Source organism: Lygodium microphyllum, chromosome 20 (genome assembly GCF_053477565.2).
Source record: "Lygodium microphyllum isolate KBCC chromosome 20, Lygodium_microphyllum_v1.1.10, whole genome shotgun sequence".
NCBI lineage: Eukaryota > Viridiplantae > Streptophyta > Polypodiopsida > Schizaeales > Lygodiaceae > Lygodium > Lygodium microphyllum.
The window spans coordinates 29138567-29282745 of NC_141154.1; the positions used below are offsets into that span (position 1 = coordinate 29138567).

The window sequence follows — 144179 nt, forward strand, 5'->3', positions numbered from 1 at the left end:
CTTTAGCGTAGCTGGAGGCTCATGCCGCCTAGACGCGCAAGTTTGGCCAATGCTAGGATTTCTTATGCTTTTGGGGTTTCCATGTTTCTCCTAAGGCTTCATTATTGCGTCATGGTTCTCCTTGGATGTGATTGGTATAGGTTTTTCACCCTGTTGTGACAGCGTTATATCCACTCTTGATTGATCAATGCGAGTTCTATTGTCGGTGGATTGAGTGTTGCAAGCAGCCATTGATGGTAATGACTGCTTTGGTTTTTCAAAGCACACGGATGTGTCTGAGGTTTCACCACTATTAGGAGAGGCATCAATGGGTTCATTGGTGGATGGACTAGATGCTTTATTCATCATCTCTTTAGCGCTCTTCATCTCAATGTTCTTGGTTTTTAAGAGTACACAAATGTGTCTGAGGTTTCACCACTATTAGGAGAGGCATCATGGGTTCATTGGTGGATGGACTCGATGCTTTATTCATCATCTCTCCAGCGCTCTTCATCTCAATGTTCTTGGGGTCCACAACCACTTGCAATTGTTGTTGTTTTCATTGTTTTCTCCTCTTTTTCTTGGTTAGTGAGGGTGCATCTCTCAACAACTCAGGACCTTGGACTAGGTCAACTGTTGATGTGCTTGGTTGGGCCTCAGCATTTCCTTTCTCTAGTGTGTCCTCATGGGACATAGCCGTGGCCTGCTGAATAGCCTCACCAGGTTGTGAGGGTACAACTGTCTCCCTTTTGGGAGAGTCTAGCTCTTCAGCCAATTCCCATGTGTTTAACTCCTCCAGCCTAGGCTTTAGGCACTTTAGAAGTGCTGGAGTTGTCAAGGAAGTTGGTTGCAACACCTCCTTCACATGTAAACTGCTAAGGACATGTTTCGCAAGGGGCATTGTCACAACCACGGGCTGTGACTGCTGTGATCCCTAATTAGAAGTAGTAGCGACTAGTCCAGTGGGCTGGCTACTTGAGAGTGGAGTTTTGAGCCCGAGATGTGACTAAAATTTGCCAAAAAATCTGGAATTTAGGAAAAAATATTCAACATCAAACGCGACGGCTCCAACTAGGGCGATTTTAAGCACCAAGTGAAATACGGCTTTTAAAAGGCGCCCGAGCGACACTTGTGGATTTTTGATAATTTTTTTACTACCGTATAGGTTGTTAGGAGTTGTCAGTCAATGCAGCATGTCAAGCCGAACACCCAGGATTTTTCAGAGCTCGAATTGGGTGCCGGACGGGGAAATGGCCAAGAATCGGTCAAGATTCGAAGAGGTGGACAAGTTTGTGACCAAAAGGGGTGGTGCCCTTTGGAGGCTTGGAACCCCCCTTAAAATTTTTAACCAAGAATGAATCAAAAAACGTGGAGAGAGATGCGGGCATGGCGTGAAAAAACTGCGCCCGAAAAATGCACCCTCTTCCATGATCATCAAGCATGCAGGCTGAATGCAACCCATGTAATTGATCTTGGGGCTGATCTTCCCTCTTTTGAGTCTTATCGCCACCCTTCACTCGTGGAATGATGGAATGAATGAAGAGAACCAGATCTAGTCTTTCTCTCTCCTCCCTCTCTCTCTTCTCTATGGGTTATTCATGTGTGTCATCTTGATGAAGGAATCCAGGATGGAGAATGAAGAAAGTGGTGATGCAAATTGATGGAGATGCTGAAGATTGAAGTATAACATTGGATTGAGAGCAATGGAGGATCCATCTGCTGATTATGTAGTCATTCAAGGTATCTCAGGTTACGTAAAAAACACGGTATGACCATTTTTATGAAGAAAATGAAGGATTTTTTATAGCTTATGATGATAATTATGTTCTTATTGGATGAAAATTTATTTGTGGGCTATTTTAATTATGAGTAATTATTGTTTATAAAAAAATATTGTTTTTGCAATGATTTACATGCTTTATTTAATTCCCTTAAACCCGAAAAGCGGATTTTAGTAGCAAAATTGTAGTTTCTCCGTTTCGGGTGGGGGAAACTTGTTCGCATGGAGGGAATATGGAAGATAAATTGATTCTTAATATACTGAAGTGAGTGGGATAAGAAAAATCATAAAATAGCTTATTTTTTGGCAAATAAATCAAGAAAATGGAGAAAATGAGTGAAAAAATAGAAATACGTCTTGGAAAAATAAGAAGAAATATAATAATTGTTTGTGGATGTGTGGTAGTGGTGAAACATGAGGTTTAGCCTCAGTTTGCCCTATATTTTTGTCAAAGATTGTGATTTATTGCTTTCTATACATCAAAATATGACAGAATGAACCTCTACACCTGTGCAACGGACACAATACCTAAACGTAGGGGGTTGGGAGGTTTGAATGGTGGGATTTGCGTGCTGATTGTTGCTGATTTTCTGATGCATATCATGTCATAGAGTCCGTGTTATTTTAATTACGAGGGTAATAGCACGATGGTTATCTGGGTGCTATTCTTTCATCGCCGCAATGCGTTAATAGAAGCATTGAAAGCTTGATTGTGCACAAAGCGCGTTGCTGATTTGAAAATGATGTTTGACCACTTTAGAATCCTTCACTTTTGCATGTGTATGAAATCATGTGTCAGAATAAAAATGGTGGATGCATAGCACCTGTTTTCAATGACAATGACCTATGTTGAGTGTGGAAAGGCATCCTAAGCTGCATGATAGATGTTCGGTGCTTGGGGGATTATTTAGTGAGGAAACATTGTATATCTCCTTGAAACTTTTAAAATAAAAAGTGGAGTTTGTATGTTTGTTTTATATGTTGAGCAGCGCATCAAGGGGCTAATCCGTGCGATGTAGGAGAGTTGCAGTGGGGCCGCGGTGTTTCTACCGAGAGGTTGCCTCCCATGTATGTGATTATCGTGGCATTGCCAATGTGTATGGGTTCTCCCTCTGAGGAGTTTATAGAAAGGGAAACGTTGAACTACAAAACTATGAACGTATAAACGCATAGATTAGGCTTTAGGGCAGTTTGTCCTTTAGCAATAGATAGACTCTCCTGGTCCGCGAGGCCGTGAGGTTGTGTTTGTTTGTTATGAGCATGAGGTCCGGCTAGTGCCATAGCCAGTGCTAGCCCATTTCAGGTCCCATCAGTGGTGCATCTGTCGGGACTTGCGAAGAAGTGGTGGTTCTCGAATTTAGGGTTTTTAGGGACCAAAAAGTTGTTTTATGTCCTCTGACAAGGACCATCAAGCTGAAATACAAAAAGCAGAACGTGCTGAGAGGGCTAGACGGCGGTTGGAGATTATGAGTTGCTATTCTCCTCAAAGGAGTAGCCCGATACGCATAAGAGGCAGTGATCTTAGTAACCCAACTGCTACACATAGTCCTTTAGGTATAGGAGGAAGCACAAGTTCTTCATCTCTTCCACCAAGTCAACCCCCTTCAAGTGGTGGTGTGATTCCATCAATTCAAACTCCCATTGTCAATCCGATTGTCGCCATGGCACAACCCATTACAATTCCTGTAGGAACACCGGATTTGCCAGCTTTAGGAGTGCCTTTTCCCATTTTTAATGGGTTAGCCGAAGAAGATGCGGAGTTTCACATTTGTGAATTCCAAAGATTAATGTTTAATTATCGCATCCAAGATGAGGGACATCTTATGATATTCTTTAACATGACGTTAAAAGGAAGGGCTGCAGTATGGTATCATAGTATAGAGACTGGAACCATAACAACAATCGACCAATTTTACGCAGAATTCTGAGGAGAATATGCCCCTGAAAGAGGTGGCCAATACTGGTTGCATGTTTTGAATATAACGTGCCAAGACCCCCATGAGAATGTGAAAGCCTATGCCAAGAAGCTTAAGGAAGTGTTTCGTAAGTTACAAACATACCTTCCTATTCCATCGGCTGCCCAATTGCAATACTTGTGGCATGGATTGGATTTCAATATTCAAGTACAATTGAGCAATGTGGCTTTGGCTGATATAGACACTGCCATCACACAGGCAGAAGGAGTAGAAGCACGATTACAAACGACCTACTCCTCTCGAATAAATCTTAATGCGGGTTTAGTACCTGGAGGCAATTTACCATTGATGAATGGAAGTCAAGGGATGCCTATGAATAACCCTAATGGGAGAGGAAGCATGGTTCAAAATGTACCTTTGCTGCCAACTCCTCCCAGTGTGACTATGCCTATGGCTAGTCACTTGGCTCCACCAAATGTTGGAGGCTACGTTTCGAACCCTAATGTTGTTCCTGTGAGTCAACAACGAATGCCCAATCAAATTGTTAGGCCAATGGAACGACGGATAGAGGATCAAGGCTATGAGTCGAGTGCCTCTAATGTCCTTGGCGAAGTTAAGGATATGATGAAGCACTACACTGACATGATTTCTGAACAATATCGGCAAATAGCTGTTGACGTCAATTTCCTGAAGAAGCAGCAGAATATGATAGGGAGTCGACGCCTTGAAGAGGGTGGTCCCTCAAGATTCAGCTGCAAGTAGTGTGGTGGACAACATTTCCCTAGAAACTATCCAAATGTTAAATGTGATATCCATGGGAATTCGGGCCACTTAGCCGCTACCCGTTGGAGTAAGATTAGTTCCCTCCAACAAGGGAGTAAACTGCTAGGTCCAGCTAATCATAGAGCACAAGGTAATAACCTGCAGTAAAATGATGGACCAAGACAAATATTGCAAAGGGGAAAGACCACTATAGAAGAGTTGCCACAAGGCAATGGAGTCAGCCTTATTGAGGCTGTATGCGTACGCCTCTTGCTATATATGCAGGAGGGATGGGTCCATAGGCTGATTAGACAACATGTTATGCATACGCCTCTTACTATATATGCAGGAGGGATGGGTCATAACCTTATGCATTTAGTTTAGGGCTGCGAGCCCTATTTTTCCTCCTTGGAAAGGAGCATATTACTATATCTGTCCTATTTCGGGGAGGGATGTGTAGGTGCTATTCTGTTTTATTTCGTTAGGCCAAGATGGCCGATCCGTTTTTGAAGTAAAATGGTTTATTTCGCTAGGCTAAGAGGGCCAGTCGTCTGTTTAGTACAGGTGCGGTTAAGGGTTTCTTGTTTCAGTTTTGTGCTAGACAGGTTTGAAGAAGAGCTTGGAAGGAGCCTTTGTTGTGCGAAAGCTTCTCGTGGCCCTATCCAGGTGATATTTCTCCTTTTCGAGTACCCTGGTTTTATGCTATATGTGTCTGTGTACTTGTAGGGGATTTTATTTTCTTATTGGGGACCGGCGTCCAAGGCATGAAGTCCCAGGTTTAGGTTAGGTATGTCTGAGGGAGGTCTGAGTAGTCGTTGCCTCCTATAAAGACATTGTCAGGCATTGAAAGACCTGTTTTGCTAGCCTACTAGGTAGCTGTTCTAGGAGTTCTTGTTAGTTGTGAGGAAGTTAGAGAAGCCTGCCAAGGAAAAATGATGATGATAGGAAAAAAAAAACCCTGAATATCTTAAAGACAACAAATATATACAAAGGTTTGTAAAAAGGGGTTCTAACCCCCTATAAAAATAGAAAAGAAAAGAAAGGAAATTTTATAAGCAGTGGATCATCGCCTTGCGAAGGCCTAGTAGGTTCCTGGGGATGAATCAGACCCGGGGCTGATGCCTTGTCTTCCTAAGGGTGGCGATTTTAAGCACCAAGTGAAATACGGCTTTTAAAAGGCGCTCGAGCAACACTTGTGGATTTTTTATAATTTTTTTGACTACCATATGGGTTGTTAGGAGTTTCTAGTCAATGCGGGATGTCAAGCCGGACGCCCAAGATTTTTCAGAGCTCAAATCGGGTGCCGGACGAGGAAATGGCCAAGAATCGGTCAAGATTCGAAGAGGTGGACAAGTTTGTGACCAAAAGGGGTGGTGCCCTTTGGTGGCTTGGATCCCCTCCCCCCCTAAAAATTTTAACCAAGAATGAAGCAAAAAACGTGGAGAGAGATGGAGGCATGGCGTGAAGAAAGTGCGCCCGAAAAATGCACCCTCTTCCATGATCATTAAGCATGCAGGCTGAATGCAACCCATGTAACCGATCTTGGGGCTGATCTTCCCTCTCTTGACTGGTCTTATCGCCGCCCTTCACTTGTGGAATGATGGACTGAATGAAGAGAACCAAATTTAGTATTTCTCTCTCCTCCCTCTCTCTCTTCTCTATGGGTTGTTCATGTGTGCCATCTTGATGAAGGAATCCGGGATGGAGAATGAAGAAAGTGGTGATGGGAATTGATGGAGATGCTAAAGATTGAAGTATAGCATTGGATTGAGAGCAATGGAGGCTCTGTCTGCTGATTATGCAGTCATTCAAGGTGTCTCGGGTTACGTAAAAAACACGGTATGACCATTTTTATGAAAAAAATGAAGGATTTTTTATAGTTTATGATGATAATTATGTTCTTATTGGATGAAAATTTGTTTGTGGGCTATTTTCATTATGAGTGATTGTTGTTTATCAGAAAATATTGGTTTTGCAATGATTTACGTGCTTTATTTAATTCCCGTAAACCCAGAAAGCAGGTTTTAGTGGCAAAATGGTAGTTTTTCCGTTTCGGGTGGGGGAAACTTGTTCCCATGGGGGGAATATGGAAGATAAATTGATTGTAAACATGCTAAAGTGAGTGGGATAAGAAAAATCAGAAAATAGCCTATTTTATTGCCAAATAAATCAAGGAAATGGAAAAAACAAGTGGAAAAATAGAAATACGTCTTGGAAAAATAAGGAAAAATATAATAATTGTTTGTGGATGTGTGGTAGTGGTGAAGCATGAGGTTTAGCCTTAGTTTTCCCTATATTTTTGTCAAATTTTGTGATTTATTGCTTTCTATACATCAAAATATGACAGAATGAACCTCTACACCTGTGCAACGGAAGCAATACCTAAGCGTAGGGGGTTGGGAGGTTTGAATGGTGTGATTTGCATGCTGATTGTTGCTGATTTTATGATGCATATCATGTCATAGAGTCTGTGTTATTTTAATTAAGAGGGTAGTAGCACAAGGGTTATATCGGTGCTGTCCTTTCATTGCCGCAATGCGTTAGTAGAAGCATTGAAAGCCTGATTGTGCACAAAGCACGTTGCTGATTTGAAAATGATGTTTGAGCACTTTAGAATCCTTCACTTTTGCATGTGCATGAAATCATGGTGTCAGAATAAAAAGACTGGATGCATAGCACATTTTTTCAATGACAATGACCTACGTTGAGTGTGGAAAGGCATGCTAAGCCGTAGGATAGACGTTCGGTGCTTGGGGGATTATTTAGTGAGGAAACATTGTATATCTCCTGGAAACTTTTGAAATGAAGATTGGAGTTTGTTCGTTTGTTTTATATGTTGAGCATCGCATCAAGGGGCTAATCCATGCGATGTAGGAGAGTTGCAGTGGGGCCGTGGTGTTTCTACCAAGAGGTTGCCTCCCATGTTCATGATATGTACTCATTAAAGAAGCAACTATGATGGCTTCTTGAACAAGAAACAAATTTTAGGTGGCATGAGATTATTTAGTAAATTGCAAAGGAAATTCAATGACATTACTCAAAGATTATATTTTCCATGATTTTCTATGAAGCATTGCTATAAGCTTGTGTTTATGCATTTTTAAGCAAGGCTAGTCAATGATCCCTCCTCGTCAATGCTTACATTTGGCACAACCTTGATTAAATCCACTTTTAGATTCTCTTTGGCCTTGAGTATTACAAACTTTGGGATCTTTACTTTGTTAAGTTTTCTTCCAGCTAGTGTCTTCTAAATGCTGTGAATCACTTTCATTCTCTTGCCAATACTTGTGCTAAAAGTTCCTATATACCTACACATCACTCACATTCTTTCTCTTTGAAATTGGTGCCCAATACTATATCTTAACTCTCAAGTAGTATGTTGACTCTTTGTTTTGAGCAACACTAGTTGTTGTCACTCCTAGCCATATTGGATAGTGTGTATCACAAGGTTTTATAAGGACAAAGTAACACATTGCCACATGAACCATTGGGTTGAACTTCTCACAATAGGCTTATTGTGCATTAGACGACAATAGTACCCTTCAATTTCATCAAGTCCTCCTTCTAAAATATCTTTTTTTTGAAGGTTTGGAGTCATAGCACGTGTGTATACACTCCTTGGCCAAAATTCATGAAAGAAATTACACTCCCTTGATCTTACTATCTTCTCGAGACGATAGATAATGTCTCAAGAACCATCATTAGGCAACCATCAATAATAGGAGAAAGAGCATGCTACATTTACCAATTTACAATCAAATTAGTTATCATCTTAGAGAAACATAGTGTTGCAAAATTTTGGGTTATCTTGATGGGATTATGCATTCTATAATTGTATTCTTTGCTCCCCAATCCATTAGTCTTGATTAGCCTAGGGTTCAAAATATATCTTGTATAGGGGGAGGTAGTAGAAATGCCAAAGTACTTTAGGATGAGTCTTTCCACTCATATCTTTATAACAAGGCGTTTCACATTTTGGGTATCTCTCCTTGCTCTCACATTCATCTCTATACAAAATAATATTCTTGGGACATCTGTGTATTGCATTGTGATTAAGAGTCCAAGCTTTTTCAACATATTCTTCACCTCATCTCTTGATGTAGGAAGGACATTTTTTGTGGGTAGAGACTTTTGATATAGATATAAGCAAAATAGAATCTCCAAGGTATTACTGCTATGGGAACTAGCACTTGAGCACCTTATAGAAAGGTATTACTGCTAAGTATTTGACCATGGGAGTTTAGAGAGAGAGAGAGAGAGAGAGAGAGAGAGAGAGAGAGAGAGAGAGAGAGAGAGAGAGAGAGAGAGAGAGAGAGAGAGAGAGAGAGAGAGAAAGAGAGAGAGAGAGAGAGAGAGAGAGAATTTCCAAGTGATGCACATGTATGCCATTGGTGAGAAACTCTATAGTCATGTTAACTTGATCAATGTAACAATATAGCCATGCATAAAAGTGCTATCATGGTATTAACACATCATAGGACAATCTTTCTTGTTTGTAAACTCTACTATTTAGTGCAAAAAAACTCAAATACTATTTATAGAAAATTAAAAAAATATTTATAGAGATGGACAACCAAAGAAATTAAGACAACCATGATAGAGAAAAACCATCCAAATTTCAATTGAGAGATGGAGGTGCTATTTTAGGCCTATAAAATCCATAGTTCACAAATAGTTCATCACCAACCTGTAATGATCTAATAGCATTTCTAAAAATATATCTTTGAATATCTTTGCTCATGTATCCTAGTTCATGGCCATTTTCACATTCCACAAATGTACTATTAGTTCTTGCACTCCTTCCTCAACTACTATTAATTAGACTTGCTATAATTTCTTATGTATATGGCGTGCCATCTACAGAAAGTCTTTAGTTCTTTGCATGACTAATATCTCTATTTGAAAGAGACGATGCATTGAGACATGAACCATAGTGCTCATGCTAGGGATGTAGCATGTCATGTGATTCCAAGAACCCCATCTTTATATGGGTCTATAGATGCACATAAGGGTAACCTTTGAATGTGGTGGAACTTGGAGATCCCTTGTAATGAATAGGTGACATCCTTCATTTGGAATGCTAGAAGGAGATATCATTTAAGGAGTTCCCAAAAAATCTAAAAACCTCTCCATCTCTAAGAAGCAATTGTTCTTCCTATCGTCCATAGTATCTGCAATTATATATATGTACTAGAGATCATAGACAATTGGCCAATATAGAGTTACCACCATGAGTCTTGCTCTCAAGGCTGGGGGAGGAAAAGACTATTGCAAGACATCTATTTGTAGTTGTTTGATTTCCTAAGAATGTAGTATGTGAGAATGACAAGCATCTCCACCATAGATGACATCCTCATCAGCAACTAGAGAGGCATATCCCTACATGTAAAATGTTTTTTGTGTTATTGACATACCTAGCTATCAAAATCCAAAACAATAAGGATAAAAATAAAGAACCCTAACAATAGCCTAATTTTAGTGTGTGGGCATTGGTACATGAGCATAAACACCCCAAGCAGACTCATTTGAACAATGTTGGCATCATGATCTTTGATGTAAGCCTCCTAATCTATTGTACCAATATGGAATTCATTCCTCCTCATAGTAAGATGAAGGCTTGCATCCACATGTTGGTATTCTCTAGAGCTACAAGTGGCTCTTCTTCATGTCCCATCATAGTAATGGGACCTCTTGACTATAATGGAAAGGCAATGGTGTACGAGAGGAATTTTAATGTCTACAAACACCACACATGTAAGAAGCTGGGACGAATAAGGATTTAGTGTGTAAATAATATTGATGCCATGTCACACTAACATTGGTATAAAAAGAGGGGACATGTAATTTTTCTTATATTTTGACACATTAATACATTACCGTCCTTCTTCTCATTACCTTGCTCTCAGCTTCAATGGATTCTTTGTGTTTCCTGTATTTCTCTCTCCTCATCACTATTTCTCTTACTTCTGCACTTCTCTCTTTTGGATTCTTCTCTCTCCTCTTTCTCTCTCTCTAGTTCACTTCTTGACAAGTGGTATCAGAGTTATGCCTCTGACATTTATCATATCTCTTTGTCAAGATTGTGGGAGAGAAGGAAGGAGTCTCGCTTGAAGCTTTCTTGCTTGCACAATGGGGGAAGACACACAAGGGTGGAGGCTGAAAACAGTTTTCCTCTTCTTAGTTGTGTAAGCCAAAAGAACTCTAGTACAAAGAAATAGAAGAACCCTCTATATGGGTCTCAAACCAAACTCAACTAACTAAGGTGGCATACTAACTGAGCCACGAACTAGAGTAGATAAGGATAGCTATCATGTAGCTATTATTCATGGGCGGTGTACCAACCGCATCTGCAACTAACACGTCGGTGACATAAATGCACAACGGTCACCCTGGCGTATCACGAGTGGAGCTCGATATCTCAACACTCCCCCTCGAGCTCAATCCCAATTCCTGCACACCAAGCAGGTCTCTGAACTTGCGCAACTTCTCTGCGCCCAATGCCTTCGTGAATATGTCAGCTACCTGATCCTCTGTGCTGACATAAACTAGATCAATAAGGCCTAGTAAAACCCTCTCTCGCACATAGTGATAATGCACCTCAATGTGCTTTGTTCTAGCATGATAGACTGGGTTATTTGCCAAGTGTATACTACTCATGTTGTCACAATAAATGACAACTGGCCCATCTGTAGACTGATGCATATCATAAAGTAGCTTATGCAACCAAGCTACCTCACATGCAGCCATTGCTGCACCCCTGTACTCAGCCTCTGTGCTCGACAAGGCAACTGTAGGCTGTTTCTTGCTGCTCCAAGTGACTGCAGCACTCCCAAAAGAGAATACATATCCACTGGTAGATCGTCTATCAGAAATACTACCAGCCCAATCAGCATCAGTGTATCCATGCAACTGTATCTGAACCCCAGTCTCATAAAATAGTCCACACTGCAATGTGGACTTCACATACCTAAGTATGCGTCTAGCCGCATCCAAATGTGGTTTCCTTGGAGCCTGCATAAACTGACTTACCAATCCAACAGCATAGCTCAAATCTGGCCTGGTAATAGTCATATAAATCAAACTTCCTACTATGCGTCTGTACATAGTAGGGTCTTCTAGAAGCTCACCTGCATCTGTGCTCAGCTTCACATTTTGCTCCAAAGGAACTGAAATAGGCTTAGAGCCTGTCATCCCATATTTGGACAGCATGTCCAATCCATACTGCCTCTGCAAGAGCTGTATCCCACTTGGTGATCTAATCACCTCAATGCCCAAGAAATAACGCAGCTCTCCCAAATCCTTCATCTCAAACTTCTGCTTCAATAGCATTTTCACATGAAGGATATCTTCATCACTGTCACCTGTCATAATCAAATCATCAACATAAATGACAAGCAGCATAATACCTTTCTCTGTTTTTCTCACATAAAGTGAGAAATCTGCCTTGGAAATCTGAAAGCCAATAGTGACAAGATACTGTCCTATCTTGTCAGACCATGCTCTAGGTGCTTGCTTCAAGCCATACAAGGCTTTCTTCAACCTGCAAACAAACTCAGGATGAACAGCATGCACATAACCTGGTGGCTGCTCCATATAGACCTCTTCTTGCAAATCACCATGCAAGAAGGCATTCTTTACATCCATCTGATGTAAAGACCATCCCTTTGATGCAGCCATAGCAATGACTGCTCTTACAGTTGCCATCCTTGCAACGGGACTGAATGTTTCTTCATAGTCAATGCCATATGTTTGTGCATACCCCTTGACTACTAATCTTGCCTTGTATCTGTTCACAGAACCATCTGCATTGTGCTTCACCTTATAAACCCACTTACAGCCAATTGCATTCTTACCTTTAGGCAAAGGTACTAACTCCCATGTAGCATTTGCTTCCAAGGCATCCATTTCTTCATCCATGGCTTTCTCCCATTTTTCTTTTCCCATGGCTTGCTCAAAAGATGTGGGTTCTGGTTCCTGTATCACTTTGACCATATATGCATAGTGAATGGCTGTAAATCCATCATATTTCAGCCTATCCACAGGATACCTAACTCTGGTAGACCTGCGCAAAGTGGGTTCACTCCCAGGTGCTCTCAAAACATCCCTGGTCTTCCTTACTCCAGGTGTAACAATAGAAGGAATACCCAACTCATCATCAATGCTCTGCTCTGAGCCACTGGATTCACCATCCACATAAGAGTGACCTGCATTCACATCAAACATGGGCTGATCAACTTTCTCTTTTCCTTTTCGTGATACCTGCATACCACTATCTGCATTGCTTTGAGAAGAATCTCCTGATCTCAATCTGCCTGTCCATGGCGAAGAATGTGAACCACTGCTAGAGGACGCTCCAGGTCCACTAATATTTTGTGACTGCTGCTGTGAATTTTGTGCAGCATTACCATTTTGTGCATCTACATCATCAATCACATTTACTGGTTTATACCAGCTACTCATCTCATCAAAAACAACATCTCTGCTCACTGTAAACTTACGAGTAGAAGGGTTATAGCATCTATACCCTTTTTGCTGCAGAGAGTAACCAATAAAGATGCATTTCTCAGCTTTTGGATCCAACTTGGATCTCAGCTCATCTGGCACATGTACATAGGCAATGCAACCAAAAATTTTCAAATGAGAAATATCTGGTTTCCTACCAGTATACCTCTCCTCTGGAGTCATTCCATGTATTGCTGCAGTGGGAGTCCTGTTCATTATGTAGACTGCTGTAGCAACTGCTTCAGCCCAATAAAAATCTGGCAAGTCTTTTTCATTGAGCATGGCACGAGATACCTCTCCAATATGCCTGTTTTTCCTTTCTGCAATTCCATTTTGTTGTGGGGTATAACTGCATGAATATTGCTGCTTTATGCCATGCTCCTGCAAGAACTTTGCAAACTCATTTGAGAGGTACTCTCCCCCTCCATCTGACCTCAGGCATTTTATTTGCAGACCTGTTTCTTTTTCAGCCATAGCTTTAAGGGTTTTGAAATGCCCAAAAACTTCACTTTTCTTTTTCATAAAATACACCCAAACTTTTCTGCTATAGTCATCAATAAAAGTGACAAAATAATGACAGCCTCCAAGAGATGCAGCTTTAGTAGTCCACACATCAGAGTGGATTAATTCCAATGGCTTCTCACTCTCTTGAACATGTCTAGGAAATGGTTTCCTTGCCTGTTTTCCAAACTGACAGGCTTCACATACCTTATGCATTTCTGCAACCTTGAATTTTGGCAATCCTGCAACAATATTTTGGGCCTGCATTGATTTAAGTCGCTGCACATTAACATGACCAATGCGTTTATGCCAGATATCAATATCTGCAACTACACCGGTCCCATGTGCAAACATTGCTGCACTCAATTCAGACATGTCTGCATCCAACGTAAACATTCTTCCCTTCTTCTTTCCTTTTGCTATCAAGCGACCTTTATTTTTCATATCCTCAACAAAACATCCATGAGGATTAAATCTGACCTGCAAGCCCTGTTCAACCATTTGACCAACTGAAACCAGATTCTTGGTGATATTCGGGACATGAAATACATCGGACAGGTATTTCTTTTTCCCACCCTGCATAGACAAGGGAATTTTTCCAATCTGCACAATAGGATGTGCAGTATCATCACCAGTCTCCACAAATCCTGGTTTTTCCATTTTCTTTGCATCCTCCATCCATTCTGCATGACCTGTCATGTGGTTTGATGCACCTGAGTCAACATACCATACATCATTGCTTTCTTCTGCACTTGTCATAGAATTGTTCATGTGCTGCACCATGAACAAATGCTCATTTCTGTCATCACCCTGTCTACTAGAAGATGCATAATTCCCTTGTTGCAGTTTTCCATTCATGATGTCATTCTGCTTTTTATAGCAGTCTTTAGCCATATGACCCATTTTACCACAGTAGTAGCATTCAATATTACTGTTTGCATTTTGGCCTCTTTGCCATCCACCACGACCTCTTTGGCTCCCCCTGCCTCTAGAGTTACCACGTCCTCCTCCATAGGACTGGTTTTCTTGAGTTTGCTGCATATTCTGATTTCTGCCACGGCCTCCAAATCGGCCTCCTCTACCTCTGCCTCTACCTCTTCCAGCATTTGAGTAGAAGACAGCTTCTTTTGAAGTTCCTCCTGAAGAAGATGCACCACCATTTCTCTGTTCCTCAGAAATTAGAAGAGCAATCAACTCCTCAAAATCAGGAAATCTTTCACGAACTGAAATGGATGTCCGAAACTGTGCATAATCCTTTCCTAGACCATTCAAGGTCACGGAAACTAAATCATCATCTTCCACTGGCGACCCAATGGAAGCAAGTGCATCTGCAATCTTCTTCACCTTCATGTGGTAGTCGTTGATGCTCATACTTTCTCTTTGCACATTATGCAACTCTTGCTTGAGCTGCATTTTCCTGGCTTGCGTATTTGTGCTATACATTTTTGACAAAGTATCCCATGCCTCCTTTGGCGTACTTGCATCCTGAATATGCACAATCATAGAGTCTGAAATACTGATAGACAGCCAATACATAACTTTCCTGGCTCTCTCATGCCATGTTTTAAATGCCTGCATTTGTTGTTGATTGGGAACATCAGGAAGAACTGGTTCTTCTTCATTTCCTGCAACAAATTCCCAATATCCTTTTCCCATAAGGAAATTCGTCATTCTAAACTTCCATGCCTGGAAGTTGTTCTTGTCAAGCTTTTCAGTGACAATCTGTGAAAGAGAATCAGATGCCATTACAGAAGTCTGCAAAAAATTCTGTCACTGCAAAAACCACAGCTTCAGCCTCACAAGGGCAAATCTGCAAAACTGGCGAAAGTGGTATTTGACCACACAGTCACTTCCTAGTGACGATTTTGCATAAACAGGAACCAAGGATGATTCTGAAACTCCCAATGTCTCTGCGCACAAGCATACGATGCAATTTCTACAGTAACTTTTCACCGACCTGTAGAACAGTGGTCGCACAGCATAAAACTGAGCCTTTTCTTGAGTGCGTGCAGAAAACTTCCGTCTGCAAAACAGGCCCCGAAATGGCCTCAAATCAAAAAAACAAGGTCGCCAAGGGCTAAAGCCCTCTCCCGCAGCATATACTGCCCTCTTGCTTCACCGCGAAGGGCGTCTCAACCTGAGACAATGCACTCCTGCAATTTCCGGCTGTGCTACCTGCAGAGATCTGCTCCCAAAACAGGAAATGAAAGCAACACTGCTCCTCTTACCAGACCACCGCGAGCTTGGCTTGCGTTCTTGAGCTCCTTACCACGAACAAGGCTCTGATACCATGTCAAGATTGTGGGAGAGAAGGAAGGAGTCTCGCTTGAAGCTTTCTTGCTTGCACAATGGGGGAAGACACACAAGGGTGGAGGCTGAAAACAGTTTTCCTCTTCTTAGTTGTGTAAGCCAAAAGAACTCTAGTACAAAGAAATAGAAGAACCCTCTATATGGGTCTCAAACCAAACTCAACTAACTAAGGTGGCATACTAACTGAGCCACGAACTAGAGTAGATAAGGATAGCTATCATGTAGCTATTATTCATGGGCGGTGTACCAACCGCATCTGCAACTAACACGTCGGTGACATAAATGCACAACGGTCACCCTGGCGTATCACGAGTGGAGCTCGATATCTCAACACTCTTAACATACACAAATACATCTTGGAAAATTGATTGCTACTAATATCTAACTCTCAAAGCTTTCTGTGTAGTCAATTATCCAGAAAAGCACCCTCCACGAGCAGAGTCAGGACACTCTTCTAAGATAAACAAAACCTCATTGGGCATAAGACATCAACAATAAACCTCATTGACCCCTTGCCAATATAGTGTTCCTACAATCAAGGCAAATTTCAAGGGTTTCTACATAATTTTTCTCTTTTCATCCTTTAGCAAAGTAGCTCCAGCCTCTCCTTTGCATAGATAGTGCGTTATGGCACCATACCAAGATGGAATGGAGGTCATATCAATTTTGAATAGACCCTTGAGGTCACTACCTTCATCCAAGACTTCCTTTATCTCCCTAAAATCCAGAAGACATTTAACAATGCCCTGCAACTTCTATGGCTTAGCTCATACTATACATTGTAGCCACTGAAAATATATAAAATATATCATCCCTTTTAGGTGCTTTTGAAACTAAAACTTTTGCTAATTTCTTCTTCACATCCTTGAAGGATACTTGACATGGATCACTCCAAACAAATAGATAGTTAAGGGACAATAGATTCCTTAATGGCAATGTTCTCTCAGCCAGTGCATTAATAAATCATCAATAATATCTAACTGACGATAGAAAGCTGTGCACTTCTTTAGGAGTATGTAGTAGACTCATTGTAACAACAACCTTTATCTTTTCAGGTTTAGTTGCAATACCAGGCTAGCTAACCACATGGCCACACAACAATCTGTAGGGTACTCCAAAGACACATTTCCTTAGGTTAAGAGAAATGTAGAACTGCATGCACCACTAAAACATTTTCTCAAAATAATCAATTGTCTTTTCCCTTGTGGTGGTTGCCCCCAGGCCACCAATAAAGACTTTTACCTCTGTTGGGAAAATATCACCAAAAGTTTTATCACTCGTACGTTGCTAGGATCTTGGCACATTACATAATCCAAAAGCCATAACATGATGCGCAAAGGTACCAAATACAATGAAAAATATTGTTTTCAATTTGTTTTCCTCTGTGGTGATAGCCATTTGGTTATAATGGACAAAGTAGTCCATAAATGAATAGATATCCCCACACTAGGTGATATAAAATTTGATGAGTGAATGGTAGTGGATAGTAATCTTTGATCATCTATTTATTGAGCTCCCTAAAATCTATGCAAGGCCAGATTTGATTATTCTTATTTTTCCTAATAACTACTTGTGAATAGCACTCCATTTGTTTTATAGGAAGTATCAAGTCAACACTATGCAATTTTTGTAGCTCCTCAAATAGTTCATCCCTTAGCTCAAAAGATATATGCCTCACTTTTTGTCAAATATAACAAATACCTTCCTTTAGGGGAATATTATGGTTAACCAAACTAGGAGGAATATCCCTCAGCTCATCATAGCTCCAGGAAAAAATGTCACAAAATTTTTGGATCAAGGACACATAGTCCTTCCTCTAATATATACTAAGCAAAAATCCTAATTTAATCACTCATGGCTCATCCAAGATACAAAGATCTAGCTCAATCACATCTGCATCTCTGATTTTTTCTTGAGCTTCTATGGGATCATTGAAAGTCACCTGGTAGACATATTTTGTAGTGGACCCCTCTCTTGATTCATCACTTGATGAAATCTCTACCAAAAGAATCCTCTAATGCATCTAAATTTGTGAAAGATAAGGGTACTCTCTCGCTTTTAGGAGATCTTGGTGATATTCGGGACATGAAATACATCGGACAGGTATTTCTTTTTCCCATCCTGCATAGACAATGGAATTTTTCCAATCTGCACAATAGGATGTGCAGTATCATCACCAATCTCCACAAATCCTGGTTTTTCCATTTTCCTTGCATCCTCCATCCATTCTGCATGACCTGTCATGTGGTTTGATGCACCTTAGTCAACATACCATACATCGTTGCTTTCTTCTGCACTTGTCACAGAATTGTTCATGTGTTGCACCATAAACAAATGATCATTTCTGTCATCACCTTGTCTACTAGAGGATGCATAATTTCCTTGTTGCAGTTTTCCATTCATGATGTCATTCTGCTTTTTATAGCAGTCTTTAGCCATATGACCCATTTTACCACAATAGTAGCATTCAACATTACTGTTTGCATTTTGGCCTCTTTGCCATCCACCACGACCTCTTTGGCTCCCCCTGCCTCTAGAGTTACCACGTCCTCCTCCATAGGACTGGTTTTCTTGAGTTTGCTGTATATTCTGATTTCTACCATGGCCTCCATATCGGCCTCCTCTACCTCTGCCTCTACCTCTTCCAGCATTTGAGTAGAAGACAGCTTCTTTTGAAGTTCCTCCTGAAGAAGATGCACCACCATTTCTTTGCTCCTCAGAAATTAGAAGAGCAATCAGCTCCTCAAAATCAGGAAATGTTTCACGAACTGAAATGGATGTCCGAAACTGTGCATAATCCTTTCCTAGACCATTCAAGGTCACAGAAACTAAATCATCATCTTCCACTGGTGACCCAATGGAAGCAAGTGCATCTGCAATCTTCTTCACCTTCATGTGGTAGTCATTGATGCTCATATTTTCTCTTTGCACATTATGCAACTCTTGCTTGAGCTGCATTTTCCTGGCTTGCGTATTTGTGCTATACATTTTTGACAAAGTATCCCATGCCTCCTTTGGCGTACTTGCATCTTGAATATGCACAATCATAGAGTCTGAAATGCTGATAGACAGCCAATACATAACTTTCCTGGCTCTCTCATGCCATGCTTTAAATGCCTGCATTTGCTATTGATTGGGAACATCAGGAAGAACTGGTTCTTCTTCATTTCCTGCAACAAATTCCCAATATCCTTTTCCCATAAGGAAATTCGTCATTCTAAACTTCCATGCTTGGAAGTTATTCTTGTCAAGCTTTTCAGTGACAATCTGTGAAAGAGAATCAGATGCCATTACAGAAGACTGCAAAAAATTCTGTCACTGCAAAAACCACAGCTTCACCCTCACAAGGGAAAATCTGCAAAACTGGCGAAAGTGGTATTTGACCACACAGTCACTTCCTAGTGACGATTTTGCATCAACAGGCAACAGGGATGATTCTGTAACTCCCAATGTCTCTGCGCACAAGCATACAATGCAATTTTTATAGTAACTATTCACCGACCTGTAGAACAGTGGCTGCACAGCATAAAACTGGGCCTTTTCCTGAGTGCGTGCAGAAAACTTCCGCCTCCAAAACAGGCCCCGAAATGGCCTCAAATAAAAAAAACAAGGTCGCCAAGGCCTAAAGCCCTCCCCCGCAGCATATACTGCCCTCTTGCTTCACCGCGAAGGGCGTCTCAACCTGAGACAATGCACTCCTGCACTTTTCGGCTGTGCTACCTGCAGAGATCTGCTCCCAAAATAGAAGATGAAAGCAACACTGCTCCTCTTACCAGAACACCGCGAGCTTGGCTTGCTTTCTTGAGCTCCTTACCACGAACAAGGCTCTGATACCATGTCAAGATTGTGGGAGAGAAGGAAGGAGTCTCGCTTGAAGCTTTCTTGCTTGCACAATGGGGGAAGACACACAAGGGTGGAGGCTGAAAACAGTTTTCCTCTTCTTAGTTGTGTAAGCCAAAAGAACTCAAGTACAAAGAAATAGAAGAACCCTCTATATGGGTCTCAAACCAAACTCAACTAACTAAGGTGGCATACTAACTGAGCCACGAACTAGAGTAGATAAGGATAGCTATCATGTAGCTATTATTCATCGGCGGTGTACCAACCGCGTCTGCAACTGACAAGTCGGTGACATAAATACACAACGGTCACCCTGGCGTATCACGAGTGAAGCTCGATATCTCAACATCCTTGAACTAAGGCCTGACAGGATCTTAGATGTTAGGGAGAGAAAATTGAGATCCATAACCTTGAGAGAATGCCTCATCTAGTGGAAAGATTATCCCGAAGAGGATGCCACTTGGGTAGACGAAAGCACTCTCAACCATCAATATCCCTAGTTTATCTCGAGATGAGGACATCTCGATTCCTCTAAGGGGGAGAGAATGTAATATATCAAACACTGCAATTCACGCATGAACCTCCTTTTTAGGTAATGGGATAATGATGTAGCATTTTGAAAATTTATTAAGGATAATGGAATTTTTTTTTCTTATCTCCCCCCCTAGCCGATGGTCGTGCTAGAGGGGGAGAGGGGAATAGAATGTCCAGCAAGCTCCTTGCTAGAGCTTGCTCACATGAAATGATTCTTACGATGCATAAACACTAGGAAAATATCATTTGTCAACTACATAAATTATCAAGTAAAAGGTTGCTTGTTTAGCATGAATTTTGTTTGCAAAAGTATAGGAAGATTAATTGGAATTAACCTAACCTATGCATGACCTTAAATCGATAAGTTAAGGTTGAAAAATTAATTTACGCATAGATAACGAGTCATGTGTAAATGATCACGTAATTATTTTCTAGAGTTAACCAAATTGGTATGAACCTAAAACACCTAAACCATGGAGTACTCGTTTAGAAAGAGTTGAATTCCAAGAAATTCACTAGAAAATTAATACGTGACCTAATTGTACGTATTGCAAAACTTAAACTCCTGTACCTTAAATACTTGCCCACTTTCGCTGAAATGTAGGGAATAGTGCAACATAATTGGAAAGTGAACTAGGGTTTATCCCTAAGAATCTTACAAGATGAAACTTGGAAACCCTACGTCTAACGACGTCAGCCTAGTAACCTGAAACAGATTGTTTCGTGACTCCATTGTCTCATAGTTCGATGCGGCACTTGCACAACAAGTGCGGAGTCACATAATCTTGTGATTGGATCACAAGGGAATGGCCAAGTTCTCGCAATGAAGTTGGCATGTCCTTACGCAAGTTATCTTGCAAGAGGATGAATAATCATCCTAATTTAGTGGTCTTTCTTGAGTAAAGAAGATTGATTGGAAACTAAAGACTAGCCGATAAACTGAAGTAACCAATGAACTTAAGGTTTGACCAAGTTGGGTTAATAGGGTACGCCCTAACCCAGGATATAGGGGATCTTGCCAAGTTGCAAGTCATCTCAGATCGAGTGCTGGATGCATTCGAAAGGAAGGATTCATTCCTTAGCAGTTTGCCAATAAAAAATGATCAATGGAAATGTTTGTGCTTGCTACAGATTCTAGAGCACTGTTTGGCTTTATTTGATCAATGAATTAAACGATAATTGGATATCTATACTTCAGGTTGATGTCCTGAAGGGAGAGGCAGCTTCAGTTACCCCCGACTGCCTGCCTGACCCTAACCAAGGGGGTTGTTAACCATGCCGGGCAAGTGGACCAAACCTGCTGCGAGAGGTTTCTCTGTTGAGCGCTACTTGGAGCAGGAGGATGCTTGGGTGTCAAGGGGGCTCTGGCCGTAAATCCCTTGCCTTCTGGGCCCTGCAGAAGAGGCTAACGTGACTCGGGATTGGATCTTGAGGCTCGCATACTAGTCTACGGGCGGAAACTTGGATAGTGATCCTTGTGGATTGCTGGATAGCCTTCGAGCGGATTGTGGATAAGCCTACAGGCTGGACTCTTTGTACTTCAAAGATAAATATGATAACCTGTTAATAAGGAACTTGTCTAATATTGTTTTTTCTATGTCAAGTGATAAGATTACGTGAAAGAACGAGTGCTTAATGGGTTAGTTAAAGAAGCTAATTGTTTCATGTCCAACTAATGTGTTAGGTAATTAAGTAACTAAAACAAACCCGAGGAAAGTGCGAAGGATGGGCCATAGGTCCGCCGTCCTATGGATGGGTGGTCCCGGTTGGCCGGGAACTTTTCTCAAATCACGATGGACAGCAGGAAGATCGCCAAAGAACAGGAACAACCAAAGCGTTGACCTAGAGTTATGATTGAACTTGATTTACGTTGTTTTAGGGGAACGGAATGAGACTATGCCTTATGGCAGAGAGGTTGAGCTTTGCATCCCTCTCGTTTCCCATTCTTCTTGAACCAAGTGCAACGTGAATCCGCTTCGGACCTGGCGTTTCTGCGTAAAGTAGTTCACTTGGGTCCGATATGCTAGTTGCCATTAGGAAATGACCAATAAGGAAAAGCCTAAGTTAGGTCGATCCTAAGTGGGAACGATTGGAATACTTTCGCTATGTGGCAGATGTAGAAAGCCCTAGATCGCAAATTCCGTAACATTCCATGCGAGTGCTGGGCGGAGCTTTCTAGACATCCTTTCTGATGGATTGCTAAGACGTGTCCTAAAGATACAAGTGGACACGTTACAATTTTCTTTGGTCCCTCATCCTGCTAAAGGTTATTCCCTTATGCTCAATGGTTAATTAGACATGGCTCCTTACTCCCTTGCTAAAGAGAGCTGATCTTACTCTAGCAAGTACTAACTAGATGGCCACACTTCCCACATATATTGCATTTGACATTAGGGCAGTTTCTCAAAAAGTGCTAACCACCTCTCACGTGCTTACCTAACAATTCCTTGGTAGCATGTTTTAGTGGTTCATTGGGAAACTATCCTAAACAACTTCACCCGGCACTCGCGAGAATACATGGGGTCTATCATCTAGGTTTCCCATAGTCCACCATGGAACGGAAAGTACCAACCATTCCCAGCAGGATCACCCTGCAAGCTCGAGGTCCTAATTTGAAAACTAAGGTCTTGATATATTAGCTAACTCCATCAAAGGTGTCCCACGAGGGCTTCTCATTTGACTACATCAATCGTAGTTACCCTTGGTTCATGGAGTGCAACTCTTTTTTCCAATAACTTGTTAGGAATCAAGGAACCTTAACGGAGTTCGGGCACATTCGCTGCACCTTTCCCCTAAGATAATTTCCGATCAAGGTTTAAAGACCCGACCCTAGGTAAGTCAATGCTCGACTCTACCTAATTTTTCCTAATTAATGTTTTGTTCAATCTCTTGAAAGAAGCTCCTAGCTTATCGAGACTACCCATCTGTAGGATAGATCTATCAAGGATCTTGCACACCTACTTTCCACAAATGGTTTTCTCTAGTTTTCTAATTACCTATCATATTAAGTTATGATATATGAAAGCAGATTCGTTAATTAACCCGTTATCAAAGGTTTCTTCACATAATTTCTAGGGCACAACACAAAGACAGAGAAAATAGTCTTTTGGAAATATATATATATATTTATTATCTCACAAAGCTATTTTGTAAAGAATGGGATTAGAGGGTCCTACACAGGGTTAACATAGGGATAGCACATGCGAATACTTGATTACACGGATGGGGTATTTAAGGTGTACAAGGACCTGGTTAGGGTACCATTTGATAAATATACATCTGTCCTTTCACCTTCTTCACCTTCTTTCGTGTCCTTCCATGGCTTCCAGCCATTTCTCTCTCCTCTTCTTGTCTTTCTCTCTTCTTTAGTCTTTCTCTCTCTTCTTCTCTCATCTTCTTCCTCTTTCTCTCTCCTCTCTACAGTCTCTCCCTTCTCTCCTTCTCTCTCCTAGGTCTCCTTTATTACAGTTGGTATCAGAGCTTAGTTTTTAGATTCTTTCTTTTCTCTCTCCTCATTTTCAAAACTAGTCTCCTTTTAATCAGAAACCCTAGTTACTCAGACACACATGTACACAAGGAGTACTGTAGGTAGAGGTGGCAGCCTTTCTTGGAGTCTTAAATGGAGCTTGGGCCCAAAAATTGGAGGTAGAAATACAAAAATGACAGGTCGTTTTTCAACATTGAGGTAAAAATTCTAGGGTTGTAGTGGAGGACACTGCAGCACTTAGAGGGAGCACTGGAGTGACCAGTGGGCATTCCCAAGAAGAAAACAGGCAGCATTGAAGACTTTTTAGAAGAAGACAGATCGCATTGATCCTTCCTTTCTCTCTCCTCTTATTTTTCTTCCTTCTCTTCTTTATCTTCATCATCCGACACCTCTTTCGTGGTGGTCTTCTCAGTCCACAAAAGAGATGGGATAGCTAATGAACTCAGAATGTTTCTTAATCAAGTCTTTCAACCTCCTCTCATCAAGGTACTGAAGCTGGTCTTCCTTCAAGTAAAGAGTAATCTTTGTTCCCCTGCCTAGAGGCTCTCCAGAGTCATGGGTAATAGTAAAGGAACCGTCGGCCTAAGACTCCCAAATGTACTGCTCATCGTCATTGTGCTTGGTTGTAACTACCACCTTCTCTGCCACAAGATATGTAGAATAAAACCTATTACCGTGTTTCCCATAGCATAGAGGAGTGGAAAATGGAAAAAAAGGAAATAGAAAAAAAGGTGCAGGATGAAAGCAGAAAAAGCCGCCTTGATCAGTAACCAGACTCTGCAAATTTAAATGTTCATGCACGACCCTCAGAAAGTCTCGGTGTCGCCCCGAGACAACAAAAGAGTAAAAGGCGCACCATTAAAATGTGGAAGCGCCCCCGAATCCTTGTAAAAGAGAGCCAGGCTCGCTCCTGTGCAAAGTGTACGCATTAGTTGGGAATAGGATAAATTAGAATGGTGGGAAATGGGAAAAAGGGCCTAGGCTACGGTCGGCCATGTAAAAAAGGGAAAAGGGGATGACCGCCCAAAAAGGATTTAGGGCTTTGTATATAAAGTTGAAAAGTGAATGACAAGCTCATTCTTTTGGTGTGTGGAAAACAGAGTCTTCTTCTTCCTCTCTTCTTCTCTCCTTCTTGCTTGTGTGTGCTCTTGAGGGAGGGAGTGTGAGAGTGTGAGGGAGTGAGTGTGTGTGGGAGTGAGGGATCAAGAGGGTGAAGCTCTTCACTATCTCCTATTCTCTTTTTCTCTTCTCTTCTCTTGTGCGTGCAGCTATGGAGGATGGAGCTTGGAGATGGAGGAGGCTTGAGGATGCTTGATCTAGCATCAAGAATCGTGGAGCTACGGGAGTGCAAGAGAGAGGAGGGTACTCCATCAAGCATCAAGGTAAGCTCACTACACTCGTAGGATCGACGGCGCATCGGCTAGGTGAGAGAGAGCTACTAGAGCTCGCTTGGAATGCTTGAAACAATAAGCGGTCCGTGGGTCTTGGCGGTCAAGGGAAAGCTCCCACATTTTGTTCCGTACCAGGACCAACGGATTCAAGCTTAAGCACTTACACGCCTCATATCGAGCATCGAAGTAGGGGATTCATCCCCGAAATGGAGCTTGAGATAGGTAGGAAGTTTGGGTGTTTTTGATCTTCAAAACAGGTAAGTATTTTGGGATATTTTGGTTGTTTGATGATTGGAAAATATGGAGAAATTAGTTCAGTGTTTTGCTTTTGATCTTTGTTGCATTTAGAGTAGGTTAACGTTAGGAAATCGCACTCGAGAGGCATAGGGTTTGCTGCTGTAAAATAGGGAGAAAATGCTCATTTGAATGGGTAGGAATCGCAAGGAGAGTGATCGGTAACATCCCCAGTAGGGTTATAAGTTCTTGAAGGGCAAGGGAATCCTCATTTGCAACCAGCTGAGAGTGAGAGAGAGAGAGAGAGAGAGAGAGAGAGAGAGAGATCTTGGGCGACCCTTTCGATCGATCAGTGCAAGGAGTGACGTTGCTATCGGCAATCCCCAGGTATATAGATCTCTTCCCCATCACTCCAGCATCATTCATGTTGAATCTTACAGCCTATAATAATCGATATCTTAAGATTTTGGACGAATTTATGCCCGAAAGTGCGTTAGAGTCGGCAAAATCAGACACCCGATTCAGTATCCAATTCTCAGAATCGGACGTTCGGACAACCGTCCGATCGGACCAACCCGTTCGATTTGGGGACTCGGACCACTCAGACATTCGGACCAACCCTGTCCGATCGGATGCTTAGCCCGATTGTCCGATCAAGAAAATCGGACTCACGAATTAGGACACGTCAGCAATCAGACCACACCCTTGGTCCAATTGGACCACTTGTCCGATTTTTGAAAATCGGACACTTAACCCCCGTCTGATTCTGAGACTCAGACGGCTCAAACTTGACCCACCTGGTCCGATTCCTAGAATTGGATCACTGGTAAATTAGACCACTGGTAAATCGGATTGAGAATCGGACACACCCTTAGGCAAAAAAAAAAGAAAAAAATGAAAAAAATGAAAGGGAAAACATCAAAAATTGATCCCCACGATCAACTGGAAGCGCAACCCTCTCCAGGACAACATAGCAAACGCCTTGTAGGCAGTTCCCAACGTAGGAGTCAAGACCAAGGGACAGGGGAACAGTGCTGGAGCACTCCCCAGCGATCTGACGTGTTGAGAACGGAAATCCAATCAGAGGACCTGTGATCAACTCCCTAGTGAACAACAAGAGGCAACGCAGACCCTAGAACCCGCTAGAACGGCCACGACTTGAGCGTAAGCATATAGAGATCGATTGCCGCACTCACAGTGAATTCCGCACTTGAAGTACACATAAGAAAGCTGAAAGCCTGATTGGGCACGAGTGCTTGAGAAGCGACACACGCATCGAATGCCCATAACATGAGGGTTGTATTCAATAACCAAGGGAACTCAATCAGATAAACCACTCAAGGAACCCACCAATAGGAGAGGACCCAAGACATAGACAAACCATCAAAGCGCAGAGTAGGACCAAGCAGGGAGCGCCAATGACGAGGATCTCTCAAGTCTATTCAACCTGATCGACAGCATAGTGGAGCGCAAGAGCCCGACCATGATGGAAGAGAGCTCCGACCATCGGTCTAGTGAGAATCTCAATTTGAACGTGTTCCCAAATGCTATTCAGCAAGCTGGTCAGCAGTTACGATGCGCACGCCTGGTATGAGCACCGTGGAAGGACAGCAGACGCAATTATTGCAGATCTAGAGGAGGAGAGAAGGCTGGCCCGCAAGGTATTGCAGGGCATAGCCAAGTACAATAGGGATCAGCAGGCTAGGAGCCAAAGGCAAAGCATAGGGCTGCATGAGGTGCAACGAGTGCTAAACTTGGTTGGCCGAAACCGAACTGACCATGAGAGAGCATTAGAGGGAGACTTGACGTTGAGCGAGCTCCTCATGAAATGGCTGCTCGATAATACAACAGTAGAGCAGAGTGCCACCGCACTAGCGACATCACTGCTCGCAGGATTAGGGGCGAACCAAGGCTCAAAGAGCCAGGCCAAAATACCCATTGTTGCAAAGCAACTCGATAAGTACCAACCTCAAGACGATCCATATAGCTTTGTTGAGCAGTTTACGCAAGTCTGCGAAGCCAACGGCCTCAACGACCAAACTCAATGTTCGCAAGCATTCGAGCTTTGCCTAGGTAACAAGGGTAGGATGTGGTATACAAGCCTAGATGCTGTAGAGCGAGGCAACTTCAATAACCTCAAGGATCTCTTTGTCAAGAGATTTGCCGAGCCCGGATACTCCGATAACCTGCTAGTACGCTTGATGAACGTCAAGCAAAAAGAGGACATCTGCGACTACGTGACCCATGTGAGGAGTCTCTTTAAGAGAATCCCTCTAGGCGAGCCACCGACTGACAGAGCAGTTTCGACTGTATTCATCAGAGGAATTCGAGACGAGGAGTTGTCTAAGGCTTTGGCAGGAAATTCAAGCTTGCAGTGGGACGCGGTAGCTAGAGTGTTTGAGAAAGCCATCAGAGTTGATGATCAACTGAAAGAGTGGAGCTCAAATCTAGAGGAGACCAACTCACAAAGCTCAGAGAGAATGCCAGCCTCTAGTGAGCGGTCAATCCCATCATCCCAAGATAAGGGGAAGGCCACCGAGATAGACCAAGGCTTGGCTGAGGTCAAAATGGAATTAGCCAAATTACAAGACATGTTGAGACAACCAATGCGCCCGCACGTCCAATGCGTGTACTGTGGCGGAAACCACTTGCTGGCCGAGTGTTAAGACCTTGTGCTAACTTCGGTAGGTTCAGCCATGATGTCTCGCATTGTAGATTGCCAAGAAGACCTCGATACTCGCAACCCTACGGCCAGCCTTACCTAGCGAACAAGCCGCAACCATTCTTCAGAAGGGGAGCCCCATTGGCTCTTCCCGTGCCTAATGATATGAAACCAGCCGTCCCTAGAATGGACATAGATCCTACAAGCATTCCTAGACCGCCTGGTCCTTACATGACCCACCCACTGAGCGATGCTCCAGTACACTACGTAGAGGAGCCAAATGAATAAGAGACCTACATATACCCTTACGTCATGATGATGACGAGGACAATGCAGTCCTCATGGATTATCGACCCGTGTCGGTGATGGCATTAGGACAAGGACAAGGTAGAGGCCTAGGAGGGGAGCCGCAGGATCCAATCATTTGTTGGACTTGTGGTCACCCCGGTCATGTCTCATCACGCTGCCCGGAAAGAGAGCAACAAAACAGAGACAAGGCTGACCAAAGGTGCGTAGAGTGCGGAATCACTCATCTTTTCATGGATTGCCCAAAGCGAAAGCCTCCACTAGCTCAGCCAACTTGCCATCTGTCCCATTGGGGCTTTTTGGTGTCAAAAATCCCGATGGGGAGGCCACACCTATTCCATTGTGGGTCATGACCCGAGCCGAAATGAAGCAGGCCAGCATCTCTCTACTAGGACCAAGCAATCTTGACGCAACCTCCATACGGAAGAAAAGCCGCAGGCGAAAAAAGAAGAGATCAGAAGCTAAAGTCACACTAAAAATCGAGAGTGCTACAACTCTGCCTGCGGGAAAGAAGGTTTCACACGTAGAGGTAGAGACTTCAACCCCTAAGACGGCCGAAAAGGGAAGCGCTAAGGTAGGGGAATACCCGCATCGGAAGCGACAATTAGAGGCTATAGAAAAGGTGAAGGAATGGGTGAAGGAGGCTCAAGAGCATATCAAGGACACTAAGCCCATCATAGAGGACGAGATTGATTATCTCTCCAGCGTAAGCACACCAATATCACGGCCTCAACCTAAGTTGGCAGAAGCAACTACGCCACAAGCAGTGCTGCTAAGACAAAGCCTTGATGCGACACAGCCGCAGGTCAGTCGCATCCAATGCCCTGAACAATCTGGGTTAAATGAGGGATGAGTATCCAACGATCTCCTGACCATATTGGTGACTATCCCTGTAACACTTAGCCTGGGAGATCTGCTTAAGCATCATCCTACCCTACGGCAAGACCTTAAGCAGTGGGTCGAAGGATCACAAGAGCAGGTCACGACAGACCCTCAAGACCATGATGCAGAAACACAATTTCCAATTTTGACGCTGCACTCCATGCCTAAATCCTTGCACGTCAACGCCTTTTGGGAAGGCTCGGAGATGCACGCGGTCTTGTCGATCCTAGCCCTGGGTGACACAACAAGAAAGGGAATCGTAGACACAGGAGCTGTGGTTAGTGTGCTTAGCCACACAGTGCTTCAAACTTGGGGAAACCCGCCTGTCGAAGCTGCTAGGTTTAATGTCACGCTAGCAAACGGTATGAGAGTGAATCCATTCGGGGTACCTTGGATGCACAACGCTAGAGTCATTGAAGATTGGGGGAATGGCTTGATCTTCCTTGGCAATAGAATAGATGCTGTGAGAATAGAGATTGACACTTGGAAGACCTCACCAGTCGACCTAGACGCCATCTCTGCTATGCTCAAGGGGAACACTCAGGTCAAGAAGCCCTATGGGCCCTTGACCAAGTATATCCCATGCCCAGAGGATGAGCGGGATTGGATGCACGTTCTTGCTACAATCAACCTGCCATTCTCAAATCATGAGGCATATGAGCAGGCCATCAAAACGATCGGCAAGTCCAACGAAGCACTCTCTACACCAGTCTGCATGATGGCAGGAAGCCTCGATGGAAAGCCTAAGCCTGTCACCTTCCACGTACCATCCAACAAAAGGGAACTCTAGGGGATACTGGAATACCTGACGAACCAACTAGCTTGCAATCCAATTGAAAATTTCAAACCACTCCAGGATCTCTTAGAGGAGTCCAAGTGGCAATGGACTAGAGTGCACGATTTAAACCTCATGTATAACTGGGCCCTAGGTCCTGACAACAACACGAGGCATACCAAACCCTAGGAGACGACGAGCAGTCGGATGACAAAGATTCTAGCGACGAATACAAAGACTACCAATCCTTCAGTGATGAGAGTGAGGGTGAAATAGATACCATAGAATATGACACTGAATGACAAGAAATTGAGCAGATACGAGTAGACGCCAAGCCGCAGGGAAGACAGACCCCTAGAATAAAGCGAGGAGTCATGTGCATGGAATGTGATCGCGCTTGGTTGGAATGCATAGGAGCGATAGACCTTGAGCAAGCAGGCCTAGCCCAGCCAGAAATGACGTCAATACTTAGGACTGAATCACCATCTGAACTGCGGCCACCAGGAGAGACCACCTCTTCCAGCGAAGATGGAGGGTTTGACTCTAAATCTGAAGCTAGTTCGGATAGTGATCTAGAGATCCCTAGGCCACCCACGACCAGACGTACCAAGGGGGACCTACCTGTCCACCTGAGGCACAGACAGGTAAGGCAGGAAAAGGCAAAGCAACCCAGGGATACACGATCAGAAGAACAGCGAAAGCTGCAAGACCTCCCTAAACGCTTCACAAAATTCAAAAAATGAGATAGGGTAGTAGTTCTGTTGGGTGCCAAACGTCAAGGGTAGACGAGCAAACCAATCGAAGGACCGGCCAAGGTCAAGGAGGTAGACCTAGCCAAGGAAGGGGAAACACCCCGACTAGGGTTCATTGCCGACGACTTGACTAGTGAAGAAGAAACCAGACTTTTCGCTCTCTTGCGAGAGTATATAGACATGTTCGCCTCGTCCTTAGAGGAGCTACAGGGGGTAGATCCGAGTGTTGTGACTCACAACATACCCATGAGGTCGGACGCGACGCCTGTCAAGCAGCGACCGTACCCTATGAATCCAAAACACGCTCATGCTTTCAAAGAGGAAATTGACAAGTTGATGAGAGCTGGATTCATTTACGAAATTGAGCACACATACTGGGTATCACCCATAGTCATTGTGATGAAGAAGAACAAAAAAATCTAACTGTGTGTCAATTACAAGAAAGTGAATGCTGCTACAAAGAGAGATAACTATCCATTGCCGTACACCAAGCACATGCTTGAGAGGGTGGCAGGCAAGAAAGCCTACAATTTTCTGGATGGCTTCTCAAGGTACAACTAGGTGCAAGTGCATCTTCTAGGCACAAGACCGCCTTTGCCATGGAGTGGGGCACCTTTGCATACATAGTCATGCCCTTCGGGTTGACCAATGCCCCCGCCACTTTTCAACGTCTCATGTGCACTATCTTTAAGGACATGCTTCGCAAGGAGTTAGAAGTCTTTGTCGATGACTTGTGTGTCCATTCAACCTAGACCGAGCACTTAGACAAACTCCGTGCAGTCTTTGAACGGTGTCGCCTATATTGTCTCTCCTTGAACCCCTTGAAATGTCAGTTTTGGGTAAAGCACGGATGCATCTTAGGACACATGGTGTCGAAGAACAGCATTGCCACTAAGTTCTCGAAGGTCAGGGTTATTGTTGACCTTCCACCCCCAATTAATTACAAGGGAGTTAAATGCTTCTTAGGCCATACATGATACTATCGGCGGTTTATACTGAACTACGCGTTGATCGCCAGACCATTGTACAAGCTGCTAATTGTCTTCGAGTGGACCGAGGCATGCCAACGAGCGTACAAAGAATTGAAAAAGGCTCTAACAATAGCACCAATTCTACGAGCCCTAGATTGGACCATCACCTTTCACATGCACATCGATGCTTCTAAGTTTGCTATGGGGGCAGTGTTGTGCCAACCTGGTGAGCACAACTTAGATTATCCAGTGAGCTTTACTAGAAGCAGACAACTCACTGAGACGGAGATGAACTACTCGACAACAGAAAGGGAGGGATTAGCCATGGTGTTTGCTGTGAAGAAATTCTGACATTATCTATTGGCCACACCCTTCATCTTTTTCATGGACCATTAAGCCCTGCTCTATTTGGTAAACAAACCTTGTGCTATAGGGTGCATAGCTCGATGGCTCCTGCTTCTAGAGTTTGACATCTATGTGGTAGTACAAAAGGGAAAACAACATTACATGGCTGATCACATGTCACGCGTCCCCACAGGAGAACCCGCTGGACAAGGCAACATTGACGAGTTGCCCGACGCCCACCTATTCCACCTGTCTAGCGAGAGAGACTTATTTAAGGCTGATCTAACGCCATATTGGGCGGAAGACGTCGTCCAAGTGCTTGAGCACGGACTGCTTGAGCGACCAATAGAAAAAGCCCGACTCATGCACTTGATCCTGAAGATTCAGCCGTACCAGCTGATTGCAAGCCAACTCTATAGGCTGGGGCAAAACAGATTGCTGCGTAGATGCGTGTGTGAGCATGAGATGCACGATGTGCTCTCAGAGGCGCATAACGGCATCGCGGGAGGACACTTTAGTGGAGACACGATAGCACGGAAGGTGCTACAGTCTCAAGTATGGTGGCCCACACTTTTCCACGATGCCAAGCGATTCATCAAGCATTGTGATGAGTGCCAACAGACAAAAGTCCCGATTCACAAAGATCAAATGGAGTTGATCCCCATTATTGCTTGCCAACCCTTCGAAAAATGGGGAATCGACTTCATAAGGCCCATCAATCTTGCGACACAATACTCACAAGCCAAGTACATCATTGTGGCCATGGATTACCTCATAAAATGGATAGAGGCAAGAGCCACATGTAAGCACGATGCTAGGACGACTGCCAAGTTCTTATGGGAGCAAGTGATCTCACGCTTTGGTCGCCCCATCGAACTAGTTAGCAACCAAGGCACACACTTTATCAATGAAGTGATAGCACGTATCCTATCCACCTTTCTCATTATCCATTGCAAATCCTCACCATACTACCCTCACGCGAATGGCCAGGCAGAATCAACTAACAAGATTCTTATCAATGTCCTGACTAAAGTAGTCACGGCCTCACGCAGCGACTGGGACAACAAGTTGATGGCAGCCTTATGGGCCTACCGCACAGCTTGTAAAACGGCTGTCGGCCAAACCCCCTATAGGCTGACCTATGGAACTGAAGCAATTCTACCGTTAGAATTCTTCGTTCCTAGCCTGAGAATAGCACTTCAAGAACGATGGGAAGGGAAGGAGGCATGGACGCAATGCCTGGTCGAGCTAGAATGCCTATCAGAAACTCATCTTCTAGCCACCCACGCACTGATTTGTGAGAAAGCTCGACACAAAAGCTGGTTCGACAAGCATGTCAAGCAGCGCGAATTTGAACAAGGTGACTTAGTGCTCCTTCACTCAGTTAAGGGACATAAGCAAAAAATAAAATTCAGGGGTCTTGGATCCTTCAAGGTTCGTGCAATCAGCCAAATCGGCAATGTCGAGCTTGAGACACTAGACGGTGAGGAAATAGGCTTCTTCAATGGTAGTCGTGTCAAGAAGTACTACCCCCCCAACATGTCCTTGGCATGAGCCATCATTGTAAGAACCGCCGGTGGTCAAAGTATGGGTAGCTAAAATCACCGAAAGCAACAAAGAGGATGAGGAAGCCGTGGAACTCGCTTACCTCCGTGCCACGGTGTCGAAGGGTTTTCGAAAGCAAAGTCGCGACCACAGAGGACTTTGATTAATTTCAGGATACAAGATCAATCGAAGCAAACAATCAAGACAAATATGATGCCAAGTAACAATTGTATTACTGCCAAGTTATCTCTGAGCATAGAGAAACATCATAACAAACCACATGTGATCTATGCAATCGACCCATGCCATGTATACAAGCTCAAGTATTTGTGATTGCAACAGTTGACAAAACTATTCCACCCTCTCAAGAGCAATATGAAAACTGAGAATAGCTCTTCAAATCATGACAATTTGATTGAACTGCTCAAACCTTGTGGTTCAAAATTATTCATTGCTGTTGCTCTTCCAAAGTCTGTAAGAAAGCATACTGCTTGATTTACCAAATGTATGTGCACCAGACAGGGCCACCGCATCCTTTATGTCATCAAGCTCTACTGCAGCAAATTTGGTCACAATAGCATCCAAAGACTCTCTTGCAGGTGGAAGCCTGGATGCCACAAGGAACTTATATGCTGCTTTATTGTCTTTCCTTCCTAAGTTGACATTCCATGTTAAGTTCAGCTGTTAAACATATAAAGACAGCTCATACACATCATAACTGCATCTGAATGGCCAAGAATTATCCTTAAGTGTGCCTCTTCTTGCAGGACAGCACCAAGTCTTAAACTCCAATCCCAATCTTAGCAGTACCCTTCAGATGCAAGGCCTAAGCCTTTTAAGTGGAGAGGGAACAACAATAGATAGCCCTATTACTCTGAAGAGTGTAGATGGAGAAGTCATAATACTTGGGAAAGAGAGGAGCTCTTCAGTTGGGCCACTTACACCTCAAAGCAAACAACAGACAGAACCTATTATGGCTAACAGTAGTTTGAGCATTGTCCAAGCAAAAGGGAGCTTCCACCAGCTTTTATAGATCCTCCAGCTCCAACTAGCAGGCGACAAAGCCAGATAGAGCAAGTGCCACAGAATTTGGTGAATCCAAATGTAAGAAATCGTTGTTTCCATAAATAAGGCAGCAAAACCTTCAAATGTATATGTTCAACTGGTTAAACCTTCAATATAAGATTCTGGTCGTAATAAGGGCGCTATGAAGCAGACCAAAGAAAGCTTTCAGCTCTGCAGAGCGCCCAACGTTTGTGTGCTCCATCAAAGCAAAGCGCAGCCAAAATGTGCTGTCGAAGAAACTCACAATGCCGCCATGGTCGATGGAAGACGTAATGACTCTGGGAAGAAGAGGAAGTTACAATAGAGCGAGAAGCATGGTCTGCCCATCCAAAAAAAACTGATAGCAGACTGCCCAGGATTTCCGTGTTGCCAGTTGAGCATAACAGTTTTCGTATTCAAAAGGATTTTAATTGGAAATTGATCACTGATCTTCGCAGCAACATTGCTATCATCAGCTTCATCTTCAGAATCACTGCTCTCCCCTTCAGTCGATGACGGAGAGAGAGCTTACATTAGCCAGGATTGCCGAAATTCCCTGCGCCTCTGAGAAAGCTTCCATCCTTGTTTCAATCACTGTCGATGGAGCGAAAGCTTCAATCCTTACTTCAATCACTGTCGATGGAGCGTATGATGCTGTATACTCATACATCAGAGCTAAGGCAGCATACACATCATCCGCATCTCACTTGTTCTTCCAGTCAATAAAATTTGAGAAAATTCTTTGCCAGTTGTTTCGGCTTTGAGACTCCAGTATTCTCCTCAATTTTTTTTCCCCCCAGACCGTATCGAGATGGGCCAATGCCACCCATCCCCAGCCTATTTTCGTTCTTGCTTTTTCTCCCCCCCTCTATTCGTGCGATCCCAATGTCTGAAAATAGTTGCAACAAAAGGAACAAAAAAGCGTGTATGGTGACGCTTTTGAATCACTCCAAATATGACAAGAGGTTAGTAGTTCGATTCTAGAGAAACACATGCCTCCCGAATGGCATCCAGCTCTCTTTAGAAAGCCTAAATGGTCTTGCTTCCACTTGAACATACCAAAACCATTATCGTTCATTACAATGACTGTCAGATTAAGCTGCAAGCGAACAACTGTTTCCATTTCTTGAGAATTCATCATGAACCCACCATCACCACACACAGCAACAACTTTCTTTTGCGGATATAGCAATGACACTGTAATAGCAGAGGGTAATCTAGCTCCCATGGTTGCTAATACATTGTCAAGCAGTAAAGTGTTGGATTCATACACCTTGTAACAATGAGCAAACCAAATCTTGTACATTCCATTGTCTAAACAAACAACTCCATCATCTGGGATAGCTCAATATCAGAGTATTTCATGTAACTACATTTGGATATACTCTCTCCATTTGCATTTATTCAAAACAATTCAAAGCTTCAACAACAAGCCCATATTCAGCATATCCTGAGATCATTGCATTCCACAAGACTATATCCCTTACCCGTACTTGATTGAACATTTTCCATGCTTTTTCAAATAAGTCACAATTTCCATAACCTCATCATCAGGCCCATGTTCAGTATATCTTTTTGGTGGATTCCACATCTTGGATGCGCAGCAGTACGACATCCACCCCCTCTAATCCTGCGCATCCTTTGGACGGGCCAACTACCCATGATCATTATCATCAAGATTCACAAACAGATCAATCTCTTCATTATGCATTTCTGGTATATCAACAAGATTATCTGTCATATCATCTGTCTCTTCCATTGGAGTTTCTTCTTGTTGCTCTTCTCTTGCAAATTCTTCCAATGCATAATCTTCATCATCTCTTTTCTTGAAAATCTTGATTCTTTTTCCAACAATAGGCACTCTAAGCACTGTCCCATCCAATTCTGTCAACTCATATGTTGCATTATCAAAGACATGTCTGACTATGTATGGTCCAAACCATCTTTTCACCATCTTCTGAAGTGCAGTATGCTAATTTTCAAGGCTGCTATCAAAGACTAATACCCAATCTCCCTCTTCTATTGCTCTAGGCCGCAAGCGATGCCTGCTGTCAAACCTATCCTTATTTCTTAGTCTAGCAACCTTCAACCTGTCAATAGCTAGCTGAATATCCTCTGGTCTTCTCTCCAACTGTTGAATCCGAAGAGCTAAGAGCTCCTCTCTCGTCAAATCCTCCTGCCAAGGTTAAACTGACCAAGTCGAAGCACAAGTCTCAGTCGGCATAACCGGTTTCTGACCATACATCAACTCTATGGGCATATATCTTGTGGTAACACTGTGAGTCGTACGATCAACCCATAAAGCAAATGGTAGAAGTCTCAGCCATTCTCCAATCTGTCCTCTACATGCTTTGGCTAATGCTTTCACTATCGGCGAATGCCCTCTTTCACTCTTCCCATTTCCCTCTGGATTGTATGCTGTAGTTAGAACCAACTTGATTCCTAGTTGAGAGAAAAACTCCCTAGCTTCATTTGCATCCAATTCACCGCGATCCGCAGTGATCTTACCCACACAGCCATACCTGCAGAAAATTTCTTCCAATAAGAACTTACACACTGCACTAGTGGTCTTCGTTCTCAGAGATCTGCCCTCAACATGATTGGTAAGATCCTCCCTAGCCAAAACAATATACCTCATCTACCATAGACGCATAGGCATAGTAACTAAGTCAACTACCCACTTATAATGAATGCATAGCGGATAGGTCGGATGAAGCTCATCTCGATGATGCATTGTCGAATACATCTGGCAGTCCCTGCAAGTCTCAACAAAGTGAGCAACATCTCTATACATGGCTTTCCACCAATATTTCTCCTTGATTTTCTCATAAGTAGCCCACACTCCTCTATGACCAGCCCAAGGACTCTCATGAAACTCCCTCATCACCTGTAACTGTGTCCCTCTATCGCAGACAACCCGCAAAGGTAATCTACCTCTTTTCTTTGGATGCTTCCAAAGAAATCCGTCCTTGAGAAAATAACCATAGGCTTTCCTTCTGATCTTCTTGAACTCTTCATCTATCCATTCATCTCTTTTGCTTAGTGTACTAAGGTACTTGCCAATCTGCAACCAATCTCCAACATAAAGTTCTTCTATGAAAGCCACAATATCATAGACATGGCAAACATGATCAACCATAGTGGCTGAAATTTCTGCATCATCCTCTTCTGCAAATAGCATCTCCTCATCATCATATCTGGGTCTAGATAGCATATCTGCCACTGGATTATCCTTCCCTGCTATGTGTTTAAATTCTAGATTTAATGACTTGATGTATGCAATCCATCTCAACATGGCTATATCCGAAGTAGAGCAACTCGTAATCATACCAATCAATGGCAAGCAATCTGTCTCTACCACAACTGAAGCTCCAATAAAGTACTCCTTGTCACATTTGAGAGCCGTAACAATCCCCAGTAACTCCCTCTTGTTTTGCGGATATCTCCTCTGTCTCTCGTTTAGGACTTTTGCCCCAAACCGAATAGCATATCTGTTTCCATCTGCATCATCTTGACCCACAGCCCAACCTATGCCAATTGGACTAGTGTCAAATGTCAATACAATAGGCCTTCCGCAATTATAATCCGCTTTCCTGAGAGTAGGAGCAATCTGCAATAACTTCTTCAATTTCTGCATGGCTCTAGTGTGGCTCTCATCCCAATAGAATTTCTGCCCCTTTCGAAGTAGCAGATATAAACAATCTTCTATGTGTGCAAAATGAGGTATCCAAATCATATAAAACACACAAGCTCCAATGAAGCTCCGTACCTCTGAAGTGGTAGAACAATATTCCGTAATCTTGCCTATAGCATCCACCTTATCAGGTGAGGGTTTCCTGCCATAATATCCACACATATGTCCAACAATGACAACCTCATTCATGTTGAGATATCGAGCTCCACTCGTGATATGCCAGGGTGACCGTTGTGCATTTATGTCACCGACGTGTTAGTTGCAGATGCGGTTGGTATACCGCCCATGAATAATAGCTACATGATAGCTATCCTTATCTACTCTAGTTTGTGGCTTGGTTAGTATGCCACCTTAGTTAGTTGAGTTTGGTTTGAGACCCATATATAGGGTTCTTCTATTTCTTTGTATGTGAGTTTTTTTGGCTTACACAACTAAGAAGAGGAAAACTGTTTTCAGCCTCCACCCTTGTGTGTATTCCCCCATTGTGCAAACAAGAAAGCTACAAGTGAGACTCCTTCCTTCTCTCCCACAATCTTGACATGGTATCAGAGCCTTGTTCGTGGTAAGGAGCTCAAGAAAGCAAGCCAAGCTCGCGATGTTCTGGTAAGAGGAGCAGTGTTGCTTTCATTTTCTGTTTTGGGAGCAGATCTCTGCAGGTAGCACAGCCGGAAAGTGCAGGAGTGCATTGTCTCAGGTTGAGACGCCCTTCGCGGTGAAGCAAGAGGGCAGTATATGCTGGGGGGGAGGGCTTTAGGCCTTGGCGACCTTGTTTTTTTTATTTGAGGCCATTTCGGGGCCTGTTTTGGAGGCGGAAGTTTTCTGCACGCACTCAGGAAAAGGCCCAGTTTTATGCTGTGCAGCCACTGTTCTACAGGTCGGTGAATAGTTACTGTAAAAATTGCATTGTATGCTTGTGCGCAGAGACATTGGGAGTTACAGAATCATCCCTGTTGCCTGTTGATGCAAAATCGTCACTAGGAAGTGACTGTGTGGTCAAATACCACTTTCGCCAGTTTTGCAGATTTTCCCTTGTGAGGGTGAAGCTGTGGTTTTTGCAGTGACAGAATTTTTTGCAGTCTTCTGTAATGGCATCTGATTCTCTTTCACAGATTGTCACTGAAAAGCTTGACAAGAACAACTTCCAAGCATGGAAGTTTAGAATGACGAATTTCCTTATGGGAAAAGGATATTGGGAATTTGTTGCAGGAAATGAAGAAGAACCAGTTCTTCCTGATGTTCCCAATCAACAGCAAATGCAGGCATTTAAAGCATGGCATGAGAGAGCCAGGAAAGTTATGTATTGGCTGTCTATCAGCATTTCAGACTCTATGATTGTGCATATTCAGGATGCAAGTACGCCAAAGGAGGCATGGGATACTTTGTCAAAAATGTATAGCACAAATACGCAAGCCAGGAAAATGCAGCTCAAGCAAGAGTTGCACAATGTGCAAAGAGAAAATATGAGCATCAACGACTACCACATGAAGGTGAAGAAGATTGCAGATGCACTTGCTTCCATTGGGTCACCAGTGGAAGATGATGATTTAGTTTCTGTGACCTTGAATGGTCTAGGAAAGGATTATGCACAGTTTCGGACATCCATTTCAGTTTGTGAAAGATTTCCTGATTTTGAGGAGTTGATTGCTCTTCTAATTACTGAGGAACAGAGAAATGGTGGTGCATCTTCTTCAGGAGGAACTTCAAAAGAAGTTGTCTTCTACTCAAATGCTGGAAGAGGTAGAGGCAGAGGTAGAGGAGGCCGATTTGGAGGCCGTGGTAGAAATCAGAATATGCAGCAAACTCAAGAAAACCAGTCCTATGGAGGAGGACGTGGTAACTCTAGAGGCAGGGGGAGCTAAAGAGGTCGTGGTGGATGACAAAGAGGTCAAAATGCAAACAGTAATGTTGAATGCTACTACTGTGGTAAAATGGGTCGTATGGCTAAAGACTGCTATAAAAAGCAGAATGACATCATGAATGGAAAACTGCAACAAGGGAATTATGCATCTTCTAGCAGACATGGTGATGACAGAAATGAGCATTTGTTCATGGTGCAGCACATGAACAATTCTGTGACAAGTGCAGAAGAAAGCAATGATGTATGGTATGTTGACTCAGGTGCATCAAACCACATGACAGGTCATGTAGAATGGATGGAGGATGCAAGGAAAATGGAAAAACCAGGATTTGTGGAGACTGGTGATGATACTGCACATCCTATTGTGCAGATTGGAAAAATTCCCTTGTCTATGCAGGATGGGAAAAAGAAATACCTGTCCGATGTATTTCATGTCCTGAATATCACCAAGAATCTGGTTTCTGTCGGTCAAATGGTTGAGCAGGGCTTGCAGGTCAGATTTAATCCTCATGGATGCTTTGTTGAGGATATGAAAAATAAAGGTCGCTTGATAGCAAAAGGAAAGAAGAAGGGCAGAATGTTTACGTTGGATGCAGACATGTCTGAATTGAGTGCAGCAATGTTTGCACATGGGACCGGTGTAGTTGCAGATATTGATATCTGGCATAAACGCGTTGGTCATGTTAATGTACAACGACTTAAATCAATGCAGGCCCAAAATATTATTGCAGGATTGCCAAAATTCAAGGTTGCAGAAATGCATAAGGTATGTGAAGCCTGTCAGTTTGGAAAACAGGCAAGGAAACCATTTCCTAGACATGTTCAAGAGAGTGAGAAGCCATTGGAATTAATCCACTCTGATGTGTGGACTACTAAAGCTGCATCTCTTGGAGGCTGTCATTATTTTGTCACTTTTATTGATGACTATAGCAGAAAAGTTTGGGTGTATTTTATGAAAAAGAAAAGTGAAGTTTTTGGGCATTTCAAAACCCTTAAAGCTATGGCTGAAAAAGAAACAGGTCTGCAAATAAAATGCCTAAGGTCAGATGGAGGGGGAGAGTACCTCTCAAATGAGTTTGCAAAGTTCTTGCAGGAGCATGGCATAAAGCAGCAATATTCATGCAGTTATACCCCACAACAAAATGGAATTGTAGAAAGGAAAAACAGGCATATTGGAGAGGTATCTCGTGCCATGCTCAATGAAAAAAACTTGCCAGATTTTTATTGGGCTGAAGCAGTTGCTACAGCAGTCTACATAATGAACAGGACTCCCACTGCAGCAATACATGGGATGACTCCAGAGGAGAGGTATACTGGTAGGAAACCAGATATTTCTCATTTGAAAATTTTTGGTTGCATTGCCTATGTACATGTGCCAGATGAGCTGAGATCCAAGTTGGATCCAAAAGATGAGAAGTGCATCTTTATTGGTTACTCTCTGCAGCAAAAAGGGTATAGATGCTATAACCCTTCTACTCGTAAGTTTACAGTGAGCAGAGATGTTGTTTTTTGATGAGATGAGTAGCTGGTATAAACCAGTAAATGTGATTGATGATGTAGATGCACAAAATGGTAATGCTGCACAGAATTCACAGCAGCAGTCACAAAATATTAGTGGACCTGGAGCGTCTTCTAGCAGTGGTTCACATTCTTCGCCATGGACAGGCAGATTGAGATCAGAAGAATCTTCTCAAAGCAATGCAGATAGTGGTATGCAGGTATCACGAAAAGGAAAAGAGAAGGTTGATCAGTCCATGTTTGATGTGAATGCAGGTCACTCTTATGTGGATGGTGAATCCAGTGGCTCAGAACAGAGCATTGATGATGAGTTGGGTATTCCTTCTATTGTTACACCTGGAGTAAGGAAGACCAGGGATGTTTTGAGAGCACCTGGGAGTGAACCTACTTTGCGCAGGTCTACGAGAGCTAGGTATCCCGTGGATAGGCTGAAATATGATGGATTTACAGCCATTCACTATGCATATATGGTCAAAGTGATACAGGAACCAGAACCCACATCTTTTGAGCAAGCCATGGGAAAAGAAAAATGGGAGAAAGCCATGGATGAAGAAATGGATGCCTTGGAAGCAAATGCTACATGGGAATTGGTACCTTTGCCTAAAGGTAAAAATGCAATTGGCTGTAAGTGGGTTTATAAGGTGAAGCACAATGCAGATGGTTCTGTGAACAGATACAAGGCAAGATTAGTAGTCAAGGGGTATGCACAAACATATGGCATTGACTATGAAGAAACATTTAGTCCGGTTGCAAGGATGGCAACCGTAAGAGCAGTCATTGCTATGGCTGCATCAAAGGGATGGTCTTTACATCAGATGGATGTAAAGAATGCCTTCTTGCATGGTGATTTGCAAGAAGAGATATATATGGAGCAGCCACCAGGTTATGTGCATGCTGTTCATCCTGAGTTTGTTTGCAGGTTGAAGAAAGCCTTGTATGGCTTGAAGCAAGCACCTAGAGCATGGTCTGACAAGATAGGACAGTATCTTGTCACTATTGGCTTTCAGATTTCCAAGGCAGATTTCTCACTTTATGTGAGGAAAACAGAGAAAGGTATTATGCTACTTGTCATTTATGTTGATGATTTGATTATGACAGGTGACAGTGATGAAGATATCCTTCATGTGAAAATGATATTGAAGCAGAAGTTTGAGATGAAGGATTTGGGAGAGCTGCATTATTTCTTGGGCATTGAGGTGATTAGATCACCAAGTGGGATACAGCTCTTGCAGAGGCAGTATGGATTAAACATGCTGTCCAAATATGGGATGACAGGCTGTAAGCCTATTTCAGTTCCTTTGGAGCAGAATGTGAAGCTGAGCACAGATGCAGGTGAGCTTCTAAAAGACCCTACTATGTACAGACGCATAGTAGGAAGTTTGATTTATATGACTATTACCAGGCCAGATTTGAGCTATGCTATTGGATTGGTAAGTCAGTTTATGCAGGCTCCAAGGAAACCACATTTGGATGCGGCTAGACGCATACTCAGGTATGTGAAGTCCACATTGCAGTATGGACTATTTTATGAGACTGGGGTTCAGATACAGTTGCATGGATACACTGATGCTGATTGGGCTGGTAGTATTTCTGATAGACGATCTACCAGTGGATATGTGTTCTCTTTTGGGAGTGCTGCAGTCACTTGGAGCAGCAAGAAACAGCCTACAGTTGCCTTGTCGAGCACATAGGCTGAGTACAGGGGTGCAGCAATGGCTGCATGTGAGGTAGCTTGGTTGCATAAGCTACTTTATGATATGCATTAGTCTACAGATGGACCAGTTGTCATTTATTGTGACAACATGAGTAGTATACACTTGGCAAATAACCCAGTCTATCATGCTAGAATAAAGCACATTGAGGTGCATTATCACTATGTGCGAGAGAGGGTTTTACTAGGTCTTATTGATCTAGTTTATGTCAGCACAGAGGATCAGGTAGCTGACATATTCACGAAGGCATTGGGCACAGAGAAGCTGCGCAAGTTCAGAGACCTGCTTGGTGTGCAGGAATTGGGATTGAGCTCGAGGGGGAGTGTTGAGATATCGAGCTCCACTCGTGATATGCCAGGGTGACCGTTGTGCATTTATGTCACCGACGTGTTAGTTGCAGATGCGGTTGGTATACCGCCCATGAATAATAGCTACATGATAGCTATCCTTATCTACTCTAGTTTGTGGCTTGGTTAGTATGCCACCTTAGTTAGTTGAGTTTGGTTTGAGACCCATATATAGGGTTCTTCTATTTCTTTGTATGTGAGTTTTTTTGGCTTACACAACTAAGAAGAGGAAAACTGTTTTCAGCCTCCACCCTTGTGTGTATTCCCCCATTGTGCAAGCAAGAAAGCTACAAGTGAGACTCCTTCCTTCTCTCCCACAATCTTGACAATTCACTCCAAAAATAGATTTTTGCCCTGATAATGTCAAGTTCACTTCTTCTAACCTGGCCAAAATCTTCTCACAAGCTGAAATATGATCAGCCACAAAGTATCTGCATCTCTGCTAATTTAGACTCTCATTTTTCTCTTCTTCTGCACACCCCTTAATGGGCACATCATCCAAGAAAGGCATGGTAAGCTGAGGTATATAATCTCGAAGGACCTTATGCATGGCATTCATCATATGCGCAACAGAATTAGTGGCACCTTGAGGCAAGGTACACATCCTGACAAGCCCAATAGGAGTTCTCATGGTGGTTAAGTCCCTGCTTTCCAAAGCCAGTTGAAACTGATCATATCCTGAATACAAATCACCTAAAGAATAGATGTCACGTCCAGCAAATGCTTCTGCAAACTCATCCACAACTGGACCTATACCAACATTCCTGATAGTAACTCTGTTTACTGGCTGCATGTCCTGTATAAATCAGAGAGTACCATTCTTCTTTGGAACTGTAAACCACCTATTTGAATATGGTGCAGATGAAGGCTCAAGAATTCCCATCCTGATTTTCTCATTCAACAAATCAATTAGCTTTGGCAGGTGTGCCTTAGGCACTAGAATATGTTGGAGGTTCCATGGAATATGAGGAATAGTAAAAATCACCATAGGAGCAACAATATCTGGATTCACACATCCAATCTCATGCGGGAAAAAAGCAAACCCCCTTCCATGTCGCTCAAGCATCTCCTGAAAGCATTGCTTCTCTGTAGGTAGCAAGAAATCACCATTTCCAATTTTCAATTCAGCAACAGTCTCTGCTGAAAATTTATGGCCTATATGCTCCGGATTCCTCAAAATTGGCTGTTTGGCAGCCCTCTCTATTTGCTGATCACTGTCAAGTGGAAGCGGTACAGCTACCGGCTTCACCTTCTTATCCACAGTCTTGTATTTCATGTCAACCCTAGCTTCATTATGATCCTTTGCATTACTCAAATCTTGCTGTAAATCAGCAATTCTGCACTCCAATGGCTGAATATCCTCAGCCCTCTGCTCTATGGACTGCATAGGAACAGCCCTAAACTCTGGATGCTGAAATATTTCAGCAGTAAACTCTGTTGGCTGAAAGTTTTCAGCCCTCTGTGTCTCTGTAAGCTGATCATAATCAACCGGAAACTCTGTTTGCTGAATTTCATCAGCACTCAACACTTTTTGCTGAGTCACCTCAGCCTCTGACTCAATATGTGACACAAAATCTGCAATTTCATGAAACATGTCCAGGGATTGCACTAATACATTACTGTGACAATTCTGCATATCAGTTTTCAGCATACTCTCCATCTCTATCATCGTATCTGCACAAATCATACTGTCATACATCCCATCTATGTGCTCATCATCCTCTAAAATTCTTGCATTTTTCAAAATTTTCTCCTTCCTATATATGTACTGGCTGGCAGCTCTAGGCAACCTAGAAATCTTTTGATAGCTCATCGAACTGTTTGCTGCAATCCCAACAAAACCAGAGGAGAAAACAGTGCTGCCAGAAGGCGAGAACTCCAATCCCCTCTGCTCTGTACCACCGTCGTCTCGCGAAACGACGGTACCTAATGAAAACCCGAATCCCTCATAGTGGGCAAAGGTGCATCTCTAAGAGTATCCCTATTTCTAACATGGTTCACACACACAGTCATAAACTGAACTACTCTCATGCCATCTTTACTGTGAATTCGTGCATAAGCAGAACCATCATCCATTACCTTTGTTTCCATGCGCATCTCTGTGATGAATGGCTGTCCAAGAATTATGGGATAAGAGCATGAATCCTGCACAAAGAAATGGAAATCCTCCTCTACATCTCCAATAGAAACCCTGACACTGGGACAGGCAGCATACAAATCACCTGCAGTGTTATTGGCGGCTCTCATGCGCCACCCATGCTCTACATCCATAGGCCATCTGTTACTCTCATAAACTCCACGAACTATGAGATTAATCTTTGAACCATGTATCCACCAAAGCAACATAAGGCACCTGTTTCTCTCCAATTTTTACCATCGTCTCTGTAGTTTCCCTAGCCCAATGACTCCGTGAAAAGTGACTACGCGGTATCAAGACATGCTCATTAGTTTCAGCATAATGCATAGGCTGAACCCTCTTCTCTATCTGTGGAAAAATAGAAGCATTCTCAACCATAACCTCATCCTCATCCAACTCTCCAATCAAAACTCCTATGTATCAATGGTAGGCAATGCATGTCTTTTCCTCTTCAGGACCTCTTGGAACTGATCTTGAAACTCTCTTTTCGAGATGCCCAAAACCTCAGAAATAGTGAAAGTCACCTCACTGCCAAGTATCTTGTCATTAAATATTTTCTTCATGTCCGTAGATGTCTCAATATCAGACATCAATCTAAACCCTGGCTACTTTCTCTCTCTAGGCTCTTGCCTCTTTTCTCTCTTTTGAGCATCTTCCATCTCTCGTTCTGGCCCTAGTCTCAAAGACGGTCCTACAGTAGGTGGAGTAACAAACTCACCCCCTCTAGTCTTTTTAGCTGCACTTGGATTTTCTTCATCCCTCTTACGCTTCTCCTCAACAAGTACATCTGCTCCCTGAGACTTAGCCAAGTAGGCATAAATAGAGTACCTATCAACAGGCGAATCCCAACCTGTCTCAGATCTGATGCTAGAGCCTGCACTAGTCAAAACAGTTTGCTGAATTTTTCCCTTGTTTGCAGTCTCCATAGCATAAGTCCATAGTGCTGACTGATTCTCTGATCCCTTCTCAATCTTGACTCCATATGCAGAAGCGTCTCCTCTAGCTGTCACATAAGAAGTACGCGCAGTCATGTCATCCACTAACTTCTTCATTCCGCCTTTACCAAAGTTAGTAGCAAGCGGAGCTCCTGTTTTAGTCAACCAAATCTTACCATCTTGTCCCCAAAATACTAAATTCTTCCTCCTTGCATCCTGAAAAGATTCACAATCCCTGCAATGCTGATGGTCCGTACTATCACACCAAATACATCTCCGATCTCTCCTAGGTGCACTAGGAGTACTCCTAGGTGCAGTAGGAGCACTAGAAGAAATAGTAGGCGCAGTCAAAGCAAACTACTCTTTCAATTTTCCCACCAACTCCGCTTTAACTGACTCCAGTGTCAAATCCGTTATGCCTTTGATTATGTCATCAAGAGAGGTAGGCACTGACGGAGTGGATGGTTTTGGAGCAGAAGGTGCTGGCATCGGTCATGGAACAGGAGGAATAGGAGGAGTAGAAATAGTAGGCACTGGCATAGGCCAAGAAATTGGCTGAGGAGGAGAAGAAATAACAAGGATAGAAGCAGGCATATGAGCAGAAGACGGTGTCGGTGTCATAGAACCATTCTATAAGTGGGTCTTCCATATCCTCCTCTTGGTCAAAGTCGAGACTACATCTTGGGCATCCTACCAATCTGTTTTAAGACCCATAGGCTTCGTGCGATCCTCAAGAAGCTCTCCCAATTCTTCCTGAAGAGCAGGATTTGCAGCTTGCAAGAAAAGCTCAACTTTTTCAACATCCAATGCTCTTTGTTCAATGGCATCAAGCTGACTATACCTCTCTTCAAATTTCCGAATCAACTCTGAAGCAGCTAGACCTTTGTTTGGCATGTAGACCCACTCTCGGAATGACCGCCGTGTAGCCATCCCAAAGTCCTTAAGGAAATACTCTTCTTTCAGGGCCTTCTTAAAATCTTGCCAATGCGAATTTTGAATAAAAAGATCAGTCACTTTTGCCCTCAAGGCGGGTGTGACAAGACGAAGGAAGTACTTACTCATAAGTCTAGCTGGAACTCCAAAAAACCCCATCTTGATCTCATATGTCTTCAAATATGCTGAAACATTACGGCCATCAAATAGCTTCTTCTCATTCTCAACTGCTTCAATCGCCTTAGTCGCGCTGTTTGCATTCTCCTGCTCCGAATATAGTTGCCTTTGCTGAGACAACTGCTCTTGATGCAATTGCTGGTGTTGTTGTACAATTGTGTCTGCTGATTTTGAAGCTGCATATACATGGACATATTCTGCAAAATCTGCTTTAGATCATCTATTGAGTACTTGACGCAGCAGTCATTGATGGAGCTGAAGTAGAGGATGCAGCTGGAATTGTAGAAGAGGTTGAAATAGATGCTAAAGTATCTCCCATCCTGAAATTTCTGCGCCGCTTTCACGTCGGGTTCACCAAAGATGTCGAAGGGTTTTCAAAATCAAAGTCGCGACCACAGAGGACCTTGATTAATTTCAGGATACAAGATCAATCGAAGCAAACAATCAAGACAAATATGATGCCAAGTAACAATTGTATTACTGCCAAGTTATCTCTGAGCATAGAGAAACATCATAACAAACCACATGTGATCTATGCAATCGACCCATGCCATGTATACAAGCTCTAGTATTTGTGATTGCAATAGTTGACAAAACTATTCCACCCTCTCAAGAGCAATATGAAAACTGAGAATAGCTCTTCAAATCATGACAATTTGATTGAATTGCTCAAACCTTGTGGTTCAGAATTATTCATTGCTGTTGCTCTTCCAAAGTCTGTAAGAAAGCATACTGCTTGATTTACCAAATGTATGTGCACCAGACAGGGCCACCACATCCTTTATGTCATCAAGCTCTACTGCAGCAAATTTGGTCACAATAGCATCCAAAGACTCTCTTGCAGGTGGAAGCCTGGATGCAACAAGGAACTTATATGCTACTTTACTGTCTTTCCTTCCTAAGTTGACATTCCATGTTAAGTTCAGCTGTTAAACATATAAAGACAGCTCATACACATCATAACTGCATCTGAATGGCCAACAATTATCCTTAAGTGTGCCTCTTCTTGCAGGACAGCACCAAGTCTTAAACTCCAATCCCAATCTTAGCAGTACCCTTCAGATGCAAGGCCTACGCCTTTTAAGTGGAGAGGGAACAACAATAGATAGCCCTATTACTCTGAAGAGTGCAGATGGAGAAGTCATAATAATTGGGAAAGAGAGGAGGTCTTCAGTTGGGCCACTTACACCTCGAAGCAAACAACAGACAGAACCTATTACGGCTAACAGTAGGTTGAGCATTGTCCAAGCACAAAGGGAGCTTCCACAAGCTTTTATAGATCCTCCAACTCCAGCTAGCAGGCGACAAAGCCAGATAGAGCAAGTGCCACAGAATTTGGTGAATCCAAATGTAAGAAATCGTTGTTTCCATAAATAAGGCAGCAAAACCTTCAAATGTATATGTTCAACTGGTTAAACCTTCGATATAAGATTCTGGTCGTAATAAGGGCGCTATGAAGTAGACCGAAGAAAGCTTTCAGCTCTGCAGAGCGCCCAACATTTGTGTGCTCCATCAAAGCAAAGGGCAGCTAAAATGTGCTGTCGGAGAAACTCACAATGCCGCCATGGTTGATGGAAGACGTAATGACTCTGGGAAGAAGAGGAAGTTACGACAGAGCGAGAAGCATGGTCTGCCCATCCAAAAAAAACTGAAAGCAGACGGCCCAGGATTTCCGTGTTGCCAGTTGAGCATAACGGTTTTTGTATTCAAAAGGATTTTAACTGGAAATTGATCACTCATCTTCGCAGCAACATTGCTATCATCAGCTTCATCTTCAGAATCACTGCTCTCCCCTTCAGTGACTTACATTAGCCAGGATTGACGAAATTCCCTGCGCCTTTGAGAAAGCTTCCATCCTTTTTTCAATCACTGTCGATGGAGCGAAAGCTTCAATCCTTACTTCAATCACTATCGATGGAGCGTATGATGCTGTATACTCATACATCAGAGCTAAGGCAGCACACACATCATCCGCATCTCACTTGTTCTTCCAGTCAATAAAATTTGAGAAAAATCTTTGCCAGCTGTTTCGGCTTTGAGACTCCAGTATTCTCCTCAAAATGTTTCCCCCCAGACCGTATCGAGATGGGCCGATGCCACCCATCCCTAGCCTGTTTTCGTTCTTGCTTTTTCTCCCCCCCTCTATTCCTGCGATCCCAATGTCTGAAAATAGTTGCAACAAAAGGAACAAAAAAGCGTGTATGGTGACGCTTCTGAATCACTCCAAATATGACAGAAGGTTAGTAGTTTGATTCCAGAGAAACACATGCCTCCCGAATGGCATCCAGCTCTCTTTAGAAAGCCTAAATGGTCTTGCTTCCACTTGAACATACCAAAACCATTATCGTTCAGTACAATGACTGTCAAATTAAGCTGCAAGCGAACAACTATTTCCATTTCTTGAGAATTCATCATGAACCCACCATCACCACACACATCAACAACTTTCTTTTGCGGATACAGCAATGACACTATAATAGTAGAAGGCAATCTAGCTCCCATGGTTGCTAATACATTGTCAAGCAGTAAAGTGTTGGATTCATACACCTTGTAACAATGAGCAAACCAAATCTTGTACATTCCATTGTCTAAACAAACAACTCCATCATCCGGCATAGCTCAATATCAGAGTATTTCATGTAACTACATTTGGATATACTCTCTCCATTTGCATTTATTCAAAACAATTCAAAGCTTCAACAACAAGCCCATATTCAGCATATCCTGAGATCATTGCATTCCACAAGACTATATCCCTTACCCGTACTTGATTGAACATTTCCCATGCTTTATCAAATAAGTCACAATTTCCATAACCTCATCATCAGGCCCATGTTCAGTATATCTTTTTGGTGGATTCCACATCTCGGATGCGCAGCAGTACAACAACGGTCACTGCCAAGCAAACATGGGCTTTCAACACCTTGATCGACGAGGGAGCAGACTTCAATGTCCTAACCCACAATCATTGGATCCAACTTGGAAAACCACTACTTCAACCCACAACTGCCAAATTAAACCCATATGGGGCTCAATCATACACACTTCTCGGCAAGTGCAGAGTCGTTGTTTTTATCAAGTCTGAGACTGTTCCAATGCTTTTTTAGGTGTTGCCAAGTGCTACACACGCAGGCACGAAGTCACTGCTGGGGCAAACCTTCAAAAAGCAGACTCACTGCAATGTTGATTATGAGTCACAGCGCATCCACCTAGCAATAGGCAACATGCGCATTGTTACAGCTTTTAGCAAGGGCTGCATGACACCATTGCTGTCTGCAAAGCCACTGGTAGAAACATCCGTAGGCAAGACTAAGGAGGGGGATAGTGCACGGCTGCCACTCCCCGAATTCCATAAACCGTAGCCTGCAGCGACCAAAGTGAAGGCCCAATAGCCTCACTTCCAGTGGGTGCCTAAACAGCCGCAACAACCGCCTAGGAGTCGATGCACCTATCCTCATAAGACCTAGATCTCTAAACCTAGGAGGCCAAGACGCAATCACAGGAAGAGCCGCATGATCAAGCAAAGATGGGTCCCTAAAGCCCTCTTGCATGCACAAGGCTACTACGAGGGAAATACCTGGCTATGGATCCCAAAGGTCCCCACGGCCGAAGGCACTATTCCTATGCCACCCTCAAGCTTGATCAGCCCACATCCCACAACTGTTGAGAATAGCAAATGATGTATGCCCATAGAGGCTAAATGTGTGCTCGAAAGAGGCTTGCTCATAAGTGGCTTTGTATGAGAGATATGACAAAGATGTATGCTCTAGAAGCTCTAAGAAGAGATGTCCAAAATCCCATATGTACAGTGAGGTACAGTGGTACTATCCAAAAAGCTATAAAGGCATGTACTTGACACTCATTTCATGTAATGGCACTATCGATTTGATTCACTCAAGATTGTGTTTATGAGTCCAAGCTAATCTATCTTGGAACCTAATTCACTTGAGTTAGAATCTTTCATTTTGATAATGTATCGTGTGTTTGATTTGCGTCCACCATAGCTAACTAGCTCTAGATCCGTGTTTCTTAACATGGTATCAAAGCTTTGGCTGAGCTAGATAGCTATTGGACACCTCTTACTTCTTCCGTGCATAATTTAAATCCTTTTTCCATTCTCAATTTCTTTAAGTCCACATCCATTATCTTGTACAAGGTGAAGGAGCTCAAGGCTATGGAGGTTCTCTAGGCGAGTCGCAACACTGTCCTATTTCTGATAGAAAAGTGGAGCCTTGCAGATCCGAGCTATGGAATGTATATGGTTAAGGTAGTTCACTAATTCTTTGCCCTTGGAAGTAAGGGAAGGGTTGTGGTTTGAAGGAAAAATGGTAGAAGTAGCATCAGGAGAGGAAGGAAGAATGAAGGAAGAAAGAGCGATGAAGGAGGCAGAAGAAAAGGACGAGCTGTGTAGCCATGGTTTCTATCTCAGCCATCGCTACCCTGGTCCCCTCCTCCGTCTCAAGCGGAAGCTTGCCTGCCTTCTCTTCCAAGGACTCCCTCCCCTTGTCCGCCATCATCGGCCACCAGTTGTCTGCCAGCGAAACTCCTCCTGCAACCTTGCCTCCTCGCCGCTCTCCAACAAGTCCTCAGAGAATGGGAGGGGATTGAGAATTATCACCGGGGCACTGGGGAGTCAAGTGATCCTTCTGAGGCTGTGCAAGGTGTATTGAAGTCTATTCAGGAAGCTAGGGCACTGGATGCCTTGACGAAGTATCTTTCATTGGGTCCGCAAGATGCAATTGAAGAGGCTACAGCTGATTTTCTTAGGATTCTTTTTAGCAGTCCTGAGCTTAGACGACATGAATCAGCTGTTGGTGCTGTAAACCATCTCGTTGCAGTTCTACGTCTGGGCACTAGGGCCTCAAGGTATAGTGCAGCAAGGGCATTACAAGGACTTTTACTGCTGAGAATATCAGGGCAGGAGAAGCTGGGAAGCAAGCTATCGTTCCCCTTGTAGAGATACTAAATTCAGGCTCTGAGAAGGAGCAACGTGCTGCTACTGGGGCACTGACTAGTTTATCAGCAGATAATACTCAGAAAGCACTGACTATTGCAGACATTGGAGCTAATGCAGTCAAGGGCTTATGTCGAGTGTTGTCATCAGATTGCTCATTGGAGTTGAAAGAAGATGTGGCAGAGCTTTGTGGAGTCCTCTTTGCTAACTCAAGGGTTCGCACCACTCCCACTGCATCAAACTGCATTAAGTCTTTGGTAGCCCTTTTGAGTGTAGACTCGAGTACCGTGCAACATGCTGGTGCAAGGGCATTGGACAATTTACTTGATGATGAGCAACAGGCTGAGCTAGTTGCGGCGCAAGGTGCTGTTGTTCCACTTGTTGGGCTAGTGGTTGGTGACAACTATCCATTGCATGAGGCTGTAATCAGTGCACTAACAAAATTAGGAAAGGATAGGCCTCTTTGTAAACTAGATATGGTGAAGGCAAAGAGCATGAAGACCAAGAAGGTTTCCAAGACGATTAAAAAACTGAAGAGTACAAAAGATGCCAAAGAAGCATGAAGAGGATAATAGCAAAAAAAATTTCGCTGCTGTCAACAAAGAATTTTTTCCCATAGTGGATCTTAATTTCCCATAGTGAATCTTGTTTCCCATAGTGGATGTAAAAACCCTACCAAAGATGTAAAGTTTCAAGCCTTAACTTGACTAGGCTGCCAAAGAGCTAGTCTCCTGGTCCATGTTTACATGTAGGGGGGCAAAAGCCAGCAAGGGTAGAGACTCATCATTTGAGGGGGGGTGTTGAGAATAGCAAATGATGTATGCCCATAGAGGCTAAATGTGTGCCCAAAAGAGACTTGCCCATAAGTGGCTTTGTATGAGAGATATGATAAAGATGTATGCTCTAGAAGCTCTAAGAAGCGATGCCCAAAATCCCATATGCATAGTGAGGTACAGTGGTACTATCCAAAAAGCTATAAAGGCATGTACTTGACACTCATTTCATGTAATGGCACTATCAATTTGATTCACTCAAGATTGTGTTTATGAGTCCAAGCTAATCTATCTTGGAACCTAATTCACTTGAGTTATAGTCTTTCATTTGGATAATGTATCGTGTGTTTGATTTGCGTCCACCATAGCTAACTAGCTCTAGATCCGTGTTTCTTAACAACAACACCTCAAAACCATAGGCTGTAGTGCTCTCCAAAGCCACAGCCATCCGACTCATCTATGCTTTGGCCCAAGAGAGTCGCATAAACCTATCGGGCCAAGCAACAGCCACTGTCATAGGAGGCATCACCCGACCAAGTCAATCCGACTCTCCACAGCAAAGCTGACTGCAGTAGCCCAGCCATTGTGGCTGACCCTAATCCACCCATATTCCAAACAGCCCAACTGCAGGGTCAAGGAGACTCCCAACCGCAACTATGTATTATCAAGGCCTCTAGTTCTAGCAAACCTCGACCACCCGTCAGCCTTACGCCCTCCTATGAACGAAAATCATTTCTAGCGCTAGCCTCTAACCTTGCTGAGGACACGGGGGATGACATGGTGGACTGCATTAAACGACTCGATGCCACCTTCGTGTCGCTAGCCCTCACGTATGACCGCTTGGACTTGGGTCTATTAGAAGAACCCTTTGCAACGGAAGTGCACAATATGCCTTGCTCTTGGGAGACTTTTGAATTCGCATTTGCAAAAGCTTCTCACTCTGCTGCTTAGTTGCTCAGCAGTGAGATCTCCAAAGAGCAAGCCATTAAACAACGTCTCATCACATCCTACGATCAGCGAACCACTTCTGCTATCAGTTATCAGGAAATCACCGAGTTATCCAAGCTCACTGATACGGACTCCACCTTTTTGAAGTGTTGGTACACTCTTAGGCTACAATGGGAAGTTGAGGGGTGCCGCATAATGACCAACGCTGAGTAGCGCCGCGCAATAAAAACAACAGAGTACGACCCCATCTACATCGCACCAACCTCGTATCGAGTATTAACCACTCTCTGTGGCCAACCCATGGAAGAGCACATTAAGGGGCATCCCTACCTTGATTGCCTCTTAATAGAGCAAGAGCTCCACATTGCAAGTCGGGTCGATTATGGCGATCTCCTAACCAACGTTCTGACATACATCATGCACGTCGATATCAGGCCATTCGAATTAGATCGGGAAGCTCAGCTAGAGTATAACCCCAACTTCTATGCTTGGCTCCTGCACAAATAGACTGACGCCCTTTATGCTGAACGCCCTTGTCCTCTCAACCTCCAATCCTAGGACGAATTCTTCTCGTTCCAAAGGGAGAGGGGGTAAGGTGGAATTTAAAAAGTAAACCAAGTATGAAATGTCAATAAAATTTGAAATGCAATGGTAAGATGTAATGGTAAAAGTCTAAAAAGAAAAGTTAAGGCTATACTCAATAAAATCTGCTACGCTTTTCTTCTTTCAACAAGTTATTTGTCAAAAAGCATTAATAGTGGAAACAAGTTAAGGCTATACTCAATAAAATCTACTATGCTTTTCTTCTTTCAGCAAGTTATTTGTCAAAAAGCACTAATAGTGGAAACGACTGAACTTACAGGTAGCAATCATGGCAAGCTAGGACAAAGCGGGAAAGCTCCCCTTCTTAGAGGAAGACCAAGCGAAGTACGGCCTCACAGTGGAGACGAGAGCCTTCAACTAGTTGAAGTTCCATCACATCTTCAATCTTGAAGACGTGGCCATCGAAGGCAATGCACCAGATGATAGATCAGTGCCATCTGCAAAAATACCTAGATGTAGTGGGCCAGAGGGTAGACTACACCCAGTGTGCCGACTTCTTGCGCACCTTTAACAGAAACAGAGGCACCATCACGGTGCGCGAGAATGAAGCCACTAGGCAAGTACAAATCAAGCTGACCTCGGAGTTGGTGGAAAGGTCACTAGGGCTGCTGAATAAGGTGGAAAGAAAGCCGAAGAGGGACGTCTATGCCATGTTGGGAATGGACAAGGTGAAGGTCCATACCAATGATGGGATTAGCTTGGCAGACATCCCAAACCCAGAAATCCAACTGCAAGCAAAAATGGTGCACGCTTTGTTCTCAAGCCAGAGGTACAACAACATAATGAGCCGGATCAACGTACCTCTACTCGACAACATTGCGGCACAATTGCTGGACGAGGTGAACCTTAATGGGTTTGTGAGGAGAACCATAGAGGCTTCGGCTAAGGCCCTAGCAACAGGAGGAAGAGCCGCTGGAGGAGAACCCCCATCGTCCCGATCAACCCGCAAGGCATCATCCTCCAAAGCCACAACCATAGGGTTTGGAGGCGTCCTTACGGCCATAATCCAAGAGGCACTAGGGCAAGGACAGGAAGAAGAAGACAAGAAGGGAGGTGACGAAGGAAGTGACGAGTCACCGTCACAATCCCCACCTCACATAGAAGAGCAGTGTAGGTCTTCAGATGAAACAAAGACTGATGAAGACAAAGAGGGAGAGTCCTAGGGGCAGCCCACAGAGGCACGCAGAACAACGAACAAAAGCCTTGCATGGAAAGAGGACCGTAAGAAAAAAGAAAAGGAAGATCTAGAGAGGGCTCGAAGGGAGTCGGTCAGGGATGAGGAGGAGAGAAAAAAGAAGACTGAAGAGGAGCTGAGAAGGAAGGAAGAGGAAGAAATAGTGGTGGCCCCCCGTTGCTCCATTAAGGAGCAGTACAAAAGAGACGAGGAAGGCGCAGAGAGACCACACCAAACAAAGGCACCTGGTTCCAGTACTAGTGTGCCGAAAATCACACCCCCACCCTCGGTAGAGGGAAAAGGCAAAGAACCGATGAAGCCAACTCGCCCCCTCTTCGTACCTTCCACGCCAGCCACTCTCATCATGACAATAGCCACTGCCACCGCCACCCAAGGCTCCACCCCAAAAGTCGATGAGAGCAACATGGTCACTTGGCTGCAATTCCTACTGGAAAGGGAGTTGGCAAGAGAAGCGGGCGTGGCCACCCCAGCGTCAGGAGTCAAAAGGGCAGCCACGGCTAATATAGAGCCAAGGCCAGAGCTAAAGAGGCAGAAAATAGAAGCCGCTGTCACCACTGCCACCATGTCCCATCCCCCACCTCCAGCAGGCCAATACGACGAATATGTTAAGGAGCTGCTCTCGCAGCTAGAAAGAGCCAAGGAAGAAAGGAGAACAGCTATGGAGGAGCTGGAAACAGAACAAGAATCACGAGCCGCTCTCCAGCTAGAGAAAACAAAGCAGATAATAGAATACCAAAGGGAGATCGCTGCGCTCAGGGAGGAAGCCAGCAATAAGGATGCAGAAGAATCAAAAGCCCTGAAGGAATGTGATGCTACTTGGGAAGGAATAAGAAAAATCTTGATGGAGCGCCTCAACGAAGAGAGGGAGACCAATGCTCACGTGTGGCGCAAGAACGACCAGCTCTCTGCAGTCAACTTGGAAGCACAAAACCAGATTGACAAGATGAGACAGGAGGTTGCAGAGCTAGACCAGTTAAGAGGAGATCAGGTGCAAAGGATGCAGGTGAAGCTGGACCAGCTCAACGCACAAATTGCCAATGAATGCCAGGAGTAGTCCTGCCTGCACTGCGAGCTCGAGGACCAGCAGCAACAACTCATGGCTATGATCCTCCATCAGGGGGAGAGCCTCGAAAATATGGAAAAAAGAGCAAAAGAATGGACTGACCACAACAAGGGGATAATACAAAACTTGGCACACCGGCTGGCCAAAGCAGAAGGAGATAGGGTGTTGGCTGAGAATCAGGCAGAGGCGGCCCAGCTCTCCATGATAGCTCAGCAGCACACCTTCCTCAATACACTACTCCACTCCACCAAACCGGAAGGAAACAAAGCCAATGATCAGCTGTAGAAGAAGCCAGCCATCGCACGCAGAGCCCTAACAGCAGGCTTGCATGTGCCACTACAACTAGGAGGCCCACCGCAGAGCCTGGAGGAGCAAAGAAGATATCTTGCACAAGTAGGCCTGACGGCGCAGGAAATAGACAAACTCGGCTCCACAGAGGCGAAGATGCAAGAAGACATGCAAGCAGAAGGGGGTGAACCAGAGTTTGATCTGGGACCTCAGGAGGAGAACTACGTCCCACCACCCCCTCCTCCACAGCAAGAGGAAGTGCAGTCCCCCTCACACATCTGCTGAAAGAAAAGCAGCCTAGGCTAACTGCAGGATGTTTGAAATCAAGCTCACCGTCAGTGTGTCTTCATCTATGACCGACATCTATGACAGCTAGTGTGTAGAGCTGTCTACATGTGACTACATTAAATAAGTCGGGTTAGTAGTCAGTCAGACTAGAGTTAGTCAATCTAGTCTACGTTTACACTAGGTCACTTTATCTTGTAGTGTGTGTGCTTTTCAATATAGTGTGTGGAAATGAAGGAATCAGCTTGAGAGCTTGAAGGCTCATGGATATGGAGTCTTTCCCTTTCTCTCTCTCTACTCTTTGAACATGGTATCAAAGCCTCATCCATGAGGCTGTCGGAGAATGGGCATGACAACTTACAGTGCAAAGGAGATGGAAGTAAGGAATGAGGAAGAAGCTGGACACTTGCAAATGAAGCCATAGTCAAAGGAAGGAATCAGCGTGGACTGCCTTCTGAAAATCGTGGACTGCCTCCTGAAAATCAGCAACCTGTGTCTGAAAATCGTGGACTGCCTCCTGAAAATCAGCAAACCTGTATCTGAAAATCTGCGCCTGCTGATCTGAATGGATAGCAACCTGTATCTGAAAATCTGCGCCTGCTGATCTGAGTGGACAGCAACCTGTGTCTGAAAATCTGCACCCCTTGGTCTGAAAATCTACGCCTGCTGATCTGAGTGGACAGTAACCTGTCAATCTTCAGTGGGGCACCTGGACAAGGTTCATAGAGCATGTATGCTCACTATTGAAGGTATTTGAAGTGTGCAAGGAGTAAATGCTTGTGTGGGAGCTCTGTTATGAGCTGGAGTGACAGACACAGACCTGTAATCATTTCTGAACTGTTGTAAACATGAATGGACAGCATGCATTCTGTCATTACTGACACACAGGAGCCTTGAACTACACTCACAAGGCATCTTTGGAGCACAAGAATGTGTCAAAGCATGTATACATTGGATCAAATGTCTTGGAGCTGAGATCTCTTGCTCAGAATACTCAGATCTCAAAATCAATGATAGGCTGAAAACTGTCATACACAGTCAATGACAAAATACTTAGATCTGAAAATCAATGACAGGCTGAAAACTGTCATACACAGTCAATGACAGAATACTCAGATCTGAAAATCAATGACAGGCTGAAAACTGTCATACACAGTCAATGACAAGTACTGTGTATTACTGAAGCAATACAGGTCATCTTGGGGGTTTCATCATCTGTATGAACTGACCTATACATGCTGAATGCATGGAGAATTGAAGCAAGCAATGAGCATCATTGAAAACTGAATTTTGAAGCTGAAATAAATGCAGTTACATTGTCATGGTTAATTACAAAGAGCTCATGAGGTTTATGCCATTGGTCAATGAAGACAGGCTGTCTATGCCTACTCAGATGCTCATGTATTGAGCTTGCCACTACAAAGTAAATGTATGACATGGTCAAAAGACATTTTGGAGCTGCTTGGAGCTTGGTATGCTGAATTCTGGTTGACTGCAACCTGAAACTGAATTTGTTGACACACTCAGTTTTGGACTTGAAATTGCTGTTGGTTACTCACAGTTTACAGTTTTCAGACTGCATGTATGTATCCTGGCAGTGAGGTTACAGAAGCTTAAGCTGAAGCAAACACATAGCTTATGTATTGACAGTTATAGCTACAGTTGAGACACTTGTTTGTGGGTTGTTTTGGGGTGTCAGTGGGCTGAAATACCCTGGTTTTTTCTGCAATTTAGTGCAAAAAACTGTCATAAACTATTACGGACTGAACTTAGTCAGTCATACTTATTGGACTGCAGGGAGTCAGCTTGATAGACAGTCTATTGCATCATGGCTAATGCACATGGGACTGACAATATCACTCAGATAGTTGGAGAGAAGTTGGATAATAAGAACTTTACATTATGGAAATTCATAATGAAAAACTTTCTAGTTGGCAGAGGTTATTGGGATTTATGTATAGGAGATGAAGTTTCTCCTGAGTTGCCTGCACACAATCCAACAAATGAAAAGAAAAGAGCCTACAGGCTATGGAATGAAAGAGCATACAAGGTGGTGCATTGGTTTTCCTTATGTATATCTGATGCTATGGTAATTCAAATCACTGGATGTGAGACTCCGAAGGATGCTTGGGACATACTGATGAAAATTTATGGAACCATGACACATGCAAGAAAGATCCAGTTGAAACAACAGTTCAACAACATGTCTAGGAATGGCAAGAGCATCCAGACGTATGCCACGGAGATTAAGACCATAGCTGATCAACTTGCTACTATTGGCTCAAGTGTATCAGAAGATGATATGATTGCTATTGCTTTGAATGGCTTAGGCAAAGAGTACAAAGCTTTTGACACTTCCATTTCTGTCAGAGAAGAGCCCCCTAGCTGGGAAGAGCTAGTTGGTTTGTTGCTGCATGAGGAAGTCAAACTTGGTTTGAATACAGGTTCTAGTGCATCTCAGAGTAGAGACATTGTGTTGTACTCTAGCTAGCGTGGTAGAGGATCTAGAGGTCATGGTTCATTTCGAGGTCGTGGTGACACTCGTAATACTTATGGACAGCAGTAGTAGCAGAGTAATTGGCATGGTGCAAATACACAAGACCAGTGTGGATCTGGTGGGTTTAGAGGCAGGGGGAGATCACCCTGAGGTAGAGGTGGTGGTTCTGGTTCATGGCAGTCTACTGATCAGTCCAACAAGGACAAGGACTGTCATAATTGTGGTAAGTATGGGCACATAGCGAAGGAATGTTACAAAAAGTAGAATGACATGAAGACAAAAGGGAAACAGCATGGGCATTATGCATCCTCTAGTGGTGCTCATGATGAGTCAGTTGATAGACTCTTTGCCATGCAGCATGTATCTAAGAATGCATTGAGACATGATAGAGATGACAGATGGTACATTGACTCTGGAGCGTCAAACCACATGACCCCGCATGGAGAGAGGTTTGATGAGATGGTTGCAGGTACACATGGTCATGTATGTACTGGGGATGATACCCAACATGACATAAAGCATAAAGGGATTGTTCCATTGATGATGCCTGATGGCAAGAAGAAATGCATGCATGATGTCTTACATGTACCGACCATAACAAAGAATTTATTGTCTGTGGGTCAAATGGCAGAACAGAATCTACAAGTGAGGTTTAACAAAGATGGATGTTTCATTGAGGAGTATGGAAATGGCTGCAAGCTAATTGCCAAGGGCAGAAGGGATGGCAGGATGTTTACTTTGGAAGTGACCATTCCTGAACTTAAAGCAACCATGTTTGCTCATGATGAGAGTGCCATTCGGGATGTAAAGATTTGGCACAAGTGGATTGGACATGTCAATGTACAAAAGCTAAAATCTATGCAACAAAAAGAATTAGTACTTGGATTACCTAAATTCAAGTATAATGATTTTGGTCATGTATGTCCTGCATGTCAGTTTGGGAAGCAGGAACGGTTTCCTTTCATGAGACATGTGTTTACAGGCTGAATTTAAGGTCAAGGACCTTGGAGAGCTGAAATACTTTTTGGGGATTGAGGTTGTTTCTACACCTTGAGGCATATGGCTGCTACAGAAGCAGTATACTCATGACATGTTACAGAAATATGGTATGATTGATTGCAAGCCTATGGATACGCCTTTGGAGCAGAATGTCAAGCTGCAGATTGATGTTGGGACAGAGATTGAGAATGTTACTATGTACAGACAGATGGTAGGCAGCTTGATCTATCTCACGATCACTAGACCTGACTTGAGTTATGATGTGGGGCTGATCAGTAAGTTCATGCAGAAGCCTCGCAAACCACACTTGGATGTAGTCGGAAGAATTCTGAGATATGTAAAGGGTACCACAGATCATGGGCTGTTTTATGCATATGGGAAAACCCTTGACTTGATGGGGTACACTGATGCTGACTGGGCTGGTTGCACATATGACAGGAGGTCAACCAGTGGCTATGCATTTGGATTGGGTAGTAGCATGATCAGTTGGCAGAGTAAGAAACAACCTACAGTTGCATTGTCCAGTACATAAGTAGAGTATCGTGGTGCGGCCTTTGCGGCCTGTGAAGCTAAGTGGTTACAGAAGTTACTGAATGACTTGAGTATACTTGGACATCAAAGTCAAGCTGTACTGTGACAATTTGAGCAGTGTTATGTTAGCAAGTAATCATGTTTATCATGCAAGATCAAAACACATTGAGTTTCACTACCATTTCATCAGGGAAATGGTTTTAGCAGATCAGATTGACTTGGAGCATGTGAAGACTGAAGACCAGGTAGCAGACATCTTTACCAAATCACTTGGTAAAAATAAGTTCATTCACTTTAGACAGCTACTTGGAGTGATGCAGATGATTTGAGTTTTGTTTTTGAGCTTGAGGGGGAGTGTTAGAAATCAAGCTCACCGTCAGTGTGTCTTCATTTATGACCGACATCTATGACAACTAGTGTGTACAGCTGCCTACATGTGACTACATTAAATAAGTCGGGTTAGTAGTCAGTCAGTGACCTAACTAGAGTTAGTCAGTCTAGTCTACGTTTACACTAGGTCACTTTATCTTGTAGTGTGTGTGCTTTTCAGTATAGTGTGTGGAAATGAAGGAATCAACTTGAGAGCTTGAAGGCTCATGGATATGGAGTCTTTCCCTTTCTCTCTCTCTACTCTTTGAACACAGGAGAGAAATGGTAGAGAAGGCAAGGATGAAGCTGAACGTTAGACATGTTCCAAGACAACCTTCCCCTCTCCTACCACGCCCTGAGAATCACCCCATTGAATTCCATGCAGAGTTGATTATCTGGGAACAGTAGGAATGTACCCATAATCCCTTTGACTTGAGCTTTGAGTTTCCCGCTACATTAAATAGAGTAATGCCCATTCAACTTTTAAACGACGTAATCGCCATGGGTGCAAGGCTCAAGGCCAAGTGGGTAGCGGAGCGAGAGGCCAACCCAATTGCTTGGGGAGCCAAGGACCACGAATTTTGGCAGGATAAAGTCCTCCAGGTGCTTAGATCAGTGGAAGGCTATAATTGCCAACCCACCTAAAGAAGACACATTTTTTACGTCAACCTTGATGCGTGGATGGCGTTTTGTAACACCCTCCCTTCTGAGAGAAACGACCCCACTTTCATGCCATATCCTCGAAGGGTAGGGGTCAACTTTAATCCGTCCATCCACGGTAGGTTCAACTTTCCCATTATCTATAACGCCAATAGCACCTCCCATAAGGACGCCCTTCTCTTTACCCTCCCTGATTTGTACAGCTCTATAGATAGATTTCTTAGTGATTTCACCTCCTGTCCTGACCCTGCCTTCATAACCACTTGTAATTATCTTAGACTAATTAGGGTCCTAGTCCACCAAGAGCCCCCACCTCAAGAACGCCACCTCCCACCCCTCTACTTCGACCCCAACACCATAGATAGTAGCACCATGACTCACCTCATGATGCGCGCTACTCTTTTGCCATCATTCTGTGTTGCACTACTCAAAGATATGAGCGATAGCAAATTCACCCAGTGCAATCACCCCTTCCTTTCCACCACCACTCTCAAAACCCGCCTCAATCTCAAGGGCTACTTGTTGAGTCGCAGATTCATTAACAAGGCCCCCTACCCTCCACCATCCCCTACCCGCCATTCGGATGACAAGGAGTAAACTCCCGTCATGCCCTTGTATCACATGTATCCATGTATAAGCCTCTTTATATTATTTTTTTTAAAAAGCCACAAGGCAACAAAAGAAAAGGGTGAATTGGAAAGCAGACACAAGAGCAAAGCATAGCAAGCCAAGGGATGCATCTACCATTAAGCAAAGATAAGCGAGACAGCAGACCTTTGTAGGATCCGCTTGCACCTCCCCTTCGCCTCGAGGTGCACCACCGTCATTGCACCTAGGGTTCTCCCTAGCCCCTTCCCCCACTTCACGCTTAGGGCACATCAAGGGCAAGACTTTCAAACCTGTCACCCTAAGACTTGCACCACACTTCTAATGACACATGAACTGGGTCCTCAAGTGTGGAACATTACCAAGGGCTTGCCCAAGGTTAGACCCATCTCCCAGTTCCACTACCACGGGTACCACGCACTGCACGGAGAGGCAGACACACCCCTTAGGGAGTGCACAACTTTTCTTGCACGTTATGTTCAAGTTTCAAGAAATGGCTACTCCACTAAAGAGGATCACCCACGGCATCATTTAATGACCAAAACTTTTTCCATGTGCCGATGTCCAGCCATCTACTAATGGCCACCATGATTGAACCAAGTCAAGATAGGTCTGCCATTGGCATAGATCTTGGAACCTCAACTTCCAAAGATGCATGCCCAACACCTCAAGATCTACAGATTGCTTATTGACTCCATAAGCCTGAAGAATTTCAATGCAGAGTTGAAGATTTTCAACGCAGTATTGAAGACCTTCAACTCAAAGATGAAGACCTTCAACTCAAAGACAAAGATCTTCAAATCAAAGACACAAATTTTCAATGCGAAGACAAACCATATATTTGTCAAGACAGTGTTTGGGGGGGCTTCTCCAGAATAAATCCCTCCAATACCATCCTCCTAAGGGATTGCTTATTGCTTCAAGCATTTCTGATGCTCGAGGGATGACCGGGCTACATGACGGATGCCACAACTATGTGAAAGATGCCGAGCATCTTCATGGAGCCTAAAGCACGCGGGAATCTCTCCTGGTCATCGTCATTAAACTCCATCACCTGTCATTCACGCAACCACCTTGGAAGCAATGTCATCCACCTACCTCTTCCTCCTAGCAGCCGACCTAACTAGCCACTATGTCCCACCGCAGTGCCATGGGATTGGCACTTGGCTAGGAGGGGGGTAATGTTACCGTGTTTCCCGCAGCATAGAGGAGCAGAAAATGGAAAAAAAGGAAATAGCAAAAAAGGCACAGGATAAAAGCAGAAAAAGGCGCCTTGACCGGTAACCAGACCTTGCAAATTTAAATGTTCGGGCACGATCCTCAGAAAGTCTTGGTGTCACCCCAAGACAACAAAAGAGTAAAAGAGCCACCATTAAAATGTGGAAGCACCCCTGAATCCTTGTAAAAGAGATCCAGGCTCGCTCCTCTGCAAAGTGTATAAAAAAGGGAAAAGGGGATGACCACCAAAAAAGATTTAGGGCTTTGTATATAAAGTTGAAAAGTGAATGAGAAGCTCATTCTTTTGGTGTGTGGCAAAGAGAGTCTTCTTCTTTCTCTCTTCTTCTCTCCTTTTTGCTTGTGTGTGCTTTTGAGAGAGGGAGTGTGAGAGTGTGAGGGAGTGAGTGTGCGTGGGAGTGAGGGATCAAGAGGGTGAAGCTTTTCACTATCTCCTCTTCTCTTCTTCTCTTCTCTTCTCTTCTCTTCTCTTCTCTTGCACACGCTGCTATGGAGGATGGAGCTTGGAGATGGAGGAGGCTTGAGGATGCTTGAGCTAGCATCAAGAATCGTGGAGCTACCGGAGTGCAAGAGAGAGGAGGGTACTCGATCAAGCATCAAGGTAAGCTCACTACACTCGTAGGATTGACGGCGCATGAGCTAGGTGAGAGATAGCCATTAGAGCTCTCTTGGAACGTTTGAAACAATAAGCGGTCCGTGGGTCTTGGCAGTCGAGCGAAAGCTCCCACAAAAACCAACACCAAACTGACCGATCATGCTGACGTCTGACCAGAAAGCCAGGGCTTCCATGAATTCCTTAGTATCGATCGGGCTATAGTACCGATATTGTTGACCAAATGTGCCTTTGTCATGCCAATACCACTGTCGATGATGGTCAATGTGTTGGTCGCCTTGTCTGGAATGATGTGAATGAAAATCTCTGACTAAGAGTCGAGCTTGCTCTTGTCAGTCAAGCTCTCAAGCCGGATCTTGTCAAGCTCATTAGAGGCATTGCTGATAAGCTCATAGAGAAAAATCTCATTGTTGCTGTAGAAGGTGTTGATGATGAGGTTGAGGAGATGGTTGATTTCTATTTGGAAGGCAAAGGTTTTGGTCTCAGTCGCCATGGCAAGTGTGCACAAAAGAAAATAGGCAGTGAGATAGGGAAAGGTGAGATCTTTGGGGTAAAATGAGAAGGAAGAATGTTGATAGTAGTCCTTTCTCTCTCCTCCTTCCTCAACCCTTGCACTAGTTTTGTTGGGTTTGAGTCAAAGTAATGGCTCACATCTGTGAGTGATATCTCTCAAGAGTCCAAATTCTGGAATGTAGCATCCGCACTCCGAGGCCAGTGATACTGCCAATGGTGATGAGAAAAGATCTAAGCCTAAGAAACCCAAGAAGCCCAAAGTTACTGTCTCGCAGAGGCTGCAACCGCAATTGATGCATCAGAGTTGGCAGCATTTCTGACACGGATATTAGAATCATTTGCCGAATTGCTCGATGTATAGCTTATGCGTTTTGTTGATTTCTTTGAAAGAGCTTTCAGTGCAGTCACACCCACTCAATTCGGTTGGACCAAAATTTTGAAGGAATCATCAGTGCAGCTACCACTCCTGAACATTCCTGAACCCATTTGCAAAACTACCTCAGGCTAGCTTGTAACAAGGCCTTTAGATGCCCTTGGAGATTTTGTCATTTGGGGACTGAACGATGTTTTGAGTGATGCTCAACCTCAGCTTGGTACTCAGAAGGGGTCAAAAGGAGGTTCTGTTAATTCATCTTCCAAGACAAAGGTTGCCGTTCTTGTTTTTCTAGCTTTAGCTTTGCGCAAAAGACCTGAGGCACTGGTATAGAAGGCTACACTTCTGAGGACAAACCCATAGTATTAAGGCCAAGAAAAACTAGCAATGTTTACATGGGCATATGGCCAGGTTGCTCAAGGAGACTTGGTAGTTGGAATGCAATTGTGGGTGCAGAACTTACTCCCATTTGCATGTGGGAAGGCTAGTACACCTGTGGTCAGGGATATTACTCTCCAGTTTGCTGAAAGTATATGATTCAGCAACTCAAAGAAAGCACGCTCGATGTTTTTCAATGCTGCCACAAGCAAGAGGGAGAGGCTTGTGCATGGATGAGGCTGCTGGCTCTCCAGTTGTCAGAAGTTAGCCTTGCAACCAACTTTTAAATGTACAGGGGTCTGGAGGCCTTGGGACCAACCTTTCAATGGCTAGAACAGAGGTAGGTGGTTCGTCAGGGCAATTTATTGGTGAAGTTCCTGGGTCTTCAATTGTTAGGATAGAGTCTCAAAAAACCAGCCTTTTAATGTAAGGGTTCATCTGGTCATGTGCAAAGCAATCAAGGATCATCTGGTCATTTGCAAATCAACCAGTTCAAATTTTCACATCCAATGTCAATGGGAACTAATATGTTTTTGCATCATCCTAATTTAAATAATGCTGGAGGCTTTGATAGCCAGTCACAAAGTCAAAACAACAGATTCCACATTCAAAATATGACTGGAGTTCCATACAATGATACAAGTTATGAGATATAGTTACCTTAGAAAGGACCAGGACCATGAACATTTGGACAATCATTAGGAGGACCTCAAAGGCCAGTTGGACCTAATGACCTTCAGTTGCTTCAACAACAATCAATGCAGTCATAGCAACTTCATGAGGTGCAACGACAGCTTTTATCTCAACAGCTTAAACAACAATTAGAACATTACAAACAACAGTAGTTGCATCAAGAGTTCCCTCGTACCTCATATTCAGCTCTTCGGCATGGACCTGACACACCACCTTCTCAGCTTGAACCAACTCGGGGTTTGCCAGGTGGTGAGCTAGAAACTGAAACTGCACCTTTCCTGTCATCAAATACTTCTAGTGCAAGCTTTACAGGTCCAGGTTGGCCCTTGAATGGTGTATCTTATTATCATGGGTTCCCAACTAATGGTGCCATGGGACAAGATCCTAATCTAGCTTTGCAGTTGATATCTTCTAACGGTCTGCAAGTGGACCATTCTCCTTACGCAGGCAATAGGGATGGAGCTCTACCTGCTGCCTCCTTTCATCAAGAAAAAGAGAATGTTGAACTAGAGCAATATAATGGAGGTCCAAATGTGCCACTAGACCAACATATGGGGAAGTCCATGCATCTTGGGCATCATGTTTATGGGCAACAATATGGCCAAGGTTTTGGTAGTAGGCAACAGCAAATAGATGTATTTGGGCAACAACATGAACATTTTTGTGACATGCATTCTCATAGAGATTATGGACAGCATGACCAATGCTGTGGGATCAATGATCAAAGGCAGCATTTTTATGATGGTTATGTGTGTGATGCGCAGTAGGGCTATTATCACCACATGTAGTATGGACAGCATGAGTATCATTATGAGCAGTAGCCACATTGCTACGGCCATCCATATGGATAGCATGAGCATTATGGTCATGAGCATGGACAGCCCAGCCATCTGTAGTATATGACCAGCATGCTTATGTATGTGAGCAGCAAACATCAGTGGAAGCAAATGCATATGCTCAACCACATTGTCCCTTTGATGCGCAGCAGGGCTATTATCACCATATGCAGTATGGACAGCATGAATATCATTATGAGCAGCAGCCACATTGGTATGACCATCCATATGGACAGCATGAGCATTATGGTCGTGAACATGGATAGCAATCTGTTGTACATGAGCAACAAGATGACTATGAGCAGCATGTCAGAACTATTATTGAGCTGACCGATTGTGATGAGAATGTGTGTAAATTACTATCTAAGGCTAAACACATTATACACCTTACTAGTGATATGATATGAGAATTGCATGCTGCGGGCTTATGCTATCGATACGCTAAGCCAGTATCTTGTAATCATCAAGCCACATGCAGGGCAAAGACTGCCAAAATACTCTTGGTATTAGAGTATTATGATGCAAAGGATGGAGAAGATCTTGTTGAAGACCATTTTGGTATGGGTCCACATTAAGAACTTTAGTTCAAGAAAGAAGATCATGGGCAGCATGTGGATTTGGATGATCATGACCCCATGCGGGAGCCCCTTCAGTCCACAGACCTGCTGTTTGAATGCTTGGACATCACTAAGAATGCAGGGTCCATGAATATGCAACACTTAGGGGCTGATGCAGTAAACTTTTTAGCCTATGCAACCCTGTGTGTTGTTGACAACATCCAAGTGCAGACCGAGCTTAAACATATGATGCTTATGGCACACTCGATGCAACATCTAGTGGTTCTGACCATTCTAGCTTTATGTGTGGATGGTAACCCAATGCATGGAAAGGATAACCACTTTCCATTTGACCCTGGTGGCAGTGCAGAGACCACACTTGCATGGATGACCTGTATGCTGGTGATGCTTACCATGCAGGTTATCCATTTGATCTTGGGGGTTAAAGAAAAGCTCTATCTATATCAGCACTCCCTCGATGCAGTCCCCTCACCTTGAGGTGGAAACCTTGGCTGAAGGACAACTTGATTTGGGCATGTTTTGCAGTAGATAGCTATTTGTTTTCAAATAGTTTTGGGCATGCATTAATTGCACCCATGCATGACGTACTTGGGCTGAAAGTACGCTCAACGAGCTTCATTTTGACATGCGGAATGTCTCGTTTTGAGTTGCCGATGGCAAGTTATAACTAGATTTCCACTGCAAGCCTGTTCGGGACAGCATGCTGTTCGGTGTTGTCTAGCCCTTCTTGTTTGGAATTGGTGCCTATCTTTGTACCGAGTTACCTTCCCCCCTCATGCTCACACTGCATACATACTCATAGGCCACCGTTCCACAAGATTTTCCCTCCCTCCACCCAGCCATACCAATACGTCCTCTTTTTGTTTTTGAGGGCAAAAACCTTTCGGGTTGGGATGGAATGTAAAGAATGGGATTAGAGGGTCTTACACGGGGTTAACACGGGGATAGCACATGCGAATATCCGGTTACACGGATGGGGTATTTAAGGTGTACAAGGACTTGTTTAGGATACCATTTGATAAATATACATCTATCCTTTCACCTTCTTCACCTTCTTCCCTGTCCTTCCATGGCTGCCAGCCATTTCTCTCTCCTCTTCTTGTCTTTCTCTCTCTTCTGTTAGTATTTCTCTCTCTTCTTCTCTCATCTTCTTCCTCTTTATCTCTCCTCTTTGCAGTCTCTCCCTTCTCTCTTTCTCTCTCCTAGGTCTCCTTCATTACATATTTACAATGATTTTTCCATTTTTCCTACACACAAGATAAACCTCCGTTCACCGAGAAATCCCTTATGTTTGTGTGCAGAAGAAAAAAAACCCTCTAAGATTTCCGTCCCTTCACTTGTACTAGAGACTCCATGATCCCATCCTGATTTGTGTGAGGGTCAAGTAGTTCCTAGGAGTGACCGAGAGATTTACAACCAAAACCCCCCGGCACTCCCACTTTCTCCAAAGCTCTTCATGGTGGTACAAAAAAATCCCCCTTGGAGCAAGGTTTTGCGTCTAGCCGTGGGGGAGGCATAGTGCGATCTTTTCTCTTATTATCCTGATTATATATTTACAATTAAATCTAATTGTTACAAGTACAATCAATCTTTCTTGTGCAACCATCAATGCATGCACATATAAAAAAGAAACAGTAGCAAGTGTATTTAGCATATGATGTAGCTCCACCTAAATCTAGGGTTTCTCTTATAAGATACCTTATTCTCTTACGGTTTCGCTTCCTACTTGCAACTCTTTTTTGGGATCCACAAGTTATTTCACAAATCTAAAGTTTATTTTATCCTTATGAAGAATTTGGTATTTCCACCCTAAAAGATAATATGGCCATTTATACCTATGGCAGACAATTCATGCGTTGGCCTGCCCTAACTCACGCATAACAGAATTTCAAATGCTTTTCCAAGTTTGTTTAGAATTTAGAATTTGTATTCTTATCAATGTCCAACAAGTCCTATAGACTTCTGATATTTATTTAATTTCTTGATACTTATAATTTCACGTTGTTGAGTATTTCATAGTTGTTTTTGCTTCAACATTCTTGATATTTTAGGTTAGGCTTTCTTACTGATTCATACGAGGGTCAACTCATGATATTGACGCTCTCGCTAATATAATCATTGTAATTAACATTGCATGTGTTTTCAGTAAAAATAATAATTTTTATTCTATTCTACTCATATTCTATGGTTTAATCAACAATGTCTGACCATTTGTCAAACTTACAATGTTATCTAGAAAGTACAATTTTTATTTAGCTATGTCCTAAGTGCAATGCTGATTGTTTTTCTAAAAAATTTATTCTAGGCAATGCAAAAGTCATAAGTTTAATTTTTCTTTCATCTTTTAGACATTGAATTATATTACTACGCACCTAATTTATGTGCGTCTAGTATTATATATTTTTCCATACAATTTTCTGTTGATTTGATGCATTGATTATTTCATGATATTATCTAAATTTTTTTCTATAAAGTATTATAAAACTCATGTGCATCTATTTATCATTAGCAACATGAAATAGAGATATTCACTTTCAAGGAAAAATGATAAAATATTTCCTTCCCTAACACTGTTTACCTTTTTTCAGTTATTATGATCACATGCGTCATCAATGAGATAACAATAAATATCATGAAATAAACTATAATTACAATTTTTTCTTCATGATAGGCATATAATTCTTTTCCAAGTGAAATGGTATTTTTAGTGAATAGTTAGTTATTATATTACTTAGGTTATTTTTCTAAGTGGTAGTTCATATGCATTTTCTTTAAAAAGCGTTTATAGTCATTTAAAGTCAAATATATCGATAGGCTTATAAAACATTCATTTTTTTCAAATTGACGAGATGTTACCTCTATTAGGTTTGTAGTAACAGGGGTTTTGCTAATTCCTACTGCGTCATTTTCTCCATCGGTTGCCTTCCTTGCTTCCTTGCTTCAAATGGGCTTTTTGAATTTCTCCGACCTCGTGGAGCCATGGATATAAGGCAAAATTGACATGCTAGTTCAGGGAGAGTTGGCAGTCATCCATAAAAAATTTACCAATATTTTTCTTAGTGGTATGGTCGTATGGGACGAAGACGTAACAGGGGATAGAGAAAATGAAAATGAGGTAGAAGGGGGGTATTTTCCTCTTTCAGCTCAAAGCTTCAATGGATAAGAGAAGTAGAGAAAATTTTCCATCATCAGGAGGTCTTTCTTCTTGCTTTCTTTGTGAAGGAGAGGGGGTGTATTCATAGGCATTAGGGGGAGCATGCAATCGACTTAGTCTCTTGACTACTTGTCAAGAACCAAGTGAGCTTTATTAAAAATGCATTTTGATTGCCTAATTGTTGGATGGTGGCATGGGGATTATTATTTTATACTTTCTCTCCCTCCATGTATAAAAAAAGTCATGAATTTTGGTCATTTTTTAAAAAATTTACATCTTTTTTCTTCAAAATGACTTCATCTGGTGGTTTTCAGCCAAGTTACCTCATGACTTATCTAGTTTATAAAGTCATGCCATACTCTTTGATACTTAACTTACTCAATATCATGCTTATTCTTGCGGATTCTTTGTCTATGGATTAAGGCTTTTGCGATTTGTCTTGAGGTTACGAAATCAATCTTTGACGCATTAAATGGAATCAGGAATGCTAAATCAAATATAATGTGGAAAAATTTATGATCAAGCCGTTGTAATACTATTTAGGAGGCATCTTTGCTTTTTGTTTGCTGGGAACATTGAGGCGTCTTCTTGTATCTGATTACGAAATTGATTTAATGCAAGAGTCGATATTAAAAAAATTACATGTGGTCACTTATGTAATAGCTTGATGAGTAATTTTTTAAAATGCATCAAGCCCGAATTTATTTTCTTGATATGAAGCATTTTGGCAGGAATATTACATCCTCTAGAGGAATCGAGATGTCCTCATCTCAAAAAAAACTGGGGAAACTAATTTCTAAAGCTGTCTATTCTATCCAAGTGGCATTCTCCTCAGGATAGTCTTTCCACTGGATAAGATACTCTCTAATGGTTCTATTTCTCACAGGTTTCTCTTTATATCTAGAATCTTATTAGGCTCGAAATCAAGGACTTCTTGACTAGGCATTACAATTTGCTCATCATGAAGAATATGATCTTGATTTGCCACATAAGGTTTCAGAAGACTAACGTGAAATACACTGTGGATATTCACATGATGAGGAAGTTGCAATTTGTAGGCATTAGCTCCTAGGCATTTGAGAACCTTGTATGGTCCACAATACCTTGGACTCAACTTTTTGAACTTTCCTAATGATAGAAAACTCTTCTTTGGGCGTGCACGGATGAAAACCATGTCTCCCTCTTGGAAGATACGCTCTTGCCATGCTAGATGAGCATAAGCTTTTTGGTAGTCTTTGGCAGCTTGGATGTCTTATCTAATAGTTTTGACTTGATCATCCATGTCTTCTAGCATTTTCTTAGAAGCTTCAACCTTTAGGGTTGGATCAAAGAAATTTAGTGGCGTCAAAAAATCTTTCCCATACAATGCTTGAAATGGAGTCATTTGAATAGTATGGTGATATGACGCATTGTAGGAAAATTCTACTAAGGGTAAATATTGTATCCACCTTGTCGGTTCTCTAGAACAGTAAGCTCTCAATATATCTTCAATGACCTAATTAACCCACTCTATTTGACCATCAGTTTGGGGATGGTAAGATGTGCTAAAGCAAAGATGGGTTCCAATTGCTTCAAATAGGCTTCTCCAAAAATGTGATGTAAACAGAGAGTTGCAGTCATTAAAGATCCGTTTAGGCAATCCATGAAGCCTAAAGATTTCTTTCACAAATAGTCATGCAATATCTAAAGCTTTGTAGTTGGTCTTGACTGGGATAAGATGAGTGACCTTCGTAAGCATATCCACAATCACCATGATTGATTTAAGCCCTCCTTGAACAGAAGGTAAGCCAACTACAAATCTATATTGATGAGCTCCCATTTCATTTGTGGAATGTCAAGTGGATAGAGCTTGCCTAGCATTTTGACATGCTTAGCTTTCACCTGCTAAAAACTTAGGCATTTAGTAACATATCTGAGTACATCATGCTTCAATCTTTCCTACTCGTAACTTTCTTGACCGCATTAAGGGTTTTTGCATAGCAAGGTGTCCTAAGAACGGGGAGTCATGGGCTTCCCATAATATATTGTTTTTCAACACTTGACTAAGAGGAATGTAGAGCCTATCCTGAAATAGACGAGTCCATCATCCACAATGAAATTTTGGTATTTGACTCAGCTTAGAATCAGTGTCCTTAACTAGGATTTCTCTAAGAATTAGCTGATACTTAGGATCCTTTTGTGCCTCTTCTTTTGCTAGCTCAATGATTGGATTGCTAGGTATTGATATCATGGTAGCTAAAGTCTCTTCTTTAGATGGCTCTTCCATGATAATTGCATTCAAAAAATCTTTACAACTTAATGCATCAACAATCACATTCTCTTTTCTAGATCTGAACTTTCTTTCAAAATTGCAAGACTTAAATGCACTAACGTTGTCTCATATTGAGGTCTGGTTGAGTAAAGATCCATTTGAGACTTTTGTGGTAAGTGACCAAAGTAAACTTGCTTCCAAGTAGATAGTGTCACCACAATTTGAGAGCATGGATCACATCTAACAGCTAAAGGTCATGGGCGGCATAATTCCTCTCATGGATTTTTAGTTTCTTTGAGGAATAGGCTATCAGATGTCCTTGATGCATAAGCACACAACCTAGTGCAAGAGAACTTGCATCCGTTAGGACCTCCAACTCTTGACTTAGGTTAGGTAGTTTCAAAATGGGTGTTGTTACCAAAATTTTCTTGAGCTGCTCAAAACTCGCTTGCTCAATGGGCATCCATGCAATGGAATTTTACTTTTTTAGTAAATTAGTGAGAGGTGTAGCTATTATGGTATAATTTTTAATGAAAATTCTATACCATCTAGTCAGCCCTTAAAAACTTCACACTTTCTTAATTGTCATTGGAGGTTGCCACTCTTGAACATCTCTAACTTTGTCTGGGTCTACAGAGATTCCTTCAGTAGATACTATGAATCCAAGATATTCCATCAGTATTTTGACAAAGACACACTTCTTTTTCTTTGCATAGAGCTTGTGCGTCCTCATTATGTCCAACACAATGTGCAATTGCAGCTTGTGGAAAGTCAAAGTTTGCAGCAAGAAGAAAGTGCACAAGAGGGAGATGAGAGCTCAAAGTGCAAGAACAACATCTTTCTTCCTAAGTTGCTTAGAGTACAACTTGGGGACACTCTCTCACACATTGATAGTGACCCATAGGTTGTTTATATAGCCTCTATCAAGCTAGGGTTAAGGTTTTCCCTGCCCCTTAAGGCCATTCACATACATCTATCCTCATAGACCCTTGCTTAGGGTGGATTCTCATGCCTATATTCTAACACCCCCCTTCAATGCCGGGGTGGCATTGTAACACAAGACATGTTAAAGTTCCCCCCTCAACCAAATGGGATGCCTTTATAAATCAGGGTACAAGGATATTCATAAGTAGAGAATGTTACAAGACTCAAAAGAGTTGATCATCTGTGGATTAGGAGGAAAATTTGGCCTCCAATTCCTTAGTTACTTCTGGAACATTGGGATACTTACTGGTGATATGCCCAGTCTTTTTGCATTTATTGCATTTCATTTTGTTAGAATATTTTTTCCAGCAATTGCTTACAATATTCCCTTTTTTGTGACAGAAGAAACACTTAGCAGAAGTAGTATGGACTAACTCTTGCTCATCGAAAGTGAATCCTAAAGTTCCTTCAGTATGGTTTCTCTTCTCTTCATCTAGGCAAGACTGGATGGTACTTGCCAAGGTTGGGCTTGAAATATTATTTAGGGTAGTCACAAGGGTTGGAAAAACCTTCTTCATAGACTTCACAAGGATAGCAATGGCATCTTCATCATGAATGGGTGCTTGAACAAAGGTAAGCTATGCCATAAGCCCCTTCATACGTGAAATAAAATTGCTTAGATCTTCTCCCTGTTTGTATGCCAAGCTAAAATACTCAACCTTTAGAAAGATCTTGAAGTTCTTTCTTGTAGCGCTGTAGAGCCTTTCAAGTTCATCCCACTTCTCCTTGGCAGCAGAGAGTTGGTCAATATGATGAATTAAAGATTCATCTAAATGAAGCATGATGATGGCCTGAGCTCTTTCATCATCTTCTACATCAAGGGGATTGGATGGATCAATAACTTTGGTTTCTTTTATAAAGGGCCAGTAGCCTCTTTCCATCATTTTATATTTTACCAGGACTTGGATGGAAATCTTTTCCATTGAACTTGGAATTTGAGGCCTTACATTTGCATATGCCATGGCCATTATAGGAATGTCTTATCTATTACCTTAAGCAATGGCAGTTCTAGTCCTTTAAAGGTGGCCAAGTACAACCGAATAGCAGAACTAATAGCCTTACAAATTATAACCAACTTTTAAAGTTGTAGAGTTGAAAATGGTTGGAAATCATACATATGCAATATCTCAAGATAGAATTTAGGAGGTCCTGTTCTTCGAAAAACCCTTGATTTAAGATTTACTATTTTTCTAGGTTCCAACAAGGTGAGCTTTGACTGGACTTCAAGATCTTCTTGATAATGTGGCCTATAACAGGAGTTCTTAGTCAAGCACAGCTTATCAATCAACTCCATGCTATGGGATGAATTAGAGGAGAGTACAATAACATTCATATCTCTGATGTACCAATAGCAAACTAATATTGGGATATGATCCATGTGTTTATAGTTGTACACATAGCCTTACAACCAAGCAAGAAGAAGTTAATGTCATAAAGCACTTCATGGATTTGATTTCCTAATAAAAACACCAAATTGAGCCAATATCCATCTAGCAACATGATTGAAAAATGTAAGGTTAGTGCTTACAAGCACTCATCTCAAAGTTTATGCCACTTGAGATGTGAGATGTGGGTTATTTTATGAACTAAGGAGGTCCATGAGGGTAAGAGACTTTGCAATAGAGTTTTCAAACCTTCAACTAACTTTGGAGAAGATCAATCAATGATTAGAGTCACTATTAGTGATAACAGTAGTGTGAAAAATGTGAAATGTGAAGAAAGCTTGAGGTTTTGGCAATGATTGCCAAAAACAGGCAGTTAGGGTTTGCCTATATGTGGCCACCAAAGAAGGAATTTTGTCCAAACCTTTTAGGGTTAGAAAGCCCATCTGGGGGGCTACCTTTGCCCCAAGAAGCCCGCCATGATTGCGCCTTCTATAGTGTGTGCAACAGTACTACAGACTAATATCAAACCAGATATGCACCTGTCTCTGCGTTTTTCACAATGCCACCTTCCACAACATCCAATGTTGGCCTTTGATGTGCCACGCCAGGTCAGTGGGAAGAAGTCTTTAGTAGCAGTCAGGAGGTAAAATGCTCTCCTGTGGCTTCCCTAGGTCCTCCAAGGTCAGGGGTGTAATATTTCCACAACAAAATATTAAAGACCCTAGATCCCATGCAAAATCAATTTGAAGTAATCTCCCGCAATAAAAAAACCTTTGGCCTAAGTGCTCCATCCTCGTGTACTAACAATACCAGCCCCGCGTTGTGCATATGAAACCGTGGCTCAAAACCGCAAACCACTGTAGGAACTCCCCTTCAAGGAGAAAAGGAATAATCAATAAATTTAAAAATTTTTAATATTAACTCCCTCTCCTTCACCCGTTGCATGGCGGGGAGAGAGAGACTGTGTGGAGGTTATGGAGAGGCATGGGGAGGTGAGCAAGCGATTGCCACCTGTATGGCCATCCCCACACCCCCCAACCCTCCACCTTATATGACCTCCCCCTCCCAAAATTCAAGGGGAGGGGCATTGTCTGGAGTTGCGCAATGCTGTCGAGCTACTGCCGCCGCCAGTCTGTGCCACGCCGTGAGGCTACTGCCCCCGCCAATGCCATCGTCATCATTATCATCCTCATCCTCATCCTCACCATCATCACTCCAATCATCTTCACCATCATGTATTCACACGTCATCTCTGTTCATCCAGAAGCTTGAGAAGCTTCTATTGAAGCTTCTTTAGGCCAAGTTCACCCGCGGCTCCTGAGGCTTTTAGACCGTCTCTTGTAAGGCCTGTTTCCTAGGCAGGGAAGGAGATCTCGCGTAGTAGTAAATTCGAAACTCGTAAGGGAGCCAAGGGAGAGTTCACTGAGTCGAAATTTACTTCGTCAATGGCTCCTAAGCAAAAGTTGAGAGGAGCACACGCGGGAGCTTCCACCCAAAGTATGAGAGTGGACAACTCCCCGATGTTGAATGCCCAAGTTTCGAAAAATATCCCTGCATGAAAAGGATGCATAAAGCATGTTTTAATTCACATAGGGAGACTTAAATGCATTGGAAAATTTATATACTTGTTCGATTTACAAAGTTCAGTTGCATGACGAGGTACTTGCATTTGCTTGCACTTCCATGGTCAAGGGTAGTCGCATTTTTGAACATATGATGCATAAGTTAAAAGTTGAAATTGTGCGAAGGCGTCCTTGTTGCATCACGAAAAGGATAGGGCATATAACACATAATGCACTTATGTAATAAATTACTGGTTATGACTCGTGTATAAGATAATCGTAGACGGTCATTAAATGATGTCTAAATAGTTGCAATGAAAGGAAAAGATTTATGAACTTTGATAATAAAACATATATTATGCAATTCGCATGCAATGATAGTTACATTTTAGGTTGAGTTAAGCAATAAAGGAATGATTAAATCAATGATGTATTCATTGGCATCTAGTCATGTAAGAATGATGCATCCATGCACAGAGTTCTTTTATCAAAATTCGCAATTGGGAAAGGATGTACCTTCATTAAAATACAAAAGCTTTGAATTTGATGCATAAAACATAAGATTTATAAGAAATGGTTCTGAATGTCAACCAATACCGTATAGGGCAAGGAAAAGAAAGATCATTGTAGACCCTATAGTTGCATAAAGGTAAAAGGTCTATGGTCTTGAGATTGCATATTTGCATGAAATGATACATCTCATGCATCTTGTAGTTACTTCCATCTTTTAAGTGAAGTTCTTGCAAACTTTAGAGGGAAATATTTTCATCTCTAAGGGAAGGATCATCTTTATTCGTAAGACAATTAGATCAATTAAGTAAATCACATGTATTTGTAACTCACATGAGATTCATAAAGGCATACGATGAACACCTCAATGTGCTAGATTAGGTTAAGTTATGTTAAAATTCTGCTTAGTATCGCACTTAGGATGCCGATTTAATATTTCCAATCTTAAAGGTCCTACCCAAATTCACGAAATGTTAGGATTATCTAAACGCCCGTGTAAGAATGATCTAGGGTTTTCACCCTAAGGATCAGATGAACAAATACTAGACTTCCACAAGGAATTTAGGGACCCTAGGGCCAAAATATTTATTAGCCTAGTAGGTTTAAGGTTTTGGATTGGGGTCAATAGGACTCCCAAACCCTATATCGTGATGAAGAAATACCGTATGATGGGAGATATAGTCCCACAAGTTAGGTACTCACACCTATCTCGTGCAACAAGCCTACAAGGCCATATGCTCTTGTGTCTGAATCACAAGTTAGTATTGCTACATCTGAGATCAAGGTTGGCGAGTTCTAATTACAAATTAGTTTCTCTAAGGAATTGAGTAGTGGCCCTACTACAACACTCCCTCTTGGAAACTATTTTTTCAAGTTTAGGGCAGTGGTGAATTGCCATGATGCAATTTGACCAACCAAGTTAGGATGACAGGGTTGTCGAGAAGCTATTCAACTATAACATAAGAAAACCAAAGGTAGTAACAATTTGGGGTCAACAGGAACCCTATCCCAAGGAAAAATGGCAAACAAGCAACCTAGCTTGCTAAACCTTTGGGAACTTGCCAAGTTGCGAATGATCTAGGATCGAATGCTTGAAGTATTCGGGGAGAAGGAATCACACCTTAGCAGTTGGCCGTACGAACGACCACTGGAATGCTCATGATTGTACACTTAGGTGCACTGTTTGTACTTCTTTGCTCAAGGAACTAATACAAGAAAAAAAACTAATGCTTCATGTTAAAAGCCTGGAGGGAGAGGTAGTATCACTTACCTCCAACTATCTGCTTGACCCTATCCAAGGGGGTTGTTAGCCACGCCAGGTACGTGGACTGAACTCACCACGAGAGGTCTCTCCGTGGGTGTTGCTTGGAGCAAGAGGATGCTCAGATACCAGGGGAGGCTCTGGCCATAAATTCCTTGCCTCTGGATCCTGCACAAGAGGCCGACGTGACTCGAGATGGGATCTGGAGGCCATATACTAGTCAACGGGTGGAACTTGGAATAGCAATCCCTGAGGATTGCTGGGATAGCCTTCGGGCAGGATATTTGATGTATTCCAAAGACTATGATAAATAAAGATCAAATGCTGAAAATGAACTTTCTTGACATTGTTTTTCTATGTCAGTGTCTAAGTTACGTGAAGGAACCAGTTTTTAATTGGTTAATTAAGGCAACTGTTTTTGCATGTCAAACTTAATGTGGTAGGTAATTAGATAAATAAGCAACCTGAGGAAAGTGCGGTGGATGTGACTCTGGGTTTGTCCTAAGGAAGGGTGGTCCCGATTAGTTGGGAACTCTTCTCGAAGGAATTGATAGCGAAGTAGCAATGACCTAGAATCAATAGAGTTAGAGTCCCGATTTATGCTATTTTAGGGGAACGGAATGGGACTATGCTTTTCGGGCAGAGAGGTCGAGCTTCGCATCCCTCTCATTTTCCATTCTCCTTGAACCAAGTGCAGAATAAATCCGCTTCCACCCTGATTTTTCTGTGCAAAGTGGTTCATCTCTAGGGCTCGACGCTAGCTACTTCCTAGAAACTTGACTATTAGGAAAACCGTGATACAGGTTGCTAAGTTGGAACGGCCAGATGCTTCCACTTCGTGGCAGACTCGGGAAGACCTTGATGGCAAACCCCATGACATTCCTTATGAGTGTGTTTCTAGAGTCTCTTCCCGATGGGCTACTAAGACATGTCCTACACAAGTGGAGAGGGTGACACATTACAGTTGGTATCAGATCGGCGAACCAATGGATCTAATATTTACAAGGGAACTTAATGAGGGGAAGTAGAGCAATGTTGATGTTAAGAACATTTCCTTACTTACTTATGGATGTTGGGCTGCAGAGTCGCGAAGCATGGACCAAATTCTTGGTGTTCCAGGTTATGTTTATGACTGCAATGGGTGCTTCGGATTATCGACGGAGGCTAGGCATGATGAATATTCTAGACCGCATCTAGAATCCTTCACCCCTATATGTGGAATGGAGATTGACGGGTGAATGAGGGATATACTGCATAGTAGCCCACCGACTTGTGTACCTTTAGAACAACTTGAAGAGAATCAAGTGGATGGAGGATTTAAAGATCTGAAGCTACTCATCTTTGTTGAGGCTCATGCAAATGCAACCCTGCATGTCGGTGGTCGAAAAGTCGACTAGAACAAGTATGTGTACGAAGAAGTGACTCGAATAATCCCTGCTGACAGAATCAAGGTGCTTGGACTCTATGAGAAGAACGGGTAACAAAGGAAGGGATACCCCAAGCTTCCTATGACTATCGATTCCTGAAAATCCATGACCCCTCTCCATATTATTACACAGTCCCTGTGGTAGAATGTAACAGAATCCTATTTTCATGCAGTTCATGCAGAAGCCTTGCAAACCACACTTGAATCCTATTTTCATGCAGTTCATCCACAACATAACTCAAGGCAGGTCTAGTGATCGTGAGATAGATCAAGCTGTCTACCATCTGTCTATACATAGTAACATTCTCAATCTCTATCCCAACATCAATCTGCAGCTTGACATTCTGCTCCAAAGGCGTATCCATAGGCTTGCAATCAGACATACCATACTTCTGTAACATGTCATGAGCATACTACTTTTGTAGCAGCCATATGCCTCGAGGTGTAGAAACAACCTCAATCCCCAAAAAGTATTTCAGCTCTCCAAGGTCCTTGACCTTAAATTCAGCCTGTAAACACGTCTTTATTTCAGCAATCCCATTTTCATCATCTCCTGTAATGATTAAGTCATCAACATAGACAACTAGGAAAACATAGCCACTATCTGTCTTCTTCGCAAACAAACTATGGTCAGCATCTCCCAATCGAAAACCATGTTGCTGTAAATAACTGCTGATGCTAGCATTCCATGCTCCGGGTGCCTGTTTCAACCCATATAATGCCTTTTTCAGCCGACATACATGTGCTGGAAATTCTGGATGTACATAGCCTTCAGGCTATTCCATGTAAACCTCTTCCTGTAATTCTCCATTCAGAAATGCATTCTTTACATCCATCTGCTATAGTTTCCAGCCTCTAGCTGCTACCAAAGCAATCACAGTTCTAACTGTAGCCATCTTTGCTATAGGGCTGAAAGTCTCCTCATAATCAAGACCATACTGCTGCGCATACCCTTTTGCAACCAGCCTGGCCTTATATCTTTCCAATGATCCATCTGATTTACATTTTACCTTATACACCCACTTGCATCCAATAGATGTTTTGCCCTCAGGCAACTGTACCAAATCCCATGTACAATTTTCAGCCAAGGCTGAATATTCCTCATCCATAGCAGCACGTCAATTCTCATCTGAAACTGCCTCATCAAACTTACTTCGTTCTCTAAAACCTGTTACTTTCTTCATATAAGCATAATGACGGGCTGAATATCCAGTGTAAGTATACCTATCAACAGGTCATCTGACCCTCTCTGATCTCCTAAGCTATGGCTCACTGTGAGCTTGCCTCTCATGAGGCAGCACATAACGGCTCTGTCTAGCACCTGGCGTCATAACAGAAGGAATCCCCAATTCACTATCTAAGCTGTCACTGTTAGATGAATCATAACCTGCACTGAATGGACCTGTTACATCTTCAAAAACCTTTTCTTTTCCCTTATCTGTTCTCCTCCTCACTGACATATCCGTGTCAGTGGATGCAGTAGTGCGACTTCGTAATCGTCCTCTCCAAGGACTCACTGTAGATGATACATCACCTGTCTGACCAGTCATGGAAGTACTCTCTGCAGGAGTATTTTCAGCATGACTCATACTGGGTGAACCATCAGTAGGCACTGCAACAGGATTCCCATACCAAGATGCTAACTCATCAAATACCACATCTCTGCTTATGAGTGTCTCATGCGTAGAAGGTACATAACACTTATAAGCTTTCCGTTCCTGTGCATATCCAATAAACACACTTTTCACTGCCTTAGGATCCAATTTCTTCCTCTTCTCATCCGGTATATGCACATATGCAATACTGCCAAATACCTTCAAGTGTGAAATATCAGGTTTATGACCATACAACCGTTCATATGGAGTGACATCATGAATCCCTACTGTAGGGGTTCGATTCAGCACATATACAGCAGTCACCACTGCTTCAGCCCAATAACCATTTGGTAGACATTTTTCATTCAGCATAGCTCTAGCTGACTCCATCAAATCCCTATTTTTCCTCTCTGCAACACCGTTTTGCTGCGGTGTATAACTGCATGTGAGCTGTCTTCTGATCCCATGTTTAGAAAGATACCTGTCAAAGTAGTTTGAGACATATTCACCTCCACCATCTGATCTCAAACATGATATGTAACAGCCCAATTCATTTTCAGCATGTTTCTTGAAGTCTTTGAATGCATCAAACACATCATCCTTATGTTTCAAGATATAAAGCCAAGTGTACCTGCTGAAATCATCAATAAATGAGACATAATATCGTGCACCGCCAAAGGAAGCATTATGTGAAGGACCCCAGACATCAGAGTGTACCAACTGTAAAGGCCTAGTGTTGTTTTTTACATGTCTCATGAAAGGAAACCATGCCTGCTTCCCAAACTGACATGCAGGGCATACATGACCAAAATCATTATACTTGAATTTAGGTAATCCAAGTACTACTTCTTTCTGCTGCATAGATTTCAGCTTTTGTACATTGACATGTCTGATTCTCTTGTGCCAGATCTCTACATCTCTGATGGCACTCTCATCATGAGCAAACATAGCTGCTTTAAGTTCAGGAATGGTCGTTTCCAAAGTAAACATCCTGCCATCCCTTCTACCCTTGGCAATTAGCTTGCAGCCATTTCCATACTCCTCAATGAAACATCCATCCTTGTTAAACCTCACTTGCAGATTCTGTTCTGCCATTTGACCCACAGACAACAAATTCTTTGTTATGGTCGGTACATGTAAGACATCATGTAGGCCTTTCTTCTTGCCATCAAGCATCATCAATGGAACAATCCCTTTATGCTTTATGTCATGTTGGGTATCATCCCCAGTACATACATGACCATGTGTACCTGCAACCATCTCATCAAACCACTCTCCATGTGGGTCATGTGGTTTGACGCACCAGAGTCAATGTACCACCTGTCATCTCTATTCTGCCTTGACGCAGCCTTGGACACATGCTGCATGGCAAAGAGTCTATCAACCTGATCATCTTGACCACCACTAGAGGATGCATAATGCCCATGTTGTTTCCCTTTTGTCTTCATGTCATTCTACTTTTTGTAACATTCCTTCGCTATGTGCCCATACTTACCACAATAATGACAGTCCTTGTCCTTATTGGACTGATGAGTAGACTGCCAAGATCCAGATCCACCTCCTCTTCCTCGAGGTGATCTCCCCCTACCTCTAAAACCACCAGCTCCTTGTCGCTGGCCCTGTGTATTGGCACCATGCCAATTTCCTTGCTGCTGCTGCTGTCCATAGGCATTACGAGTGTCGCCACGACCTCGATATGAACCACGGCCTCTAGATCCTCTGCCATGCTGGCTAGAGTACAACACAGTGTCTCTAATCTGAGATGCACTAGAACCTGTATTCAAACCAAGTTTGACTTCCTCATGCAGCAACAAAGCAACTAGCTCTTCCCAGCTAGGGGGCTCTTCTCTGACAGAAATGGAAGTGTCAAAAGCTTTGTACTCTTTGCCTAAGCCATTCAAAGCAACAGCAATCATATCATCTTCTGATACACTTGAGCCAATAGTAGCAAGTTGATCCGCTATGGTCTTAATCTCCGTGGTATATGTCTGGATGCTCTTGCCATTCCTAGACATGTTGTTGAACTGATTTTTCAACTGGATCTTTCTTGCATGTGTCATGGTTCCATAAATTTTCATTAGTATGTCCCAAGCATCCTTCGGAGTCTCACATCCAGTGATTTGAATTACCATAGCATCAGATATACATAAGGAAAACCAATGCAGCACCTTGCATGCTCTTTCATTCCATAGCCTGTAGGCTCTTTTCCATTCATTTGTTGGATTGTGTGCAGGCAACTCAGGAGCAACTTCATCTCCTGTACATAAATCCCAATAACCTCTGCCAACCAGAAAGTTTTTCATTCTAAATTTCCATAATGTAAAGTTCTTATTATCCAACTTCTCTCCAACTATCTGAGTGATATTGTGAGTCCCATGTGCATTAGCCATGATGCAATAGACTGTCTATCAAGTGCCTGACTCCCTGCAGTCCAATAAGTATGACTGTTGACTAAGTTCAGTCCATAACAGTTTATGACAGTTTTTTACACTAAATTGCAAAAAAAACCAAGGTATTTCAGCCCACTGACACCCCAAAACAACCCACAAACAAGTGGTCTCAACTGTAGATATAACTGTCAATACAAAAGCTATGTGTTTGCTTCAGCTTAAGCTTATGTAACCTCACTACCAGGGTACATGCATGCAGTCTGAAAACTGTAAACTGTGAGTAACCAGCAGCAATTTCAAGTCCAAAACTGAGTGTGTCAACAAATTCAGTTTCAGGTTGCAGTCAACCAGAATTCAGCATACCAAGCTCCAAGCAGCTCCAAAATGTCTTTTGACCATGTCATACATTTACTTTGTAGTGGCAAGTTCAATACATGAGCATCTGAGTAGGCATAGACAACCTGTCTTCATTGACCAATGGCATAAACCTCATGAGCTATTTGTAATTAACCAGGACAATGTAACTGCATTTATTTCAGCTTCAAAATTCAGTTTTCAATTATGCTCATTGCTTGCTTCAATTCTCCATGCATTAGCATGTATAGGCCAGTTCATATAGATGATGGAACCCCCAAGATGACCTGTATTGCTTCAATAATGCACAGTACTTGTCATTGACTGTGTATGACAGTTTTCAGCCTGTCATTGATTTTTAGATCTGAGTATTCTGTCATTGACTGTGTATGACAGTTTTCAGCCTGTCATTGATTTTTAGATCTGAGTATTCTGTCATTGACTGTGTATGACAGTTTTCAGCCTGTCATTGATTTTTAGATCTGAGTATTCTGTCATTGACTGTGTATGACAGTTTTCAGCATGTCATTGATTTTCAGATCTGAGTATTCTGAGCAAGAGATCTCAGCTCCAAGACATTTGATCCAATGTATACATGCTTTGACACATTCTTATGCTCCAAAGATGCCTTCTGAGTATAGTACAAGGCTCTTGTGTGTCAGTAATGACTGAATGCATGTTGTTCATTCATGCTTACAGTAGTTTAGAAATGATTACAAGTCTGTGTCTGTCACTCCAGCTCATAACAGAGCTTCCACACAAGCATTTACTCCTTGCACACTTCAAATACCTTCAATAGTGAGCATACATGCTCTATGAACCTTGTCCAGGTGCCCCACTGAAGATTGACAGGTTGCTGTCCACTCAGATTAGCAGGCCTAGATTTTTAGACCAAGGGGCACAGATTTTTAGGCACAGGTTGTTGTCCACTCAGATCAGTAGGCGCAGATTTTCAGATACAGGTTGCTATCCATTCAGATCAGCAGGCGTAGATTTTCAGATACAGGTTGCTGATTTTCAGGAGGCAGTCCACGATTTTCAGACACAGGTTGCTGATTTTCAGGAGGCAGTCCACGATTTTCAGAAGGCAGACCACGCTGATTCCTTCCTTTGACTATGGCTTCATTTGCAAGTGTCTATCTTCTTCCTCATTCGTTACTTCCATCTCCTTTGCACTGCAAGTTGTCATGCCCATTCTCCCACAGCCTCATGGATGAGGCTCTGATACCATGTTCAAAGAGTAGAGAGAGAGAACCATGAGCCTTCAGGCTCTCAAGCTCATTCCTTCATTTCCACACACTCAACTAAAAAGCACACACACTACAAGATAAAGTGACCTAGTGTAGACTAGATTGACTAACTCTAGTCAGGTCACTAACTGACTACTAACCCGACTTACTTAATGTAGTCACATGTAGACAGTTGTACACACTAGCTGTCATAGATGTCGGTCATAGATGAAAACACATTGACGGTGAGCTTGATTTCTAACAGGAATGGCCCTTGGTGTTTTCCTCTACTAAGCTTAGGACATTGCCTTTTGAAGTGTCCAAGCTCCTTGCAATGGAAGCAACGGAGATTGTGGCCATTACCTTGTGTAGGAATGAAGTTGTTGACATCGTTCACCCTAGCTTTCTTCCTTTGTCCCTGATTTTGGCCCTACGCTCTCTTAGCCTGAGACCTACAGATTCCCTTGTTTAGATCCTTGCAAGACTAAAACCTGTTATTCCTTCGCTTGGTCTACACCTCCTGTATTATCAGTGCAGCTTGAATGAGCGCATCTTGTCAACCAGTGGCTATGCATTTGGATTGGGTAGTAGCATGATCAGTTGGCAAAGTAAGAAACAGCCTACAGCTGCATTGTCCAGTACGGAAGCAGAGTATCGTGGTGCGGCCTTAGCGGCCTGTGAAGCTAAGTGGTTATAGAAGTTACTGAATGACTTGAGTATACTTGGACAGCAAAGCCAAGCTATACTGTGACAATTTGAGCAATGTTATGTTAGCAAGCAATCCTGTTTATCATGCAAGATCAAAACACATTGAGGTTCACTACCATCTCATCAGGGAAATGGTTTTAGCATATCACATTGACTTGGAGCATGTGAAGATTGAAGACCAGGTAGCAGACATCTTTACCAAATCACTTGGTAAAGATAAGTTCATTCACTTTAGACAGCTACTTGGAGTGATGCAGATGATTTGAGTTTTGTTTTTGAGCTTGAGGGGGAGGGTTAGAAATCAAGCTCACCATCAGTGTGTTTTCATCTATGACCGACATCTATGATAGCTAGTGTGTACAGCTGTCTACATGTGACTACATTAAATAAGTTGGATTAGTAGTCTGACTAGAGTTAGTCAGTCTAGTCTACACTAGGTCACTTTATCTTGTAGTGTGTGTGCTTTTCAGTTGAGCGTGTGGAAATCAAGGAATGAGCTTGAGAGCCTGAAGGCTCATGGATATGGAGTCTTTCCCTTTCTCTCTCTCTACTCTTTGAACAATTCCAAGGAGCCGTCCATGGCCAAGAATCCACCGTAAGGGCCAGAGGGAGAACCCCCAGTGTGCCAACAAGGAGCTAGGTGATGAAGAAGATCCATCCATGGAAGAAGACATTGAGAGGGCAACAGTTCATGCCGCTCTTCACAAGAAATCCCCGAATCGCCAATTCTCAGTGATTCAAACTCCATCGAATTATCAAGGTAAAAGCTTCAAAACCTTGATTGATTGCGGCAGTACACATTCCTTCATTTCACCAATCTGTGCAAAAAGATTAGGAATAGCGACAATAGATGCACCTACTTTACTTGTGGAATTAGCGAATGCTCGAGAGGTCTCTTGTATCAGGCAAACTGCTAAGGTGAAATTCCTAGTGGGTGGAAAGTCGACTTTGGTCAGATTCAGGGTAATGAACCTAGGTGTCCACGAATGTTTGCTCGGAATGGATTGGTTAATACCCAATGATGCCCACATTCACTGTGGAAAGGACCAAGTCTCCTTTCGAAATTCTAAAGGGGCACTACTTACAACTCAAGGCGAGGCTGATGAGCCAAAAATTTAGCTAGCAAAAGCAACGTGGATAATAAAAGGAGTTAGGAAGGGCCTACTTGTCTATTTGATTAAACTAAATAAGCTAGATTAGAATCATGAATCTAGGGAAGAACCTTCTTGGTTAAAGGATTACGCAGAGTAATTCTTGAAGATCTGACAGAACTTCCTCCTCAAAGGGAAGTTGATCACAAAATCAAGCTGGCGTGAGGAGCTGCACCAGTCACAAAGAGACCATATAGGATGTTCATCCCGCAAGCGATTGAGCTGAAAGAGAAACTCAAGCAAGTGTTAGACCAAGGCTACATCTGTCCTAGCAGTTCTCCATGGGGAGCTTCAATGTTGTTCCAGAAGAAGAAATATGAAACGCTTCAGCTATGCATTGACTACAGAGGGTTGAATCAATCAACCAATTAAAAACAAATACCCCATTCCAAGAATAGATGAACTTCTTGACCATCTTCAAGGCGCGAAGATCTTCTCCTAGATAGATCTCAGGTCTGGATATTATTAGATAAGGATCAGGGAAGAGGATATCCCGAAGATCGCATTCAGCACAAGGTATGGACACTTTGAATTCCTAGTCATGTCATTCGGGCTAACAAATGCTCCTGCTACCTTCAACAGGTTAATGCAGGATATCTTTAGGCCCTATCTTGATGACTTCATACTCTTCTTCTTTGATGATACCCTAGTCTACTCCAAGCAAGAAAAATATCATGAACCCCAGCTTCGCATTGTCCTTGAAACAATGAGAGCACACAAGCTTTATGCCAAGAAGAAGAAGTGTGCATTTTTCAAGCGACAGATCGAATACCTGGAATTCATTGTATTAGCGGAAGGAATTTCACTAGATCCAAGACATTCTGGAATGGCCAACACCAACTTCTATCAAAGAAATACATAGTTTTCTTGAATTGACAGGATGGTAAAGGGTCTTTATCAAAAAATATACTTTGATTGCAATGCCTCTGACTAATCTACTAAAGAAGCAAGTACCAATTGTATGGTCACCTGCTGTTGAACATACCAGCTTTGACAAACTAAAGCAAAGCTTGGTATCAGCACCCATCCTGAAACTTCCTGATCTTAGTAAGGAGTTTGAAGTGATAACTGATGCTAGCACACTTGCCTTAGGATGTGTGCTCTTACAAGAAGGTCATCTCGTAGTATACTCTTCAAGGAAACTGAAGAGCCATCAAAGGAACTATGCTACCCACAATCTGGAGTTGTTGGCTGTCATCCATGCTCTCAAAATTTCGAGACACTACTTGCTCGGTAACAAATTTGCCTTAGTCCAAAAAAGTTTTAAATGGATTTCCACCTAGAATGAGCTCAATATGAGGCAATGCTAGTGGATTGAAGTACTAGAAGAATATGATTTTGAAATCAAATACTGGCCTGGAAAGGAGAATGTAGTTGCCAATGCACTTAGTTGCAAGGCATTTCTAAATTCTCTGATTTTGCAAGATCCATCAACAACAAGATCTCTAGCCACAAAGGTATCCATGCCGAACAACCCAATTCTTGAGCTAGCTAGAGAAGAGGCATATCATGACCCAACCTATTAGAAATTGCTAAGGGAGATCCCCACCAAAGATCAAGACCTGAAGTTGGAAACGAAGTATCAAGAATTCTCTATCAATAGTGGACTTGTCTACTTTAGGACAAGATTATGTATCCTGCCAATCACTCAAGCAGAAGATACTTTGGGAAGCCCATGACTCCCCTTTCTCAGGACATCCTGGCTATGCCAAGACCCTTAATGCGGTTAGGAAGAGCTATTATTTGGATACGCTCAAAGGTGACATTCTCAAATATGTCAGAGAATGTTTGTCTTGTCAACGCATTAAGGCCGAACATGTCAAAATGCCAGGGAAATTGCAACCACTGGAAATTCCCCAAATGAAATGGAAATTCATTAGTATGGACTTTGTTGTTGGCCTGCCCCAAGTTCAGGGAGGATACAACTCCATTATGGTCATGGTAGATATGCTCACCAAGGTTGCACATCTTATCCCTATTAAGACAAACTATAAAGCCTCAGACATTGCAAGGTTATTCATCAAGGAAATATTCAAACTGCATGGGTTACCCAGAAGAATCATTAGTGATCGTGACTCTCTCTTCACCTCACACTTCTGGAGGGCTATCTTCGAGGCCATAGGGACTCAACTATGTTTCAGTACAGCTTACCATCCCCAAACCGATGGTCAAACGGAATGAGTCAACCAAGTCATTGAAGATATTCTTAGGGCACACTGCTATCGTGAACCCAAAAAGTGGATTCAATATTTGCCACTGGTTGAGTTTGCCTACAATGCTTCTTACCAACAAAGCATTCATATGACCCCATTTCAAGCATTGTATAGGCACGATTGTCGTACTCCTTTGAGCTTTCTAGATCCAACCTTGAGGGTTGAAGCTTCAAAGTAGATGCTGGAAGACATGGATGACCAAATTAAATCAATAAGACAGGACATCCAAGCCACCAAGGACAGACAGAAGGCAGACTTGAAACGGCAAGACAAATCCTTCATCGAAGGTGATATGGTCTTCATTCGCGTACGTCCAAAGAAGAGTTCCCTATCCTTGGGTGAATGCAAAAAGCTAAGTCCAAGGTATTATGGACCCTACAAGATTCTCAAGTGCCTAGGGTCTAATGATTACATACTTCAACTCCCTGAAAACCTAAAAGTTCATAATGTATTCCATATCAGCCTATTGAAAAAGTATGTGCCTAACGCTAGTGAAGTGCTTGATGATCAACAAATTGTAATGCCTAGGCAAGGAGTCCTTGAGCTATGACCTGATAGAATCCTAGATGTTAGGGAGAGGAATTTGAGATCCAGGACCTCGAGAGAATACCTCATCTAGTGGAAAGATTACCCCGAAGAGGATGCCGCTTGGATGGATGAAAGTACTCTCAACCAACAATACCCCCAAATCTTCTCGAGATGAGGACATCTTGATTCCTCTAAAGAGGGAGAGAATGTAATATTTCCACAACAAAATATTAAAGACCCTAGATCCCGTGCAAAATCAATTCGAAGTAATCTCCTGCAACAAAAAAAATTTGGCCTAAGTGCTCCATCCTCGTGTACTAATAATACCAGCTCCGCATTGTGCATATGAAACCGTGGCTCGAAACCGCAAACCACCGTAGGAACTCCCCTTCAAGGAGAAAAGGAATAATCAATAAATTGCAATTTTTTTTATATTAACTCCTTCTCCTTTACCCGTTGCATAGCAGGGAGAGAGTGTGTGTGTGGAGGTTATGGAGAGGCATGGGGAGGTGAGCATGCGACTGCCACATGTGTGGCCATCCCCACACCCCCCCACCCTCCACATTATATGACCTCTCCCTCCCAAAATTCAAGGGGAGGGGCATCTCCTAGAGCTGCGCCACATCGTCAAACTGTTGCCGCCACCAATTTGCGCCACATCGTCAGGCTGGCGCCGCTGCCAATGCCATCATCATCATTATCATCCTCATCGTCATTCTCACCATCGTCAACTTCACCATCATCACTCCAATCATCTTCACCATCATGTCTTCACACGACATATTTGTTCATCCAGAAGCTTGAGAAGCTTCTATTGAAGCTTCTCTAGACCAAGTTCACCCACGGCTCCTGAGGTTTTTAGACCGTGTCTTGTAAGGCATGTTTCTTGGGCAAGGAAGGAGAGCTCACGCAATAGGAACTTTGAAACTCATAAGGGAGCCAAGGGAGAGTTTGCTGAGTCTAAATTTACTTCGTCAATGGCTCCTAAGCAAAAGTCGAGAGGAGCGCACGCGGGAGCTTCCACCCAAAGTACGAGAGTGGACAGCGCCCCGATGTTGAATGCCCAGGTTCTGAAAAATATCCCCGCATGAAAAGGATGCATAAAGCATGTTTTAATTCACATAGGGAAACTTAAATGCATTGAAAAATTTATACACTTGTTCGATTTACAAAGTTCAATTGCATGATGAGGTACTTGCATTTGCTTGCACTTCCATGGTCAAGGGTAGTCGCATTTTTGAATGTATGATGCATAAGTTTAAAGTTGAAATTGTGCAAAGGCGTCCTTGTTGCATCATGCAAAGGATAGGGCATATAACACATAATTCACTTATGTAATAAATTCCTAGTTGTGACTTGTGTATACGATAATCGTAGACGGTCATTAAATGATGTCTAAATAGTTTCAATGAAAGGAAAATATTTATGAACTTTGACAATAAAACATATATTATGCAATTTGCATGCAATGATAGTTACCTTTTAGGTTGAGTTAAGCGATAAAGGAAGGATTAAATCAATTATGTATTCATTGGCATCTGGTCATGTAAGAATGATGCATCCATGCATAGAGTTCTTTTATCAAAATTCACAATTGGGAAAGGATGCACCTTCATTAAAATACAAAAGCTTTGAATTTGATGCATAAAACATAGGATTTATAAGAAATGGTTCTGAATGTCAACCAATACCGTATAGGGTAAGGAAAAGAAAGATCATTGTAGACCCTATAGCTGCATAAAGGCAAAAGGTCTATGGTCTTGAACTTGCATATTTGCATGAAATGATACATCTCATGCATCTTCCAGTTACTTCCATATTTTAAGGGAAGTTCTTGCAAACTTTAGAGGAAATATTTGCATCTCTAAGAGAAGGATCATCTTTATTCGTAAGACAATTAGATCAATTAAGTAAATCGCATGTAATTGTAACTCACATGAGATTCATAAAGGCGTACGACGAACACCTCAATGTGCTAGATTAGGTTAAGTTATGCTAAAATTATTCTTAATATTGCACTTAGGATGCCGATTTAATATTTCCGATCTTAAAAGTCCTACCCACATTCACGAAATGTTAGGATTATCTAAACATCCATGTAAGAATGATCTAGGGTTCTCACCCTAAGGATCAGATGACCAAATACTAGACTTCCACAAGGAATATAGGGACCCTAGGGCCAAAACATTTATCAGCCTAGTAGGTTTAGGGTTTTGGATTGGGGTCAATAGGACTCCCAAACCCTATATCGTGATCAAGAAATACCGTACGATGGGAGATATAATCCCACAAGTTAGGTATTGACACCTATCTTGTGCAACAAGCCTGCAAGGCCATATGCTCTTGCATCTAAATCACAAGTTAGTACTGCTACACCTTAGATCAAAGTTGGCGAGTTCTAATTACAAATTAGTTTCTCTAAGGAATTGAGTAATTGCCCTACTACAACACTTCCTCTTGGAAATTGTTTTGTCAAGTTTAGGGCAATGGTGAATTTCCAAGAAGCAATTTGTCCAACCAAGTGGACGACGGGGTTGTCGAGAAGCTATTCAACTATAACATAAGGAAACCCAAGGTAGTAACAATTTGGGGTCAACAGGGTATAAACCCTGTCCCAAGGAAAAAGGGTAAACAAGCAACCCAGCTTGTTGCTGAACCTTTGGGATCTTGCCAAGTTGTGAATGATCCAGGATCGAATGCTGGAAGTATTCGGGGAGAAGGAATTACACCTTAGCAGTTGGCCGTACGAACAACCAGTGGAATGCTCGTGATTGTACACTTAGGTGCACTGTTTGTACTTCTTTGCTCAAGGAACTAATGCAGGAAAAATAACTAATGCTTCAGGTTAAAAGCCTAGAGGGAGATGCAGTATTAGTTACCTCCGACTGTCTGCCTGACCCAATCCAAGGGGGTTGTTAGCCGCACCGGGTACGTGGACTGAATGGGTCGTGAGAGGTCTCTCGATGGGTGCTTCTTGGAGCAGGAGGATGCTTGGATGCCAGGGGAGGCTTTGGCCGTAAATTCCTTGCCTCCAGATCGTGCACAAGAGGTTGACGTGACTCGAGATGGGATCTCGAGGCCTGTATACTAGTCAACGGGAGGAACTTGAAATAGCGATCCCTGAGGATTACTGGGATAGCCTTCGGGTAGGATATTTGATGTATTCCAAAGACTATGATAAATAAAGATCAAATGTTGAAAAGGAACTTGCTTTTGACATTGTTTTTCTATGTCAATGCCTAAGTTATGTGAAGGAACCAGTGTTTGATTGGTTAATTACGGAAGCTATTTCTGCATGTCAAACTTAATGTGGTAGGTAATTAGATAACTAAGCAACCTGAGGAAAGTGTGGTGGACGTGACTCTGGGTCCCTCCTAAGGAAGAGTGGTCCCGGTTAGCCGGTAACTTTTCTCGAAGAAATTGATAGCGAAATAGCAATGAGCTAGGATCAATAGAGTTAGAGTCCCGATTTATGTTGTTTTAGGGGAGCAAAATGGGACTATGCTTTACGGGCAAAGAGGTCAAGCTTCGCATCCCTCTTGTTTTCCATTCTCCTTGAACCAAGTGCAGTATAAATCCACTTCAACCTTGATGCTTGTGCGCAAAGTGGTTTGTCTGGGGCTCGAAGCTAGCTACTTCCTAGAAACTTGACTATTAGGAAAACCCTGATACGGTCCTAAGTGGGAACGACCAAACGCTTCCGCTTCGTGACAGACTCGGGAAGACCTTGATCACAAACCCCGTGACATTCCTTATGAGTGTCGGGTGGCGCTTTCTAGACTCTCTTCCCAATGGGCTACTAAGACGTGTCCTATAAGTGGATAGGGGGACACGTTACAAGGGGGTCAAGGTTTGGCTATGGAGGTAAGAAGGAAAAGATAAAGATGATGGAAAATCATGTATACTTAGCAAAGCTGAGGATAGAGGAAGATGAAAGGATTAGAGGAGGGTCTTATACCATGTGGAAAGTTAGAGTTCGCAGCAAGAAGAATGGCACAAGAGGGAGATGAGAGCTCAAATTACAAGAACAAAATCTTACTTACTAAGTTGCTTAGAGTACAACTTGGGTACACTCTTCTCACACATTGATAGTGACCCATAGGCTGTTTATATAGCATCTACCAAGCTAGGGTTAGGGTTTTCCCTGCCCCTTAATGTCCTTCACACACATCTACCCTCATATATCCTTGCTTAGGGTGGATTCCCATGCCTATATTCTAACATAACTCATGGTCTTCGTCTTTCTTAGAGTATGTTAGGATGTCATCAAAGAAGACTAGGACTGACTCATCAAGAAAAGGTCGAAAAATGTCCTACATTAATATATTAAATATAGAAGGGGCATTAGTTAGACCGAAAGACATTATAAGGAATTCAAAATGACCATATCTGGTATTGAAGTAACTTTTGGGGATATCTTCTTCCTTGATCCTCATTTGGTAATAACTAGATTGGAGATCAATCATGGAAAATATTTTTGCCCCTTGCAACCTATCAAGTAGCTCATCTATTCTTGGGATTGGATACCTATTCTTGATTATTACTTGGTTTAGACTTGGTTAATCAATGCAAAGGCAAAGAGTTCCATCCTTTTTTTTTGAAACAATACTGGGACCCCCCATGGTGAATTACTGGGTCTGATGTATCCTTGATCCAGTAATTGCTTGAGTTGCTCTTTTAGCTCAATTAACAAAATATTGGGGAATATGAAAATTTTCCATAAGTTTGGGATACGTGATCAAATATTTGGATTTGTCATAACTTGAATATTATAACTCCAAATTGAATGCTTTATATCTTAATAGATTCCATTTTTCAAGCGCTTTCCAATGATAGGTTGCATCATATGATTTTGAGAAACTTATGGGTATGTTATCCAGGTGCCACCTTTTTAGTATTCAAAAAAATGGGAATTGGGAGATTCCCAAACTCACTAACATTATGTTAATTGCTTCATGGATATATATTTTATATGGACTCTTAGCAATTGGAGTGGCTCCAGGTTCAAGTCTGATCTCGTGATCGACTTCTATTCGAGGTGGTAATTCAGTTAGCTCTTCTGGGAAGATGTCATCATATTCCTTCAACCAATTTGGCTCTGCCTCATCTTTTTTATTTTGCTCAACCTTATTTAATTTTATGAGATACATAGGTGATTTTTTTCTTAACCTATTTACTATGCGAGATGATTTGACTAGTTGAACCGTGGGTTTTCCTACCTCACCTTGCGTCATCACTTTTTTCCCCTTTAGATTTTGAAAAGTCACCTGGCCTTTTCTACACTAAAGATGTGCACCATTGGGGATTAGCCAATTCATACGCAATAGAAATTCGTAGACCCCTAAATTCATGATTCTAAATCCCATTTCAGATATATTTCTTTCCTAGGCTAAATGTCACTTTGCAAGTTTGCTAAGGAGACATGATTTCTTTTCCATTAGCAAGTTCAACAAGCAACCTAGATGTAGGTATTGTGTCTATACTTGATTTCTTGGCACATTTTGGTGACATGAACAAGTGTGTGCTTCCACAATCAATCAGAATTTTAAAGGGCTTACCATGATATTCTTCTAGTGTTTGAATCACCAAAAACTGGTGATTTTCCTATGGAGGGTGGCGTAAATTGATGCCCTCTCCATATAAGCTTCCATAGTTGCGTTTCCCTCTTCTTCAAGCTCTTTAAGAATTACAATGGATGATTTTCCTTTTGAAATTGAAGCTTGGTTTTGACCTCTGTACTATCCTTGGCAAGGAATTTGACCAAGCTTTGGGCACTGTCTTTTAAAGTGACTTGGCTCACTACAGTGGAAACACCTAAGTACTTCTGAATTACTTCCCATAGTTATGTAGTTCTCAACTACATTTGTTTTGTCCCTCTTTCTTTGACCAGGCGGACGCTAACCTTGGGCTCGCTTAAGATAGCCCCATGAAGTCCTTTTGTTTTGATTCTAGAGTATATTATTCACTGGCTTGACTGGACCCTCATACATACTAAATCGTTTATGTTTTTATTCCATCTATAATTGCTTAGGATTTGAAATTCTAAATTATTTCAAGAAACTAATATTTTTGTACTTTTTCATTATTTCACATGAGTATCTAGATAGATTAAATACGAAACAAGCTGTATATGTTCATTATTTCTATATATGTTCATGGATAAAAAACAAGCTTGTTTACACCAGGAATCCAACACAAGTGTTTGTTTGTCAATTGTAGTCTGTTTTTTCCCCCATTTAGTGGCCATAAGGTTTGGCATTATGATACAACTATCGAATTTGGAAGCTGAAAAAGTATGTGACTTAGGCCAAGGTGATAGATTTCGACACTAGAAAGCTACTCGTCCAGTCAAATTGAGATTCTGAGGCTATGTGTCCCTCCAACCATGCCGAAACTTCTTATGTGTAAGTGTGAAATTAAAAAAATGGAACTAGTTACTTTGGAGGCTTAAGTTTTAGCTTGATTAGAGAGGCCAAACCCAAAAATGCTCGTTCAGACTTGTATAGAGACCAAAATTCCTAGTAAAGTAACTTTAATTTACTTGAAATTTGAATATATTAAATGCTTAAAAATATATTTGAAATTTTAATATACTAAATGTTTTATATAAATTACATAATTTTGCAATTATTCATATCTGAAGATGGCTTGTCATCTGAAATATACTATCACATATAATATACAACCACAAGTTAGCTACTTCTCTACTAGATATTTTTTAGGAGAATATTAAGAATTTTGTCCATTTATAATTAACTAATATATTACTATTTTTCTTAAAAGAACCCTTGAAACCAATGTGTGTGCACCCTAGTCAAATTTCAACTCTACATGTCTCTTCTAGAATGATCTTTAGCATATGAAGATAAATGACTATCTTAAAAACCAATGTTGTTATCATATAGGATCATTTGACCTCATGAATCCTAATGAAAATCTAAGTATTATAGAAATAATTTAAAATTTTAAATGAATAATTTGGAAAGATCAAATGATTAAAAAAGATAAATTTTTAGTTGTTCCAACAACTAGAAGTCACTTTTATGTACTAAACATGATCTTTCACACTTAATAAATTAAGTTTTCAACTTACAATTTTTATTAAGTGACAAAGAAATCCTCAATTAGCATTAAGTGCTAATTTTGCATATTTTCACTTCAATGATATGATAAAACCCTAGCCATCAAGTGCTAAATTTGCAAATTATCACTTCAATGATATGATGAAACCCTAGTACCAAGCCCTTGTACCAGCAAAATGATCGTGCCACCAAGTTGTACACATACGTTATCCACATTCTCAAATTCACATGTTGCCCAAGTTTGATATTTTTTGCTAAACTTGTTTTGCTATATAAGATTTGTTGACATGCTTTGTTTCTTTGAAAAAATCTTAGTAAGAGATGAGTATGGAAATATCCAGGATTAGGAAAAAGGCTTCTAGAAATAGCTAGAAACGTCTTGAAATTAGATCTAGTTATGGATATCTATAATTAAGATAAGTTCTACAATGACCCTGGTTATATCCCATCCTTGACACTGGACCATCCTCCATCCCATGTTCTAATACTCTAGCTAGTGCATACAAAAAGAGAGAGGACCATTAAAAGACATATTGAATTACAAATTTAGCATTTGAAGTAGTTTAAGGGACCTATCTACCTCTCTCGCATGTCATCAATTAGACCAACATCTTATCTTACAATTAGTGCATATATATAATGTGTCATCAATTAACCATTATTTTACATATAGTGCAAAAATAGTTCAACACCTTAGAGGGATACATATGGTGACAAAATTTTAGTAGCATGGTGATACATTTTCCTTGCTTTAGCAAGGATGCTCTTAGTTGTCCCTATTGAAAAAGAGAGCAAATGATGATGCCCAACAGCAGAGGCTCTTGTATCCCATATGCACAGTGAGGAGAGCGGAGAAAGGTTAAAGACTATATAATAATGTACTTGGTTCACTTTTCAATGCAATGTCATAGTACTTTTGTCCTTCAATCAAGTGTCTATTCCATTCCTTTACACACAAGATTGTGTTTACAAGACCAAGTCTCAATCTTGGAACCTAATTCACTTGTGTGACAATTGGTCTTGTCTGTGTCTACGTCTACATGAGTCCTATCTATATCTTCCATCCTCCATAGCTCATACCATGCTCTAGATCTAGGTCTTTTGACATGGTATCAGAGCTTAGCTGAGCATGGCTCAACTTAATCTAGCTATCCTCTCTATTCTGTCAAGTTTTCTTAACTTTAGTCCAACTCAATGCTAGCTTATGACCTCATTTTCACCTCTACCTTCATTCCAAATTTCATGGCTACACCATGTAAAAATATCGGATCTAGAGCATGGTAGGAGCTATGGAGGTTGGAAGGTGAAGACTAAATTCATGTTGACATGGACACTGAGTAGACAATTGTTACACAAGTGAATCAGGTTCCAAGATGGAAGCTTGGACTCATAAAGACAATCTTGTGTATTGGACTGACAATGAAAATGACACTAGCTAAAAGAGGAACGCATCATGATATTTTATTCATCATTATGAAAGTGATAGTCAAGTACCATGCTTTATAGAAGTTGGGTTGTTTCACTCTCCTTACTGTGCATATGGGATTTAGGACATCTCTTCATAGATCATACATCATTTGCAACACCCCCCCCTCAAATGATGAGTCTATACACTTGCTGGCCTTTTCCCCCCTACATGGTGACATGGCCTGGGAGACTAGCTCATAGGTAGCCTATTCAAGTTAAAGCTTGAAACTTTATATGTTTGTCAAGGGTTTTTTACATAGCAAATCCACTAAGGGAAAAATAGAGATCCATTATGGGAAAACCATATGAAAGATATAATGAAAATTCTTTAGAAAAATTTTTCAGAGTTTTTGATGATGGTAGAGGAAGCATCTTCTTCTCTTCTTCTTCTTCATTCATGAACTGGTTCTAATGGTGACCATTTGGCATTTGTTATGTTATTTTCTTGTGGAAACATTCACTGGCTGTATGGCCAATCTCCATAGTAATGACATATAATCCAATCCTTGTTGTTGTTGGTGTTGAGTCCTTGACCATGGCCTTTTGCTCCATAAGTGCCCCTGGTGTACAAGAGACTGTTTCTGGTGGTGTGGCTGTATGGCCAATCTCCATAGTAATGACATATAATCCAATCCTTGTTGTTGTTGGTATTGAGTCCTTGACCATGGCCTTTTGCTCCATAAGTGCCCTTGGTGTACAAGAGACTGTTTTACTGAAACGTGTCCACCTATTATCTTCAGGACACGTCTTAGCAGTCCATCGGAAAGTATATCTAGAATGCTCTACCCGGCACTCCCATGGAATGTTACAGGGTTTGCGATCTAGGACTCTCTGCATCTGCCACATAGCGGAAGTATTCCAGCCATTCCCACTTAGGACTGACCTAAATTAGGGTTTTCCTATTGGTCATTTCCTAACAGCAACTAATGTCGAACCCAAGTGAACTACTTTATGAAGAAACGCTAGATCCGAAGTGGATTCACACTGCACTTGGTTCAAGGAGAATGGGAAACGAGAGGGATGCAAAGCTCAACCTCTCTACCAAAAGGCATAGTCCCATTCCGTTCCCCTAAAACAACGTATATCGGAGTCAATCATAACTCTAGGTCAACACTTTTGTTGTTCGTGTTCTTTGACAATCTTCATGTTGTCCATTGTGATTTTGAGAAAAGTTCCCAGCCAATCGGGACCACCCATCCGTGGGACGGACCTATGGCCCATCCATCGCACTTTCCTCAGGTTGTTTTAGTTATTTAATTACCTAACACATTTAGTTGGACATGTATCGATCAGCTTCCTTAATTAACCCATTAGGCACCGGTTCCTTCATGTAATCATATCACTTGACATAGAAAAGCAATGTCAAACAAGTTCCTTTTTAACAGGTTATTATATTTATCTTTGAAATACATAAAGTTCAGCCCATAGGCTTATTCACAATCCGCCCAAAGGCTATCCAGCAATCCATAGGGATCACTAATCCAATTTTCCGCCCATAGACTAGTATGCGGGCCTCGAGATCCAATCTCGAGTCACGTTAGCTTCTTGTGCAAGGATCGGAAGGCAAGGGATTTACGGCTAGAGCCCCCCTCGGAACCCAAGCGTTCTCTTGCTCTAAGTAGCGCTCAACGGAGAGACCTCTCGTGGTGGGTTCGGTCCACCTTCTCGGCACGGTTAACAACCCCCTTGGTTAGGGTCAGACAGGCAGTTAGGGGTAACTGAAGCTGCCTCTTCCTTCATGCCTTCAACCTGAAGTATTAGATATCCATTTATCCTTTAATTCATTGATCAAACAAAGCAAAACAGTGCTCTTAAGTTTGTAACAAGCACAAACATTTCCATTGGACGTTTATTGTTGGCCAACTGCTAAGGAGTGAATCCTTCTTTTCGAATGCATCTAGTACTAGATTCGAGATCAATTGCAGTTTTGGAAAGATCCCCTATATCCTGGGTTAGGGCTGTACCCTATTAATCTGACTTGGTCAATACCTTAAGTTCATATGTTATTTCAATTTTATTGGTTTGTCCTTTGCTCCAAGCAATTATCTTTACCCCAGAAAGATACTATATTAGGACGATTATTCATCCTCTTGCAAGATAACTTGTGTAAGAATCTGGCAACCTTATTTGGAGAATTGACCATTCCCTTGTGATCCAATCACAAGATCATACGACTCTGCACTTGTTGCACAAGTGTCACATCGAACTATAAGACTATTCTACTCATCAAATGGAGTCACGAAACAATCTCTTCCTGATTACATTAGGCTGACGTTGTCAGTCCTAGGGTTTCAAGTTTCATCTTTTTAGCGAAAGATTCTTAGGGACAAACCCTACATCACTTCTCAAGTATGTTCTGTTGTCCCTATATTCGGTGAATGTGGGCAAGTATTTAGGGTATAGGAGTTTAAGTTTTAGCAATACGTGCGATTAGGTCACGTATTAAATCCTAGTGAGTTCTTTGGAATTAAATTAAGTCTTTCTAAAAAGAGTACTCTACGGGTTTAGGTGTTTAGGTTTATGCCAATTTGTTTAATTCTTGAAGATAATTACGTTATCATTTCCATAAACACATGACTCATTGTCTATGCGTAAATTGATTTTCAACCCTAACTTATAACCTAATTCCAATTAATCATCCTATAACTTGCGAACTAGATTCATGCTAAAACAAGCAACCTTTTACTAATAACTATGCAGTTGAAAAACAATAATTGACTAGAGTTATGCAACGTAAGAATCATTTCATGCCTTGCAATTCCCTATGGATTATTAGCACTTTCCACAATGACTCATTTGCGAAGAAGATATGTCCTAATAACATGACATGCAATTTATACTTCCATGCACTATCTTAATTCCATTTTGTAAATATGGACATTAAATCTAAGTTCATCTCATTGAAATGCACAAAAACTACTTGCTAGAAATGCATATCAATTTTCTGCTTAGTTTATTTTTGTTCTTTTTATTGAAAATACTAGTGACTAAAGTTGTTCATCGTAAGCTAATTCTTTTAAATTAATCAAAGTATTCAAGATGGAAATTGCATCCGATCTCAAAAAATTATCTATGCACGATCGAATTATAACAACAAAAAATAAAAATTAGGAAGAAGAACCTGGACTTGTGGTGAGATGTCCATGTGGATGCTAGGAGACGATCCTCCTGCGGTTGCGCCTTGGTCTTTCTTAGGAGGCATCGCAAATGCAGCCTTTTTGCCTTGGGTGTGGAGTTACAATCTTATTTGTCTCCTTCGTATGCGAACATGGAAAGGGATTTAGGTGGACTTCACGCAAAATTGGGTGGAAGAATCCCGAGGGGGGGAAACAAAGGGCTTTAAGAAGGACTTTTTTTGTATGGAAAAAAAACTTAAGGCCACATGAAGGCCCCTTCAAGTCAAATTTCGGGGGGGGGGGGGGGGGGGGGGGGGGAGGGGGGGGGGAAGGCTTATGGAGCTCCAAGGTTTGGGGGAAAAGGGGGCTTATAGGGCTCCAAGGTTTTGGGGGGGGAAAAGGGGCTTATAGGGCTCCAAGGTTTGGGGGGAAAAGGGGCTTATAGGGTTCCAAGGGGGAAATTTGAGGGGGGAGGAAAAAGGGCCTAAGGTAAAACCTTTTTGGGAGGAGGGAAAGGGGGCTTATAGAGCCCCCCCTTAGAAGCTTGGAAGCTTCTAGAAGTATGTTTGGGGGGGCGGGAAATTGACTTCCCCAGGCGAAGATGGCCCAAAGGTGGATTGCATCAACGTGGCGTGCGGAAGGGTTGGTGCAGACGGTGGCATCCATCGACTGATGGCGGCAATTTCTGGTCCACGGCAACACAGTAGACTAACGTCTTCAATCTCTCTCTCCCTCATGAGTTTTTACACAGCGTCCCAACTCCTCATTTTTCCATGCTCCCCCATAGCTACTGGTTTTTATAGGGAGAGGGAGAGGTCCCTCCCTCCCCTACGCTGCAACGGCATGGCGATTTCTCACCTGCGAGCTCCAGCAAGGAGCTTTAGTCATTCCTTCTATTCCCCTCCCCCTCTAGCACGATAGTCGGCTGGGGGGGATAAGGGAAAATCAAAAAAATATTTTTGCCATTATCTTATTTGAAAAAAATTAGTATCCCTATGATTATCCTTATGACCATATAAGAGGGTTCACGCATGCTAAATTAGAATGTTACATTCTCTCCCCTGTCAAGAATCGTGTGATGGGGGGAGTTGCTCAAGATCGTGTGCCGAACACACACAGAATGCACAAGGAGAAGCTCACTCAAGAGACAAGAAGAGAGATGGAGGCCAAAACGTTTTCTTGCTAGTTTCTTCATCTTCTTCCACACTCTTTACAATGTACACAAAGTATAGATAAGATACAACATAAAGGAAAGTGGCCTACTAAGTCAAACAATGCATAACCGACTAAACTAGTCAACTAGCGCTATAACTATACCAACTGTAAATAGGTAACAACCCGAATATAATAAGTAATGAGTCAGCGGCCATGTGAGAGTCATAATGACCACCGACATGCTAGTGTAGACGTGTGGACCCATCTAACCATACTGTCCACCATCAATGTCTGCATGTGTTGAGCTTGTCATCTCACCACTCCCCCTCAAGCTCAACTGCATCTCTGCAACTCCAAGTAAGCTTCGAAACTTTTGAAGCTTCTCTGTACCCAATGCCTTCATGAAGATGTCAGCTATCTGATCCTGTGTGCTAACATACACCAAGTCAATCTCACCTGCTAGTACCTTCTCTCTCACAAAGTGGTAGTTTACCTCAATATGTTTTGTCCTTGCATGGAACACATGGTTCCTAGCCAACTGTATATTTCTCATGTTGTCACAATAAATGACAACTGCGCCTTCCACCTGCACATCTAAATCAGCCAATAACTTTTTCAGCCATACTACCTCACATGCTGCAATATCAGCACCTCTATACTCAGCCTCTATACTCGACAAAGCAACTGTAGATTGCTTTTTGCTGCTCCAAGCAACTGCTGCACTACCAAGAGAGAATATGTATCCACTAGTGGATCTTCTATCAGACATACTACCAGCCCAATCTGCATCTGTGTATCCAAACACCTGTACATTTGTACCTGCCTCATAGAAAAGTCCATAATGTAATGTGGACTTCACATATCTCAATATGCGTTTGACTGCATCCAAATGTGGCTTTCTAGGTACTTGCATAAACTGACTCACAAGACCAACAGCGTAGCTCAAGTCTGTTCTTGTAATGGTCATGTATATCAAACTCCCCACTATCCTCCTAAACATAGTAGGGTCTTCTATCTCATCCCCAACATCAGCACTCAACTTTACATTCTGCTCCAACGGGACTGAAAGTGGTTTGCATGCTGTCATACCATACTTGGACAACATATCCAAGCCATACTGTCTTTGGGAGAGCCATATACCATCATCACATCTGATCACCTCAATGCCAAGGAAGTACCTTAGCTCACCTAAATCCTTCATCTCAAACTTCTTCTTCAAAAAATCCTTGACTTTAGCAATTCCACTATCACTATCACTTGTAATAATCAAGTCATCCACATAGATGACTATGATGACCAAACCTGCATCTCCCTTTCTCACATAAAGTGAGTGATCGGCATTAGAGACATAAAAGCCAATATTGACAAGATACTCTCTGATCTTGTCAGACCATGCTCTAGGTGCTTGCTTGAGCCCATAGAGCACCTTCTTCAACTTACACACATACGTGGAATGCTCTAAATCTTCATAACTTACTGGCTGATCCATGTACACTTCTTCCTGCAAATCACCATGCAAGAAGGCATTCTTCACATCCATTTGCTGCAACCTCCAACCTTTTGTTGCTGCCAAAGCAATCACACATCTGACAGTTGCCATCCTAGCAACTAGACTGAAGGTTTCATCATAATCTATGCCATATGTCTGGGCATAGCCTTTTGCAACCAGCATAGCTTTGTACCTACTAATAGAACCATCAGCATTGTGCTTAATCTTAAACCCACTTACATCCAATAGCTTTCTTGCCCTTTGGCAATGATACTAGATTCCAAGTCTTATTGGCCTCTAATGCAGCCATCTCCTCATCCATTGCTGCATCCCAATGAGTATGACCAACAGCATCCTCAAAACAAGTGGGCTCAACATCCTCAACTAGTTTCACCATATAAGCATAATGGTGAGCTGCATAACCTTAAAAACCAAATATTTTAACAGGGTATCTCACCCTGCTAGACCTGCGTACCACTGGATCACTCAATGGAGTCTTTACATTAATGTGTGCTCTCTGCACACTTGGAGTCCTCACTGAAGGAATGCCAAGCTCATCATCCAAGCTCTCTAAGCCACTAGAGTCTCCATCCAGAACTGTATCAATGCCTTCTGACACTTTACTCTTTCCTTTGCCTTTACCTGTAGTGCTATGAGATGCGCCTGAAGATGTATAGCTACTCCTTAGTCTCCCAGACCAAGGACTACCAGATGATGTCTCTGGTCCACTAAGAGTTCGTGATTCTTTCTTTTTAGCCTGCACACGAGTCTCTTGATCATCATCATCATCCAATGCATCACCACTAGATGCATACCAATTGCTCATTTCATCAAAGATGACATCCCTGCTCACTCTGAACTTACATGTGACAGGGTTACAACAGCGATACCCTTTCTTCTCTAAAGAGTATCTAATAAAGACACACTTTTCAGCCTTTGGATCCAGTTTCTTCCGCAACTCATCTGGCACATGAACATACGCAATGCAGCCAAACACTTTCAAGTGTGAGACATCAAGCTTCTACATGTAAAACATTCTTCGGGGGTCATACCATGAACTGCAACTGTGGGAGTTCTGTTCATAATATAAATAGCAGTATGAACAACCTCAGACCAAAAATGCTTAGGCATATTCTTTTCAGCCATCAAGGCGCTTGCAACTTCTGCAATATGCCTGTTTTTCCTTTCTGCAACCCCATTTTGCTATGGGGTATACCTGCATGTGAACTGTCTCTTTATCCCATGAGACCTCAAAAAATCACTGAACTCATTCGAGAGGTACTCTCCCCCTCCATTTGACCTCAAGCACTTTACTTTCAAGCCTATTTCTCTTTCAACTACAGCCTTGAAAGTTCTAAAATGCTCAAACGCTTCACTCTTTTCCTTCATAAAATATACCCACAGCTTTCTAGAACAATCATCAATGAATGTGACAAAGTATGATCTGCCTCCAAGAGATACATTTTGTGTAGGCCCCCAAATGTCTATATGCACAATATCAAGGATATGTCTACTTACATCTCTATCATGTGAAAAGGGTTGTCTTGCCTGCTTACCAAACTGACATGCTTCGCATACCTTATGAAATTCTGCAACTCTAAATGTAGGCAACCCTATAACCAACCCTTTGGACTGCATTAATTTCAGCCTTTGTACATTTGCATGTCCAATGGCTTTGTGCCAAATTTCAATATCTGCAACAAGACCTTTTCCTTTAGCATACATAGCAGCATTTATAGAAGGAATTCTAGCATCCAGAGTAAACATATGTCCAACTCTACTTCCCTTTGCTACCAACCTGCACTTGTCATTGAAGTCTTCTACAAAGCAGCCCTTTGCATTAAATCTGACTTGCAGCCCTTGCTCTACCATTTGACCGACTGACACCAAGTTCTTTGTAATAGATGGCACATGTAATACATCTGAAAGGCTCTTTGTCTTACCATCATGCAAGGATAAGGGAACTTTTCCAATGTGTGAAATTGGGTGGCATGAATCTGTTGAGATATCGAGCTCCACTCGTGATACGCCAGGGTGTCCGTTGTGTATTTATGTTACCGACTTGTCAGTTGCAGACGCGGTTGGTACACCGCCCATGAATAATAGCTACATGATAGCTATCCTTATCTACTCTAGTTCGTGGCTCAGTTACTATGCCACCTTAGTTAGTTGAGTTTGGTTTGAGTCCCATATATAGGGTTCTTCTATTTCTTTGTACTTGAGTTCTTTTTGGCTTACACAACTAAAAAGAGAAAAATTGTTTTCAGCCTCCACCCTTGTGTGTATTCCCCCATTGTGCAAGCAAGAAAGCTTCAAGTGAGACTCCTTCCTTCTCTCCCACAATCTTGACATGGTATCAGAGCCTTGTTCGTGGTAAGGAGCTCAAGAAAGCAAGCCAAGCTCGCGGTGTTCTGGTAAGAGGAGCAGTGTTGCTTTCATTTTCTGTTTTGGGAGTAGATCTCTGCAGGTAGCACAGCCGGAAATTGCAAGAGTGCATTGTCTCAGGTTGACACGCCCTTCGCGGTGAAGCAAGAGGGCAGTATATGTTGCGGGCAAGGGCTTTAGCCCTTGGTGACCCTGTTTTTTTTATTTGAGGCCATTTTGGGGCCTGTTTTGGAGGCGGAAGTTTTCTGCGCTCACTCAGAAAAAGGCCCAGTTTTATGCTGTGCGACCACTGTTCAACAAGTCGGTGAAAAGTTACTGTAGAAATTGCATCGTATGCTTGTGTGCAGAGACATTGGGAGTTACAGAATCATCCTTGTTGCCTGTTGATGCAAAATCGTCACTAGGAAGTGACTGTGTGGTCAAATACCACTTTCGTCAGTTTTGCAGATTAGCCCTTGTGAGGCTGAAGCTTTGTTCTTTGCAGTGACAGAACTTTTTGCAGTGTTCTGTAATGGCGTCTGATTCTCTCTCACAGATTGTCACTGAAAAGCTTGACAAGACCAACTTCCAAGCATGAAAGTTTAGAATGACGAATTTCTTTATGGGAAAAGGATATTGGGAATTTGTTGCAGGAAATGAAGAAGAACCAATTCTTCCTGATGTTCCCAATCAACAGCAAATGCAGGCATTTAAAGCATGGCATGAGAGAGCCAGGAAAGTTATGTATAGGCTGTCTATCAGTATTTCAGACTCTATGATTGTGCATTTTCAGGATGCAAGTACGCCAAAGGAGGCATGGGATACTTTGTCAAAAATGTATAGCACAAATACTCAAGCCAGGAAAATGCAGCTCAAGCAAGAGTTGCATAATGTGCAAAGAGAAAATATGAGCATCAACGACTACCACATGAAGGTGAAGAAGATTGCAGATGCACTTGCTTCCATTGGATCGCCAGTGGAAGATAATGACTTAGTTTCTGTGACCTTGAATGGTCTAGGAAAGGATTATGCAGAGTTCCGAACATCCATTTCTGTCCGTGAAAGATTTCCTATTTTGAGGAGTTGATTGCTATTCTAATTTCTGAGGAGCAGAGAAATGGTGGTGCATCTTCTTCAGGAGGAACTTCAAAAGAAGCTGTCTTCTACTCAAATGCTGGAAGAGGTAGAGGCAAAGGTAGAGGAGGCCGATTTGGAGGCCGTGGTAGAAATCAGAATATGCAGCAAACTCAAGAAAACCAGTCCTATGGAGGAGGACGTGGTAACTCTAGAGGCAGGGGGAGCCAAAGAGGTCGTGGTGGATGGCAAAGAGGCCAAAATGCAAACAGTAATGTTGAATGCTACTATTGTGGTAAAATGGGTCATATGGCTAAAGACTGCTATAAAAAGCAGAATGACATCATGAATGGAAAACTGCAACAAGGAAATTATGCATCCTCTAGTAGACAGGGTGATGACAGAAATGAGCATCTGTTTATGGTGCAACACATGAACAATTCTGTGACAAGTGCAGAAGAAAGCAACGATGTATGGTATGTTGACTCAGGTGCATCAAACCACATGACAGGTCATGCAGAATGGATGGAGGATGCAAGGAAAATGAAAAATCCAGGATTTGTGGAGACTGGTGATGATACTGCACATCCTATTGTGCAGATTGGAAAAATTCCTTTGTCTATGCAGGATGGGAAAAAGAAATACCTGTCCGATGTATTTCATGTCCCGAATATCACCAAGAATCTAGTTTCTGTTGGTCAAATGGTTGAGCAGGGCTTGCAGGTTAGATTTAATCCTCATGGATGCTTTGTTGAGGATATGAAAAATAAAGGTCGCTTGATAGAAAAAGGAAAGAAGAAGGGCAGAATGTTTACATTGGATGCAGACATGTCTGAATTGAGTGCAGCAATGTTTGCACATGGGACCGGTGTAGTTGCAGATATTGATATCTGGCATAAACACATTGGTCATGTTAATGTACAGTGACTTAAATCAATGCAGGCCCAAAATATTGTTGCAGGTTTGCCTAAATTCAAGGTTGCAGAAATGCATAAGGTATGTGAAGCCTGTCAGTTTGGAAAACAGGCAAGGAAACCATTTCCTAGACATGTTCAAGAGAGTGAGAAGCCATTGGAATTAATCCACTCTGATGTGTGGACTACTAAATCTGCATCTCTTGGAGGTTGTCATTATTTTGTCACTTTTATTGATTACTATAGCAGAAAAGTTTGGGTGTATTTTATGAAAAAGAAAAGTGAATTTTTTGGGCATTTCAAAACTCTTAAAGCTATGGTTGAAAAAGAAACAGGCCTGCAAATAAAATGCCTAAGGTCAGATGGAGGGGGAGAGTACCTCTCAAATGAGTTTGCAAGGTTCTTGCAGGAGCATGGCATAAAGCAGCAATATTCATGCAGTCATACCCCACAACAAAATGGAATTGCAGAAAGGAAAAACAGGCATATTGGAGAGGTATCTCGTGCCATGCTCAATGAAAAAGACTTGCCAGATTTTTATTGGGCTGAAGCAGTTGCTACAGCAGTCTACATAATGAACAGGACTCCCACTGCAGCAATACATGGAATGACTCCAGAGGAGAGGTATACTTGTAGGAAACCAGATATTTCTCATTTGAAAATTTTTGGTTGCATTGCCTATGTACATGTGCCAGATGAGTTGAGATCCAAGTTGGATCCAAAAGCTGAGAAGTGCATCTTTATTGGTTACTCTCTGCAGCAAAAAGGGTATAGATGCTATAACCCTTCTACTCGTAAGTTTACAGTGAGCAAAGATGTTGTTTTTGATGAGATGAGTAGCTGGTATAAACCAGTAAATGTGATTGATGATGTAGATGCACAAAATGGTAATGCTGCACAGAATTCACAGCAGCAGTCACAAAATATTAGTGGACCTAGAGCGTCCTCTAGCAGTGGTTCACATTCTTCGCCATGGACAGGCAGATTGAGATCAGGAGAATCTTCTCAAAGCAATGCAGATAGTGGTATGCATGTATCACGAAAAGGAAAAGAGAAGGTTGATCAGCCCATGTTTGATGTGAATGCAGGTCACTCTTATGTGGATGGTGAATCCAGTGGCTCAGAACAGAGCATTGATGATGAGTTGGGTATTCCTTCTATTGTTACACCTGGAGTAAGGAAGACCAGGGATGTTTTGAGAGCACCTGGGAGTGAACCTATTTTGGCAGGTCTACGAGAGCTAGGTATCCTGTGGATAGGCTGAAATATGATGGATTTACAGCCATTCACTATGCATATATGGTTAGAGTGATACAGGAACCAGAACCCACTTCTTTTGAGGAAGCCATGGGAAAAGAAAAATGGGAGAAAGCCATGGATGAAGAAATGGATGCCTTGGAAGCAAATGCTACATGGGAATTGGTACCTTTGCCTAAAGGTAAAAATGCAATTGGCTGTAAGTGGGTTTATAAGGTGAAGCACAATGCAGATGGTTCTGTGAACAGATACAAGGCAAGATTAGTAGTCAAGGGGTATGCACAAACATATGGCATTGACTATGAAGAAACATTCAGTCCGGTTGCAAGGATGGCAACCGTAAGAGCAGTCATTGCTATGGCTGCATCAAAGGGATGGTCTTTACATCAGATGGATGTAAAGAATGCCTTCTTGCATGGTGATTTGCAAGAAGAGGTCTATATGGAGCAGCCACCAGGTTATGTGCATGCTGTTCATCCTGAGTTTGTTTGCAGGTTGAAGAAAGCCTTGTATGGCTTGAAGCAAGCACCTACAGCATGGTCTGACAAGATAGGACAATATCTTGTCACTATTGGCTTTCAGATTTCCAAGGCAGATTTCTCACTTTATGTGAGAAAAACAGAGAAAGGTATTATGCTACTTGTCATTTATGTTGATGATTTGATTATGACAGGTGACAGTGATGAAGATATCCTTCATGTGAAAATGCTATTGAAGCAGAAGTTTGAGATGAAGGATTTGGGAGAGCTGCATTATTTCTTGGGCATTGAGGTGATTAGATCACCAAGTGGGACACAACTCTTGCAGAGGCAGTATGGATTGGACATGCTGTCCAAATATGGGATGACAGGCTGTAAGCCTATTTCAGTTCCTTTGGAGCAGAATGTGAAGCTAAGCACAGATGCAGGTGAGCTTCTAGAAGACCCTACTATGTACAGACGCATAGTAGGAAGCTTGATTTATATGACTATTACCAGGCCAGATTTGAGCTATGCTGTTGGATTGGTAAGTCAGTTTATGTAGGCTCCAAGGAAACCACATTTGGATGCGGCTAGACGCATACTCAGGTATGTGAAGTCCACATTGTAGTATGGACTATTTTATGAGACTGGGGTTCAGATACAGTTACATGGATACACTGATGCTGATTGGGCTGGTAGTATTTCTGATAGACGATCTACCAGTGGATATGTGTTCTCTTTTGGGAGTGTTGCAGTCACTTGGAGCAGCAAGAAACAGCCTACAGTTGCCTTGTCGAGCACAGAGGCTGAGTACAGGGGTGCAGCAATGGCTGCATGTGAGGTAGCTTGGTTGCATAAGCTACTTTATGATATGCATCAGCCTACGGATGGGCCAGTTGTCATTTATTGTGACAACATGAGTAGTATACACTTGGCAAATAACCCAGTCTATCATGCTAGAACAAAGCACATTGAGGTGCATTATCACTATGTGTGGGAGAGGGTTTTACTAGGTCTTATTGATCTAGTATATGTCAGCACAGAGGATCAGGTAGCTGACATATTCACGAAGGCATTGGGCGCAGAGAAGCTGCGCAAGTTCAGAGACCTGCTTGGTGTGCAGAATTGGGATTGAGCTTGAGGGGGAGTGTTGAGATATCGAGCTCCACTCGTGATACGCCAGGGTGACCGTTGTGTATTTATGTCACCGACTTGTCAGTTGCAGACGCGGTTGGTACACTGCCCATGAATAATAGCTACATGATAGCTATCCTTATCTACTCTAGTTCGTGTCTCAGTTACTATGCCACCTTAGTTAGTTGAGTTTGGTTTGAGACCCATATATAGGGTTCTTCTATTTCTTTGTACTTGAGTTCTTTTTGGCTTACACAACTAAAAAGAGAAAAACTGTTTTCAGCCTCCACCCTTGTGTGTATTCCCCCATTGTGCAAGCAAGAAAGCTTCAAGTGAGACTCCTTCCTTCTCTCCCACAATCTTGACAGAATCATCACCCTTCTGCACATAACCTGCATTCTGCAAATCCTGCATCTCTCCAAACTATTCTGTAACAGCATTCACCATATGCTGCATAACAAACAGACGTTCATTTTTGTCTTCATTCTGTCGTGAAGACGATGCATAGTTTCCTTGCTGCAACTTACCACTACGGATATCATCTTTCTTAGTATAACATTGGGCTGCAATATGACCTATTTTGCCATAGTAGTGACACACAATACCAGAGTTGTTAGAACCTCTATTTTGCCATCCACCTCTTCCTCTAAAGCTCCCCCTACCTCTAAAGTTACCACGACCTCCTGAAACCTGCATATCTCCAAATTGCTGATTCAATCTGTTTTGCTAGTTGTTACTACCACGTCTTGTACCACGACCACTTGAGGAGAACCTGCCATGTCCCCTTCCTGAATTGGAGTAGAAAGCCTGGACCTGTTCACCACTTCTTTCAGATGTCTCACTTTGCGTGTTGATCTCTTCAGTGATCATAAGGGAGACCAACTCATCAAAATTTGGAAATGGCTTTCTGACATATACGGAAGTTACAAAAGACTTCCAAGCCTTTTCATTTTTATGTCCACCCAAGGTAGGTGACACCAAATCATCATCATCAGGCATTGCATCAATCGTTGCCAATGCATCTGCAATGCTCCTTACCTTCAATGCATACTCATTGATAGACATCTTCCCTTTCTTCAATGTATTCAACTCTTGCTTGAGTTGAATCTTTCGTGCCTTTGTATTTACAGAAAACGTACTTTCAAGTATGGTCCAAGCTACATATGAATTCTCTGCATTTCTAATATGTCCCAACATATTATTGTCAATTACTGCAGACAACCAATACATGACCTTTTTATCTTTTGCATTCCATTCCTTCCGTGCCTTTGTCTCTTCTGTAGTTGGATGATCACTCACCTCCGCTCCTTTTCTTCACCTGAAACAAACTCGTAGAGGCCTTTTCCAATAAGGAAGTTCGTGACACGGAACTTCCATGAAGGGTAGTTGTTCTTATCGAGCTTCTCAATGATGGGGCTTCCACTGTTCTCTGCCATTATCACAAAATTAATACCAACAGCAAGTAAATTTTCTGCAACCCTTGACCTGTAGTGCACAACAATACACCAGACAGCCTTTTTCACTGTCTGCTCAATAATACATGCAATCTACAACCAGTTTGCAGATAAACCTTGTGTTTACTCGCTCCTAAACACCTTTGAACTTACAGATCTGAAATCTGTAACCTGTGCACCCACTTTCAATCAATAGAGTCGAAGTCACAGTGTACCCTGAAATTGTTGTCCGCAACCTTGCGGCTCTAAAACGGGGCCTGAAATGGCCTTAGATGCCCAAAATAACTACACACCAAATCTCACTGCAATCTGAGATTTTTGCTCGACCCTGCTTCCAGTGCCTCCACAGGTACTATCCAAGAGAGAGAGTGGAAGAATGGGAGAGCTTCTTACCCGTGGCTTGCTTGCTCGAACCTTGCTTCTTCTCCTTTGCTTCAGCCTTCGAAATCAGCCTCTCTCAAAGGCGCGGCTCTGATACCATGTCAAGAATTGTGTGGTGGGGGGACTTGCTCAAGATGGTGCGCCAAACACACACAGAACGCACAAGGAGAAGCTCACTCAAGAGACAAGAAGAGAGATGGAGGCCAAAACGTTTTCTTGCTAGTTTCTTCTTCTTCTTCTACACTCTTTACAATGTACACAAAGTATAGATAAGATACAACATAAAAAAAAGTGGCCTACTAAGTCAAACAATGCATAACCGACTAAACTAGTCGACTAGTGCTATAACTATACCAGTTGTAAATAGGTGTAACAACCCAAATATAATAAGTAATGAGTTAGTGGCCATGTGATAGTCACAACGACCACCGACGTGCTAGTGTAGACATGTGGACCCATCTAACCATGCTATCCACCATCAATGTCCGCATGTGTTGAGCTTGTCATCTCAACATCCCCCTTGGAGGAATCGAGATGTCCTCATCGAGATAAGCTGGGGATATTGTTGGTTGAGATTGCCTTCATCTATCCAAGTGGCATCCTCTTTGGGATAGTCTTTCCATTGGATGAGGCATTCTCTCAAGGTTTTGGATCTCAGTTGTCTCTCCCTAACATCTAAGATCCTATCAGGCCTTAGTTCAAGGACTCCTTGACTAGGCATTACAACTTGTTGGTCATCAAGTACATGGTTAGGATTAGGTACATACTTTTTCAATAGGCTGATATGGAATATATTATGAACCTTTAGGTTCTCAGGGAGTTGCAGTTTATAAGCATTAGGTCCTAGGCACTTGAGGATCTTGTACGGTCCACAATACCTTGGACTTAGCTTCTTGCAATCTCCTAAGGATAGGGAACTCTTCTTAGGGTGTACGCGAATGAAGACCATGTCTCTTCTTCGAAGACTCTATCTTGACGCTTCAAATTTGTGTATGCCTTTTGTCTATCCTTGGCAGCTTGGATCTGAGAAGTTTAGGGGATTTCTACAGTCATGACCATACAATGCTTGGAAAGGGGTCATCTGAATGCTTTGTTAGTAAGAAGCATTGTAGGAAAATTCAACCAAAGGCAAGTATTGAATCCACCTTTTTGGCTCACGACAGCAGTATGCCCTAAGCATGTCCTCGATGACTTGATTGACTTGCTCTGTTTGGCCATCTATTTGGGGATGGTAAGGTGTGCTAAAACAGAGTTGAGTCCCAATGGCTTCAAAGATGGCTCTCCAGAAGTGTGATGTGAAGAGAGAGTGACGATCACTAACGATTCTTCTTGGTAGCCCATGTAGCTTGAATATCTCCTTGATAAACAATCTTGCAATGTCCGAGGCTTTATAGTTTGTCTTAACTGGAATAAGGTGTTCAACCTTAGCTAGCATGTCAATCACAACCATGATGGAGTTGTATCCTCCCTGGACTTGGGGTAGGCCAACAACAAAATCCATACGAATGAATTTCCATTTCATTTGGGGAATGCCAAGCGGTTGCAACTTCCCTGGCATCTTGACATGTTTGGCTTTGATACATTGACAAGACAAACACTCGATGACATATTTGAGAATGTCACCTTTAAGCCTCTCCCAATGGTAGCTCTTCCTAATTGCATTGAGAGTCTTGGCATAGCCAAGATGACCTGAGAAAGGGGAGTCATGAGCTTCCCACAATATCTTCTGCCTAAGTAACTAGCTTGCCGGTATGCATAGCCTTGTTCTATAGTAGACAAGTCCACTATTGACAGAGAATTCATGATACTTAGCCTCCAGCTTTTGATCCTGATCCTTGATAGAGATTCCCTTAGCATCGTTTGGTAGGCTGGATCATGGCATGAATCCTCTCTAGCTAACTCAAGTATTCGATTGTTTGGCATAGATACTTTTGTAGATAGGGACCTAGCTGTTGATGGTGGATTCTGTAAGATTAGGGAATTAAGGAATGCCTTGCGACTAAGCGCATCGGCAACTACATTTTCTTTTCCTGGTCAGTACTTGATTTCAAAGTCATACTCTTCCAGTACTTCAATCCACTGACGTTGCCTCATGTTGAGCTCGTTATGGGTAAAGATCCACTTGAGGCTCTTATGGTCAGTTACTAGAGTAAACTTATTACCCAACAGGTAGTGTCTCCAAAGCTTTAGAGCATGGATGATAGCTAGCAATTCCAGTTCATGGGTAGCATAATTCTTCTCATGACTCTTCATTTTTCTTGAAGAGTAAGCTACCGGGTGACCTTCCTGCATGAGCACACATCCTAAGGCAAGTGTGCTAGCATCAGTTAACTACCTCAAACTCCTTATTGAGGTCTGGAAGCTTTAGTATAGGTGCTGATACCAAACTTTGCTTCAGTTTGTTGAAGCTAGTTTGTTCGAGATTTGACCATGCAATGCATATTTTCTTCTTTAGTAGGTCCGTCAGAGGTGCTGCAATCAAAGCATAGTTTTTTATGAAGACCCTATACCATCCCGTCAATCCAAGAAAGCTGCGTATTTCTTTGACACATGTTGGTATTGGCCATTCTAGCACATCTCTGACCTTGGCTGGGTCCACTGAGATTCCTTCCGCTAATACGATGAATCCCAGATATTCAATCTGACGTTTGAAGAATGCACACTTATTCATCTTAGCATACAGCTTATGTGACCTCATTGTCTCAAGGACAATCCGAAGTTGGGGTTCATGATCCTCTTCCTGTTTAGAATAGACTAAAGTGTCATCAAAGAAGACGAGCACGAAGTCATCAAGATATGGCCTAAAAATATCCTGCATTAACCTATTGAAGGTGTCAGGTGCATTCGTAAGTCCAAATGACATAACTAGGAACTCAAAGTGCCCATATCTTGTGTTGAAGGTTGTCTTTGGGATATCTTGTTCCTTGATCCTTATTTGATAGTAACCGTACCTGAGATCAATCTTGGAGAAGATATTTGCACCCTGAAGATGATCAAGAAGCTCATCTATTCTAGGAATAGGGTACTTGTTTTTGACAGTTGATTGATTCAACCCTCGGTAATCAATACATAGTCGAAGTGTTCCTTCTTTCTTTTTCTGGAACAGGTGTGGAGCTCCCCATGGTGAACTACTAGGATGGATGTAGCCCTGATCTAGCAATTGCTTGAGTTGTTCTTTCAGCTCAATTGCTTCTGGTATGGACATTCTATAAGGTCTCTTTGCAATTGGTGCAGCTCCTGGCACTAGCTTGATCTCATGATCCACTTCTCTTTGAGGCGGGAGTTCTGTCAACTCTTCAGGAAATACATTCGCATATTCCTTTAACCATGAAGGTCCTTCACTAGACTCCTGCTTTCTGATCTAACTTGTTGAGCTTAATTAAGTAGAGAGGTAATCCTTTTTTGACTCCTTTTATGATCCGAGATACTTTGGCCAATTGAATTTTTTGCTTCCCTGCTTCTCCTTGAGTTGTGACCAATTCCCCCTCAAAGTTTCGAAAGGAAATTTGGCCCTTTCCACAATGAATGTGGGCGTCATTAGGCTTAAGCCAATCCATTCCACGTAGACACTCATGGATACCTAAATTCATGACTCTGAATTTGATCGAAGTCTTCTTTCCTCCCAGAAAGAATTCCACCTTAGCAGTTTGCCCGGTACAAGTAACCTCAGGACCATTTGCCAATTCCACAAGCAAAATAGGTGCTTCTACTGTGGCTATTCCTAAATTTTTTGCACAAGCTGGTGAAATAAAGGAATGTGTACTGCCACAATCAATCAAGGTTTTGAAACCTTTACCTTGATAGTCAGACAGTGTTTGAATCACCGAGAACTGGCGATTCGGACCTTTCTTGTGTAGAGCGGCATGGACTGTCGCCCTTTCAAATTCTGCTTCCATGGTCGGATCTTCTTCTTCTTCTTCTTCGTACATTTGCCTATTGGCAATGCAAGCGGTTCTTTCTCTTCCTCGGGTAGCGACTCCTTGACCACGGCCCGTTCCTTGGAAAGGTGCTTGATGATGTCCTCCTCCAAGCTTGGGACATTCCCTCTTGAAATGACCGGGCTCGTTGCAGTGGAAACAATGGAGGTTTCGGCCATTGCTTTGAGTAGGAACAAAGTTGTTAACATTATTAGTCCTTTCTTTATTTCTTTGTCCCTGATTTTGACCTTGAACTCTCTTCATCTGAGGTCTGAATGCTCCTCTGCTCGGGTCATTATAAGACCAAGTTTTGTTACCCCTTGGTCTAGACTGCTTCTCCTAAATTATAAGCACAGCTCAAATGAGTGCGTCCTGAAGATCTGATGGATTCATAGAATCGAGACGGGTATTTATTGGTGGATTTAAACCAGCACAAAATTTTGACACCTGCTGTGTCATGTCCATCTGTGGCGCATACTTAAGAAGTGAGACAAATTTGGAGTAGTATGCGTCGAGAGTGAGTCCCAGCTATTTTAGCTCATAGAACTCATTCATTTTCTGCATGCGATACGCAGGTGGTAGGTATCTTCCCTGCACAGCTTTCTTCAACTTCTCCCAGGTAACGGATCCTTTCGCGATCTCTTGATCCCTACACCATTGCTTCCACCAAAGCCTGGCTTTGCCGATGAGCTTCAGTTCGGCGAGCATAGCCTGATTGGCGGGTGCAGTACTGGCTTCTTTGAAGTAATTCTCCATGGATTCAATCCAAATTTCAGCATCTGCTTGGATGGACCTCCCTCTCCCGAAAAAATTCGAGCGCCTTAATCTGCTTGAGAAGAAACTTCTTCTCATGGATTACAACAGTACTTGATGTAGGAGGCGAACTAGGAACCTGTACCTGGGGTTGTGCCTGGATAAAGGTTTCTTAACATTATTACACGATAATCGTTATTGATTTATATTACATCTTCAATTCCGCTATCACCCAATCAATCTAACCACTTAACTTTTTATCAATTATTATGCACAATCAAACATTGGTAAAAAGAAGTCTTATTTGTATTTATATGGGCATAGCCCTTTTAGAATACAACATTTCTTGCGATGATAAGCCAACTGTTACAATTATTTTGGGGAGAACAATGTTGTATTACATTTATCTACAGGCACTATATAATAGTATGGTTTTGGGTCATGGATCTTTAGGAATCGGTAACTCATTGGAAGTTCAGGGTATCCTTTCCTTTGAAACCCATTCTTCTCATGGCGCCCCAACACTTTAATCCTGTCGGTGGGATTACACAAGTTACTTCCTCATATACATATGAGTTCAAATCCACCCTCCGACCTCGAATATGTACCATTGAATTTATATGAGCTTCCACAAAAATGAACAGCTTCACGACTTTTAGGTCTTCCAACCACTTGATCCTCTTTAGATTGATTTGTAGGTAAGCAAACCGGTGGGCAGCTATATAGTAGATTCTTGAGGCATCCATCCATCTTTGTTCCATGTACAAAGGTGATGGATTATAGATTTGCTCTAGGATGTTCATCATCTCAATCCTTTGTCGATAATCAAGGGAATGCATCGCAGTGATAAACATGACTCGGAACACTAAGAACTTGTTCCACATTTCGTAATTCAGCAAGATAGCATTGAAAGTAAGGAAATGTTTGGACAAAAACATTTGCTTTACTTTATCTTATTAAGATTTCATAAAAACAATTCCTTGTTGGTTCGCTCTGATACCAATTGAAACGTGTCCACCTGTTATCTTCAAGACATGTCTTAGGAATCCTTTAATTCATTGATCAAACAAAGCAAAACAATGCTCTCAAATCTGTAACAAACACAAACATTTCCATTGGTCGTTTATTGTTGGCCAACTGCTAAGGAGTGAATCCTTCTTTTCAAATGCATCCAGCACTCAATTCGGGATCAATTGCGGTTTTGGCAAGATCCCCTATATCCTGGGTTAGGGCCGTACCCTATTAATCCAAATTGGTCAATACCTTAAGTTCATACGTTATTTCAATTTTATTGCTTTGTCGTTTGCTCCAAGCAATTATCTTTACCCCAGAAAGATATTGTATTAGGACGATTATTCATCCTCTTGCAAGATAACTTGCTTAAGAATATACCAACCTTATTCTGAGAATTGACCATTCCCTTATGATCCAATCACAAGATCATACGACTGTGCACTTGTTGCATAAGTGTCGCATCGAACTATGAGACTATTCTACTCATCAAATGGAGTCACAAAACGATCTCTTCCTGATTACATTAGACTAAAATTGTCAGTCCTAGGGTTCCAAGTTCCATCTTTTTAGCGAAAGATTCTTAGGGACAAACCCTAGATCACTTCTCAAGTATGTCCCGCTGTCCCTACATTTGGTGAATGTGGCCAAGTATTTAGGGTATAGGAGTTTCAGTTTTAGCAATACGTGAGATTAGGTCACATATTAAATCCTAGTGAGTTCTTTGGAATTGAATTAACTCTTTCTAAAACAAGTACTCCACGGGTTTAGGTGTTTAGGTTTATGCCAATTTTTTTAATTCTTGAAGATAATTACGTTATCATTTCCATAAACACATGACTCGTTGTCTACGCATAAATTGATTTTCAACCCTAACTTATTGATTTAAGATCAAACATAGGTTAGGTTATAACCTAATTCCAATTAATCATCCTATAACTTGTGAACTAGATTCATGCTAAAACAAGTAACCTTTTACTAATAACTATGCAGTTGAAAAATGATAATTGACTAGAGTTATGCAACGTAAGAATCATTTCATGCCTTGCAATTCCCTATGGGTTATTAGCACTTTCCACAATTGCTCATTTGTGAAGAAGATATGTCCTAATAACGTGACATGCAATTTATACTTCCATGCACTATCTTAATTCCGTTTTGTAAATATGGACATTAAATCTAAGTTCAGCTCATTGAAATGCACAAAAACTACTTGCTAGAAATGCATATCAATTTTTTGCTCACTTTATTTTTGTTCGTTTTATTGAAAATACTAATGACTGAACTTGTCCGTCGTAAGCTAATTCTTTTAAACTAATCAAAGTATTCAAGATGGAAATTGCATCCTATCTCAAAAAATTATATACGCACGATTGAATTATAACAACGAAAAATAAAAGTTAGGAAGAAGAACCTGGACTTGTGGTGAGATGTCCATGTGGATGCTAAGAGACGATCCTCCTGCGATTGCGCCTTGGTCTTTCTTAGGAGGAATCGCGAATGCAGTCTTTTTGCCTTGGGTGCAAAGTTACGATCTTATCCGTCTCCTTCTTATGCGAACACGGAAAGGGATTTAGGTGGACTTCACGCGAAATTGGGTGGAAGAATCCCAAGGGGGGGAAACAAAGGGCTTTAAGAAGGACTTTTTTTGTATGATAAAAAAAACTTAAGGCCACATGAAGGCCCCTTCAAGTGAATTTTGGGAAGGGGGGGGGAGGGGGGAAGGCTTATGGAGCTCCAAGGTTTGGGGGGAAAGGGGGCTTATAGGGCTCCAAGGTTTTGGGGGGGGGACAAAGGGACTTATAGGGCTCCAAGGTTTGGGGGGAAAGGGGCTTATAGGGTTCCAAGGTTTGGGGGGGGGGGGCTTATAGGGCTCCAAGGTTTGGGGGGGAAAGGGGCTTATAGGTCTCCAAGGGCTCCAAGGTTTGGGGGGGGAAAGGGGTTTATAGGGTTCCAAGGGGGAAATTTGAGGGGGGAGGAAAAAGGGCCTAAGGTAAAACCTTTTTGGGAGGAGAAAAGGGGGTTTATAGAGCCCCCCCTTAGAAGCTTGGAAGCTTCTAGAAGCACGTGGGGGAGGGGGGGATTGACTTCCCCAGGCGAAGATGGCCCGAAGGCGGATTGCATCAACATTGCGTGCGGCCTTCAGGTGACGAAAGGGTTGGCGCAAACGGCGGCATCCATCGACTGATGGTGGCGATTTCTGGTCCACGGCAACACAACAGACTGACGTCTTCAATCTCTCTCTCCCTCATGAGTTTTTACACAGCGTCTCGGCTCCTCCTTTTTCCATGCTCCCCCATAGCTACTGGTTTTTATAGGGAGAGGGAGAGGTTCCTCCCTCCCCTACACGACAGCGGCATGGCGATTTCTCACCTGCGAGATCCACGGAGGAGCTTTAGTCATTCCTTCTATTCCCCTCCCCCTCCAGCATGAGAGTCGCCTAGGGGGGGGATAAGGGAAAATCAAAAAAAGATTTTTTCCATTATCTAATTTAAAAAAAATTAGTATCCCTATGATTATCCTTATGACCATATAAGAGGGTTCACGCGTGCTAAATTAGAATGTTACATTTTGGTGGTGTGTTCCTTTGCATCCTTGCTTTTAACTTTGCTTTCTCCATCAAGTAGTGAATGCTCAATATCTTTAAGTGAGAGACTTGGAACATTACTTAGAGTGGACACAAGATTCTTATATGGATCCTTATTTACATTTGCAAGTTGTATGGCTATTGCTTCATCTTCATCAATATTCTTCTTAAGAGTTGCAAGCTAGGTTTTTAGGTTCTTGAACTTGTTAATGTTTATGTTCATGGAAGCACTATCTTTTATATCCAGTTTATAAAACTACATGAGTAATTTTACTTTTAAATTCTGATGGGACTTAAAATGGGCCGACACTGGCTATAGCACTAGCCGGACCTCATGCTCATGACACACAAACACCCTCATGGCCTCGCGGACCAGGAGCGTCAATCTAATGCTAAAGGACAAACTGCCCTAAAGCTTACTTCCTGCATTTATAGTTTATAGTCCAACATTTTCCTTAAACTCCTCAGAGGGAGAACCCTTATACATTGGTAATGCCAGGATCACAAACACATAGGAGGCACTCCACCGACTAATAGTCGGAGTCCCACTACAGCTCTCCTACATCTCAGGGATTGGCCCTTTGATGCGCTGCTAAACATATATCACAAACAAACACAAACTCCTCTCTTTTATATTTCTCGTATTTCCAGGAGATATACCATGCTTCCTCACTTCACAGTCCCTTAGGAAACCAACCCTCTACCCTACGGCAAGGGATAACCTCACACTCTCAATCGTGGGTCAAAGTCCTAAGAAAACAATTGCTATACAGTCCAGGAGATTTTCCTTCGATACCATGAACCATGCATAGTGCATAATGTGAATGGTTTAGTGCACAAACAATAGAAAATCAGCATTGTGCATTGTGCGAAACCAATCTTTTCATGATTTCCATGCTAACGTTTATGTATTGAAACGAGGAGAGACACCGAGCCTTACGCTCATGGTGCCTTTTCCTTTATTTTAAAAAAAACGTCCTACAGCGATGATGCAATACATAAATCATGTTTAAGATTGTACATTAACGCTCAAACTCCCCTCTCACCCTACCATTTAATGTTTTGCAATCGTTGATAGGTGTAAGAGTCATTTTATGTGTATTTCTTTGTAGAGAAAGCAATAAATACAAACAAAAACATAGAAATGAGGGTAAACCGAGGCTAACCTCATGCCCTACCTTCATTATACATTGCACAAACACTTATGTAATTTTTTGGAATTTTTCTTTTATCGTTTCCTAATTTTCTCCCATTTAAAGCCCATTTTTCACCATTTTTAGGTGTTTTTTCTCTATTATTTTCAATAAAAAATGACTAAAAATTGAAATTGATTGTGGAATATGGCCCTTAGGTTTCTTGACAGAAAAATTTCAGGTTTTGTTGATATTATATCTCATGTTTCCCCTTTATTTTGCAAAAAACCCCCATTTTGCATCTTAAACACGTGTTTTACGGGTTTTATACCATTAATTTCAGTCATAACACTTATGATTTTCTGATTTTCTGAGCATAAACTGATCAAAATCATAACAAACAACATCATAATGCATAATCAGCCCATGGGAACAATATTTCATCACTCAAATAGCTTAAAAACTCATTTTTTCTTCATAAAAATTGAATTACCGCTTAGGCTTTGTGTCTCAGGATCTTGGTTTTGCTATGGGACTGCATGTCAGCCCTCATTTAATGTCCAGCATCTTCAAAATCAGCACTCTTCATGTCTTCATTCACCCGGAAGCAATCCGGTCTCATCCGGACAAGCTTTCCTCCATCATTCTTCATTTTCTTCATCCACACAAGAACAGCCCCTTAAGGGAGAGAGAGGGAGGAGAGAGAAAGACTGAAATCAGAGATCTCCATTGAGGCCACCATTGCGCGAGCGAAGCACGGCGATAGAGTTAGCAGACAAAGGGGAAGCAAGGGCCAATGTCAATTGTAGTGGTTGTGTGTAGGCTGCATCTTCCATGATCAAGATATGGGGCGCAAATTTCGGAGCCATCCTGCCCACGATTTCATGCTTCCTTCTCTCACCACGATTTCATGCCACATTTCATGTGGCATAAGTTGTCCAATGCCCAAAGGTCACCACTCGTTTGGCCAAACTTTGGTCCACCTTTTCAAATCTTGCCCATTTCTTGGCTCCTTCCCCGTCCGGCCTCCGAATTGAGCTCTGAAAAATCCTGGGCATCTGGCTTGACATCCCGCATTGGCTAGTAACTCTTGGCAACCCGCATGGCAGTCTGAAAAATTATCAAAAATCAACAAGTGTTGCTCGGGCGCCTTTAAAGCACTTTGACGCTTAAAATCGTCCTAGGTCGAGCCGTCGCCTCGACGTTGAATATTTTTCCCTTGATATTCATAATTTTTAGCTATTTTTAAGCACTTCTTGGCATCAAAACTCCGCTCTCAAATTCTTTTCTTGGGTACCAAAGATCCTGTTAAGTTTCTTCTAAGCAGTTCTAGCATCTCTGATGCCAGAGATATGGTGTAGCACATCATCACTTAGTCCCCAGGAAATGATGCCGAGTGCCTTATTATTTATCTTCTTCCATTTTTTGGTTTTTAGTGGAGCTACTGCAAGGATCCCACTTTCTAAATCTTCTTTCCTGCCATCTGCATCATCTTCATCATCTTCAAAGAGATCCCAAAGGTCTTTAAGCCTCATGAGGTGGTACATGGTCTTTTCCTTCCATGCATGAAAGCCTTCATCATTGAATTTAGCTATTTGCTCAAGTTTAATCATTTTGAAGGAGGTCTTATCACAAGCGTACTTAGGCAATGTCTATCCTTTTAGAAAGGGGTTAAGACTTACAAGAGATTTGACTCAATTAGGGCATTACAATAAGCAACTGAGATGGGATAAAAAATGAGCTATTCTTAAGTGAGCTGATGATCCAAGTGCTAAGAATCACTAATTGAGTATCAAGAGATACTATACCTTATAAAAGCTTGCTAGTTAATGCTTGATGTTCCAAATCTTCTTCTTGAGAATTTCTCTTACTGGAAGTTGATCAGACCTGAGTGTTTGAGGCTTCAGTGTGTTGGAATGAAGTGGAAAATGAAGTGAAAAAGGGCTTGAGTTACAATGGCTATGGTGGATTATTTAGGATTTTGACAGACCACTGGTTTTTAATTTATTACAATACATTCGGGCAGCCATTGGCAAAGATTCTTGGTGAGGGAGAAGCTCTTCTAGTGGGCTTTCATTGCCCTATAGTTGCTGAATAGATCACGGCCTTTGCGCGGAGATCCAGACATACGACAAGGACTGGCACAAATTTTGACAATGAGATCCAATATTTGAAATTTTGGTTCATAGAGTGGCTAAGGTTTTGTTGTTATGTGCCATGAAGGAGCACCCTAAGCAGGAGAAGAGATGTTGAGAGCGGAATTTAGGTGACGGGAATTGCTTAAAAATAGCAAAAAATTATGAATATCAAGGGAAAAATATTCAATGTCAAAGGCGGCGGCTCGATCTAGGACGATTTTAAGCGCCAAAGTGCTTTAAAGGCGCCCGAGCGACACTTGTTGATTTTTCATAATTTTTCAGACGGTCGTGAGGGTTGGCAAGAGTTATTGGCCAATGCGGGATGCCAAGCCGGACGCCCAGGATTTTTCAGAGCTCAATTCGGAGTCCGGACGGGGAAATGGCCAAGGAAACGGTCAAGATATGAAAAGGTGGACACTTGGGAGGCCAAATTTGAGCATGCCTTTTGAGTTTGGACCCCCCCCCCCAAAAATTTTATGCACCTTATGAAGCAAAAAACGTGGAGAGAGAATGAAGAGGAATGAAAAAACGTGATCAACAGAGGGCGCCATTTTTTTCGCCATGAATGGATGAGAGGCATCATGGCTGCTGCAAACAACCCCCCCAATGGATTATGGGGCTTCATTCCCCTCTGTCTGTGGACTCTATCGCCGCCTCTCGCCCGAGAAATGGTGGTCTCTATGAAGAATTCTGATTTCAGTCTTTCTCTCTCCTCCCTCTCTCTCTTCTAAAGGCAAGATCATGTGGGGAGAAGAAGGAAGAAGAAAGAATGATGGAGGCTTGTCCGGCATGGATCGGATTGCTACACGGGCTGAGAATGGTGATTTGTGATGTTGCTGGACATGAAGTGCTGCTGATTTCCAAATCTACAGCCATGGATATGAAACCCGAAACACGCAAATAAGCGGTAATTTAAAATTTTCAAAGGAAATTTGAGTTTTTATGGCTTTTGATGGATGAAACGGTGTTCATGTGGGATAATAATTGTTCATGATGCTGTTTTCTATGAGTTCTTGCTGGTCATGATCAAAAAATCAGAAAAATATGCATTTTGTGGTTCAAAATAATACATTAAAACACGTAAAACATGGAAAAACAAGGGAAAATGAGGGTTTTTGGCATAAAAATGGAAAAGTGGGTAGGAACATCAACTAAATTCTCATTTTTCTGCAAGAAGGAACTAAGGGCCACAGCCCATAACCTGTTTTGAATTTCCAGCAATTAAATAATGCAGGAAAATAAGGAAAAATAGGGAAAAAACCATGAAAAATAGGGGAAAAATACATTTTGGGTTCCGAAAAATAAGGATAAATAAGAGCAATGTTTGTGAATGGTTGTGGGGACTGAAGCATGAGGATTTGCCTCAGTTCAACCCCACTTTCTTGTGCTAGTGTGGTTTTTCCCGCTTTTTATACATAAAATGATGAGAAAATGCCGTATAAATCTATCCAACGATGCACTATTTAAACGGGGAAAGGTAGAGGAGTTGAAATATGTCTAAATGCCGTGTGAAATGATGGAAAAGTTGCTGATTTTTATGCATAGCATTTAGGACGGATGATAATTAAAATTAAGAGCTTAGTAGCACGAGGATCACCTCGGTGCTAGGCCCATGCAACGAAGCATGAACGGTAGTTGGAAACCATTAAAAGAATGTTTTTGCACTTGTGCACAATACTGTTTTGTTAAATGTTTGAGCATTAGGCATCCACCAAATGCATGGAGCATGGAAAAAGATTTAAAAGTATCAGTGATTAGCTCCTGGACATGCATTGCGATTGGTTTATTAGAACATGACCTACGTTGAGAGGCAGTGAGACACCCATGCTATAGGCTAGTCGTGGGGTCTAGGCAAAAGAGAAGTAAGGACAATGGTACATTCCTGGACACGCTTATTTGGTACCTTGAGCGACTTGTGTGCGAAATGTCTAAATGTTGAGCGACGCATTGAGGGGCCAATCCCCAAGGTGTAGGAGAGTCGCAAAGGGTTGACGGCATTCAGCCGTAGGAGGAACCCCATGTGTATGTGATTCGAGCCTTTTTGGCTATGTGAAAGGGACTCCCTCTGAGGAGTAATATTGGGTTAGGATCAGTTGGACTACAATGTATTACAAACGCAATGTTTAGGAAGGCAGAGATTTTGATAGACGCTCATGGCCGCGAGGCCGAGGGGTTGTCTTGTGCGTAGTGACGAGGTCCGGCTAGTGCATGAGCCAGTGCCGGCCCGGTTTTAGGTCCATCAGTGGTGCGTCTGCCGGGAGCTGCTTAAAAGTGGCGGTTCTCGAATCCTGGTTGTTTAGGGACCAACTAGCAGTTTATGCCAAAGGATACTGAGATTGATCCGTTATTTATTGATAAGCATCGTCTAGCAGAAATCCAAAAGCAAGAAAGAGACGAAAGAGCTAGGCGACGTACTGAAATTTTTAGGAGATATTCCCCTAAGCGTAGCGGTGCTGAACCCTTACGAGGGAGTGGATCTAGTGGTCTTAGGACCACAAGTAGTAGGTTAGGAAAAGGTGGAAGCTCTAGTGCTCCCCTTCTTGCCATAAGCCAGTCCACGTCAATTGCGGGAGGTGTAACCCCACCGTTCCCTATTCCTAGTGCAAATCCAATCCTCGTCATGGCACAGCCTATTGCAATTCCAGCAGGAACGACGGATTTGCCGGCTCTAGGTTACCCGCTACCCATTTTTAATGGGCTAGTTGAGGAAGATGCGGAACTCCACATTAGGGAGTTTCAAAAGCTGATGTTTAATTGTCGCATTCAAGAGGAGGGACATTTAATGATGTTCTTCAACATGACTCTCAAAGGAAGAGCCGCTATATGGTATCATGGTTTAGAAGCCGGAACCATATTGAACATTGATGCATTTTATGGAGCTTTTCGAAGGGAGTTTGCCCCTGAAAGGGGTGGGCAATATTGGTTGCGTGTACTCAACGTGACCCGCCAAGATCCACACGAGGATATTCGTGCTTATGCGAAGAAGATAAAAGAGGTCTTCCGTAAGTTGGACACCTCTATTCCTATCCCCGCAGCTGCCCAATTGCAATATTTCCTACATGGGTTGGACTTTAATATCCAATTGCAGTTGAGTAGTGTCCCCTTGGGGGATATAGATACTGCCATTACACGGGCACAAGAGGTGGAATCCCGACTACAAGCAGCCTATGCTTCTAGAGGCAATTCGAACATGGGTTTAGTATTGGGAAACAATATGGCAATAGCCAATGGCAGTAGTGGCCAAGGGATAGCGATGGCTAACCCTAATGGGAGAGGGAACATGATACAGAATGTCCCTTTATTACCAGCTCCCCCTAGCATGTCGATGCCGACGGGCAGTCAAATGGCTCTAAATGGTGGAGGCCAGGCGGTCAATCCTAATACCATGCCTGTGACTCAACAACCTGTGCCTAATCGAATTGTTAGGCCGATGGAGCGACATGGTAATGACCAAGGCTATGAGTCGAGTTCTTCCAATGTTCTTGGCGAGGTTAAGGACATGATGAAACATTATACCGACATGATTACGGAGCAGTATCGACAAATAGCCGTGGATGTCAACTTTCTTAAAAAACAACAAAATTTGATAGGAAGTAGATACCCGGAGGAGGGTGCACCGTCGAGATTTAGTTGCAAATGGTGTGGTGGGCAGCACTATCCAAGAAACTGCCCAAATGTTAAGTGCGACATTTGTGGAAAATCCGGCCATTTAGCAGCTACTTGCTGGAGTAAGATTAGTTCCCTCCAGCGAGGAAGTCGGCAACCAGGGCCTGTCAATCATCGTATCCAAGGAAATGATTCCCAGCCAGAAAATGGGCCTAAACAAATACTTCAATGACCAAAGACTACAGTGGAGGAGCTACCAAGTGGTAGTGGGGTTAGTTTGATTGAGGCTGTACGCGTTAATGATGCTGAAACCTCTAATCTACGAGCTGTCCTTACAAGAGGTAAAAAGGGTAGAGAAGCCGACATGGATAAGCCTGTCGACGGAAACCCTAAACAAGGCGACAAAGGAACGCAAGTTTTGGATCCTGCCCTAGAAGGGGGACCTTTGAAGCCCGTAGAGAGTAAAGCCGATAAGGAAGCACCAAAGAAGAAGGTGAAAGTTAAGAAAGAGGCAATAAAGCCAGTTCAGCGACCTAAAGAGCGGATGGTTTGGCGTGAAAAGCGAGCTCTATCAAATTATCATGAATTCGATTTGGCGAGCTCTCTTTGCGAAGTCAAGCCGGATGTGAACCTCTTACAGCTTATTAAGCTTTCCCCAGGAGTACGCAAGGAATTTAGAAAGATTCTACGTACCGGGTATATTGTAGAACCTTTGGGTATTGCGCGAGTAGGAGATGACTGGTTTGAGCATGCTGAGAAGCATTGCCCAAGGGTTGCAGCCTATGTCGATGGGATATTAGTAGATTATGCTATTGTCGACACGGGATCATCGGTCAACATTATGAGTTCTGAACTGATGGAAAGGTTGGGTCTTGCGATCCAGAAAGATACCTCCACAATTCTCAGAATGGCAGATGATAGTTTGAGACAGCCGGAAGGCTGCATTACTAAGGTCCATGTCACTGTTGCAAATGTAGAATGCCTGTTGGACTTTAGGGTGATTCGTTTTGCAGGCCGTCCAAGTTACCAAGTATTACTTGGACGTCCTTGGATCTTGCAAGCGGACTGCCAAGTGGATATACCCGCCGGTCGTTTGATATTCGGCAGAGGTACCCAGCGTGTGGTGGTTGATGCTTATCCTGAGTCCCCGCAGAGTGAGAGAGCTCCTCTATCTTCTACAGAATTGGAGACATTAGAAGATTTATCTGCTAGTGAGACATCATCGAGTGATGAGTCCAAAGAGGGATCCACCACGGAGGACATCTATCAGATCACTTTGAACGAGCCGATAGAGGCCCAAGATCGTATAAGAGATGCAGATGTTATCGAGCTAGACCTTGGTACGCTTGATGATTCGCGGCCAATCAAATTAGGCTCTATGCTCAGCACAGCAGAAAGGGAGGACTATGTGGCCTTGATCCAGGAATTCCGTGATATTTTTGCCTGGAGTTATGATGAGTTGAGAGGCATTCCTCCTAGTCTTACTGTGCATACAATTCCATTGAAAGAGGGCAGTCGTCCTGTACGGCATAAAGTAAGGCGTATGCCTTTCGAGTTGAGGGACGGGCTGTTTGAAGAGTTACAGAAGCTTCGAAAAGCGGGTTTGATTTTTCCTGTGCAACACACGGAATGGTGTTCGCCAGTTGTGATTAGAAAGAAGAAGAATAATCAGATCTGTTTATGTGTAGACTTTAGGGAGCTGAATAAGCAGACAGTTAAGGACTACTACCCATTGCCATTTATCGACCAGATTTTGGATCAATTAGCGGGTAGGGAGATATATTCATTTATGGATTGCTTTGCAGGATACAACCAAATGGCAATTGCAGAAGAGGACAAGTTGAAAACAACTTTTATCACAGTATTTGGTACTTTTGCGTACCATGTGATGGCCTTTGGTTTATGCAATGCGCCTGGTTCGTGGCAACGAACAGCCGATAAGACATTCGGTGACATATCCCCTGAAGAGTTGAGGGTGTTTATTGATGACTTAGGGGCCGCCACCGTGAGAGAAAGGCAGTTGATCATTTTGAGAAAATGCTTTGAGCGCTGCAGACAATTTTGCATCGCCCTAAACCCACGGAAGTGTGCTTTTGGAGTACCTTATGGGCTATTGCTGGGCCATGTGGTCAGTTCGGTAGGAATTGCAACAGACCCCGAGAAGGTCAAAGTTATAATTGCCATGGGTCCACCACGCACTCCGAAAGAAGTTCATAGCTTTCTGTCTTCGGTTGGTTACTACCGTAGATTCATTAACGCCTTAGCAGAAAGAACGTTGCCGCTTACAAATTTATTGTCCTTTAGCTGTTCGTTTGTGTGGGGTGACCCTTGTAAGGTAGCATTCGAGGATGTGAAACAAGAGCTAGCAAGAGCGCCCGTTTTAAAAGCACCTAAAAGAGGTGAGGTGTTCTATATATTCTCAGCAGCCACCATGTATAGTATCAGCTGCTGTTTAGCCCAAATTTGGGAAGAGAAGTGGTACCACCCGATTGCTTTTGCTAGTCGGAAGCTGGGGGTATCCGAAATCAATTACACCTACATGGAGAAGCTGTGTCTAGCGATGGTCTTTGGGACCAAGAAATTTAGGCATTACATTCTTTATGAGAAAGTCGTGCTTTTTACGAAGGCGGAGGGACTTCGACTATTGATGAATAAGTTACAGCCGCCTGACCGTCTAGCGAAGTGGTTAATCACTTTGCAGGAATTTGATTATGAAATCAAGAGTAAGCCACCAAGGTTGCAAGGCATCGTGGAATGTCTAGTGGACTTTGGGGAGCCGAAAGAATCTGTGGCTGAAGGTAGTGACATGGAGATGATATTTAAAATAGATACGGCATCTATTCCCTCCTGGTATGCTGCAATAACGCATTATTTATCAACAGGAGAGGCGGGATCCGAACTATCTAAGGCTGAGAAAAGGAAAATTAAGCAGCAAGCGTTAAAGTTTGCCTTGATCGCAGGTACATTATATCGGCAAGGGGTTGATGATATCTATCGCCGATGTGTGACGCCTGACGAGGTGCCATTCATTTTGGAAGAGTGCCATGATTCTGCTTGCGGTGGCCATTTTGCTGGACGGCTTACAGCACAAAAGGCTTTAAGAGCAGGTTATTGGTGGCCTGCCATCTTCCAGGATGCGTTTGCGTATGTTAAGCGATGCGATATTTGCCAACGACATGATAGTCGAGAGAATAGGAAACGACCACTCACCCCTATTATGGCGATACTTCCATTTGAGAAGTGGGGAATAGACTTTGTGGGTCCTATTACTCCGTCGTCGACTACACAAAAGAGGTACATCATTGTAGCAACTGACTACTTCACAAAGTGGTCAGAAGCACGAGCAACAAGGAAAGATGATGCTAAAGAAACTGCTAGTTTCCTTTTAGAGCAGATAATATGCCGGTTTGGTCCACCGAAAGAATTAGTGTCGGACCGCGGAACCCATTTCCTGAATAAGGTGATCAAAGGTTTGACAGAGTTGTGGAACATCAAGCATAACAAGACAACCCCATATAATCCGCAAGCCAATGGGCAAGTCGAAAGCACCAACAAGCAGCTTGTGGGCATCCTGTCCAAAACTGTGTCGGAAAAGAAACGGGATTGGGATAAAAAGTTATACGTGGCAGTGTGGGCCTATAATACAACTTTCAAACGAGCCACTGGCCATACCCCGTTCAAGTTAGTATATGGGGAGGAGTGTGTCTTGCCTTTAGAGATTGAGCTGCCGACTATTCGGTTTGCCATCAACCATTCTTTGAGCGATGAAGACGCTCTTTTTGAGCGCTTGACGACACTGGCACATTTAGATGAGCTTAAGTTGCAGAGCTTATTGCACCAAGAAGTGGCGAAGCGCCGAATGAAGAAGCTACACGACCTCAAAGCCAAGAAATACACCTTCAAGAAAGGACAGCTTGTTCTGTATTATGACGCACGACGTGAATTATTCCCAGGCAAGCTAGAGCCCAAATGGGATGGGCCCTATAGGATCCTTAGAATAGGAAAGAATAAATCCACAGTATTGCTAGCTGACCTTGAGGGGATAGAATTTAAAAATAAGGTTAATCTTAATAAGATTAAACCTTATTACTTCTGATTGTACTAATGCTATGACTGCCTTGCAGGTCTAGGCAAGATCGATCAAACATCTGCAAGGAAATCATGATAGAGGTTGATGGGTCGTCTGATCCCTTATTTAGAACACCCATATTTGGAACAGAGGTATCATCAGGGAAAGCTCATTTGGTGGAGCAAAGGATACAAGGTGATTGAGCAAGAAGGCGGGGCATTCATTTGGGAAATCAAGGTCTTCTGCCATCACTGCCTACAAATTTTGACGAGTATCCCTGTTGAATTCAATGATGATGGAGGGATGGAGCCTACAGTCCACCCGTTGAATATGCTGAATTTCGATTACCATAATTACGAGTAGAGTTCAGGATGGCAGACTATGTAAACCCTTTATGGACGTACACCTTGTACTTTGATGGGGCGTCCAGGGGTCCATGCAAAAAAGGAAGTGTAGGAGTTGTCATCCGAGACCCCCGACGACGCATTGTCATGAAGTTAGCTGCTTATCTCGGGGCGAATTTTACTAATAATATGGCCGAATACAAAGCCTTGATCATGGGTTTGAATATTGCAAAAAAGGGTGGTATCCACCAGTTGTTGGTGAAAGGGGACTCTCAGTTGGTTTTAAATCAACTCAATGGGATGTACATGGTGCGGAACCCGATCCTTTGTATGTACCATCATACTGCCATAGCCCTGCTAGACGAATTTGATAGAGTGTCTTTTCAGCTGATTCCACGGAATTGGAATCAGTTTGCCGATTCATTGGCTAATTTTGCGTATGAAGAAGACCTCTTCTTTAATTGTGGCCCTTGTCCCGATATATCTATTGATGCTGAGACAGGACCTGGTCGTTTGTGGGGTATGCTTTCTGAGCATGCCCTCTTTGGCAGACGATGGTTGATTTGGGTGATGCAGAGGGTAAGCGAGACTCATCTACCTTTATTATCGGGGACCCATAGACTGATTCGACGACATGTGATGCGAACACCTCTTGCGATATATGCAGGAGGGATAGGTCATAATTTAATGCACTTAGTATAGGGCTACGAGCCTCTATTCCCCTGGGAATAGTATGCTTTGATGTCTATCATGGTTGTTCCCAGGTGGATGTTCTACATAGTATTGTTTTATTTCATTAGGCCAAGAGGGCCATTTCCCTGTCTAGTGCGGGTGCGTTTAATTGGGTTTTGTTTAAGTGTTGTGCTGGACAGATTTCGTGGCTCGTGGAATTTTGTGGAGCCTGGAGGAGCCTTTGCTGCGATGGAAGCTTCTTGCGGCCAATCCAGGTGATATCTCTCCTTTACGAGTATCTTTCTTTCCTGTTATATGTGTATTTGTACTTGTCGAGGGGATACATTTTTGTTGGGGACCGGCAACCAAGGCATGAAGTCCCAGGTTTAGGCTAAGTACGTTTGAGGGAGGTCAGAGTAGTCATTGCCTCCTGTAAAGACATTGTCAGGCATTGAAAGACCTGTTTTAGAAGGAAGTCCTAGTGGCCCTGTCCTGCTAACCTGCTAGGCAGCCGTTCTAGGAGTTCTTGTTAGTAGTGAGGCAGTTAGAGAAGCCTGCCAGAAGATCATAATGATGATGCCAAGAAATCCTGAATATCCTAAAAGATGAATATAAATGCGAAGGTGTGTAAAAAGGGGTTCTAACCCCTATCAAAGAAAAGAAAAGAAATGGAAAAATATAAGCAGTTGATCATTGCCTTGCGAAGGCCTGGTAGGTTCCTGGGGACGAGTCAGACCCGGGGCCGATGCCTTGTCTTCCTAGGGGTGGCTTCTTGCTGGAAAAATAATATCAAAACAAGGAAGGTTGGAGCGAAAATAAAAGTGAGCGTTAGAAAAGGATTAAGTGTCGCCTTGCGAGGGCTTGGTAGGTTCTTGGGTGCCGAGACAGGTCCTGAGACCGATGCCCTGTTCTCCTTGGGTCACTACGCTCAGCTCCCTCCTTTTTACATGCCCAAGTATGTTAATAAAATAAAAACCCCAAAAGAAGAAATGTACTGAAAGAAAATACTCTTTGATCAGGCTATAGGAGTTCTCGCCTTGTAGGAGCTCCTAGTGGTGTTGTCTTTAGTTGGTAAGTAGTTCAGACTACCATTTAGGGCAACCTCTTTGATAGGTTTTTTTTAGTTTGGTTGTGTTAGAGCAGCTGGTTAGTGACTCACTTCGGATCTTCTATTAGATGATGCTAGGCCTACTCCTTGTGGATGTCATGCCTTGGTTCTGTCCAGGGGTAGGGGAAGCATTGTGCTGAGTTTTATTATATATTTGCTTTGTATCAGTTTGATGCTTCTTTGGTTGTTTATGTGCAGATATGTTCGTGGATTCGATGGGCTGAGTCGCCCTATCCCGTGGTCGCCAATGAGAGCGGAATTTAGGTGACGGGAATTGCTTAAAAATAGCAAAAAATTATGAATATCAAGGGAAAAATATTCAATGTCAAAGGCGGCGGCTCGATCTAGGACGATTTTAAGCGCCAAAGTGCTTTAAAGGCGCCCGAGCGACACTTGTTGATTTTTCATAATTTTTCAGACGGTCGTGAGGGTTGGCAAGAGTTATTGGCCAATGCAGGATGCCAAGCCAGACGCCCAGGATTTTTCAGAGCTCAATTCGGAGTCCGGACGGGGAAATGGCCAAGGAAACGGTCAAGATATGAAAAGGTGGACACTTGGGAGGCCAAATTTGAGCATGCCTTTTGAGTTTGGACCCCCCCCAAAAATTTTATGCACCTTGTGAAGCAAAAAACGTGGAGAGAGAATGAAGAGGAATGAAAAAACGTGATCAACAGAGGGCGCCATTTTTTTCGCCATGAATGGATGAGAGGCATCATGGCTGCTGCAAACAACCCCCCCAATGGATTATGGGGCTTCATTCCCCTCTATCTGTGGACTCTATCGCCGCCTCTCGCCCGAGAAATGGTGGTCTCTATGAAGAATTCTGATTTCAGTCTTTCTCTCTCCTCCCTCTCTCTCTTCTAAAGGCAAGATCATGTGGGGAGAAGAAGGAAGAAGAAAGAATGATGGAGGCTTGTCCGGCATGGATCGGATTGCTACACGGGCTGAGAATGGTGATTTGTGATGTTGCTGGACATGAAGTGCTGCTGATTTCCAAATCTACAGCCATGGATATGAAACCCGAAACACGCAAATAAGCGGTAATTTAAAATTTTCAAAGGAAATTTGAGTTTTTATGGCTTTTGATGGATGAAACGGTGTTCATGTGGGATAATAATTGTTCATGATGCTGTTTTCTATGAGTTCTTCCTGGTCATGATCAAAAAATCAGAAAAATATGCATTTTGTGGTTCAAAATAATACATTAAAACACGTAAAACATAGAAAAACAAGGGAAAATGAGGGTTTTTGGCATAAAAATGGAAAAGTGGGTAGGAACATCAACTAAATTCTCATTTTTCTGCAAGAAGGAACTAAGGGCCACAGCCCATAACCTGTTTTGAATTTCCAGCAATTAAATAATGCAGGAAAATAAGGGAAAATAGGGAAAAAACCATGAAAAATAGGGGAAAAATACATTTTGGGTTCCGAAAAATAAGGATAAATAAGAGCAATGTTTGTGAATGGTTGTGGGGACTGAAGCATGAGGATTTGCCTCAGTTCAACCCCACTTTCTTGTGCTAGTGTGGTTTTTCCCGCTTTTTATACATAAAATGATGAGAAAATGCCGTATAAATCTATCCAACGATGCACTATTTAAACGGGGAAAGGTAGAGGAGTTGAAATATGTCTAAATGCCTTGTGAAATGATGGAAAAGTTGCTGATTTTTATGCATAGCATTTAGGACGGATGATAATTAAAATTAAGAGCTTAGTAGCACGAGGATCACCTCGGTGCTAGGCCCATGCAACGAAGCATGAACGGTAGTTGGAAACCATTAAAAGAATGTTTTTGCACTTGTGCACAATACTGTTTTATTAAATGTTTGAGCACTAGGCATCCACCAAATGCATGGAGCATGGAAAAAGATTTAAAAGTATCAGTGATTAGCTCCTGGACATGCATTGCGATTGGTTTATTAGAACATCACCTACGTTGAGAGGCAGTGAGACACCCATGCTGTAGGCTAGTCGTGGGGTCTAGGGAAAAGAGAAGTAAGGACAATGGTACATTCCTGGACACGCTTATTTGGTACCTTGAGCGACTTGTGTGCGAAATGTCTAAATGTTGAGCGACGCATCGAGGGGCCAATCCCCAAGGTGTAGGAGAGTCGCAAAGGGTTGACGGCATTCAGCCGTAGGAGGAACCCCATGTGTATGTGATTCGAGCCTTTTTGGCTATGTGAAAGGGACTCCCTCTGAGGAGTAATATTGGGCTAGGATCAGTTGGACTACAATGTATTACAAACGCAATGTTTAGGAAGGCAGAGATTTTGATAGACGCTCATGGCCGCGAGGCCGAGGGGTTGTCTTGTGCGTAGTGACGAGGTCCGGCTAGTGCATGAGCCAGTGCCGGCCCGGTTTTAGGTCCATCAGATGTCTAGAAGGAAGCTTGATAGATGAAGAGATTCAAGTGCTCAAACAGAGGTGGGTGTTGTTTTGGCTATGGCTACCACAAGGTCAAGTGGAGCTGGAAGTGAGAAATGGAACCATGAGCTTGATTTGAGCTGACTTGAGGTTAAGAGGGACTGAGAGAGCAGAGAGGGGAGTTATGCCATACTCAATTGAGCTCTCACACCATGTAAAAATGTCAGAACGAGAGCATGGCAGGAGCTATGGAGGTTGGAAGGTGAAGACTAAAGTCATGTTGACATGGACAATGAGTAGACAACTATTACACAAGTGAATTAGGTTCCAAGATGGAAGCTTGGATTCATAAATACAATCTTGTATAGTGGATTGACAATGACAATGACACCAACTGAAAGAGGAAAGCATCATGATATTGTATTCATTATTATGAAAGTGATAGTCAAGTATAATGCTTCATAGAAGTTGGGTTGTTTCACTCTCCTCACTGTGCATATGGGATTCATGACATCTCTTACTGGAGCATACATCATTTGTTTATTTCTCAACACCTTACCCAGAAGAGTACCTACCCTACTTGGAGCTTCTAGATATCTCTCCATAGGCCATATATTCCTATTCTTTCTTTTGGAAAAGTGTTTTCCAAGCTTGTCTATATCATATCAGAGCTCAACATTGCTCCAGCATTACGTTTTTTTACAATCGTTGTTCAAAATTATGCCAGTTTTAGTCCATACATCAATTTTTCTCTTACGCTGTGCAATTTTTCTTGCAACTACAGGGCTTTTAAAGAGCCATACCTAAGCTCTCTTCCACTTAGAGGGTTCCCCAAATGTTCACCTTTATGAGTTGCAATTAGAAAAAAAATCAGGCTCCTATTTGCAAACCTTAAAGGGCAACCATAGCTATTTCAACACCAAGCTGAAGTCCTTCTCCAACTTTAGTTTTTCACTTCATTACAATTCAGTAAAGTCTATGGTACTCTAATTTGAGCATGAACTCAATTCCTAGCAAGAATAACACTTTAAATCAACAAACAGATCAAGCATCGACATCCAACACTAAGCTCAAAGAATAGTATCCATTGATACTCAACTAGTGTCAATCTGACACTAATCTTCTTGTGTCTCTTGACACATTGAACTACAACTCTTTTGTTGGTTATTTGAAGCTAATCAACATGGCAAAGCTTAAGCAAAGATCCAAGTTCAATGGAGAAGGCTTTCATGCATGGAAGGAGAAGACCATGTACCACCTTATGTGGAAGTACTTGTGGGACCTATTTGAGGAAGAGGAGGAGGAAGAAGAAAGTGAAGATGGAAAAATCCTTGGAAGGGTCAAAACCAAAGCCTGAAGAACCAAAGTATAAAGACTGGAAAAATATGAATAATAAAGCTCTAGATATTATTGCCTGGGGATTGTCTGATGATGTATTGCACCATATCTCTGGCATCAGATATGCTAAAAAAGCTTGGGATGAGCTTGATAGGATCTTTGGAAGTCAAGCAAAAAACTCTATGGTCAAGTTGTTAATGCATTTCTATAACCTTAACATAAAAGAAAACACTTCAATGACTATGCATATTAACAAATTAAAAAGTCTAAAAACTCAACTTGCCACTCTGAAGAAAAGAAGAGATGAAGATGAAGCCATTGCTATACTCCTTGCTAGTGTAAACCCAAATCCTTATGAAAATCTTGTCTCTACTCTCAGCAATGTACCTAATTTGTCACATAAAGATATTGAGCACTATCTTCTTGATGAAGAGAATAAACAAAAGAAAAAGAATGAAAAAAATGGTGTCCCATCATCTAGGGAAAACCTCTTATACATCAAAGGATTTGCTGTACCTAAAGGAAGAGGTGGAGGATTGATCAACAACAACAACAAGGATCAAATTATATTTCACTATTGTGGTAAGACTGGCCATGTAGTGAGTGAATGTTTTCACACAAAAAGAGCCAAATATGTGCAAGACGATCACCACCATAATCAATTTATGAATGAAAGAGAAGAAGAAGAAGATGCTTATGCTATCTACAACAACAACTGTAGCAGATTGTTTTGATAAAAAGTTATTTGTATTTTCCCATAGTGGATGCTATCTTGTAAAAAAACCTACCAAGAATGTAAAGTTTCAAGCTTGATGTGACTAGGCTGCCTAAGAGCAAGCCTCCCATGCCTTGTCTACATGTAGGGGGAGAAAATGCCAATAGGTGTAGGAACTCATCATTTGAGGGGGGTGTTGAAAAGAGAGCAAATGATGATGCCCATTAGAGGCTCTTATATCCCACATGCATCGTGAGGAGAGTGGAGAAAGGTCAGAGACTATATAATGATGTACTTGGTTCACTTTTCAATGCAATGTCATAGTAATTTTTTCCTTCAATGAAGTGTCTATGTCATTGTCTTACACACAATATTGTGTTTATAAGTCCAAGTCTCAATCTCGGAACCTAATTCACTTGTGTGGTAGCTGGTCTTGTCTGGGTCTATGTTTACATGAGTCCTATCTACAACTTCCATCCTCCATAGCTTATGCCATGCTCTAGATCCATGTATTTTGATAGTCCTTGTCTACCCATTGATGCAAGATTAAAATGAGTATAGTTTCAATCAGAATATACAAGTTTCCCAAGGAAATGCAAAAAAAATCCTTGAAGAGTTGACTAGGACCATGTATAAAGATATGTACTTCACTTATAATGAAGGCTCATACCTCTATGGAATATGTATAAATACAAGTGAGAAATATACAATTATATTATATATAGATAAGGCTCCTATCTTGAGAGGATATCTACAATCTTACTAGAAATTTCCATGTTGATCTAGCTACTTAGGTGAAATGCATCCATAAGATAGCATGGGGTTATGTTGAGTAGCTAGAACACAACATAAGAGATTTCAAACTCCTCCACATCAAAACTCTTCATAGCCACAACATCTATCATGGTACAAGTGGCATTGGGGCCATCCTTGATCTACATGATAAGTTGCAAAAGAACATGCCCAATATTATCAAGGACATGAACCATGATGGGATGCATCATTATCTCAATTCTTTCTTTGAAACAATCCATCGAGGATGCTAACAAGGTGAATGCTAAGGCCATTCTTGGTGGGAAGATGGGCAAGGTTGGATTAAATTATTTGGGTATGGTTGTAGTGGATAGTGAAAATGATAAAAGGGGAGGATCTCCATGGCCATGTCATATCAAATAGAAAGTTTTGATCGAATCTTAATTATATGCTCAAGCTCAATCTCAAAGGCATATTAATGGGAGAGAAGAAACTACCTTTCCATTGTCTCAAAGAAGGGAGAGGTGAAATAATCATGGAATGTTCCTCTCCCATAAAGAGAGGGTTGATATAGAATTGGGAACATCCTCAAAGATATCTTAAATTCACTTAGTAAAGGAGAGGGTTGATACTAGCTTGAGCATGTACCCAAGCTTTGTCTTACTATCTTGCCAAGCTCCCTCCTCCCTCCACATCCCCCCATCCCCACAAAAGAAAGAGAGGATTAAGCATATGCTCAAGATCTGTCTCAGAGACATCTTAACATCATCTAAAAAAGAGATGGTTATTACGCATAGCTTTAGTGTGTGCCTTTGTTCATTCTCATAGGATGTCTCAAAGGAAGAGACAGAGCTTGGCCTTTCTTTTCTCTTTGAGGTAGATCTTAGCTATGTGCTCAAGATTATATCATCTCTATCTTTATGTAAAGAGTGAGATCACATGGGAACCATAGGTAGATACCAAAACTAATTGTTTTTAATAATTTTTGGATGCCCTAACTAGGTCTTTTTAAACCTTTTATACCTTGATCATTGCTTTGGTCCTTTCTACTTTCTCTTTCGCAATCTAGCTTTCTTTTCAAAACAAAAATCTCTAATTACTATAGCAAATACTGGTAGAGCAAGGAGGACTATAGGTTGGTACCTTTCTTGGGAGACACACATGAGCTATGGATAAAGAAAGTGGAGTTATTCTTGCAAATAGCTGATCCTACACTTCAGGATGAGTTGGGAGATGTTGAGTGTTGAAATGGCTTGTTTTTTTGGCTGATTTTTGTTGTTTTTGAGAGCTGAATGGTTGATTTTATGGGATGATTGATTGATTTAGAAGTGGTTTGAGAGTGTTTTAGATGATATTGATTGTGTTTTGGAAGTTCATGATGTTTGTTGATGGTTCTGTGATGTTCTGATAGGTTCTGATTGGTTCTGTATACCTTTTGTTTTGTTCTGTTTTGGTCTGTTTTGTTCTGATTGTCTTCTGTGAAGAGGAATGAAGTATTGATTGATGAAGAATGAGATATTGAGAAAGCTTATTGAATGTTTTGTGAGAGTTTGGAATGATTTGAGAGTGAGTTATGAAGTTTTGATAACCTTCTGTAACCTTCTGTAGGTCTTCTGTAGACTGTTCTGTCTCTGTTCTGTTCTGTACTGTAGCTGTTCTGGTACTGTTCTGTAGACTGTTCTGTATGCTTTTGTAAGTGTTCTGTGGAATGTATGTGTGACTTTGGGAAATTTTTCTAGCCTTGGAAAGAGGTGAATACAAGTGTAAAAGAGCTGAAAGAAGTGGAAGAAGTAGCTGTTGAAGACTCAAGAGAAGACTAGAGTGAAGTGATAGTAGTGAGCTGTGAAGAGACACTGTAGTGGCTCTGGTGACTCTTCATATCAGACATACCTCTTGGGAGGGGTATCCACGACCTAAGAGTGATTATTGAGAGTGATTTTGAGAGATTTTAGTGAGGATATGATGTATTATTGATAGAGTGAGAGAGAGAAAGAGTCAGAGATAGCCAATTCTACTCAAACAGAGTGATTGTATATGAGAGATTGAGAGAGAAGATTATGAAGATATTGAAGATGAATACTATGTGATGTATTTCCATTCAAAGATGGTGTATTTTTTTGCTTTCTTTGTTCTATTGATGGATTTTGTGAAGATGTTGAAGAATATGGTTGATTCTATTAAAAACCGTGGGAGATTTACATGATGCTGCATGAAGATTTGTTGTGCCTGGTGTTCTTTTCTTCATTGTGATCATATGAAACATGATAAACAAGCTTGTTGATGTTACAAGATAGATTTTCTTGCAAGAGAATTCCCTTTTCCTTGGTGTTCCTCTCGGGGCTCCATGTTTTTGGTGCGCAGCCGGGGAAACTTGCCATCAACAAGCACCAAAAGAGGCTGAAAATGAAGGAAATGGCATTGCCAAGAAGAGAAGAATTTAATGGATGTTTGTAAAGTTCCTTCTTCCAATGAAGAGTTGGAATTCCTCATAATCAAAGCCACTTTCCACAAGAAGTTCATCCCACAATGGCGGAAACACATCACCATCATGATGCATGCTCTATGTGGTGGACAGTTTCCTCTTCCTATTGAAGCAGCATAAACTTGCATCTTGGTGGCAAACTGTTTGGGAACAAACTGAAGAACAGAAACAGAGAGAATGACCATCCATGGAAGATTTGGCATTCATTGAGAAGTTTCTAGACAACATCAAGTGGGAGATTGTGAAGAAGCTTCAGGAGTCTTGGTCTGTAGAGGTTCACAAAGATAAGAAGGAAAAGAGTTGGAATTTGTTTGTGG

The 144179-nt window shown here is 42.3% G+C and overlaps 1 pseudogene; it reads right to left on the minus strand.

Annotated features, from left to right (window-relative positions):
• Positions 1-23958: 23958 nt before the first annotated feature.
• On the minus strand, positions 23959-65942 carry LOC148018789 (heat shock protein 81-1 pseudogene; annotated as a pseudogene).
• Positions 65943-144179: the final 78237 nt, after the last annotated feature.